Source organism: Strix uralensis, chromosome 7, assembly GCF_047716275.1.
Source record: "Strix uralensis isolate ZFMK-TIS-50842 chromosome 7, bStrUra1, whole genome shotgun sequence".
In the NCBI taxonomy this organism is placed as follows: domain Eukaryota; kingdom Metazoa; phylum Chordata; class Aves; order Strigiformes; family Strigidae; genus Strix; species Strix uralensis.
Window position 1 is genome coordinate 32987617 of NC_133978.1, and position 144179 is coordinate 33131795.

Here is a 144179-nt window from a genome sequence, read left to right on the forward strand (position 1 = left end):
TCCTTATCTATAGCCCTGCTGCGAGCCTTATGTTGACGGTATGTGTCTTTGAGAAGGGGGGTATCCTTCTCTATTGTTCCTGATCCAGAAAACTAATAATGCAGATATTCTACATAGGCCTCATAATGTACTTTACCATTAGGCAGTGGAGCCAGAAAAAGCTGTTAGATATGATGTTCTTTTCCTGAGATTTATGCTTGAGAGAGTGGGTAAATTGTTAAAATTTGATCTAATTATTGCATGGATGCAAAGCTGCTGGAGGTAATTTTAAGGAATCATTCCACTGAGCCACACCGTAAATATTTGCTTAAATTTTGTGTGTGAGGCTCTTTCTTTATTATGAAACCCTCCACAGCTAAAACTTGTATAAGACATTTTATTCAAGTCAGACATATAATAATAGATGATACAGCATAACACAATGTGACAATAAGACAATCTTTAGCTGTAACTTCACGGAGAGGCTTTTTGAATCACAGACCAAATGCTCTCACCTATCACAAGGCATCTTGGTTGGCTCGTTCATGTCTTCCTCTGGAGAGGAAATGTGTGGTTTCATCCAATCTGGTAAATCCGAAACCCCGTTTGACACCACCTCAGTCAGATGTTGAGCCAATTGAATTTCATCCGTATGCAAAGTGATTGGGATGGAAGGTGTGGGGGGAAGAGGCTTTTAGCTAGTTAGAGCTTTACACTGTTCTTGGTATGATGCCTCCTGATGGGAAGCAGTCTAATAAAGCTTCCATTTTCAAGTTGAGATAAAAGCATTACCTATCCAATAGATCTGTGTGTAGACACTAATGCCTCTCTGCTTTGTTTTCACGTATTATATGTACACCTGGCATTAATTGTTGCATTTTTCTTATGTTTTTTTCCAGTATGTTTTTAATCTCTGCAGGTTGTATTGATTTTTTTCCTGTGTTGCTTCTGCACTTGCCACCAGGACCTCCTTGTAGATAAGGTGTTTCAATTCAGTGTGTGATATTTCTTGGGAAAACACTCTAAAACACTTTTTTTTAATGTGTTTTTTTCTTCTCTCCCCCCTTTTGCGATGTATTAAAAGGAAGATGCTGGAAAAGAATTCAGAGCACAAAGCAGGGACTTGCAGTGCCCTTTCTCTTTCAGCAAACTCTTTTATTCTACTGTGAGGAATGAAACGCTTCTGTTACAGCAAACACAGACTTGTGTTTTACAGCAAAAGCTGTTTAAAAGGTTATGCACAGACTGTACACAGGGTTGAGCTTGGTAGCGAGAGTGTTTCTGTGTTGTTAATATTGAGAAGAAGAGACCACTTATTCTGAAGTCACAGTTGTTACAGAAGGACCCTTCTTTTTAGTGCTTCTGTCATCTCTTTAATTCAGAGCTGAGGGGATTCTGTCTGGAGAGCTAAGAGTTAAGGTGAAATGTTAGACTACCACAGAATTAAGCTTGGGGGCTAAGAAGAGGGTGTCCTTGGCCATTCCTCTTGCATGATAGATGATGACGGGGAATAACAAAGTATGACATGGGGTGGGCAAATCCAGTGACTGCAGATAGATAAATCACAATATTTTCTGGGTTGTTAAGGCTTATGATGCATTCCTTTAAAAAAAATAAAAATTGTAATTCTTGATTATCTCAGCATGTACGAACACCTGACATGGAACAGTCTGAAAATACTGGGGAGGTGGACTCAGCCACCATCTCCAGGCAAAGAGTGCTGCCACAGATGACTTGCAGTGTATCATGATCACCAGTGATGGGCAGATGTAATTTATGTCCCTGTCACTCACCTCCCACCATCCCACCTTGCCAGACAATCCAAGTGGCTCTGCTATGAGTAAGCTTTGCTCCCCAGCATGCTGCCTATCTGCTGCCAGCCTCCATCTATGCCCTCACCTCCCTAACCGTAAACTCAGCTGTTGAAACTTGATAAGAGCACAATTAATGTTGGCACAGCAACCTCTTAACTTTCAGCACATCTAAATTTGTGCCATGAACTCTGGCCACAAACCAACCCTGGCCGTGAAGGTCAGACAGATGGGCAGAGGTGTTCCTGTCTCCCCATCATTTGCTTTGGCAGGCAGCTGCAGTGGCAGCCCTGGTCCAGGGGAATGGGAGTTGCAGTTGTTCAGTGAAAGGCCCTGGTGAATCCAAAACACTGTCAAGCGCTCTTCAGATACTGATGGATTTGATGGATGTACCACTCGGTGGATAAGGAATTGACTGCATGGTCGCATTCAAAGAGTTGTGGTCAATGGGTCAATGTCCAAGTGGAGAGCTGTGATGAGTGGCATTCCTCAGGGGTCAGTGTTGGGACTGGTGCTGTTTAACATCTTTGTCAGCCACGTGGACAGTGGGATTGAGTGCACCCTCAACAAGTTTGCCAACAACACCAAGCTGTGTGGTGTGATCAACATGCTGGAGGAAAGGGATGCCATCCAGAGGGACCTTGACAGGCTTGAGAAGTGGACCTGTGTGAACGTCATGAAGAACAAGGCCAAATGAAAGGTCCTACACATGGGTTGGGGCAATCCCAAGCACAAATACAGGCTGGGTGAAGAATGGTTTGAGAGCAGCCCTGCAGAGAAGGACTTGGGGGTGTTGGTTGACAAGAAACTCAACATGAGCCAGCAATGGGTATGTGGTGGTTTAGTCCCTGCCGGGGTCTGAGACCACGCGGCCGCTGCCCCTCCCCCACAAAGGGACTGAAATACAAACCCCGGGGCTGAGATAAGGAGAGGTTTAATACAATGGTGCAACTGCAACACAACAAACAACAACAATAACAATAACAACAGTGATAACAATGAACAGAGCAAGATATATATACTGATACAGCAGTGAGAGGACCGGCTGCACCAACCACGTGATCACCGATTCTTTCTGCGCTCTGGCGCCCGGACATGATGTCAGCATGGTATATGAATAACCCGGCTAGAGCTTACCCCCACTGCTGGGGAAACTTAACCCTATCCTGACTAAACCAGGACAGTGTACTTGCAGCCCAGTAAGCCAACCGTGTCCTGGGCTGCATCGAAAGAAATATGACCAGCAGGTCAAGGGAGGTGATTCTCCCCCTCCACTCTGCTCTGGTGAGACCCTGCCTAGAGTACTGCATTCAACTCTGGAGCCCCCAATATCAAAAGGACATAGATCTATTGGAGCAAGTCAGAGGGACCAGAAAGATCATCAGGGGGCTGGAGAACATCTCCTGTGAGAACAGGCTGAGAGAGTTGGGGGTGTTCAGCCTGGAGAAGAGAAGGCTCTGGGAAGATCTTATAGTGGCCTTCCAGAACCTAAAGAGAGCTACAGAAAAGATGAGCATGGACATTTTACAAGAGCATGTAGTGATAGAACAAGGGGTAATGGCTTTATACTGAAACACGGTAGATGTAGATTAAATGTAAGGAAGAAATTCTTCACTAAGAGGGTATTGAGGCACTGGAACAGGTTGTGGTTGCCTCCTCCCTGGAAGTGTTCAAGGCCAGGTTGGACGGGGCTTTGAGCAACCTGATCTAGTGGAAGGTGTCTCTGCCCATGGCAGGGGGGTGGAACTGGATGATCTTTAAGGTCCCTTCCAACCCAAACCATTCTATGATTCTATGAAATGGAGTGCTTTCACTTAGCTTGGGAGGCAAGACCTTTTTCTGCCCTATGCTCTCCACTGGCTGCACTGGACACAGAGTGTAGCTGACCTATTTCCCCAGTGTGGACTGCATGAGCCTGCTGCCCTGCCTGCTGTCCTGCCTGCTGCCCAGAGAGCATCCTGCTGGTTCCTGGATACGGCATAAACACACTAACCTGCATTTAGCAGTTAGCAAACATCGCTTGAAACATCACACTGGGCACATCCCACAGCCTGTGTGTATGGTGTGTGAGCTGGCAACGTCATCTGCCTTGGCCACACATCATTATCCGGGCCCTTCAGATTCACCGCTGCTCCCTAGGTAGCTTGCTTTATCACAGCAATGTCTACTTGTGCACCCCCAAAAGTGTCAGTGACCCTCCCAGCTGATGCTGCCTCTGTGATGACACGCACGCAAAACTAGGGCGCACCAGAGATGATTTTGGCAGATCACTAGCTGCTAGTTCAGCCCCAGCTTGATGCTGCTCTTGGGAATGGAGGACAGGGAAACACAAGCTCCTCTTGTTATGAGGTGCACTAAGGACTCAAACCTGTTTCTCTCTTCTGTCCCCCCTTCTTTATGCCCTATGTTTGGGCGAGCTTGGCTGCTTACAGACCCCCCACAATGAGTGGGGGGGTGATTGCACTTCATCCCTCACTCTTCCCAGTGCTTAGGTGGTGAGATCACTGCTCTGTCTCAGATCTCGCAGCAAGCTGAAGCAGAAGCAACTCGTCCCCTTCAAAGCTTAGGGTTCAAACCAGACCAGTATCTCCCATGGCACTTAATTGCCTGGGAAGCCCTATCGCAGCTGTGCCCCATGCACCATCAGCCTGGGATGCTCCAGCACCCAACCTCCCCCAAACAGGGAGAAGTGGAGGAGATGAACTTCACATTGAGCATCAGGACAAGGGAAAAAGCAGCAGCCTGAGCATCTCCCAGCACGCGCAGTGAAAGAAAATGCCACGAGTAGGTCAAAGAGTCTAGGCTCTGTTGTCACAGGCTGTACCTCAGGCAAAACACAGCTGAAGGAAAAATCAGAAACCTTCCAACTCAGTTAACTTGGATCCTGAGCAGAGTGAGCAATGCTACAGCAGAACTATCCATTTCCATCTGATGTTCCTAAATACAACAGTGATCAATTTAAAAAAGAATTTAATATTAAAAATTCAGCCACCTTAATCAGAAATAAGCTCTGATTCAACACAGATGTACAAAAAAATGTTTTGAATTTTAGGTCTACACCCCAGCCCCAGAGAGCTAAATGCTGAATAGTCACCACTCTGAAATGCATTCTGTCTCTTGGAAAGTTCTGTAAAAGGTGAAATGTGCTGCGGTTTGTTTTGCTTCCAGACTGATCTAACTAACTGTTCGAACTTTCAAAGAAACTGTGTAGGAGCCTGACATTTAAAAGAGGGGAAAAAAAGAAGGTGCGGGAGGAAGTTGAATCTTCCCAGAGAATTTGAAGATTTTTTTTTTCTCCCCCCTCCCCTGAAGGAAAGTGCGTCTTGAGTACTGCTGGGCTGGCCTTTGCTCCCGGCAGGCAGAAGATCTCTTGGTGTGTTTCCCAGTGGTGCAAAAGAGAAGCGTGTGTAGATGGGTGTGCTAATGTCAGGTTTCTTTGCTGGGTATTTGGATATGAGAAAATCGTTCAAGAGATCAGCTCTACCTGCATGACGAGATACTGCAGTTAACAATAAGAAATATTTGCAAAGGTTTTTATGAGCCATGAGAGGTTTAAAGCTGAAAAATATCATGTGCTACAGACTGGTCATCTGCCCAGGAGCCAGAAAAATCTCTACTCTCCTTAATCAATGTAACCAGGAATTTACCAAATTAAACTGGGATGCATTTTCAGTGTTTTGTTCCCCCTCTCCGGTAGGCAGAATTTCCATGCATGCATACATATGTAGATATATAATAGAATCATATATAATACATACTGCACTGATATATGCAAGTATTGTCTTTATGTGTTTATATATTTCTTCTATATTTTGAGATACATTGTGGATGCAAATCAGCTGTTTGGAAGCACAAGAAAAAATTTTCCACAGCTTATGCTGAAGCCACAAAGAGGTGTCCCTGCTGCGTTTTTACCTTGGTATGAGCTTTCTGAAATATAGCACAAGCCAGGACAAAAAAATATTTTTTCCTTGGAAAACTATCACCAGGCAATACAGATTCTCAGAGAAGGATTTTTTGCCCTACCATACTGGCACACACACACTCACATAAGTGATCTGGACTTAGATGTATAAAAACTCCCGAGGTCTAAAGGTTTGACGAATGAATGGCAAAATTCTATCATCCCACTGAGTGGGTGTCCGTGGGTTATTCAGTACCGTTTTGCTTCCAGGGCCCTCGCAGATGCTAACAGAAGCTACGGGTCCACATGGAGTGCCAGAACGATGCTGTTATGATAGGGAAGAATTTAGGTCTCAGAAGTTGAAATAAATGCCTCATTCAGTCTGAACATGAAGGATGTTACCTAGGCTTATGGTAGTGAGATGTGGAAATAAACTGTTAATTAGGTTAAGTCCTCTCCCTTGCCAGCATCGCATGCCGACTGTTGTCCTGCAAAACCTTATTCACACAAAATTGTTCTTATGTGATGCTTCCCAGTGCAGTAAAAACAAACTCCAATGCTATTCCTTCCTCTGAGGTTCCCTCTGCATCCTGTCTCTTTTGTTTCTAACAGAGGTTAGGAATGCAGGCTGTTCGGGATCGAGGGTTTCAGCAGTGAGACTTAAACTGTAAATAGTGCCATACCGGTGATATTAGAGAAAATGAATATCAAACAGAGATTTAAAAATATATATTTCCAGGGGTTTCAGTTAAAAATGCACTCCTAAGAGAGTATTAATTGATAAAACTATCTGCAGAACTCATTTTTTAACTAAGATAATATATTAGAATTGTTGGACAAATGTGAATCAAAATCTCTCTTCTTCAAATAATTTTGATTTTAACCTTTTTCTTTCATGCAACAAATCTGTGAATCTCCTGGGGTTTTTTCCTTTTTTTTATAGTAAGATGAGCTACAAACACTTAAGAAAAATTTTAAAGAAAATTTACATGAAGTAAAAGAAAACATTGTGTAAAAAAGACAGTAACAGGATCTCTTTTCATTCTTTTTTGATGAGGTTGTCTCTTGGAAATTTTAAGGGTATATTTTATTAAAATTATTTCAGTACTTACATCTTACATATTCCAGTTGCATTTTAAAATATTTCATATTATCTTAGTGGCATATTTTCAGTTCTCAATAATGACAGTCTTTCAGTGCTGCATGTTTTTAATGTTGGGGTTTCTTACATCTGGTTTATAGTTTTTAAAAAAAGTGTGAACTGATTTGCACCAAATTGCCTCATAACAGCAAGAGTTTATAGTAAAAAGGGATTGTGAAACTGAGGGGGAAATAGGGAAGAATTAAAAATAATGGCAGAATAATTCTTGTAATCACTCAGGATAGGATAAGCATGAAATGCGGCTATAATATGAATGATAATCTGAAGGGGGAAGTAACAGCTGAAAGACTGAAAGAATTTCAATTAAAATATACTAAGCTTAACTGATTGCGCAGATAAAGCACACCGATACAGCGATGATGGACACTACATAAATGCCAATGCAGATTCCCAGAGCACAGCAAACAGTTTAATTAAAAATGAATTTCAATACAATTATTGTTTTAGCCTGACAAACAACTACAACAGAAAGTCGTATTTCATCTTAAAAGCTCCCGACGCATGAAGCATTTCATTGTAGGGTATTTATGAACCCTGTTTTTGTTTCAGACCTCATAATGGACAGTTGAAACACACAGCAATGAATATATCCTTGTATCGGTCCTTTGTTCTGGAATTTTATCTGAAGATATAATTACGGGGAAGGCAGTGGCATCAGACGGGAGACCCCCCTTTGGCACAAGAGGCTGAGCGCGTTTCAACACTTCGGTTATGTTTCAGTGCCCTCTCGTGGCTCGCACGCCGCGGGGACACGGGGGACAGGCAGCCCCACGCGGGGACACTGCCACCCAGGGATGGCCCCACGGCAGCCCACCCCCCGGGTGGGGACCTCTCCCACCCCGCGTTGCCTTCCCATGCTTTCGGCAGGGTCGGCCACACCACCACCCTACGGCAACCCCGTGTGGGCACTGCCGCCTCAGAGCATGGGTGTCCCCGTGGGGCCACATGGGCTGGTGGGGGTGACCCACCACGCCACGCAGGCCCCTGTACCCTGGGCTGCACCCCTGCGGGGCCAGGGCCACCCATGATGGAGGGGACATGCCTCACTGTCACCTGCCCCAGGAGGAAGCACAGACCGCCATCGCGGTCTGCAGAGGACGTTTGCCGTTGACCCTGTTTCTGGACCGGTCTGGTCTGTCCAGTCTCTCGCCGTGCGATGACACACACTCTTGTCATGTACCTGAACGTGGCAGCGGTACCTACCTGTGTGGGGTTTCTGTAACAGTCAGGGGTTATGTGCTGTATGATGGCCATTTCAATACTTAATCATGCATTTCAGAGTTCCCCTGTGATCTATACATACATGCCATGTAAAATAGCTTTCCTGTCTGTTTTTCAATTCTAACATTTTTTTTTTTTTCACCAGCTTCTTCTGCCTGCCCCTTCCTTTCCTCCCAAACCAAGTAGTGCCTCTCAGAAACTGCAGTGCTTGGAGGCGGTGCGAGGGGCTGCAGGCTGAGAAGCAGGCAGCTTACAGGCAGCTGCCCAAGGAGCATCCCACGCATATCACTGTCTACAACTTTCTTTCAGTAATGAAGTTTCTTGTTCCCTCCTAGTCCCAAAACCTGCTGCCAGTCACACTGATTTGTACTGAACCATGTGGTACACATGCTCTGATAAGGAAAACCCCATCTCATTCTAAATCGAAGTCACTTATCTAAGCCTGGTTAGGAGTCAAGCTGTGACCATTACATTCAGATCACTTATGACACAAACTAGATTTAAACACATATCTCAAGAAGCAGAAACCTGTATCTTCCGACTTTACTACAGTTTTAGATGATGGTAAAAGTCAAAACCACCACCATAATTACCCATCTATTTCTCATCGTGTTTTCTGTAGTGCCCATCACCGTAAAACCTAGGATATGATGTTTGAAAGTTAAATAAATGATGTGAAACTTAGATCTTTGTTTCAGCTAGGAATTTTTTACAACATCAGAACTGAGTGCAGGCTGTAAGTCTTGTCTGTGCACCATGTCTTTTATTGCTTCCTTGCTTGTACAGTGCAGCTTGGGAATTTTAAGACAGAGAAGGGTGTATAAATTGCACAGCTCTGTACTGCAGGTGAAACTGATCCCTGCTGTAATGCTGCTGAAGGTAGGAGAGCTGTAAAGGAGAATGTAAATGTTTAGTATAACCGTTTCACTGAGCACTGCATTGCCCAGCCCCTGAAGCCTTGTGCTGAGAAAGAGACAGCAGGCAGAGAACTCTTGTTGGTTTTTAGAAAATTTAATTGAACAAGAGTCGTCTTTTCTTCCTCTGTTTTTCAGATCTCTGTGAGACTGTGTAGACATCACTTTTCATTTTGAGGGACACAGCAAATCAAAGCCAGACCAGGTCTGGGTAGAGTTTTTCCTCTGTTACTGATGTCCTCCAAAGGTGTGGGAATTTCCCACTAAGATGCTGTTGTATCACTGATTTTATCTTCTGCTGATACTGAACTGATGTCCCTGATGTGGGGAGGTTTCTTATAAACTGATGTTCCTGGTGTGGGGAGGTTTCTCCTCTTCTTGCAAAGAGGAAGAGGAGACATATTGGGACTCTCTATGCCTGTGATGGTTCTTATCAGGGATTATAAAGTGTTGGTGGAACTGAGGCAGGGTTGAGGCATCCTTAGGTGGTACCCTGACAGCAGCAGTGACTTGCAGATCAGTGCCACTTCTGCCTACTTTCCCAAGGGGAAAACCCATTCCTCATGGGGTGACTGGGGGAGAGATCCCCAGTCCTGCGCTTGTGACCCACACCCACCTCCGCTCTCCTGTGATGCTCAGTGAGAAGGTTCATGTGACTCCACACAAGCATGTGCTAAGGTCACTACTAACACTGCTAGTCATTGCCTACAGAAAGGGGTGATCTTCTTTCTCCCCTGTCCCTTCTGTTAGGATTATACATGATCAGCATGGGCCAAGTTTTCGCTCAGAGGGAGTCAGCAGAGTTTTCACCTCAGGATGCAGGAACTGAGATTTTGGGTTAAGGTCATGACCAAAACCCTGCCAGTGCCTTCACCATGTTCATCTCTGTCAGAAGCACAGAACCGCATGACTGGTTTGCTCCCAGAGACAGACCCTCAAGGGAGCTGCTGGTGAGTGTGGGGTCACAGCAGAGATGCAGACTGGGTTGGACGTTAGGGCCTGGCAGCACCCATCTCTGTTGCAGCAGGAGCTGCTGAGCAGAACTTGTGAAGGGGTCAAACAACAGGCTTAAGGACCATTGTCAGGGTCCACAGCTTAAAGGTCTGGGCTGGTGCAGGTCAGAAATGAGGAATCAGCACTGTTGGTCCTTCTGTTTTCAAAAGCCCTGAGCTTTTGTTAAAAATAAATTTATTTGGTTTTTGAAGAGGGTGGAGGAGAGCAGGAGCAGGTGAACTTCTAACAGGACCATCCAACAAGCCTGGCCAGACAGCTCTGATGCATCCATTAATAATACTGCGCACACACAATTCTCAATCCTGTATTTTGTGAATCATAAAATGGGGTAGGTTTCATGGAGATACTAGGATACCTCCTTCTCATACCTCAACATTTTACCTCTAGTGTTGAGTCTGAAGTGGATGTGGCTAGAGAGAGGAGTTACTTCTCTGCTTTGTGAATAAAATCCCAAAGGACCAAGGGCTAAGAGATGCTGAGCACCCATTTCAATAGGTCTTCCCAGTGCAGACCAGGCAAACTTGCAAGTCATATAATTCAAATGTCCACTGTTTACCCAGCGGTGGGAAGCACAGAGGGACTTTGTGGCCGCAGCCCATTCCTGTGGCTGTGAGTTGAAGTGCAGATGCACCGTTGCTCTGCCAGTCCCCACAGAGCTCCCTTCCCACAGATCAAGACAGTGAGAGAGAGTTTCTTTATTTGCCCAGATTGGAGTGAAGCCTGTGTTGCCATGACCTTGCTTTTCTGTGACTCTTATTCTAGTGAGCCCTATCTTGTTGCTCACTGACATTTCCTTGAATGCAACTGTTATTTACAGAATGAGAGGTGAATGCTCAGAAATGTTTGTGGAAGCCAGCGGCAAAGGCCAGGTTAATGGTTACTTGTGTGCTAACACAGACTCTGACCCATGCGGTGCAGCCAGAGCGGTGGAGAGTGTTGCTATCATCTGCTCACACAGCACAGGATGGCACAACACAGAGACTACCTAGAGCAGTGCTGTCTCCCCACTCTGCCTCATCTCTCATTAGCAGCAGCTTCTACAGCAAGAGACGTTTCTTTCAAAACTTAAAAAGTGAGCGTGAATGCTGTTCAAAAGCCTGCTTGTTAGAAGACTAGAAACGAGTGGCAGCCTGAGCTGGAGAGATACAGAAGACTTAAAATACATATATATGAATCATATATGCCAGCCTATAAGCCAGGGTGCATAGAAACTGACCTATCTGTTTCATCACCACAGAGTAAACAAACTGCATAATTTGCTCCATCCCATGAGTACTTGTCCTCTCTCTGCTGTCTGTCCTGATGTCATACACTGCAGCTGCATTTGGCAGCTTCGCTCCCTCGCTCTTCCCTCTATTCTGTCTCTTTCAGCCAGCACAACAGGACACCCACTCTTCTGCCCTCACTGTTTCTTCACCAAAAATATGGCCCAGTTCATTTGGGCATAGGAATGAGTCCTGATGAGTTGGGCAGAGGCAGTGTAGGTGGAAAACACAGGACTGCCTTGTGAGAGTGCAGCCAAAAGAGTCCCAGTTTTACTGTATGTCTGTCTTAGATACAGAGATCTAAGTGGCTGGATGCTTCTCTGAAAAGGAAGAGTTCCTGCTATTGGTGGGGAAAAATGAAGCCATGTCTGAGTAGAGAGATGAATGTAAAGGTCTACCTCTCAAAAACTGCATGTGAATGGAGCACTCAGACCTGGGCTAATGTGTGTTCAAGTGCTCAGCTTTGAGTCCAGACTCAATGTCATCCCATATTAACAGTCTTGTCTGAGGATGTATCTGCTCCAGCTTGAAGAAAGTCTTCAAGGGTAAACATGTTTTTACATTTACTAGCTAAATTGCACAAAAAGTTAATGATCTCCAAGCTGAAGATCTACATTTAGTTTGTCCTTGAGGTATGCAATCTCCATCAGTAAATGTGTGTTCTTCACTTTCAGAGAAAACAATTAATCTACATGAAGCTGATGCATAAAATAAGCTAAGAAAGCACCCTCCTGTGAGTACAGCAGCCTGCTAGAAGTCTCGACTAAGCAGCACTAGAAATCTATTACTTCATGGAGACTGGAAAAGATTTGCTTAATATTTTTAGCCCAGTTGACAGTTTTGCTAACCTCTCTCCTTTCTGAACATTTTTCATGTAAATATTTTTCAATAGTAAGTATATGGAAACAGTGTGATGAAGGAGCAGGGAAATTTAAGAGGAGCACATGAGACTGGCAATGCTGGAACTGAGACCTATCATAAAATACAAACTCTGCAGCCTGATATCCTTCTGCTCTCTAGCAGGTTTCCACACTGAAAGACTTCAAAGTTCCCCTGTGTACAAATAAATTTGATATCCGCTGGTCTGCACACACATACTTCATACATAATGACAACACAGAGTCCATCTCAATGCATTTAGCTAGGAACCCTCCCCCCCTAAACATGCCTATGAGTGGGTGCACGTGGTGGAGACACGCACCCCATGGTGCCTCTGAGCATCAGCCCCAAGGTCCTTTTTGCGGTTGAACTCTGAAGGGTGAAGGTACCACTCAGCACAGCTGACGTTTTGTTTCTTTATTTGTTCTTGACCACTGATTTCAGGCATTCACTGAGGGATAACCATCCTTCTTCTCACACATCCCAGAAGCTGATGGGCAGTTATTTTATCAGCCTTTTTCTCATTGTTCCAAAAGACATGTTTTCCTATAATTTTCCAGATAAAGGTGAAACCATGACCACTGAGAATTACAGATTATAGAAATGCCAGCCTGCAAGAACACTCTCACCTGCATGCCCTGAATCCTATGCAAAGTATTTCCTAAACCTAAAGAGCAGGAAGAATAGTAAAGACTCACTCTAATGGAAATTTTGAATACGTGCTAAACCACCAGGTGTTAAGGGAGCTTTAGGTGATGGGATCGGGGAAAAGCACAATTTGTGGGGAAATTATGTCTTAACAGGAAAAATCATCCATGACCCTTCCTTTGCACTGAGGTCTGGCATTGCAGGGAGATTGGCACTGCAAGGGGCTGTGCCAGGAGGCTGAGGTGTCTCCGACATGCAAGGTGTCTCTGACCCAACTAGAGGAGATTCTGGCAGTGCTAGGGAAGGGGACAGGTTGTCAAAAACTGCAAATTTGTGTGATATTTGCTGATTTCTGACAGACTGGGTTGTTGGATGATTCAGATGTGAGTAAATCTCTGTCTCCTCCCTGCTGTAACTTCAAATTACCTTCACTTCTCCTCTCTCCCTTCCTGTGCTGCTCATTTGGATGGAGGTTAGGTGACCTGGCATCCTTTATTCATGAAAGAAGCCCTGTAATATATGTACGTTTGTTCTATGTTCATGGGGTTAATATAGTTTTGGCAAAGTGTGCAGAGAAGCAGCCCTGAAGACAGAAATTCTCCATTTTCCTTCCCAGAAACAGACTGTGTTGTTCATGCTGAAGAGTCACTGTCCCGCAGGCTTGCCTCCTGCCTCGCCTCAAACAGCACGGGGTATTTCAACTGCTGGTATGGTCCTTGGACTTGCTGAGACCAGCATAATGGTGCCAGCCCAGTGGTAGACTTTACAGCTTCCCTTACCTCCTCCTAGCTATAAATTTGGTTGGGAGAACCAAATTTATCTCTTGGCAACCGCAAAGAATCACAAGTTGGTGGCTCATGTCCTCCCCTTCTCTCAGCCCAGATGTAACTCATGGGCAGAGGACTTGCTGGCTCCAGTACAAAATAAAAAGGTCGTTCAAAAACTGGTTAGCTATCCCTCTTATAGTGGGAACTGTCCCCTGTTTAATTGTGAAATTTAACACCATCAGAAAATTCCTGTTTATCCCACTTGAGCTATTATGCAACTTCTCAGAAAGAAACCACATTTGTCACTGGGGAATAATAAGTCTTATTTATAGAGTAGCCCATGCATGAAATCCTCTGGGCAAATAACAAAATATAGTCTGGCTTTTAAAAAAAAAAAAAAAAGAGAAGTCTGAAAAAACATCTCCATGTAGTCCAATAAATGCCAAGAGGGGTGAAATAATTTCTTAATGTTTTTAGACCGAACGTGGTCAGCAGTAAATGAGTGTCAAAGGCATTTTTAACAGACATTTTCTGGACTTACACTGCTATCCTCTTCCAAACAGTTGGTAGCTGTGTGGGATGATCAGAAAAAGAAGAGAGAATACAGTTGAAGAGGTGACTATGTCTTGACCCTCAGCTCACCAGAGCACCCCTTCTGTCTCTAAGCAGCTTTCATCTAAAACTACTGAAAAAACCTAATATGGAGGTAGCTGTGCTGAACACCAAGTGACATTAATTTTACCCTCAGATGTGACAAATTAGGAGAAAAAACCTTCTGTTTAAAATATTTCCTGGTGAAACCTCGAGGTCCCATCCCAAGGGAGGAAATTTTGCTTTGTCCCTTCAAACCATGTGAGTGGGGCAGTCTCCCTCCTCCAGAGGGGCTGAAGCTAACCCTTGAAGATGTGCTGGTCATCTGTGTCAAGGGTGGGTGTCACTGAGCATTAACCAGACACAACACTGAGGAAAAAGTGTGAAGAAGGACAATATTATCCAGCCTCTTTTTCTACCTGGCTGGAATATGTGTGAAGTCCAGGGAGGAGACTGGGGACCAGAGCTAGTGTTGGTCTCCATGCCAAGGCTCTCACCCTTATTTACTTTTTAAGGAGAATAAGAGCAAATTCATGATGCTATTGAAAACCAGATGATAATTTATGCAGGTACAATATATCTCTTAATATCTTCCTTCCAACTATATTTCCTGTATGTTGCAGCTTTTAATTTAATTGTTGCATTCCAAATGACTTGCTTTTCAGTCAGCAAGACTGAAAGATCTTGAAAGACCCCAGAAGTAATTTATGAGCAATTATCTGATTTTCATTTTTAGCAGTCTGTACTGTTCCGATTTCTGTCACCTTGGAATATTCTTCGCCACAGTCTAGATAATTTAACTAATAGGAGGGACACCCGTTTTAAAAGGGGGCTTTCTAATGACAGGCCCTGCTGAGCCTGCTGACACTGGTGCGGGTAGTTGGAATTATTATGGTGATTCTCAGCATTTTCATTAATCTCTTCTGCATTCTCTGGGGTTTCTGAGCTGAAACTTTCCAGGCAAGGTCTTAGCAAAGTAACAATTTTTCTTCTCTTTCCTTAGGGTCTTTTTTCCTATTGTGGGAGTCTGTTAAATAAGGCAAAACTAGTTCACAAAACTACAAATGAAGATGGTGACAACAGGCTTAAGGCCTATATAAGGTGCAATGAGCAACTGCTGGAGCAGTGAATTCCCTCTTTCCTGTACCCTCCAACAGAAAATCAGGGTCCAGCAGGGAAATTTTTGCATGCTGAGCCATTCCTCACTCAGGATTATGGGTTTGCTGAGGATTGCTCTGCTGGTTCAATGGGGAGGTGATGACCACCAGCAGGTTACTGCAAAGATGTCCCATGGCCACATCCCCACGTGTGGCCTGTGACATGGTCCAACAGCAACCATACTTGCCCTTGGGTTCTCCAAAGGCAGAGGAAAGTGATGGAGCAGCAGCGTGTGGGAAGAGAGGAATGAAATGCATGCAAAGTGCCACGTGAAGGCCATCAGCTGTGGTTCCTCCACCTGGCAGGACACAATGCAGAGCGCATTTTTTCCCTCTGTGCTTGACTGGGCACAGATGAAGTGTCCTCCAACACATGTGGGAGAGCAGGGAATGACAGAGACTACAGTGTGGGTTTGCACAGCCAAGTGACCATCTGTTCCCCCCCTACCCCACTGAGCGAAGGAAATTGTCTGGCTCAACTGCATTTGACCAGCCCTGAGGGCAAAATTGTTCATGGAAGAGCTCGTGGAATCAAAGCTCTTGCATTCTTGAAGCATAAGGTCTCTGAAGGGTTCCCTCATGGATGCACAGCCCCACGGAGACAGTGGGACCCAAATATCTTCTGCCACTATGTCACCAGCTGAGGAGAGGGTGCCCACAGCTCTTGCAAACACAATTAATCCCAGGAGCAGAGAGACCCTGGCAAAACAAGAATTTCTTCATTCTGGTCACTAACAAAAATCATCTGTTTTCATACCCCTCGGGTCCAATTTGCCTGTTGAGATGCTGGCACTTCAGAAGACAAGAAAATCCCACTATTTGCCTGTACAGCGCTGACTGCAGGAGGCCTCATTTTTGTGTGGAGAATTTGGGCGCTACCACAATCCGAATCATGAATGTGATTTTTGTGTTTATCTTCTCTTCCCTTTGATCTTTCCCACACTCTGATTGCTGATAGATTCAGCTAGCTTAGAAACAAATATTTATTGCAGCTATGCTCTTCCATAAATAGCAATTGTATACTTTTAATTAGAAATTTTTTTTTTTTTTTTTTTTTTAAAGCATGTATCTGGAAACTAAAGGGAAGGAAAGCAAAACCATTTTGAAAGGCACAGAATGCAGGCTTGTGCATGTGTCCCAGTCCTCTGCACTACGGTGTGCAGAGCTGAGCAAAAAAATGACTGCTGTTCTCGGCAAACATCAGAGTCTTTAGACATTTAAACATTCAGCATGCAGAGGAAGAAAAGGCATGGCAGCTACCAGTTAGCTGGGAGGTTTTGTTTTATTTCTCTCTCTGTTCCTCTTGCATCCACTTAGAGGGGATGGCTCAGAGGATTCAAACTTCCTTGCTTGCTTGTGGGAAAGAAAAATCATCCCTGCTTTGGGAACCCAACTTCTCTACCCAAGCGGGAAGTCACAGACACAGCACATCAGTGGGTAAGAGAAACGATTGCCTTGCCCCCACCCCGACACATCAGAAGTGAAACCTAGGTCAAGTCTTTTCATGTGTTGCTCATAGCTTCTTTAAAACAGTGTTTCCACTGATGCACACCAATGTGATGAACATTTTTCATGTATTATTAATGCATTTCTTTGTACCATGTTCCGAAAAAAAAAAAAGTTTTGATTTATTCCACACCTTAAACCCAATGTGACAAACTAGTGAGATGGCAGCGGGCTGTCTCTTTCTTTCTCCAAGATTTGAAAACTGAACTTAAAAGTCTGGAATTATACTCAGATGCATTCCACTCTTGTAATATTAACATTTTTTTTATTACCTGAACTATTTTCCCTGTCTCCCTTGACTCCCACAGCAGGGACTCTCATATTATTTCCTGCAGTGTTCCACCCCCACTTTCAGAGACCTGGATTTGAGGAGCTGCCCTACCGTTTATCAAAGCTTTTCCCTTGGTCATCAGAGAGAGTCTTGTCTGGTTTGGGCTCTATGAAATTGTCTGCTTCTACTTTTTTCCTTGCTTTTTCTTCCTCTTCTTTGTATCGAGTTATCTGTTCACAGCTGAGTAATCTCAGTAGAACTGCAGGGATGGAGATCTTCTTGCCTCACGTCAAAGATACAGAACCTTTTTCAGCTGAGCCAGGGATTGGTGATACGGACAGGTATTTATAAGTGCACACACAAAGTAGGTATGAGGTGTCCGCTGTGGCAATTCCTGTGCAATATTGTATTGATCATATATACCTCTGACCTCCTTTTCTGCCCTCTAACCGCACAGTTCACCTCCACCAAGACTAAGTACTTCCCTTCTTTACTGCTCAGTGCCTCTCGAGCAGCAACCATCTTTCTGGGAAAAACAAAACAAAGCAAAACCAAAACAAGAAAAAAAAACCACCAATCAGAAAAGGAAAGTCTTTGTTTCTTTTCTTCAAGATGTAGGATTTTCTCCCAAAACAGAGCTATAAAATTTATAATATCCATTCTTAAATGAGCTGACACATTTAAAGCTCAATAGATTGCAAAACAGGTTAAATCATCACCATATTTATCCCACAGAGATTTGGGAATCATTTGTTTGAGAAGAGAGAAAAAATTCATTTTTAAGATCGAGGTAGTCTGTGAGATAGTAGACTTTATATTGTCAGTGTTGTTGTGCAGAGAAAAATTACAGATCATTTCCCAGTGAAACCACTGATATCAAATTTGTAGACAGACTCTATCATCAACAGATATTTTAAGTATACAGGATAAATACAGGTGATCCAACTGCAGAGTGTGATATGACTCTAAGCAAATGTTTTCGTTGGTCCTGCTTAGAAGTTAAATTATTTGTGTGTTTTCAACTATCCTATTCGTGCTTTTATTCTCGCAATATAAAGCCTCTATCCTGCCTGTACTTTACTTCTTAAGCTCTTTAAAAACATTTCTCTCTGCAATCCTTTCTGTAATGCAGTGAGTTCACATATGTAGAAACTGTTGGTTGTTCCTAATATCTGTCCATTTGTGTGATGGTCCTCTGAGTAGGAGCTTTTTGGAACAGAAATGAGTCTCCCTTTCCTGAGAGTTTGGAAATCATCTAGCCCAAATCAACGTCTATGATAAAGATGCTGACACCAATGTTGACAGTAGTTATTATTTATTTATGTTCCCATGACTAGGTAATGGAGTTCTCTCACCTGATATTAATAGAATTATCTTTTTACAGCAACATTATATATATGAGTACAGATGATGGGGTCATTTTAAACTTCACTAATCAGTTCCACGAATATTTGCTTGAAATCTAAATCTACTTTATCTGTATTAGTTTTTCAATTATTTGGGGAAAAAAATCTCATTTTTCTTTTCCAAACACTATTTTCCTTAAAAAAAAAAAAAAAAACCAACAAAAAAACAAGAGAGAGAGAGAAAGAGAGAGAAAACCCCTATTCTGCTGTGTTTCTATATTGCAGCCCTTTCTGAGTGTATGCACTTGTGGGGAAGCTAATCACTTTCTGTGGCTACTCTAGCTGACAACTGTAATCACAAAAACATTGATGTTTGCATGACATCCTGAGCTATGCACAGAAAGCAAATTTTGAATGCTAAAGTGAATGTAACAAAACAAAATCTCATTCTAAGAGTAACACTTGACAATCTGCTAATCAGGCAGTGAAAAGGAAAGCCATATGAGCTCTATACACCAAACCAAAATTTACTAGCCCATCTTAATCCACCCTTACCAGAGGGTTCTAAGAGACTGTTTTGCTAATGGTTACAGAACACAAAAGCTGTAAGGTATTAATGCACATTTTGTAAACAGGAAAAGTGGGCAAATCTATAGAATAAATTATACATAATTTTTTCGCCACTTCTTTTGCCTGCCAGCATAACTATGCCCATACTGTGCTGAAAAAAGGGTTTTCACAGATTTGTGATGTTAAATGTTGAATCTATATTTATGAGTTTCCATGATGTTTCTGTAATAATAAGATTATTAACGTCTTTTTTACTTAGTATGAGGCACTAAGGCAATCAGTGCGTGAAACTCACCCGCCTGTAACAGTAGCTGGTTCATTAGCAGGGTCTGCTGTAAAGAGTGTAGTGAACATTAAGGAATATGCATTTATTTTTAGCAGGCACTCGATATTCTGTGCAAATCCAGCATGGGAAAGTGGAACGGAATTTATAAACTTCTCATTCCAAAGAATCCTTCCCAGAATGGCATCAGTCAAACATTTTATACCTTTTCTTTCTAGTCCTGCACCCTAAGGTGCCAGACAGAAAACATGAATAGCACAAGTCTTAAGGCTTGTGCCTAAGTCTTAAGGCTTAATTCCAGAGGGGCGTTGTTTGTCAAACTGGTCCTCCATTTTGAGTGTTGTCCCCTGAGTGTGGTTCTACCAACAGCTGTGCCCATATAATATTTTGTCTAGTTCCCATTTTCACAACTAGCTCATGAGAATATCATGTTGGGCTCTTTCAAAAGCCTCATACCATCTTCAGACATACCTTGCTCATGTTGAATTCTGCTCTGTCCTTAGTATCTCTTTTTCTTCCAAGTGAGACCAGGATAAATGAGGAGGCAGTCCTCGATGTAACTGGCAGAACCTGGATCTTGCACCCCTTTGAGAATCCCCAAATTTGGTGACACACAGATCCTTTGGTGGGGATTTGGTGGCCTCACCACCAACGTATGTTCAAAGAGGAGGCCAATTTCAGCACTCAGATCAAATGTCTTCGCTGTGAGGAATGGTTGCACACTGATGACATGGTGCTGAATACACCATTTTGACTAGGACAGAATGTGAACATATTCAGTTCTTAAACTTTTTTTTTAATCAAATTGGAAGTCTCCTTGCTCAACTGAAGAGCTTGCAACAGCATGTGAAAGTGACAGCTAGGGAAAATGCCATCATTAGGAGTATTTCCATAGTGTCTATGGCTCTCCGACAGCAGGCAGACATGCCAAAGTGATGCATACAGTATTTTCAAATTAATATAAAGTGTATATGAGTGGCCTTTGTAAGTTTTCTGTGTATTCAGGGAAAGCTCAAACTGAGGATCTGACCTGAATTTGGAATTGAGTGGTCCTTTCAGTTAAGTAAAAGCTCATTTTTCATGACAAGAATCCATTTATTAGGTGAACCAAACACCCCATAAGCAGACAGTTTTAGGATTTCAAAGTGCCTTCATACAGGTTCTAGGAAACAACTTGCAAAACATGCAGGAATTTATACAGAGATGTTTAATAAATCAAAGAGACACTTACAACAATGAACATCATTCAGTTTAGGTGATTAGTTCTTTACAGTCATTAGGATTGGAGACCAGAGTGTGTGGACTAGTCTCTTTTTATAGATGATTGATGGGATGAGAGAGATCAGAAACAATATTGTAGACAACAGATGAACAGAGAATATTAAAAAAGCAATGGGGGAAGGATTGAAGCCCTGCTGAAAGATTAAAGAATAGAAAGAAGTACAAATGAGGAAATCAATTATTGTGTGAAGATTTCTAGGATGTTGTTTAATTCATATTGGCCTGTTCTATATTTAGTTTCTTCACAGTTTCTTTTTTTATTGATGTTTCTTTTAGTTCCCTCTCTGGAATCTGATTCTAAGATGCATCATTGAATGATCCTTTGAGGGGAAATGTTACGAAATGAGACCCAATCTAGCAAACATTTTCTGACATGAGTCGTCTTGCCTTAACTAAGCAAAATTCAATGATGCTGTTTCGGAGTATGAAAATCACTCAAAGACACCAAAAGTTTGCAAATGTGAACTGTGGAGCAGGGAGGGAAGGGCAGAGAAGGAAAGGAAAGGAGTAATTTCAGACATGCTTTTTCCTTCCCCAGGAGTTTATTTTAGCACCAAGTATATGGGGCAGGTTGCTGGAAGGATGGTTCCAAAGACGTGCAGAGCGAAGCGGTTTATGTGCAGTGCCTGTCTATCAGACCCCTTGCTGGACATGATGCCAGGAGTTGAGTAGCTCTCCCATGGGTATCTCAGCTTCAGGAGCAGTTTCAGGGGCCAGGGTAGCTGGGTTTTCCAGATTGTCTTCCTGCCTGAAGCCTTCTCTCCCAAAGCATCCTGTATACGGTGTGAAAGCTGCTTCCCTCATGGGGGGCATTTGCTTTGACTTTTTGGGTCCCAGTCGATTAGGTGCACAAGTGAGAGCACTAGCATAGGCAAGGACAATCAATATATGAGAGGTTTCCTCTGGGAGCTGGAGAGGTGAACTGGAGCCATTGTCTCCACTTAGCTGTTCCCCGAGTCAGCCTAGCAAGCACGGCAGCTTTGGGTTAATGTGTGGGGAGCAGCAAGAAGAGGAGCCCAGAGGAAAGGGACTGAGGTGCAGGTACTGCAGCAGAGCTGTGTGCTGAGTGGTGAGGACTGTGCACAGAGGGTGTTAGGGGAGAGGAGACGATGTCTAGGAATGGGTGTCAGAGTGGAAAAGGCACTATGGGAAAGGGAAAAGAGGAAATAAACACACATTTAAAAAATTGTGTACTCTAAGCACAGACCACAGACTTTAAAATAATGTAACCATGTTGCTTTGCTGGCTTCAAGATGTCATTACAGAGCTGAGCTCAGGCTGTTCAGGAATCAGTTCCATTTTGGAGCACGTTTGAATTAAGTTTAACAATAAATTATTCAGTTTTGCAATGACTGGCTTAGGGATGATTATAACATCACTGTAATTACTTTTAATGTAAACACTGATACATGCTGCCACCCATACCAGCACCTCAACATTCAAAATTTGCAGTGAGAATTAGGTGCCTGTCTAAACATACTGTACGAAAAGTATTGCTTTCCACACAAAATGTCAGCTTCTTCCCAGAAATATCTTTTTAACAACAGACAAAAGGATTCACTGACATCCTTCTTGTGAAGCATTTCCTAGGAGCATGGTGACTCTCACCTCTTCTCTGCTTTTTGGGATACTATGGTGTATACAGGAAGATTGCCAACCAGGAGGTCCATGTTACTGCCGAGGGTTAGGGGAGGAGGAACTTGACTACTGCTGCCCTGAAACATTGTGATGGTAGGCTCATACCAAAGTTATCCGACCTTAAAAATATTCAGGTTTTGGTTTAGGAGTCTGAAGCAGGAACACCACGCTGAATTTCCAGTGACCTGATACAATTTTTGGCTGATAACGAGGGAAGCCTCTCTGGAGAGTGTCTGCATTTCCCGTTATGAACCTCAGGCGCCGATTTTTTGTGGTACCAGGTCTGTCCATTCCCAGTCTGGCCCTTCAGAGGCTGTGCTGGTGGTATGGGCACAGACATCTTCTGAGTGCAAGCTTCTTGCTCCCATCACCTTCATTGGGCCTGGCTCCAGGTACTCACCATCGGTGTAAAGTCTGCAAGATGACTGGTTTGATTGCAATGAGAAGAATAGAAAGTGGAGACTGGAGAAGGGAACAAAACAATTTAGGAGCAGCTTAGTCAAAAAAGGGCTGGTTAAAGAGGACCAGAGAGAAGCAGGCAAATAGTGCTGAATGCAATGAACGAGGGGCAGGAACAGTGGTTGGGGTTTTCAAAGGAAGGTAAGGGGGAATTCAGTGGGAGCAGGATGCCAAATCCCTTAGGATCTGCTCACAATTCCAGTGACTAATTTACAAGCTATTAGCCCCACAGTTATCGATCTGGGACTCACATTTAGCATTGCTGCTCAGGAGACAGCTTCCTTATCCCAGACATAGTTATAAAAACCATAATCAATTTTACTTGTGGTTGCCACTGCTACATGGAGAAAAGTGCAAACAGTGCTGTGCTGCTTCTGTTATAAATTTCAGAGACCTAAATTAAAAAAATACTTGTTTGACTTCAACTATGTAAAAAATGAACTTGAATACTGGATCAGTGTCCATAGAAAAATTGCTTTTCAGAAAGAAAATCCCGGGTCAAAGTATAGATCTAAGATGATGGATCAAAAAGAGGAATTGTAACCTGGGGAAACTGGGCTTGAAATGAAATCAACGTCTTTATGCTCAAACAAATTGGCCCTGCTCATCACGCTAGTCCAGCCAAGTTAAACACGAAGCCAAGATAAACATGACATAAGTACTAGGGCTGTTACACATTTCATCACCTCCACGTATGAGAACCAAGGAGGTAAGGCAAGAGCTGCAACCATGTGCTGCTTCAGTTGTGCATCATTTCAGACGGCTGTTCAGCTGGCTAACTCAGTCAATGCGTAGTAATAAACATTAGTAAATAAATGAAAATTGGAAGTATTTTGTATATTCTTATTAAGAGTGCTGCACAACGAAAAGTAAACACCTAAAGAGAGTAAAGTAGTTGCATAGTCCTTACTCAAGATTTGTTGGCTCTATCAGAACTGCGTAGCTGCACTCATAACATTTGTGCATGGTTGCACCTGAAGTTATTTGTCTCTGTTATTTTAGTCATTTAGACAATTCATTGAACAGCATACTAAATTATTCTGCCAAAGAATTCCCTGATATTTTCTATACATATTACTGTATGACCTCCTGTTGGACTCCCCTCCTGGAAACATGACATCTCACTGTCCCACTGAACATGTGACTTCTGTTTAAATTAACAACACTACAGTGAATGGGGGGAAAAAAAAAAATTAAAAGATGTATTTTGGAGGTATGTTTTATTTAAATCCACGTTTCTTAGTTTGTGCTTTCCTCTAAATGCATGCAAAATACCATGGAGGTCAGACTTCTGGCTTTGTTTCTTCAACAGGAAAAAAGTAGTTACCATAATGTTCATTATATTCCCTTGTTTAGGGATTGTAAAATAAATTAGTAATGAGGGCGGTGTCATCTACATTGCAGTGTGAGAGGAAAAAAGGCACGGATGCTGGCTGAAGTGGCACCAAGATGTGTGACAACTCCTGCAGTTGGGCAGCGCCCAAGACTGCAGAAACATTTCCCAGGGGAGCTCTAGGGCTGCAGACGTTACAGTTTTGCAGCCCTGGGTACCCGGTGGAGTTTGTGCCTTTCTCGGAGTACAGAAAGGAGATAGACACTCCCTGGAAGTCTATGCACCTCTGCCTAACTCCGTTTTGTCTCCTCTCAATCATATGCAACTTGTGAGTCCGTGGGCCAAGGACCACCTCAGACTGGACCACTGAATGCAGCCCACAGCAGCTAGTCTGTGCCACCATGCTACAAGGACCACCTTTCGGGAAGGTGGCAGGGGCTCTTATCCTAAGTTGACTTGCCAGCTGCTATCTGACGTGTTTTGGAAGCGCCTGGTTCTGACCAGTGCAGGGTAGATCCATGCATCTCTGTGCAAGCTGCTGCCTGGTGCCCTGCTGAGCCCGGCCACCCCTCTGGGCTGCTGCTCCTCATCCCCTGGTGAAGAAAATCCTCATGGGTGTGGTGCCAGGCCCTACTGTCAGACTTTCAGGTCCAGCCACATCACTTGGTCTTTGCTGTTACAGCTTCTCCTTTCCTTCCTATGCTCTTATTACTGCTGTCAGATTAAAAGCCAGATGCTGCACCTTTCAGAAAACCCACCTCTTCCTCCAAAGCAGCAGAATGGCATTGCCAGCTCTTGCCAGCCCTCCCCTAACTGTTCCTGCCTCTAACTCCCCCATCAGAGACTACCTTATGGGGGCATGGCTTGTACGTGTTCCCTCAGACTGATGTTCCCTGCTCTCCACTTTGTCTGGAAAAGGACCAACAGAGCCTGTGAGGAGGTGTTTGGTAACTGTAGCAGACAGACTATATTAGTTCTACCTTTGCAGTGTAAAAATATCTCTGTTTAGGATGGCTGGACAGAATTTGACCCTTGGGATTCATAGCCTAGGCAGGTTAAGTGAGAGCTGTGCACATTAAATGCAGACTTTGAGGTAGGCCATCGCATCTTTCCTAAAATGATGTTACCCTGCGGTCAGATTTTGTTTGTTTTTAATACTCTGTAAATTTACTACAGGGGCTTTGATGCATGTTTTTTAACTTGAAAGCAAAACTGTTTTCCTTCGTCCACCACTTTACAATTTTAATGCTTTTAGCAGGCAGCTCCAAGACACAAAAATGGGCTCAGAAAGCTACACAGCTAACAAGAATATCTGGAGCTGTTATAAGGAAAGATTTAAAAGAACACCCAAGAGGCCAGAAAGGGGCAGGAAACCTTACAGCTGGGTGTACGCTGGTCTCTGACTGGGGACAGGAACAAAGCTCCACCATGGCAGGTTGTTCTTCAAGGGCTCAGTGGTGTTTATGCATCTTCAGAGGAATAGTCTGGTACCAAATCAGAGCTGGAGAGAGGTTGCTGGTCCTGGTGTGTACCGCTGGAGTGGGATTGCCTCTCTTCCTAACTAGCTCATCTTTTTCTTGAACTAGCTTTGAGCTTGCATAAAACCTCTGAAGAGTTACTTCTGAGTTATAATGGTGGGGACAAGGGAAGAGCCCTTTTGCACATCCAACAGAACTTTCTGCTGCTTGCACTTATTCTGGTTTTTGTTTGTTTGCTTGTCTTTAAATTTTTACTATGCGTTTGATCTGAGCCCAAGAATTGAAACCATCACTGGGAATGTGCTTCTAGAGAGAATTATGAAACAAAATGCAACCGCAACACTTTAAATGTTGATTTAAGTGGTGTCTAGACCTCATGCTGGCTTTCTGCACCAAGATGAATTTCACAAAGAGAATACCCCTCCTCCCCTTCCCAGATTTTATATTAAAAGTCAATTCCCTATACTCTCACTCAACTCTGGTCCTTCTGTATAAAGAGGAATAATAGGGTTTCTGCTTTCTTATTTTCATTTGTTGTTTGAAAAAGACTTGTTTGAAAGTTTGAAAAAGATTTAACGGAAGTGGAGGGAACACTAAAAAAGGAAGCACAAACATGTATAGGGCTTTTGAGTTATTAGGTTAATTAAAGAAAGCCACAAAATGGTAGCAGCGGAAAAGGCCGTAGCCAAAGTATCAATCTTTACATATTCCATGGCATTGCTGTTGAGTCTGAAGAAAGATGTCCTGACCCTCAAAGAGACTGGCTTGTGCTCTTGTGGGCATGGTGCTGATGGCTGATGCAGGCAAGTATTTCTAGAACCACTGCTTTTATTACAGTTGCATAGTAGATGTTTTTATTTTTCTTTTACCTTAGGAATTTTCTTTCTTCACTCACAGCTGTGGTAATTTGTTTCTTCTGGTGTTAATAACTAGATCTGCAGTGTATCTAACACCATAGTAATCCACACAAACCAGACACACATAGGTAGATTCAGCACAGAATATTCATTCATGTTGGAGGATGGAGAAGAATTATCAGCCAGGAAGGGCTTGAAATGGTTTCCAGGATCAGAATTCAAGTGTTGTGCACAGTGGTAGAAAAATGTCCAAGGGAAATATTTTTTCAGTCGAAATTCCCATTTTAGGGGAAAAAAAAAAGGACAAAGTAATGTTTCTGCTGTTTATTTTGGCAAGCAAAACTACTCAAGCATTATAAAGTACAATACTTAGTAGCAATTCCAAATAAATCATTGAGACTATAGTCTTTTAGGTTATTCTTCTCCTTCTTTCATACTAGACATCACAGCCAAGACAGGGCACCTCTTGTGCCTGGAGCTGCTCATTAATATAGAAGAAAATACTGAGCCAGAAGAGTTTATTATCTAAACAGGTAACACAGATTGAAAGAAGATAAGTTACTACCCACATTTTTCAGGTGGGAAGTGAAGGAATTCTGAGAGTAAATGATTTGTTCAAGGTGGTATTGACAGCTGTGCAGAAACAACCCAATCCACCACAGTTCTGATCCAGTACTTAAACCAGCAATTTTCATCTATTTATTCTCAATTTAAAAGGATTTGATAGTTCTTCTCTATTTTTTTCTCCGTATTTATTGTTTAAAAATACCTAGACTGTCACAGATCAGTGCTTCAGGTCTGATGAGCAAGCCATCATGAATAAGATGGTCTTGGAGATGTAGGGAATGGGACCTTTGCCCCCAAAAGAACATCTGCACCCAAATCCTGCACCACCTTTGAGTCTTTTGACATGCATGGCAACATACCTTATGCACTCCCCTGCCCTCAAAGTGATGGCCATATCCTGATGGATAAGGAAAACAAGATGGTATATGTGGGCTCACAATGTTTAAGAATCAAAATGGCTCCAAAGCTTCTTTTCAGTTTCTTGAAGCTCCCTACTGACAAGACATTTACACATATGGGAAAGAGGAAGAAGGAATTTCACTTGTTTAAACTTTAGCCCATCTTGTAAAATCTGCAGAAGTTACAAGAGTTTGCCTTTCCACAGGGTCTGACATGAGGACCACTTTGCCACAGACAGCAGAGCAGAATCAAATAGAGCCACAAAACATTCTCACTAGTCTAAATTCTCCTGGGAACAGAGACACCCAGCAATCTTGTGGCTTGCGTCTTATTCTGTAGATTCACGTGGCACAAAAAGATATGAATGTTGTGTAGCTCCCTGCACATGGCGAGATTTCACTCAGCAGCTTAAGAAGGTCAATTAAGTGTTAAATAGCACCCAGGATGCAGGGTAAGATGACTATGTGCCATGTAATGTTTTTTACATACCATGAGTTGTGCACAAGGGCATATCTAAATAAAATGCATAGGAAATAGCATCACACAAATATGATCTACGTTTTTTCTTGATCAAAGAGGCTGAGGGAAAAAAATAATTAAAAAGTAAAAGCCTTATGCAATGAGATTTAAAAGAAAACTTTGGAGGCTGACAAGACGCATCTGGCACAACTTCAAAGTCCATCAAAGTACATATAATCAATGTTTGTCAATAGCAGTTTTGCATCCTTTAATTTATCTTTCATGGATATAAAGCATGATGTTATTAGGATCCAGTCCATACCTTAATTCTGTTTGAGATTTGATGAATCAGGGCTCTATTAAAATTCAGTGCAAATCAGCTTACTCAAGGACACATTACATAAAGTCGTGCGTTATCTAACTCCTTTTATCTTGCTGTCTTTCTAACTAGTTAAAGAATCTGGAATCTCTTAAATTTGTATGTGTGGCCACCAACATACTAAATCTCAAACAATGTTTGCTTGTAGGCGCCTGCTTAAATTATGCACCTGTGGCATAATTAGCATACCTAAATTCTCTGTGTATTTTGATGTATGAAATCTCCTTTAGGATGTTCAGGCTCCAAAGTGAGGTATCATCAGAAATAAGGTTCCCTGACATCCAAATTTCAGCATTTGTCACAGTGTCTGTAATCAAGTGCTCACATTGTATCTTTTTCGCCAGAAAATCCCATTCAGGATGGAAAATGAAGAGGCATTGTGATTTCACTGTTTTCTTCCTCAGATTTCAACATGTGGACACCTCACCCATCCATTTTATTTACTGTACACTATTCATGTCCTCCTGAGCAGACAACCATATTAATTTTTCTCCTGGTGTTGTATAATGTGCTCAGCACTATCCTCTTTAACTGTTTTATAACCATAGAGAAAACGTATTGCTAGGGACTTCCTTGTGAGTTGGGGCTGTGATGTGAAAACACTGTATTTCTATCACCCTCTGCCTTCTTCCTACTCAGGCTCTAAACTATCTGGGAGAAAGAATATGTCTTTTCACTTGTTTTCATAGCATGTAGCACAAACAAGATCTGGTCAGTAAAAGTTTCTCAGCATTTCTGCAATAGAGAGTTGTTTATTCTTGCAATAATATTGTGATTTCCTCAGTTGCTACTGTTGTTAGAAATGCTTCAGCTTCTGGAGACTGGGGGTTACTCAAGAATTTCAATTTTTATTTAAGAAAAAGATTCCAGGTTCTTACATTTTTGGATGAATGCTTAAGAATGTCCAAAATTTAGAAAATAATAAAAAGCACACTTTCCTGTTTTTAAAAATCTTATATTTTATAACCAGATCTCACTATTTTTTTCACATGGGAGAGAAGGCAGGCTGATTCATACCTTTATTCGATTTATAATAATAGTTAAAAAATAATTCTATACAGGAAAAATACGTTGTTTCATTCTTAATTTACACTATTCCCATCTTTGATACTTACTGATTTGAAACATTTACCGGCGGTCAATGCAGTGATTATCTGGACAGGATGCGCTTATTTGATCTGGGCAATTTGTTGAACATTAAACAATATTTGAGGCATGGTTAATAATTTGTACTAAATTAGCTCACCCTCAAATGATTGTGACTTGTCTGAAAAAAACATAGGCAAGAAGAAAAAGCTAATTTCAAGAAAAAAAACGAGCATAAGGATGGTTAACAGTGCTTTGACCCTTCAGGTTCTTTCACTGGTCATTCTCCTAGGGAACACACATTTGTGCGTGAGTATGTTTTTATATTATTTTTCTTGTCACGTGCCAGCTCTGCTCCTTGCTGAGCCCTTCCCGGGCAGCTGTAGCATTTAGCTGAGTATCCACATTTCAGGACACTAAGGTGCCCAAGTGAACGCTGCATAAGAGGGAAGCCCCATGGCTTTTTGGAGCAGATATCTACAGTGACAAAGGATGGCCCATCTGGGTGCGCTCAGTGTCCACCCCGCTCGAGTCCAGGGGTGTGCAGTGGGGAATGCAGTCACTCCCCCAGCCCTGGGCACTGCGAGATGCTCCAAACCACTGGGCTGCAGCATGGGCTGCTCATCATCATGCTGAAGGGACCAGATATCCAATTAAACAAGTCAGGGGTATGCACTGGTTTTGCAGTTTTGCAAGCTCTTTCATCAAAGGTTTATAGATCTTTTTGAAGAGCTTGGTGAGTTTGCGATCAGTGGTTTTTGCCACACAATAGGGTATTTATTAATTAGTGTATCATCAGGGCTATCTTTCTGCTGACAGCAGTGGATATGGCACACTTGATCCACTGGTACATATAGCAATTTACTGAGGGGATCAGTTCTAGGGTAGTTCAATGCCAGTTTTACAGACACTGTGGGAACCCAATCTAATATAAATAAGCTCATAATGAATTGGTTGTGTTAATTCACACTCAGTGAGGAAGGTGTAGGTGCAGTCTTGGACAACATGAAGTCTTGCACAGATTTTTCCTAACTAGTCCTAAGTGTTAGATTGATTCATTAGCTTTGACAATCCTAATCTGACTTTGCTCTAAATATTGTTGTGGAAAATATAGCGTACATCTCCCCCCACCCCTGAAAATTCATTAACATTACTAAAATGCAAGAGCAATTCCGCTGTCACTGAAAAGCAGCACGACAGAATATTCAGCAGGCTAGTTTTTAATAAAACATGTTTATTCTTCATAATTAATATAACAAGGTTTTCTGGTTTAGCACTTGGCATGGATCCCAGAAAAAAAAGAGGGGAATGAGTTGCCGTGACATGACCATTGCATGACAAACATGTTATGAGAGTTCATTTTTGCCTTAATGATTTGTTCCAAAGAAAAAGTTACGCTGAAATAGTTTGAATGAAAAAAGAATAGACTTTACACTTTGCTGAAACCATGAAAAACACCCTTAAATTTCTTTTTCCATCCTTTCCCAGAACTATCTATCTTCAAGATTCTTATTTTTATTCGAATTTGGTATTAGGAGTTTTTATAACACTGATTAATAAATGTTATTGGTGAAATATAGCAGAAGTCAAACACAGATTTAGGCAGTAGCTCGTATCAAGTCAGACAAAATAAAACAGGAAAGTACTTGGACATTCATGGATCTGGCAGATTTGGAGCAGGACCCTAAGGCAAAAATTTCTATTGGTTCTTTCATATGACCTGAAGAGAAACTGATTTCACCTGTGTGAATCCAAACTATTTCCATAAAAGGCATAAAGCTGCATGATGGGTGCAAATGAGAACAAAATTTGGTCCCTTATTTTAGCATATATGGTATAACTGCACCAAAGACTGTCTTCAGACATGACAGGTCTTCTAAGGTTGGGGGTTTTTTTCACTTTTAATTACACTTCTGCTCAGCAAGATACTGTAGTAGAAATGTGCCTGCCATAAGGTACTGTGTTGTTAAGTATTCCTTACTGAGGCAAAGAGAAATCCAAAGAGCTCTGCTGCAGCAGGCTGTGCAATTCAGCTGCGTATCCTCCCTTACTCAGACTTGTGTTGATGCAACTTTTCTGAAATACACATAGATTTAAACAGTATGCTTAAAAGTTGTGCTGAGTTGGGCTAGAGAAATCTGCAACAGGACAAGACCAAGTTGGATCCCACAATACTCCGGTGACGGAGCTGCTCATACCCCAGGTTGCAGATCCCATTTAACAACGTTCTAAAGTGCTTCAGCACATGCTCACAGGAAAAAAGAAAAAGCGATTTTTAAATCAACAGATGTTCAGATCCAAGTTTTCCCTCATGTCAGAGTTCCCTGCAAACTCAACACCCCTGGCAGCAGAGAGGAAGACATGCAGGGGGCAGAGCAGCAGAGGTGGCTCTTCACTGCATATTTCAGAACTTCAGAAAACCGATGTCCTCTTAGTTGTGATGAAGAGTGTTTTGAATTCACTAGCCATACCCAGTCCAACAACCAAGTGCACTTAGTAGCAGAAAGGGAAGGATTAAAGTATCACATTAAGATCAAACAATTGCAAAGAAAACTTATCATTGGTGCCTATCTCCTAGCTGGCCCACAGCAGACAGAAACCTGTTACCAGCAGTACAGGTCTTTCCTTGCCTCAGGTGCTTGGAGACCAACATTTTAGGGTGTCCCAAACTCAATGCCGTCTGACATATTTTTCTACCCACCAACGGATCTATTCCTGTAGTAAAGTCCCACTTCTACTCCCCTCACTCTCTATCCAGTGCTGCACCACTCACGCGAAGGCTTTATGCTCCACTGTCGCAAACTGATCACTGCAAAGAGAAGGGAATGCTGTCAAGCCTGTCTCGATCTGTGGCCCACCAGGTGCAATGCCCTTCTGCAGTGCTTGCCTAAAGTTGCCTGATGCAGCAGGAAAGCAACAAAGCCGTGGGAGTGCCCCCAGCTAATTGTGCACTGCGCTCTCTCGGAGAGGGAAGCGTTCCTCGCTGACCCCCGAAGGCAATCATTTTATGCCCTGAAGCATGCAGGTTGATATCCCGTGTAACTAAAGGGACTTAATGACTTCGCATAAGCTTTAAGTCTAACAGTATAACCTGCATTCCTGGCACTGGCTGCAAAAACCTTTGATAGCACAGCGCACTTGTGTTAGAGTAACAAGGCTGGCTCTTGCAGCCCCTGTGAAACAGATTTTGTAGCTTTCCCTTCCTATGGCAAGCAAGACTGACCCCATTTTCCGCCCAGGAGCACAAGCACACCTCATCCACCAGTGAACAACTTTAAAAACAGCCAGCTGCTACCAGGCTATCTCTGACGGTGCAAAGATTAACTTGGAAACTTTGATCTTTTGGAAAACAGGAGCAGGTAACTCCTGTGCAGAGATCCAAGCTGGTTTCAGCAGCACCTCCAAAGGCTCTTGCTTTTTTTTCTGGATCCCTGTGGTTTTTGTATCAGGTGCTACCATGGGAAAGGCTCACAACTAAATAATCAGCAAAATAAAGACTTTAAATATAAACTTCTCTGGGTACCCTGGGACCACTCATAAGGAACATGTCATTTACTCCGAGGCACATGTTGCAGTTCAGTGTGGAGGCAGGAGATGTCTTGGTAGCAGAGAGGTGAAGAACTCAGAGGTTTTGGTGGAATCCTTTCAGAGAATGGTTTCCCAGGCTAAAAATACAACATGTGTTGCATGTGTGCTCCAGATGATAATATGCCCTGCTTTCATTATACTGCAACCATGGCCTTGGCTGAGAAATACAATGTCATTGCTGGAAAAGCCACTTTCCCTTGAAGTTCAAAGACTGTCACTACCCAAGATGGTTGCAGGCAAAAATCTGGCCGATTGTAAGAGCATCAGAACTGTCGATTCCCTCCTCCTTTGGCGAGAAGCCCAGACAAAGGTTCCCACTGAGAGCTGTCAGCGGGATCAAGGGGTTCACTACGAAAAGGCAGTAGTTGTGTCTGCCCTCATGGCTCCTTCATGCCTTATGTCAGTTGTGGATGGAAGTTGATCAAATATCCATCCTCGTTCTCCGGTTCATACCCATCCCACCTCCTTCTCTGCTGCAAAGCTGTGACTGCACAGAACAAATGAAAGGGGTAATATTTGTTTTTCTGCAGTAGAGGCCACTTCACAGCAAGTTGCAGGACAATTTGCACAACTTAGTGCAATTAAGTAAATAGGCCAATTCCTACCAATGCAGTTTAATGTTTGAACTCCTGTTGTGCTTTGTTGCAAAGTGTGTGTATGTGCAGAGATAATTTTCATCCCTCTTGCTAATCTGTCACACCAGTTTGAGCAGCTACACTTTCTCTGGAATTACTTCTGTTTTGCACACATCTAAATTCACAGCCTAACCCTGGGTTGTCGCCTTTGTGCTGCCTCTTTCTCCACCTGCTTTTGTGTTTTAATTATTCATTTTGATTGTAATACAGGATAGCAAATGTATCCAAGACACAGCAACAGTTCAACTGCAGAATGCCCTTGGCAGCTGTAAATAATTTCCCTTGAATTTGGGGTTGAATCTTCCTGGTTTTATTCAGAAAGAATCGCCAGAGATTAACTGGACATTTTTGTCTGAGAAAGAGACATAAGATTTTGTCCCAAGACCAAGAAAGCTCATGGTTCTGGCATTACTGTTTGAAATCTATTACATTTCTTTAATCTCTCTTTCTTGAGGAGTTGAAATGGAAAAATGGAGAGTATCATGCATCTGCAGCGTTTAACCTTGGTACAAAGCCTAATTAGTAAAGTTTTGATGGTTCTTTGGAGGAATGAAGCTTTGGTGAAGTGCTAATCGTTATGATGATGATGACAACAAAGGTGAGGTGAAATTAGGATATTTTGAATTTCAGCCATTTTTCCACCATTTTTTCTAGGAGCCCTATAAATGTAATTGGTTCCACAATCAGCAATGCACTGGTAACCGTATGAAATGTTTCTCCCACTTCTTTTTTTCAGGGTTTCTTTTTTATGAGCCTAAAGTAATAAAATTTAAAATTACTCTCCGCAAATTCTTCCAGCTTCGTCCCCTGTCTCTGCGGACCTGCTACGAACAGGATCCAGCGATTTTATTCCCTCTTGAGAGAGCGCACAAAGTATCGGTGTCGAGCTGCAGCAAGGAGTCTGTTTGGTGAAACCAGCCTCACAGCCTAATTTCTTCTCCCCCCGTCTCGCCTCCCTCCTCCTTTTGTTTGAATCCTGCTCCTGGTTGGGCTCAGTATTGCACCTCGTCGGAAGGACAAGATCCTCCTCTGCTGGCCATGAGGAAATACGGCACGGCAGGCGGGAGGCCCTGCCTTCACTGCCCCTGCCTGCACGCCCTCCTGCAGCCCCTACCCTGCAGCCCCCAACCTGTGCCCCCCCTCCTAACATCCTCCTTCTGCATCCCACATCCTGTACCCCACATCCCTCATCCTGCATCCTGCATCCCGCATCCCCTCACGGCATGGAGGAAAGGGCGAGCTCAAGCGGGCAGGGGGGAAGGAGGCGAGTACACCACCATGGAAAGATTCATGCAGGGAGCCAAAAGGCTAAAATTTGGCCTTGTGCTGGCTAGCGGGGGTGAAAAGGCTTCAAAACCAGTGTGGTCTGGTTGAGTGGTCCAGTGGACCTCAGAAGGGAGGAGAAAAGTCTCCATACCAAGAGGTCAGCTCTGCCTGGGGTTTCGTCCCCTGTGGCTCTGCTGTTGCAGCTTGTGACAGGCACATGAGGGAGAAAAGCTCCAGGAGAAAACAGGACACGGGAACCTTATGGTAGAGATTGGCTTTAACTCTTGGACTTTTCACATCGGGTACTCATGGAGCTTTTGTTCCCAATAACATTTGTACTGTGGCAGCAGAGAGAGGCTTTCATCCAAAAGCAAGAATCAAAATTTGGGACACAACCATCCTAGAGTACAAGCCTCCACCTGCTCTGAAGGATGTTACTGGAAACCTGCACATATTCTAGGGCACCAGTTTATTGCAAGAGGGAGTTTAGAGTATCTGCCCTTTTGCAGTCAGCTCTGTCCATAGAGGAGCGCTTGGACAGGAGGGGTAGGTGGGTAACCTGGAAAAGAAAGTAGTGTAGCAAAGCCCTAGGTCTCTCATCTTTCTTCTTTTCTTGGTGTGTGAGCCATCCACTTGGGCGTTGTGAGACTATCATCTCTGCTCTACAGCTGGGGGAAACTGAGGCAGAGAAGAGCATGGTGCAGTCACGTCCTGCACTTCGCTCAGTCTGGGCTGACACCCTCTGGCATTCCCATGTGGTGCCAAGGGTTGCCCTGAGTGAAGGGGCAACCTCACTGAAGTCAGACCCTTCTGCCCCCAAGCCCTTTCCAACCCCACCAGGCAAACAGCACAACAGGGCACTGCAGAGAGCTGGGGAGGGACAGGAAATGTTTCTTGCTTTATCCTGCTCCCGTTGCTGCTTCCTTGTTCTTTGTTTCGTCTATTCCTCCAAAAGAAAGGAGTACACTTGCAGGGTTTGTTTGTGTCTGTGTTTATGGATGAACACTACCACTAATTGTAATGAAACAATTAGACCTTTTCTTTATACAGTCTCCACTGGGTCTGGCAAAGGATCTGACGAACCCTGTACCTGCACTCAAGAAACATATACACCAAGGGCAGAGCTTTTACAGCCTTCTCATTTACTGCCATCTCTGCACTCATTCAGGAGGGGCAATTGTGTGAGTGTGTGTGTCCTTCCAGCTGCAAAGGATTTAGTTATGTATGTGTGTGGCTCACTTAAGTGCACCTGGAAAGGGGCTCCGCTGAGCGTTCAGGGGACATCGCTCTCATTAAAGTCAGTGGGAAAGGGAGAGCTGGAGTGTCTGTTCTCCCTGGCTCAAACACAAGAGGGACGCAAACGTGCCTGAAGCAAAAACTCATTTATATATTCCAGATAATATTCACAAATGTGAATTCTGAGCATTTTTTGTCCTGTTTCTTATCCATTGCTTCTGATTCATTCGTTCTTAGTCACAACCAGTGTTAGCTGAGAACGTCTTTCTTCTCTATACCGTTTCTATATAAAATGCACAACTAAACAGGGCGTATATTTACAGTTAATTTTATCTGTGGCAATGCGTAGGTGCACATAATAATCTTGTGTGAGTGTGTGTATGTATGCTGTCTTTATTACATGTTTTAAACTGTTTGGAAATATGTTTTCTTTTGACAAATAATGTGAGAGGTGAAGAATAGCAGCTCCAAATCTCCTTCTTTACACCTGCTGTTAGCACGTGTATTCTCATCATGGGCAGGTAATCCTGTCCGCAGCTGGGATTTAGAGCAAGAGGGAAAGCGAGCTGAAATCGTCATGTGGGCGATGCATCCCGGTGTGGAGTCAGTGCGTCTCCTTTCAGACAAACCTCACTCACGCTCTTCAAAGGCTGAGAGCTGTTTTCTTTCTTCTGTTCCCTTTTGTCGCTTGCCCTTGATCGCAAGCCAAACAGGAAAGGCTGGAGCCCCACATCGGAGATCGGACACATGGCATTTCCTCACGGGAAGTGCCAGAAATGTCCTTCTCCATCCAAAGGTTGTTGACAGCCTTCCAGCTTGGAGGACCAGATCCCTTGGCTGCACCCGCTCCTGGGCCGTGCTGTGCCACCTGACCTCTGCTCTGCCCAGCCGGAGCACATCCCAGCCTCCTCGCGCGTGGCCTCTGTTGGTATCTCAGAGAAGTTAGACAAATAGTCAGTGTGTGGTCATTTAATAAGCAAAGAGGCAATTTAACTCATTCAGGACAGGTTTTTCCCAAAGCACACCAGCCCAGTGGCTTGGGCTGGATGCTCAGAAAAGCCAGAGCTCCCATGGGGGTTGTTAGGATCAGTGGACATTTTAAAACATTTTGTTAATCTTTTAGAAAGAACTCTTAAAATACAGCCCAGCTAGCTCCGAATTGGGTAACGAGCTTATCTGAATGTCTAGAACTGGAGGCAATCAGAAACTGTGCTGTAAACCAAGCTTCATGCTGGCTTTTGTTTTTCCAGAAACTGACTCTCTGCCCTTTTTAATTTCATGCAGGCTTCCCATTTCTTCTTCCTGGCTGACCTGCTGCATGGTAAGTGGTTTCCATTTCTTCATTTTAATTTCTACATACAAAACTGAGAGTCTGGTGACCTGGTCCATCAAGAGCCTTCACTAGAGCCCAGTGCTGAATTTTATTAACTTCATGCACAGCTTTGCTGAGCTTAAAATAAGGCCTGTGACCAAGTAGGAATTCTGTTTGACTTCAGAGAAGTAATATGGTGAGCACTTTCAGACTTCCACATGTGCCCTATGTTGGTGCAGGAGACAACGCTGCATCAGGTCCCAGCCAGGAGCGAGTCTGGCACACTGGAGCCCAAAACAAAGGTGCAGCAGCAGTACCAATTTGCAGCTGATCATGGAGTACTCCTAGACCACACCTGCAACTCACAGCTCTGTTCCAAACCAGGACTTTTCTGCCACTCTGTGGCTTCACGTGCTCAACACAGCTTTGGGGACCCATGGGTGACACAGTGGGTCATGGGCCGGAGCAGAGGTCATGGTGCTGGGCTGCAAAACTCACAGAAGGATAAGCAAAGAGTCTAACTGTGCATGAAAAATGAAGGTCGAATAAATGAAGGCTACCTTTCCCTTGCAGCATACAACTAACTGTGGAACTTATTTCCACAAGATTTTGCCCAAAGTGCAAGAAGGTTCAAAAAGTGTTTACAAGCTCATGCAAGTAAAAAAATCATTAAAGGCTATGTAGCATTAAGATGTTGATAAGTGAAAGGCTGTGATGAATGTTGTGTGAGGATGTGTAGATTGTGTGAAGACATGTACATCCTTTCACAGCCTACTTGATCCACACAGAAGCCTATAGTTTTATTGATAAGTTTAGTATTTTTGTGGGTAAGCCCTGCTCATCCTTTTCTTGATTCCAGTGGCTCTTATATCTGAGTTTATAATTTATAACTAATAAAGCATTGCGTTAATTTTGCTCATTTTCCTGCAAAAAGGAGTGTGGCTTGTACTATGTACCCATTATTCACCTGCATTCTAGGTCAAACTTGCAAGTCCAGCAGCCTTGTAGCTCATACAGCACTGCTTCTTTCCCCAAATCAATGTCGCTCTTCTAACAAGATACATGCAGAAAACAAAATTCCAAATCATTTGTGTGTCTGAGCTCAGTATTTGGCTTCTGCAAGTATTTGGCCACAGAGTTGTGCACTTGGCTTTGGGATTTACGCACAAGCCTTGTGCAAACTGGTTGATTTGCCTTTTGATGGCAAAGTATCCCCTTCACAATTTCTTAATTCATTCCCTACCTTATGCTTTATGGTCCTTACCTCTGTCCCTCCACTGTCCCTGTAGCCTCCCACTCCCCATCCTCCTGTGAGTCCCCACTCCTTCAGCCGTTGTCATCCATCTTTGCCCAGTGCCTGTCCCTCTGAGGAAAAGGTGCTGAAAAACTGCTTTTATGTAACAGCCACAAAACTATTTGAAAGACTTGCTGGCTTTGTTGTTAGCTGGTCTTGCTCTTTTCGCTATTTCTTTCTGAAGTCGCAGATACTCCTAGCCACAGCCTGCATGGAAGGGAGGAAATACCGTGAGGTCTCGGCTCTGCAGAAGTAAATGAGGGACATCTCATTATTTAAAATACAGTCAGGATTTCAACCTCATAAAAATAACACTACATTATTCTCAGAGCTGGAGACAAAAACTATTTAGAAAGGTGGCAGGAAAACTCATCCTGCTTAAATTAGGCCAGATTTCAGTCAATCCCCAGAGGTTCAGAGAGCTTGAATAAATGCTGGGTACTTTCTGGCGCTCTTGATGTGTGTTGGCAATAGGCTTTAACTTTGCACATCACTCATCTTGACAACCGCAGTCCAACAAAGTTACCTCGCAATTCAGGTCACTCGATGGCATCCTAATGCATCACTTTCCCGTTCGGAACATTAGTCATGACTTGATCCAGCGAAGGTTTTGAAAACAGTGTGACTGCCGGCATTGGGATATCTGTTCTCTTCGTAACAGAGAGCCTGTGTAAGCTAATGAACAAGGGGATATTGATCAGAAATCCATCGCTTGATTGACAGCTCTTGGCAATGTGAAAAACTGCAGATGAAAGCTTGAGCAGTTTAAAAGATCACCCAGACCTCAAAGCTGATTTGAAGCTTTAAAAGTCAATCTCTGCCTATCAATTATGGGGGGATTTTTTTGTACTACACAGAGGAAAGTTATTCTTTGAAAATTTGCATGCAGGATGCCTAATTTAATTTCATGTAATAGTCACATTTCAGTGACAAATGTCAGATCACTACTTTTTTTAAGCATGTTAAGGTTTTCCAGCACTTGCAAAGAATGAACACTCTAATTTAGTAATATGTTTAAATCAACCAGTGTATCGGAATTTGTGTGTTAATTATGTGCTCTGATAAAAAAAAAAAAGGTGTTGTTTTTGCTTTACTAAACCTATGGCTTGTTATGAATAATTAAAAAAATGGAATGGGAGCACTTCTTAAATAAGAAATGTGAAAGCCAAATATTTTTTAGTGTCGAAGCAATGATAAATAAGAAGACATCTTTTAGCTTGATGTCATGTACCCAAGTCAGGGGTTTCTGTTCTTCACTCTTCACTGCTTCATGCAGCTGGGAAGGACACAGCGTAGCTGGGAGATAGGAAGCATCACTCACATGACCTGTAAAAGTTATTTCTGTTTCACAGTTTCATAGAGAGATGGTGATGGAGAAAGCAGGGACGCTGGTGATTTCTCAGATCTCACTTTCATGTCACCTTGGCTGGTCTCCCAGCCAGGCAGTTCAGCTCCCTGACTCCCACTATTCACACAGTGGGCCAGGGCACCCAAAAAGTTTTGCTGATGTTTTTTGAGCCCTTTCCACATGCTCCCTTAACTTCATGGCTTGGTCATAAAGTTTCACTTAATGTTAATTGCCAGCCCATGAGGGCGTTGCTCAGTGCTGCCCACTTGACCTCAGCCCTGGCCACCCAAAACTGCCTTCCTCGAGGGCTGCTGGGTGTCAACCTGGCCTCAGGTGTGCATTAGCCTGTCCCAAAAGTGCCTCGGGGTCTTCTGCCCCATCAGTGCAAACAGGGGTTTGTGATCCTCCGCCTCGCAGAGCCACCAGAAGCAGACATCCTGCAAAACGTGAACTGCATGTTGGTTTTATCACAGAAATGCACTTAAAATAGTCCATAATGGGTCAACAAGTAATTTCATAGGTGTCAGTATTATACGATTAATTCATTGCTCAGAAATGATGCCAATGTAATAAAAAGAAGTGACAGTATCATCATTTCTTAACACCATACTTACACTGAGCAGTTAGTTTAGAAATCATGGTAGATGTTTCTACAATGGCTTAGCTATTTGTGCTCATTCAGAGCACTTGTTTTTCCTCCATTGACTCAAAAGAGTCCTTACCAACCTCTGTAAAGCACGCTGGGTGTGTCTGCAGTCTGCTTTTGGAAGTCATAACTCCCCTGTTCATCCTTCGTAACTTTTAACAGCTGTATCTTTTCTGTACAAAGGGCTACCCCATCCCTCAGAAAACTTCTTAAAGCATCTGTGGAATAAAAGTCAACATTACCCACTAAGATTTTGAAAATAAACCGGGAAAACAAAATCAGAGTCCTTCAGACAATTCCCTCAAATTCAAGTCCTCTTGCAAAATCTCCCCTCTGATAAAGTGAGCTTGCAGGCTGCATTTCAGGCAAAACCGTCTTTTTGTTTCTCTTTCTTAACTACACCACATTAAATTTAATTTTGTTCACTATAGACAATGTCCTTATCTTCCAGCGAGATCCTTCTGTTCCTCAGCAAGGCACACACTTCTGCAACACTTGCACACTGTCGAGACTCAGCTCCTGTGGAAATAATGAGCTGAGGAAAAGGAGTCTTGACTTGACATAGCAGTAAATGAGGTGAAACTTTCCTCTTTTTTTTTTTTTTTGGTGAGAAACGAGAGTTGGCATGTAGGAAAAAAAAAAAAGAAGAAAAAAGACGGTTCTATTTTAATATGAAATATAAAACACCCATTGTACAAAAGTGGAATTTCTTTTTTTTTCAGAAGCAAAGAAAGAATAAAGATGAAGGCTGCAAGTGAATGAATGAGGAGAGAAAACTAAGATAATGCAGTTGATAATCCGTTCAAGGCAGAGCATTATCCATGGGGCCATCGGTCCGGCCCTAGGGGAGAGCTTTTTAAAATGTCTCTGTACGTAGCTTAGCTTTGCTCATTACCATAGCTTGTCTTTGAAACACCGGAGTGGCTTCCACCGGCAGCAGCCGTACCTGTGCAAGGAGCTGCCAGCCCACTTTAATCGACCAACTCCCCCAAACCAGGAGTGGCAGAGCTGCGGGCCCCGCCGGTGCCAGGCTCCCCAGGAGGACACTGCTGGGAGGCTGCAGGCTCGGCTGAGGCAAGGATGGGCTTTTCTGTATGTGTCTGCTGCGCCAGGCCCTCACTCCTCAAAAGGGGTTTTGTGGATGAGAAGCCACATAGGTGTGCAGGTGTCTTGGGCCCTCGATCCCCTCTGATTGCCCTCAAAATGTGTTTCTGTGTCTCCACACGCAGCAGGCACCCGCGTGCTGGTGAAGGTCTTGCCTTGTGCTGCAGCAGCGGTGATGCTGGTGATCAAAGCAGCTGGGCCATGAAAACCCCTTCTCCTTGCAGGAATCTAAACCTCTTTTTCTCGCTGTGCTGGAAACAGCCATCAGCACCTCCCCTGGCTGTGGTGCCGCGCGGGGGGCTCATGTCTCAGCTGCCACCACAGGACAGGGCTCCAGCGCCCTCCCGGAGCGGCAGCACGGGCAGGGCTGGGGCTGGTGGTCTGTACTGGTGGCTGTGCTGGGCACGGGGTGAGCTCTGCCCATGCCAAGGAAGAGCTGAACAGCACCTCTGGTCCTCGAGATGATGCGAGCTCTGGACCCACTGACATCCCAAATGAGCTGAAGGAGAAAAGGACTGTCCATCCCAGGGAATAACTTCTTTCACACTTTCTCTCCTTCAAGCAGTTTTAATTCCTCTGTTCTTCCATCCTCTTCTCAACCCTCCCTGCAGATGAGGCTGACGAATACGAGTACTACGATGAGTACATGCAGCCAGAGCAGGACCCCTCCCTCCAGCAGCAGTCTGTGGAGGACCCTGACTGGTTTGAGGCATTTTTTGGCTACAGCGATACCAAAAAAGGTACCTCTGAGGGGTGGGCAGGGAGACGAGGAAAGAGTAAAATCCCAGCCCTGCGCTTGCAGCGTGAGGGTGGCAGGCCTCGGCTGCCAGCCTGCTCTCGAAATGCCTGCATCAAAGGGATGAGTTAGGAGGATTGTTTGCAGTGTTCTCCTTTGTATTTCTCTTGTAAGGAGTCTGTGTTTTATCTCCGGGTTTCACAGGATGGATTCTGATCATGCAGAACATTTCTGATTGCTACTACAAAAAAGCACAGGCTTATTTGTCTATAGACACTGTAAGATGTAATTGCTGTTTTCATGGGATATATGTTCTGTATTTATGCTGGGAACCAAATGTAGAGCAGGTTTCCTTTTTTTAAATTTTTTTCTCAGTTGCAGAGTGTTTTCTTTTCTTTTCTTTTTCTGTTTTGCCAAACTTCAGGAGAGCAGGAAAGGATCCTTGAGATTGCTCAGGGAACACAAAAGGAGAGACAGGGATGTTGCCTGTAACATCCCCTGGGTTATCCCCTGGTACAAAGAAAGCAGAGCTGGTATGTGGTTGTCCCCAGTACCAATTGCTCCTGGCAGCCTGGAGTGGAGTGGAGAGGTTGGGTGTGGTGTAAGGAGCAGCAAGCAAGTGACTCTCAGCAGGTGCCTGTTCCATTGGAGCAATAGCCACCCAGGGATATAATGGTGGTGGATGGCTTTTCCGGGGGAGATTTATTGCCCCATTGTGACCAGGGCAATATGAAATCCAGAACCCTCCACACCAAGTGCTTGAAGCTCTGGTCTTAAGGCATCTGCTTCTGACATTGACATAGAGTTAAATCTGTCCCTGAGGAAAGGAAGGGACTTGCCCCATTACAGCTCCATCGTAGACGTGGCACAGGTTGCTGAGGAGCTCCAGACCCAAAGCCGTTACATCTTGCAATAAGCTCTGCAGCAATTCATAGCTGCTCCTGTGGCTGACGCATAAGCTCAGTATGTGTTATACGAGATGCTGCGCCCAGGAAGGCAGCCTTCTGCAGTCAGAAAATGCGAGAAGCAGCAGCAGGTGATAGAGATGGAGAAGCTGAAAGTAAAACTAAAAGATCTTCATCCTTACCCCAGCAGACCCATGCTCCTCCAGCCCCTGCAAGAACAATGGTAGGTGTGAAAACAGAGGAAGAAACTTCAGCTGTCTCTGCCCCGAGCCGTATGCTGGGACTACGTGTGAGAAGGGTAATCATTCTTTTTCTGGCTTACACTCCTTATTTTGGCAAATAATGTTACTGTTACAGCTCTGTCAACGGAAGCAAACACAGGGCTTTACAAAACTACTGTTTGCCCGGCTGAGTGTTTTGGTAGCCCACCACAGTCATGTTCATAGGTCTCACACTTAGCTCCTCATCCAGACCAATGTCTGTCTAAAACAGTATCCAGTAAAACAGACCTCAGGTGTGCAGAGAGTGCTCCTCTATCCCATGCCAGGTGGTCAGTGAGGAGATGCTCATTGGACCTGAAGATTTTTTGCCACAGATAGATACAGTGAACAAGAAGGGAAATCCCAAGTCCACACCAGCCAAATGAAAGCCTCCTTGAAGCATCAGGAGAAAACATGTCTTCCCATGATCCCTGCGAGGGCACAGCTCTTGTGTACACACAAATGCTGATGAAGTACTTTGTATCTCTGTTTCCACAGTGAAGGACACGTGTCTGGAGAAGAGGTGCCACAGAGGAGACTGCCTGATTACATTAACCCCCCCATATTTTCAGTGCAGCTGCAATCATCCCTACAAGATACCTGACTGCCAACGAGGTGAGCACTCAGCAGGGCGCTGAGTGGATTGTGGTGGGGACAGCACAGCAAGGTCGTCTCACCATGGGTGGTCAGTGGTGGGAAATCACATGCAGCCCAATGCAGAGGGTGATCCTGCCCTGGTCATCCAGCCTGAGTCTGCTACAGCTCCCATCCGTGGAGCTTGTTAGTGATGAGTCACGTTGATTTACAGGGTGGTGGTTCATTCACTGCTAGAATCCTTAGAGATAAGCATTTTTCAAGAGTTCATAAGAACTCAAGGCCAACAGATTAAGTGGGAGTTCTCCCCAGTTTCCATCAGGCATGCGAGTGGCTGTATAGTGTTCAGCAGAGTGACAAGGCTGTTCTGTTTCCCACATTGACAGCATCTGCACCGTGCAGGCCAAACCCTTGCAAAAATGGAGGTATCTGCGTAAGACACAGAATCAGATCAAAATTCACCTGCAAGTGCCCTGAACGTTTCAGAGGGAGATTCTGTGAGATCGGTATGTCACAGCTCCGGGGGAGAGGGTAGGGGCAAAGTCTCCAGACAGCCAAGAGCTGGCTTCACCCTGCAGCCAGACTAACTGATGTTGTCACCGCACCAAGCGCCTGACTACACGCGGGGCACTGGCCTCCTTGGGGAGGAAGAGGCTGACTTCTGCAGCCACCCTTGGCAAAGGGACTCAAAACAGTTCCCATATGGATGTTTTCTGTGTGCGCTTCAGCGAGGTCCCACCAGTATATAATGAGAGAGCACACGTTTCCCAGAGGTTATGTGTGTCCCATGGGGAAGGAATGTCGGTCTTTCCTTAAACACTCAAAAGCTGATATAGTGAAGATTCATGGCCAGTTGCCTGTGACTCCCCGGGATGAGGGGACAGCCACTGATACATGGATGGGTGGCCAAGGGCGTGGGGTTACGCCAGCCTGCGTGGAAAGCCTTCTGCCTCTGTAGCACCACCATGGGCACCACACACTTCCAAGGAGAAAGATTTGTTTCTATCTCTTTTAAAGAGAAAGACTCCATGTCCCACCACATGCTCCACATTGCAGGTGACTTTTCCTCCACCTCAGCTACAGGTTAGGTTCACAACACCACAACCTTCCTTTTGGCACATCCATTGCCCTAGCATGATAGCAGCTCTGCGCCCACTTCTGTCTAATGCTGCTGGTACCACTTCTTGCCCAGGCCACTGACGGACAGATTCTGCTTTGGCATTAAGACACCTCTTAGCTGCTAGGTCTTTACCATGCAAAGAGGTTTCAGGCATTTGAGGTCAATCAAGCTTCAAGCTGGACAGATGTTGGGACATTACTCTTATTTCTGGCTTATATAGGAGAAGGGATATAATTACATGACCCAGTAGGCCTTTCTGATCCTCCATAAAATGAATGTAGGGCAAGGAAGGGAAGGAAGAGGAACCATATTGGGCAAGGATCAACACAAAAGACATTTTCATATCGGCATTGTCTTCCTACAGGACTGGATGATTGTTATGAAAAAGCCTCCTCTAAGTACAGAGGAAGAGTGAACCAAGCAGAAAATGGCAAAACCTGCCTGCACTGGAATTCCCACATTCTCTTGGACTATCCTATTAATGCCTTTATGGAGGATGCTGACTCTTACGGCATTGGTGAACATAACTTCTGCAGGTAATATTTTGAAGAAGCAACTGTAGAGGTCTGTATCAAAGAGAGCACTGAGGACAAACTGCTCATGAATTTGGCAAACTGATGGTGATAGGAACTCACATCTTTCTAGACACTGCCTGCCTATAAAATACCAGGGTGTTAGAGGTACATTCCCTAAGCCACTGTACTGCTGTGAGGCTTCCAGAAGCAGCCCACATTTTGCTGAATCAGTCCCTCATTTTTCTTAGGGTTAAAATAGGTATGGGGATAGTAAAATGGCAGAAGCCCCACTCTCTTATCTCAGGCATCTTTGTCAAATCTTAGAGTATCTTTGGAAGTTTGGCTGTCATATGGGAGCATGAAGCTGCTCCCCTAAGAATCCTCAGCACCTTCACTGGCTTTGTGGAGATTTCCCCATTCCCACTGGCTGATGCTCTCAACTGTTCCTTTCAGGAATCCTGATGAGGATGAAAAACCCTGGTGCTACATTGTAAAAAATCACAAAGTGGAATGGGATTTCTGTGATGTTTCACCCTGCTCAGGAACAGGTAAAGAATTAGAAGTTTGGCAACACATGGGCGGTCCAGAGCAGCAAGTGACTCCCTGTTACTTAACTCCTCCAGTCTGATATTATCTCTGCGTTATACATCTGCTGTCTCTTCCAATGCAGCTGGAGAGAGTCCATGGCCAACAGACAGCCCAACAGATCCACCTGGATCAAATGAAATATTCAAAACATGTGGACAACCAGAAATTCAAAGTACACTCAAGAGGATCTATGGTGGAGCTAAGACTACAGCTGGCAAACATCCCTGGATGGCATCTCTGCAGACAAAGACTTCAAAAAGGAGTGGACATTTCTGTGGTGGAGTGCTAATTAAAGCATGCTGGGTTCTTACAGCTGCACACTGCATTGGGTAGGTGCATGTCCTATGCCTACGGTAGATAAACATATAAAAATTAGGATGCTTATTAAAGACAGTTTTGAATCCAAAATATTTGCAATCCAAATGATTGCTGTGAATCAAATTGAAAGGAAAACCTATATGAGAAAAAATGAACACATACATGAAAATATATATATATACTTGAAAACTGTGTTTGCTGGAATAACAAATTAAACTTAGGCCTCACTCACCTAAAATGAGCTAAAATAGTTGTGTGAGAAGAAAAAAGGAGGAAAGTAACAAGGTTTTGCAATGTATAAAAGAAGGACTCCATGAAAATTTGTGGAGATATTGGGGTACCATAAGCAACATCACATATTGCATCATAATTAAGATCTCCAGAACAGCCAAAATATGCATTTTGCTTTCAATTTTTTATGTGACAGCTAGCTTAGAATATGACATTTCCTTCAACATTTTTGTTGAATAGAATGGAAACCACCATCCTTGGAAACTGGTAAATCACACTCTGGAGGTCATTCCAGCACAGATGATTTTAAGTATGCCCAGACAATGGCAAGCGATTGTACTCCCATGGCTCCATGAGTTGTCATTCATCATCATAGACACAGTAATGGACTCTGTGCACACTGCTACTCTGCCCTAAAATGCAAAGAAAACCATGTTCATGCAGATTTAAACCACTTTATTTCATGATTGCAACAAGCTGAGAGCTCATGTATTGTCCAACACCACCACTTCCCTGACTAATCCCTTCTCCCTCCTAACAATCTTAGGAAATCTTCTGGCCATGCTCTGCAACAAGAAGCAATATTTTGACTTCCAGATACTGAAGGTGCAGGTTTTCACCACCACTAATAGACAATTTTTTTTTTCAGACAACCAGCAGAAAATCTCCAAGTAGCCCTTGGAAAGCAAGACCTCGAGAAGAGAGAGCATCAAGAGCAAATATTTGATGTGGAGAAGATCATAGTACATTACAAATACAGAGAGAAGAATGATGTCCCATACAATGATATTGGTAAATCCCTTTTACTGAATATTCATATGGCTCACCTCCAACCTCAGCTATTTGAAGCACCTCTCTCCAACTAAAGTCAGTGTAAAATTCCCATTGAGACTGTATTCTGGAAATAATTAGGCCAAATTGTGATTTAGACCCATTTGAATCTTTGGGATGTAAATTGTGATGGCCGGGCAGAAGTCACTGTGTTGGAGGAGCAAAACAACAGGGACAGGTCTGTCATGTGGTGAAAATAGCATGTCAGGTATATGCAGCTGTACACTGGGTTGTGTCACAGACTGGTAGTGATGGTTACAGATTAAAATTAGTTACATATACTTCTCGTTGTTGTTACCTTCTCTCCAGCACTACTTAAACTGAAGCCAGTTGATGGTCGCTGTGCAGTGGAAACAAAGTATGTGAAAACAGTGTGTCTGCCTGACTTCTTCTTTCCTGTTGGGACTGACTGCTTCATTTCTGGATGGGGCGTGACAGAGACAGGTATTTGTGGGTTAGCTGGATTCTCATAGGTACTTTCATGGCAAGGTGGGCTGGTACTTTTAGTAGCATTTGCCAGACCCAAATGTGGACTTAGGCGCTTAGTGAAACCAAGAGATGGAATTCAAAACTAAGCACAGCTAAACCCTGCCATGGAAATTACTCATTAGCAGAAATTTCCAACTGCTAGACCAACCAAACCTTTCAGAGTTCTGAAAAAATCCCTGACGCATTTTTTTTGCTTGCACCTGACACATCATGTCATGGTTTCATCTGAAGCCAGCAATAGAGGCAAGAAGGTATCAAGAGAGAGGCTATTGTATAGTTTGTGTGTTTCAAGACAGGACCAAGAAAGACAGGAACTTTTACATGGTTTTCCAGCCCATTGGGTCAGATAAAGCTTTTCAGAAGCATCTGGATCTTCAGATGCGTTGAAAAATAATAAAAAAAAAAAAAAAACCCAAACCTTTTCAAGTTCAACCAGCTCTATCCAAAACCTTTCTTGCCCGCGGTAAATCCTAAGGGGAGAAATTACTATGCTTAAAAAAAGATAATGGCAATTTTCTGAAAAATGCATTTTCTCATGTTCTGATTGATGTGTTGCTGTAAAGCAGCAGAAGGAAAATGTGTCACTGAGGCTGCAGTAGGTGTCCTAGTGCTTTGTGACTGATACAGCCTGATACGATACATAGGACCAAATTCTCCCTTCTGATGTAACTCTCATTGAAGTCCACAAGAGACAAGCGTGTTCATTTGATCAGAATGCACCAACAGAATTTAATGGACATTTTTTAAAAGTTCCAAATAAAAAGTCTCTCTTAAAAAGGGTACAGGGTATTTTATTTTTTTTTTCCCAACAAAGAATATCAAGTACCCTGTACGTGTTCAAACTAGATGGCTCCTTCTTTGAGCAGAGCTATTATTAGCATTTCAGGAAATCACTGCAGAAATGGAATATTTCCTGAAACTCAAGCAGAACCAAACTTATAAACCACCTTTAATTATCTACAGATGTAGTGCTTTGAAACTCTGGCTATTGCCTTTAGATGTCAAGTTATGTCTTTAGATTCACTATAATTAATCATTGCCCTTAAATATTGTATGATTTTCAGTTTTCATCTGTTTCATTAGCTTGCGTGTTAAAACATGTAATGGCACCAGTCTGAGAAGTGCTGAGCAGCTCAAAGTCCCATGGGGACCCGTGGGAGCTGCATACAACCAGCACCTTTGAAAAGCAGGATTAGAGGGGTAGAGCTGATCGGAGCCAAATCCTGAGTACCTGACTTTGCTTTTATTCAGGCAACAACTTGGTGTCCTGAGTGAAGCTTCCAGGCTCCAACTCTAACCTTTATAATTTCAGGCAGACACTTCTTTTCTTCCCAGGCTAGCACATGCATCCCCCTTGCTCTTCCCCCTTCCCATCCAAACAGCAAGCAAGCTCGTATTTTGAACAAAGACAACATGTAACAGGATTGGGAGGAAGGTGACTCCATTTTTTTTGGTGCACATCCCATAGATGAAGGATCCCGTCAGCTGTTAGATGCCAATGTCAAGCTGATTTCGCAGAGGAAATGCAATGCACCCAGAGCATATGATCACATACTGGATGAAAGCATGTTTTGTGCAGGAAATCTTCAGAGACCCGTAGCTGATTCTTGTCAGGTCTGTTGCTTTTTCTGTATTTGAACACTAATTTTTTGTGTAAATAGTCAGGCTGTGCAGAGTAATAGCTTTGGCAGGGTGCTACATATGTATCTGTTTCTCCCATCAGTGTATTTCAACAGCCATCGTATTTCTTCAGTACAGTTTGAGATGTATATCCCTAGAGCTAATGTTGTCACTGTCAGCCACAGGCAGATCTATGGAAGCTAGAGACTTGCCTGGAAAGTTTGGCTTCTGAGGCAGTTTGTCATAATAACCTGAAAACTTGCCTTTTTTCTCTCGATTTTATTATGGCCTCTACCATGAGCACCACTTCTAATCTGATTTTCACTATATCAGAGCTAAGCAGGGAAAGTCAGGATTGATATTTCTTTTCATTACAGCTAGTGCAAGTGTGAAGCAAGTTCATATTTATACCGTTGTAAGATAGGGAAGAGTTTGAACAATGCTTCCTAAGGTGCAAACTACCACTGCAAGCATACTTTCCAATAGAAATCATCAATAAAACAAAAAATGAGACCAGCCAGCTCAGAATAAAGTTATTTTGAGGGGTGTGGGAGAGATCAAGTATTTTTATTTAAGCCAAAGATCACATCTTTATCTTTCTGAGCTCAGACTCTGAATGCCTGGTGCTTTTATGCCTGAGAAATTTCATGTGACCTTGTCAGATATACATCACAGACTTGAACAAACAAAAACTTAGATTCAAACATCTGGTATCATTTGACCTGGTTCCAGAATTGCAAGCCTACTCAGGGACTGAGCAGCATCTGATGATCCGATAGGAAACAAACATCATTACAGCTTCAAAGTCTTATGATGGGAGAGAAGCATTCTTATTTTGGTTAATGTTTTGCTTCATGTTTGCAACGTGTTCTTTTTCTCATCAGGGAGACTCTGGAGGCCCACTAACTTGTGTAGAAAATGGCTCCTACTATGTATATGGCCTTGTGAGCTGGGGTAGGAAGTGCGGGTTAAAAACAAAGCCAGGAGTTTATACCCAGGTGACAACATTTCTCAGTTGGATTAAATACAAAATTCAGTCTGAGTCAAGGTCACTTCATTAGAAGACATCTTTGGAATGACAAATGGTAAGCTTGAGATATTTACTTATTTTTATCATTTTCCCAAATTCTGCAGGCTCAGCTGCTGCCACCATTTCCCTCTTCCCCTCATGCCCCTGTCTAAGGTGTGTTTCTTCTGCACTCATCAGAGCCTGACACGTCAAAGCTATTGATGTGGAGTCCTAAAGCCAGTATTGTCTTTCACATACATAAAAATCATCATGTGCCTATGTTTGCAAGACTGTGGCCATTGGAGTTATCTAAGGAGGGGGGATCAGGCAGGAAAATTATTTTTAAAAGAACTTCTGTAGGGCAAATAACCACAAATTCCATCAGTGACGCATTCCAGAATGAAAAAGAAAAAAAACCTTTCAATATTAGAATTATCCACTTTATTTCTGATTAGAGGATAATTACTTATTACACTTCAGATCTACAATGGTGTATGTGTGTTTAACTTCAATACCAGTGAGATCTAGGGGGTATTAAATCTCACTGAAAAATATGGGTCTAAAGCTATTGGATAATTCTTGGTTTTTCATAAGTTTTGCAAGTCAAATTGTGTTAATTTTTGCCCAATGATTCTGCACAGAAATTTGAAAAACAGGGGATTGGTATTAAATCAGGATATAAAGTATAGACATGTTTGTGAAGTCAATTCCTCAAAACAGTAATGTTTTCATGTGAATTCCATGGTTTACAACCTTTTCTAAGCAGCTACCTAATCTATCAATAGCTATCCCTATTGTGATAAATTTTAACAAACTAATTCTGATTTTTTGCTTTGGAAGATTTGAAAAAGACTGAAGAGCTAATTGTGACCTGAATACATCCTGTTAATCAAGAACAAATACTCTGTCTGCTAAAAGGTGTACCCTTGGTTAGTCAATGATAACTTTGCTTCCACTGGCCTTTGTCTTGTTCATCTGTTAAGCCACCTGAATGACGCTTTTGTATTCTCTTAAGTCAATGGTGCAAATAATCCAGGAACATAAAAATCTCCAAAGATTACAAGCATAGAATGAGATTCATCTGATTTATTCATTACAAATTATTTTATATTCTACCAGTCTGGTTCATTCACCTGTAGTACAAAGCTGAGCCTGCCAGTCACCTAGTATTAATTTCATTTACAGCTTTAAATAAATATCAAATTCTGTAATACATACAGCGATAAATCACAAAGTATCCACACAAAAATAAAATGATCAGTTTTAAATTGCAATGTTTAAGTTGCTTTTCAAAATCAAAAGTTCTTAGATGCCATCTATTGTGCTTCCCAGAAAACAGGAAAAGCTACAGGATTTGCAGGAAAATATGAAAATCTATTTGTGTTATGTCACGTTTCTGTTTACTTCTGATACAGCATTTTTCTTCTCTTGACTTGCAGAATTTCTGAAGCATCAGGGTTGACCGTGACCTGCTGAGATCCTTCTGTCTCCAATTGGTCCTGTAAAATCAAACCCAAGTAAATTGTGAGGACAGCCAGTGGACAGGAGAAGGTTTTAACTATTATTCTATAAAAATATTTGCATATTAAAAATTACAACAGCTGGCAACCAAATGAGAAAAATCTAAATCACTGCTCTGCACTGAGCAAATCTCTACAGTGGAAAAGTGCAAAAAATGGATCTGTTCACATAAGTTAGATACCATGCATATGAAAGGACTGAATGTTCTCAAGTCCTAATTTCTAATTTGAGCCCTAAATAAAGAGCAAACCAGCAAACACCTGAGTTCCAGGTGGATTGCACACCTGTAGATTTCCCTGGGACCATCAGATCATTATATGTCGGGCTTAAGAAGATGTTGCCTGCAGTCCCCACTGCCTGAATTACTCACCTACCCATAGTTATAATTTATTTCCTGAGTAACTTTTCAGATGGGAATGTAAATCATGGGTATGTCCTGTTTCTCTGGGGCTGGATTATTGTTTGACTTGTTGCCAAAGTTAAAACTTAAATGAAACAAGTATTTAAAGTGCAGAGCTTCTCTAGCATTGTAACTTAATGCTTCCTAACTGTAGGGGCTACAAGGTCCCTGTATGGACTTCTCCTCTCTTGTGCTGGGACACTGCAGACTGGGAGTCATCCCTGTGGAGGCAGGGAGAAGGAAAACCTGGAAGATCCCAGCTTGTAATTTCTTGAATCTTGAGCTGGACAGAGATGGAGGAGGCTGGAGCATTCCCCCTTTGCAAAAAGCCTCCCACAGTATTAGGGAGCCTCCCAAAACACACATTATGCTGTTCAGAGTCAACACTGAGCCTGTCAATACACTTGCCAGTGGAGATGACATGGCAACACATAATTACACAACACATGGTGTCTTGCTGAAATTAGGAAAAGAGAAGGGGAGTTGTACAGGGAGTCCCTTCCACCTCTACTTCTGCTTTCTGTGGAGGTACCAGGACACCTGGAGATCTGACAACATCCACAAGTTAAGGAAAATACATCCCATAGTATAAGCAAATCCTATCCAGTGGCACTTCCTAGTCCCTGCAGGAATTCCTCAGCCATGACAGTGTTGAATTCTCTTGAGAGGTTCCTTCAAATTAAGGTCTACACAAAGCCACAAAGCTTCGTGAGGGAAGTATATATATTCTGCTCAAATAATGGGGAGAACTGTAGACTTCAGGGAGCATTCAAAAGCATTAAACAGGATGTGTGCCTGTCTGCCTTCTAGAGAGCAGAGCTGTTGGGATTTGTGAGAAGAATGCTTTACTCTACTTACAACTCGAGGTCCACGCTGAGCAGAAGCACCCTGCAATCCCATTTCCCGAATGTACGCCAACTCAGCAGCTCTTCTTGCCATTTCAACTTTGTGAGAACCTGGGGGAGTCCAGCCAATGCCCCTGAGCCAGTTCAAGTCAGACCTGTATTTTACCTGAGAGAATGAAACATACACCAATGTGTATTATTCTGTTTGGCTCTAACAAACCACATGCCCTGGGTATTCACGAAAGAGCATACAAAAGCAACACAGTCGATAATAAACAAATTATTAATTTTCAGCAAACAGACTGTAGTTCTTTCAAGAATGTGATTTTGTTGATAGGTAAGGTCTGTGTAGCACATTGCCACACACAGTTCCTAGCACTTGGAGGGACAGTGTAGCTCAGCTATACTCACATCGCTCTGCAGCTTGTAGGCCTGCTTTGCATGCTTCACATTTAGCTGCTCAGGATCACAAGTGTATTGATGCAAAGGCTGCCTGTAGTTAACACTGCTTGCAAGCTGCTGGCTTCTCTTAGCATGGAGAAATCCTGGCTGGTTGAGGTGACTCTGGAACTGTGCCCTGTTTTGGGCATACCCACTCCTGTATTGGTTCTCACTCTGGAGTTTCCCCACTCTGAGGACATGCCTGATTTTGGGATCATCATTTGCACTGAGGAATCCAATCTGCTGGCCTCTGTCTCTCAGGAAGGCTTCTCTGTATTTGTACTGCAGGAAGTACAGAGGAAAATCTCATTTTCACATTCAGATTACCTTCAAATTCTGTTATGAAATAACTTACCCTCCCCTAGCTATCAATCATGCTTCCTGTAGTGCACAAAGACCAAGGGTTTGTTTGATAGCAAACTACATCTCCTAATCTAACAAGACACTTTAGAAGAATGCCCTTTGTGTTAATTTTTAAAGGAGTAGAAAGACTTAGGGAGACCAAAATACTCATCTCTCAAAAGCAGTAAGAGGTCCTTTTATTGTTGCACCCTTGGGCGCACCCAATACACAGCTCAAGCAATGAAGCTCCTTCATCTCCAACTTCCTTGGCAACTGTGGTCTTCTGAGTTGAAAGGTGACCCACTTTATTCTAGACCATGTTCTAACTATTCATAGCCTAGTACTTATTTTATTTAACTACATCATAATATGCCTCCTTTCTAAGAATAACTCTTTGATGTGAAACAGAGCAGACTGGTATTGGACATTATTAGTTGGAAATCTTTGCACTTAACCAGCATTTTGTTTCACTGGGTCACCAATTTTCCAAACCCAAACAAGGTTCACTTATGTCAGAATTCACCCATTTTTACAGGGTGGGGTGGCATGGGAAGAGGGTTGGAAAGTGTTTGAAACAGAACAATTCTTACATCACTAGCAATCTCTCTTGAAGCCTTTGCTGTCTGGAATGGGATGGCGTCAATCCTAAAATCATAGCCAGATGCCCTTGTCTGTTCCCAAGATGTTTTATACAATTTCTGTGTTGAAAAGAAAAGAACAAAACAGTCATTTCCCCCTGCAGTTTCTTAAACGCAGTCCCATAACTGCAATAATAAATGTTTTGCCCTACTGGGCTTATTTGTATCAAGAGTCATCAGTACCGTCTCCAAGGTTTTGATCCAGCTCCATAGCACTTCAACTTCTTTTCTATTCACCATAATGATAAAATGCCTCATCTGAAAAGTGCCACCAGGGTTTCCTTTTGTACTTGAATGTGGTTGTTTTTGATGTGATTTAATTTCTATTAGAAACTGTGATGAATCAGTCACATCAATATTGCATTGATATTGCCCTTATTCTCTCTTTTGATGCATCCACTTGCAGTGTCTTGGGTTTCGTGGCATCATAATTTCAATACCAGTTATTTCAAGCTTTTCAAATGATCCCTGTCTCTATCCCCAGCCACATGTGGCTTCATTAACTCATAAGGCATAACAGCCAGTTCTAACATATTTAATTTGACTTTGAGGAAACACATTTACATCCTGAAGAGAAATTGCTCTAGATTTGGTTCTTCTTCCATTAGTAGCTTTCTTAAAATAGCTTCCAGTCTGCAGGTCCTGCTACACAGCCATGGTATCTTAGCTGACATTTTTGGCTGTCCCTTTCATTTGCTTTTGGTAAGTCTTTGATTCATCCTTTCTGGGGTTTGTGACCATATGAAAACAAGCACAAAATCCACTTCATGTTTTAAAAGATAGTCTTCTGTTTCACTGGTGAATTTAGTGCTAGGTGGTGCTAAATTTGAAGGTAAACTGAGATGCCAGAAATCCTGAAAGACAGCCTGGGTAGAAGCAAGGCAAGCATTACTGTACACCCTGCTAACAGGACTAGGGATGACCTTTCATTTGTGTGCAATCACCCCATTGCCATTTTACCTTCTCCTGAGGTGACTCTGGAGCTGTGCCCTGTTTTGGGCATATGGCTTCAAAGAATGTGAATCCTATTTGTTTCTTTCACCTACAGAGTGTCTATCACCAAACAAGGAACTCAAAACTTCTTACAAACTAAGGTCAGGCTGACCCTACAGTTAAAGACAACAGCTATTTAATCAGGGAACAGTAGATTAGGAATAGGCTGAGTGCCTCTGTCTGGGATAATGTGGAAACAAAACCTCTTTAAACCAATTCCATTCATTCATTCAGTTGCATCCAGGTTGATGACAACTGTGCCTAAGGGATCAGTTCAACACAGTCTTGCAGCCTCATGAAGGTAGATTACACAGTCAAGGAAAGAGGATTCCCCCTTCTCCACCACCCAAACATAAATAAAAAGATTTAAATTTGTTACTAACCATATCTATACTGAAGGACTGAAATCCTTAATAGTAGGTTCCTGCCCTAGAAAGTAGAACCAATTCTCAAAAGAAAAATCAACAGACTCTTCCTGATTCCACCAGCCCAAACCTAGCGACATGTTCGCTGTCCACAGCCTCTGGCTTTTTTAGTTCTCGTCAGGCTCAGAGAACCTGGCTTCTACATACACATGAAAGCTTTTCATTCCCAAGCAAGTTTACCAAGTCAACTTCTAAAAGTAAAAGGCTTACTTACATCACTGATGTAAAGTGCATTCTGGCGGGCTCGGATAAAATCTGGATGATCAGGGGGTAGGGTGTACCTGTGCCTGGCTTCAGAGCCTTCAGCCTTGTACAGCCTCTGTGGATTCAAAAGTCGTTGAATGCAACTGACACTGGAAGCAATGTCGAGATCAATTCTTTTAGGCATTATAGTACAACAAAAGTTAAGATCACTTGTAGTAAAATGGAACCTACGTCACTGCACTGGAGGTAACTGTTTTTAGCATGAATCAAATCTGGAGAGTCAACCACGGCTGTGAACTTCAAACTTTCTGGCTTCTGACGGTACTTTATCTGAGAGGGAGAGGAGACGACAGAAACAAACAAAGGAAAAAAACCACAGGATGTTTCTGTTAATGATATATCACAATTCCAAGTGTGTGCTAACTGGAACAAAACAAAAGGCACCTTCCTGAAGCCACAGTATTAAAAACATACTGTTCTGCTTTATTCTCAGTTGCTCTTTCAGCTAGGGAATGGGATGCCACTGAATCACTGCTGTGGTGCCCAGGCACCAAACTTCATTTTTTGTGTGTGTGCAAGAAGGACTTCCCACTGAAAATTCACATGCAAAAAGCTTTCGAAAACTACACTTTTGACAGCTCATAATTTTTCTCCATTAATGCATGATACTGAGCAGGCAAATGCCCCTTCAGAGTGGTTGTCAATGCTGTATCTTCCTATATCACTTCCATAACCACCTGCTTAGAATTTCATAATGGAGTTTACTGCATTTATTTATTGCTACATGTTTTGTTTATACTCTTGTGTTTCATTCGGAATGGAAAATATTCAGCAGGTGTCACACAGTGGACTTGCATCTCTTGGTAACTTACACCTTGTATAAACAGGCTCCCACATCAAAAGGAAACGATAAGCTACATTCGTAAGTGTCATGTAACGAGGAGCCTTGATGGTAAACAATTCCTACAGACGTGCTATTCCATGAAAGATTTATCAGTTACCTCACTGATGAGCTCTCCAGCCTTCTTTACACTTTCTATCTGCGGAGATCTCAGAGCCATCCAACCAACTCCTTTCATGAAGTTCAGGTCTGATTTATAGCGATGCTGATAAAAATGAAAATCGTTAGCTATCAGTTTTGTATCCACAGCTATTAAGGTTTTTTAAAAAGACTCCCTGATTCATATTAACATTTTGAGGTTTTTCATTTGCCATGCACATATCACATCGTAAAGCCAAACTGTTTGCATTTGTTCATTCCACCAGGAATTAAATAATGTATCATATGCAAGTTACAAGAGAAGGCCCCACGAGTGAATTAGTATGACTCAAAGCAGTAAGTAATAACCTGTTTGTACTGGGCGTAAAAGAACCCCTTTTGAAATAATTTTATGAGGTGAGTTCAAGTCAGGAATACTAATTATTTTATCTGGTGTATGCTTCCTCATTAACCCCATTTCTAGGAGGACACATTACTCGTTCTTTACTCACATTAAAGGCTTGCTCTACCTCCTAATCCAGTGAAGACAACAAGGCAGACCCAATAAAAAGTGAAAGCCAATAAAGTACCCGCAATCCCAACAATTTTGACTTCTCCTTCAGAGTGACGGTGGCTCACTCTGTGACTTTAATCCAATCATCCATTTTTTTTTTTCCCCTATATGCAAAAGGACATAACAGCCAGCTAGCTCAAGCATTACTCTATTAGTGAGAGCTGCTCCTACAGAGCAGCTAATGATGCTGGACCCTAAACTGTCAAAATACAGCTACCTGCATCCATGCAGCTTTATGCATGTATTCAACATCTATATCTGTTTAAAAGCACACACAGGCAATGGCTTGTCCCTGAACAAAGGTATGTGCCAAGGCAAAGTGAGCATGGATGTGGCCCATGCTGAGATTCTACCATTTCTGTCATCAAAGTTTGTCTGAACTTATATTTGCATAAGCAATTTCTACAAACACATCTGGGTAACTAGTTATTTGATATGACCACTTCTGTTTGCCTTCTAACATATCTCTGTTGAGCTTCTAACATATCTCAAATCAACCTCTGAGCATTTAACCTTCTGCTCAAAGAATTCTGCATATAGATCAGTGGCTGTCAGACCACTGACTGGCTGCGATCCAAACAGCTGAGAGATGACTCTGTATATCTCTCAGCTCTAGAATAAGCAACATGGACCACAGTGATTTTCTGTCAGGTTCATAATACGAGAACCTCTGATTCACATATATTGCATATGTGAAGAGCAATTAGATATCTTGCTGTTACATACACATAAATTTACAAACAGTCTTTCTAAAACACTGCCCAATGTCAATATGCAGTTTGTGCCAGTCACTCAAAGCTTTGTTATTGCTAAATTCAATTTGCTGTTAACAGAAGGAAAGTCTTTACCTCACTCTGTAGCATGTGGGCTCTTTTGGCCCACTTCATCTTCATGTCTTCCGGGAGTGCTGTAAATTCATGGAGTCTCTTTCTGTAATCTTGATCACTCGCTAAGGCCTGGGCTTTCCTGGCATGGACAAGATTCACCATGTCCATGGGCAGATGGTACTGAGACCACACTTCTTGGGATCCCTTCTTATACTGCTGTTCGCTCTGTAATTTGGCAGCATGCAAGCAATGCAGCAAACTAGTGTCATCCAGAACACTTCTCGCACCAATGTGCTTTCCTCTCTCCATCACAAAGTTGTGTTTATATTGGTACTAAAAACAAAAAAGGGTGAAAGTGAAAAAGTGCCAAACAGACTGGCTACTCTAGCTACCTAACTTAGGATAAGTCACTGAAACACCTATGCTGTCTGTAAAAACAGCCAAGGTATGCAGCGTTAGAAAGTAATTGTTTGAATCTCTCATTGCTCTCAAATTTAAATACCACAGTAGTTGCAACATTAAAGTTAAGCACATCTCAGTACATTCTCTGAATATGCCTAAAGCATTGATCATGTTTAACCTCAGATCATGTACTTTTATTATCTCTCATAGAATTTTATTCCCATCACTAGGAATAAGAACATAAGAGAAACAAACAAAAGACAGAAGAAAAAAAATCCATACAAAAGAGAAACATCATGCACTCTGCAGCCTTCAGATTTGCAAATGCCACTCAGTTATTTTAAAGAGTAAATTCAGTTTTCTTGGATCAATAACTATGTTGAGAAGCCTAAGATGGTGGTCTGAGCACAAGAATAAGCACCAGTAACCCCTCATTCTCATCTTAGCTGGGACTATGACTCTCCCTATGATCTTGCATTTATCCTCTCTGTGAAATAGTGATGATGATGATAATGATTATTTATACAGCATCAACAGGGTGCTTGGAACTTTAAAGGGAAGGCCTGGGCCCTGAAGAGTTCATAATGTAGTTGAAATGGGATAATAACACTTATCTACCACACAAGAGAGTTGTGGGGATTAAATTACAGTAGCTAATGTTTATAAAGTGCTTCCAAGATGAAGGGCCAAATTCAGATCTGTCGTAAGTGGATGTAATTCTATTATGGACTTGTACCCTTTAGAGCAGATCTGAAGCTGTAACCAAAAGCACTCTGCAAAATACGGTTAAGTATACATTATAAATTACAGCTAGAAATAGTTGCTTCATAAAACAAATACACATGAAATATATTCATATTTTATCACATTAGAGATAAAATATGCAACTAAATACTATAAAATGAAGAATTTTAAAACTAAATTTAGCTTAATTGTCAGTTTTTCCTAGAATTTCTTAAACGTCTTGTGAGGAAGGGATGAAATTAGGCTTTCTGAGAAATGGATACCACCATGTCTGAGTGTTTTGCAAACAACAATAGAATTAGGACGATATTTTTAAGTATAAGAAGATTTGTTTCCTCTATTTCAGAAATTAAGGGGATATATATTTACAGGAGCATCCACTGATTTTCATTTCCTAACCAGACAGGAAGTTCCTGATTAAGGAGTAAGAAGAAACCAAATGCTCAGCTTCTGACTTCATTTCAATTCGGGAACACCAAGCACTTCCAAAAGTCAGCTCAAAGCAGGGTGGACAGAATTAGTGGGCACTTTATAATATGAGGAGCTGAAAGCCTGGAAAGGAGCAGAATCTCTCTGATTTGTCTGTCTGCAAATACTTTAATTCAGCTATTTCCCACTGGAAGATGTTTAACCGAGCTTGGTTCCCGATTAGCAGCAATTCTTCCCCTTCTTTTTTTTTAATTCACACAAAGAATCTCATTCATAAGTAATATATTCTGTCTCACACTTGTCTCACATGGTTATGGAGTTGCTTTAATTCAGTAAAATCTGCTTTAGACATTGTTTTACATGAAGTTAACAGAAATTAGGCAAGAAGGAAGGTTGAATCATTCAACTCACATCACTGGCAATTTCTCTGGAGGCCCTGGCAGTCTGGAACGGGAGTGCTTCCATTGTCAGCTTGTAGCCTTGAGCACGTAGATTATGCCAAGATTCTCTGTATTTTGCCTAAAGTAGGAAAGGCACATGTAGATTGCTGTTTCACTTTTAAATGCACAAAGGAACAAACAAAGGGACCCTCTTTCATTTGTTATTCTGCATTACAGTCTCATTCTTTATAATCAAAGGATTTTTTAAAATTATCTTTGGGAAATCCTACTAACTCAGGCAAAACATGTCTCGTTCTTTATGTAGGTTTAATTTTCTCACAATCATATATATGCTAATGGAGATAAACATCGTTATAATCAAATCAGGGAAAGCATAAATAGAATAGACCTAAAAAGTCCTCTACTTATCCATCTTCCTTGCACAATTCATCCTCCATCCCAAATAAGTACAAGAAATACAGAAGAAATTCTTACATCACTGAGGTTGGCTGCATTTATTCTTGCCCGTGTAAACTCAGGCAGACCCAGTGTTGGTGTATAGTGATGCCGACTGTCCTCTCCCGCCGCTTTATACAGGCGCTAGGAAAGAGATCAAAAAGACAATTGTGATTAATTTTCTCTATTGTTTCAATAATATAACAGGAGTACTTAATTTGTTTATGATTATGACAACTATAGTTAGCCAGCCAAAAAAACAACTAAGAATATACCATTGCAATTGCAATTGCATGGGGGTTTTTTCTGGGCATAAAAAACTTCTACATTAATTTTTATACATATATCATGATGCCAACCCACTACATTCTTAGCCTTTCATTATGTTCCTAGCAGGCCAAATGTAGACCTAAGAACATTAAGGGCATTATGAATGTGTGTTAAAATGTGGGTAGGCATTTCTGTTAGACTGGCCATATTTTCTAGCTTGGATTTTTCCTCATGTTGTTATAGATGATTTTCATAATCTGCCTATAGGTTTTGTCTTGTTTTTTCAAAAACTAGGAAAGTGATGCACTTTTTAGGAGCCCTCTGAAGTGGACCATACTATGCAAATGAGCTCCCTCAAGAACATCCCACAGACCTGATCTTTTGAGTCTCCATTTCACATAAAAAAAATGATAATGGAACTCTATCATATGCGTACTATTTAAGCTTTTTAGAAGAGATTGAATTGAAAATGTATTAAATTTTTGAAAATAATAAAATGTGACCTAACTGTGAAAAAGCACAAATCAGTGATGCTTGTTTTCTTTTTGATGCATTTTGCTTTCAGACAGGGTTGTCTCTTTCCTGCTCCTCCATTCCTAGCTTGCTGCATTTTGAAAAGCATATTTTCTGATTCACGTTAGGAGAGCCTACCTCATTAGCAATCATATTGCTGAATTTTGCATGAAGGAGGCCAGGAGAGTCTGTCACCGATGTGTATTTGAAGGAATGTGGCTGCTGACGATATTTACTCTGAGTTCACACACAAAGAAAAATGAACAGAATAACAGAATAACTTGTCTTGTCAGATAAGGGACTTTTTCTAATACCAGTGGTCTAATATTGCTCCTTGTACTTAGAACTCTACTTTGCAAAGGTTTTGTGTTTATTAACCATTAGACTAATTTACCTTTTGCTACTCTGAAATTGGTGCGTTCAAGCCTCACAGGGGAAATGAAAAGTAAATAAGGAATAAGGTGTAAAAAAAACCCAGAAGCACTGCTATGCTGAATACAGTAATGAGGTTATTTCACTCCTTGGTGTCATTAACCCTGGTTAGTGGAATTACAGTAAATGCAATCAGATCCAGAGAGAAGGTGCTGCACAAGCCCACTGAACATTTTTTTTAGAAAAAGGAAGTTCCACCTGTCCTGTGGTCCTATGTCAAAATTGTGAACAAAATGACTGCAAGATCACTCCAAGCAGGGATCTGTTCACTAAAACACAACTAGGAAGAGCATTCTTATTTTTCTTAATTTCACATCTCTGTAAATATGGGCAATAGATCGAAGATTTGAAACTAGGAGAGACTGTAAGAAGGGAACACAACACAGGAAATAAAAATCCAGTTACAGAGGGGGTAAAACAATAACACACAAAAGCAGCAAATGAAAAACAGACTAAGATTGTAAAGCAGGAATAGAGCTGAGGACGGTGTGATGTATTGGGCACTCCACAGGTCAGTCAGTACAAGGTACTTATTAGAGATGGGCACAACCTTATTTTTAGTTGAAAAGCCCATTTTAATTCTAAAATAAACAATATAAAATAACAACCTCCTGGGTCGGAAACACAGGAGAGAAGATTTGCAAAAACAGTTAGCAAAGTCTGCAAAACCTTGAACTCCATCAAGTTCACCCATCTGCAGTTAGGACACGAATAAAATGATCAAACACAAGGGGAGGGAGCCTAGCATTACCCAGTGAGTCACTTTGCCAGCCCAGTTTAATAGAAAGACATCTGGCAAACTCTTGTTTGTAGTGGAAAAATCAAAACCCTCTTTTGTTACCTCGCTGACGAGTTCAGAAGCTTTCTTCTTTCCTTCAATCTCTAGGGCCCCTGGAGTAATACATCCAACTCCTCGCATAAAGTTCATGTCAGACCGGTATAAATTCTGAGGACAACCAAGCGGGAGTAATTACAAGTTTGCATCTGAGATGCCCTATAATTATACATCCAAAAATACACAATAATGGTATTCAAATAAATCCCTTAAAATTAGTATCATCTACCACAGAGAGTTCATATACATTACCCTACGTTCTTGTGTTTATGTATGTATCCATGTGCATATAGTCCTGACAGATCTACAGTACAGATGCAAGATTACGAGGAGTACTATGTCTCATGAACACTGAATGATACTTGTACTCCTAACTTCCATTTGTAACCTTGAAAAAACTTTTCCTAGATACAGGCATTTTCTTCATATATAATACATAAATCAGCTATTTTTATTTATAAATATATATAAAATATAACCTTTTTAGAAAAGTGTATGAAAATATTTTTAAATAAAAGCTGGTAACCTTTTAATAAGTGGAACTGCAGACAAAATAGCCTTGGTTTTTAACAGTTCTGAATGGTCATAATATAAGTAGGGAACACTAAGGAAAAATAGCACTAAGCCACTGTACAGACTTTGTTAAAATATTTTCCAGACCACCAAACCCAGCAATGACTCACTGTAAATATTACTTTTTCAAAAGTTACCAATAGGTTACTGGTAGATATATTATGACAAAAATTATGTCATTTGATGATGAGAAGGATGAGGAGGATCATCTTATTTTCTGTGTCAGAAGAGCCATAAATACCAAACAACTAGTAAAGCACAGATTTGCCTACTTGATGAATATGTGGAAACAGATACTGGTCACTGAGGGAAGAACTAATTTTAGTTAATGAGACGTTTTTGTTCAGTCAACCATTTATAAAGTAAATGGACTATGCCTTCATTTTATTCAGCTGCCTAGGAGAACAGAAGCAGCTTCTCTTCCACCCAGGTTTGTCCAGTGGTAACCTCTAGACTCAAAAGCATCGTGGTGCTTCGTACGGGAAATATCCTTTGTGAGTTGCAAAGTAAGAGAGGACAATACATAACCATGGTCCTCACCTCTTGTCAACTATTAGCATCAGATGGTAAGAGTAAATTCTGCACTCTGAGATGCGTTGCTGCCAATCAGCATTTCATTCCCATCTCAAAGAGGGGCGTGGATGGAAACCTGCCTCAGAATCTCTGATTACATGCGTTTTCACTTGAGTTAGGGCAGCACAAGTGCTGAACATAGTCTGCCATCTTTAAGACTGTTGACTGAAAGTGTTAAACTGATATACAGTAGCATTTTGAGGCCAGACATGTTTTTAAGACACAGCCCCTCCTGAGGTCTCCGGAGGCAATGCAATCTATTAAAAGCCCTTTGCTCAAGGCTGCGCCTACAGACACAGCCTACCCTTGAATTTGTAAGGCATTATCCAGTTAATTTTACTCGAGATTACGTAGGGAGCTAAACTCATCCTTCTTAGAATTTCAGTGGTTATGTCTTGGGCCAGAGTTTATAAGTCTCTCACAAATCAGATTTTTAACAATAGGCATCTTTGTTGTGGAAGTACACGTGAATTTCACCCAGATGCAAACCAACTCAAATACCAGTTGGTAAACAGTTTGCATGGTTAGCAAGATCTTAAAAAGAGTATTTCACCAACAGTGCAATCATCCTCACTTGCAAACACTTCTACCTCTCAGTATAGTGTGATCACACACGTTGTACAATTGCCCATTAAGATAAATGTCTCATTCTTGAATGTAATCAAGGAGGAACAGCCATTGCTTATTCCCCAGCTGCTGCTCAAATACATACTGTCAGCTGTCATAACTTGGAACAGAACTATCTTGCATCAGAACCAACAGGGGAATATCGCTGGGATATTTTGCAATTACCTCACTCTGTAGTTTGTATGCATTCTTGGCACACCGCAATCTCACATCATCAGTCAAAGAAGTGTACTGGTGTAGCAGCTGTCTGTATTCTTGTTCACTGACCAAAGACTGGGCTTTTCTGGCATGTACGAAGTTTATCATATCCAGTGGCAGGTGGAAGTGAGTCTTCGTATCCTCAAAACCTTGCTTATATTTCACCTATCAAATTAAAAACAGATCACATAGATGTCACAGCATGGTAATTAGAATTCAGATTTTGACCAGAAGAGACATTCTCCATATTTCTTCCATTTTCCAGTGTAAATTACTCTTTTTAAAAGTAAGTTCCCTAACTTGTTTAACTATACTCTGAATGATCAATACTTATAATCAGAATATGTGGCAGCCTGTTCTTCATCAAATTAGAAGCCATCTACATTATAATCAATTAAGCTGAGACGTTATTTATAATTTTTTTGTTAAAACTGGATATGTTGAGTCTATAGAATTACCAAACTAATAAATGAAATGTTAATTCACTGCACTTCTAGAAAGCACAACAAAAAGGTGAAGATACTGTCTGAGGATAAAATGCAAACAGCTATATTTATATTAGAATTAGTACAAATCTTCACTCAAAATATTGCACAGAATGGTTTGGGTTGAAAGGGACCTTAAAGATCACCTAGTTCCAACCCCCTGCCATGGGCAGAGACACCTTCCACTAGACCAGGTTGCCCAAAGCCCCATCCAACCTGGCCTTGAACACTGCCAGGGAGGGGGCAGCCACAGCTTCTCTGGGCAACCTGTTCCACTGTCTCACCACCCTCACAGTGAAGAATTTATTCCTTACATCTAATCTAAATCTACCCTCTTTCAGTTTAAAGCCATTACCCCTCATCCTATCACTACATGCCCTTTTAAAAAGTCCCTCCCCATCTTTCTTGTAGCCTCCTTTAAGTACTGGAAGGCTGCTATAAGGTCTCCCTGGAGCCTTCTCTTCTCTAGGCTGAACAATCCCAACTCTCTCAGCCTGTCCTCATAGGAGAGGTTCTCCAGCCTCCCGATCATCTTCGTGGCCTCCTCTGGACTTGCTCGAACAGGTCCATGTCTTTCTTCTGCTGGGGACCCCAGAGCTGAATGCAGCACTGCAGGAAGGGTCTCGCAAGAGCAGAGTAGAGGGGGAGAATCACCTCCCTCAACCTGCTGGTCACATTTCTTTCGATGCAGCCCAGGATACATTTGGTGTTCTCAGCTGCGAGCACACATTGCTGGCTCATGCTGAGCTTCTTGTCAACCAACACCCCCAAGTCCTTCTCCTCAGGGCTGTTCTCAATCCATTCTTCACCCAGCCTATATTTGTGCTTGGGATTGCCCCAACCCATGTGCAGGACCTTGCACTTGGCTTTGTTCAACTTCGTGAGGTTTGCACAGGCTCACCTCTCGAGCCTGCCCAGGTCCCTCTGGATGGCACATCCCTTCCTTCTAGCATGTCAACCCCACCACACAGCTTGGTGTCAGCAAACTTGCTGAGGGTGCACTCAATCCCACTGTCCATGTTGCCAACAAAGATGTTAAAGAGCGTCAGTCCCAACACTGACCCCTGAGGAATGCCACATTTTTTGGCCTCCATTGATTTGGGCAGTTTCATTTCATAGTTTTAAATGTCATTTTTAGTGGTAGGGTTTTTTTCACGTCTTGTCTCCGTTCAGGAAAAGAAAGGTGTGGAGATCTTCAAAGATCTCCACATGACATTCCTGTATCAGATTATGCATGTTTGAGATGTTCAGGCTGTTCATCAGATAATGAACATCCAGAGTTATCAGTGATCATCAAACTGACTTAGAGTAACCTGACAGATGGATGAATTCTTCAGACACTTATCGTTACCTGTATGTCTAAGCATACCATCACACAGGAAAGAATCCCAGTATGAGCCCAGCACTCACTGAAAATCCATGAACTCTCGCCCACAATCAGGCTCACTATAGACAGTTTTGGTAAGAAGATAAATAGTTCTTAGATTATTTATGTGCTTAAACTCAGACAAATATTTTGCTGCTTTCTGGATGAAGACACAGTGTTCAAAATGCACTGAACAGTTACAATTCTTACAATGAACAAATGATGTGATTCTTAGCATATCCCAACCCCAAGTTGGAACCATTCCCCAACCAAAAAAGTCCAACTTGAAATTCCATAAACTCATTCATCCTTTAGTCTTTCAGGAAGACAGTAAATTTAAAATAATTACTGAATAACTTTGTATCTTTACTAAATTTAATTTAGTTCTGTACAAAGACCACTACTAGTTCTCAATTAGACCTGCCTCTGAGTGATACTTTTACAGAGTAAAATATTCTATGCTAGGTAACAGCGGTATGCAGCAGGGGATTGTGCAAGAACGCACAGTCTTCTTTTTTTGTCAAATTAATGTTACTGTAATTAATGTAAAAGAATGGTAAGAATATCATGATTATATCAAAATATCTGAAGAGATGAAGAGAAAGCCCTAAATTTTAAATAGTAAGCTATTCCACAGCTAGTCCATCTCCAGCTAAGTGCATCTTCCATGAGGAGCCACTCATGGAAGAGTACTGTTAGGAAACCAATTCCAAAATGCCCACATCTTTCTTGTACTTACATCACTTTGCAATGATGTTGCATGGACTGAATGAGCAATATGGATATCACCATCCAGGCCATGTGAGCCAACCATCTGTCCTTTCATTTTCTGAAATGCCTCCCTGTACTTGCGCTAAAAGGAAATAGGAATAGAAATGTGAATAGGAGTGAAGAGAAGTATTAGTCAGATTGTTAAAACTTGAATAAAAGAGTTTTCATATTACAGAAAGAGAGCTGTGGATTAATAGATTATACAATAGATTCTGGCTATACTCAGTAGGATAATGAATCTGAATGAACCTTTAGTGGATGGTAGGAAGACGTCACCTGTGCAAACATTTTAATATTTTACCCTATTTAGAGAAAAAAAAAAAAAAAGAAAAAAAAACACCAATGAATACTTACAAATAGCTTGAGCTAGTTACCTGCTATTACACAGGTGGTGAAAGACAAGAACCTTGTGCGGGTGCTCAGAATCAACCTCTGAGGAGCCTCTCTCCATCAGCTTTCTAGCAAAGTCGAAACAACTGGTCTCCTACACTTGAAATTAATCTGTATATCTCTATAACCTTTAAAGGACACCCAAAACAAACCCTGAAGGGTAGAACTTCCTGAATAAGCTCTCTCTTCCAAAGGTTGCCTAGCTAACAGTGGCTGACAGCCTCTGAACAATCCCTGTGATTGTCCAGTCACTACAGCCAGTAAGTTGGTCAATTTTGTTAATGGATGTTTGCTTTCACAAGCCTTCCTTTGCTTAGTTACCATAACACTTCATTGTGGCTGCACCTCCAAAAGCACAATTAACTAGACCGAGGACAGATGTGTCCCAGATGTAGAGTTGGTTGGACATGCTGTTTCCATCAAGAGTCACTCAGCAGAGCAGAAACAGTCTGGAGTGACTCACGAATCCTACTGGACAATATCAGCAGTACGTTCACATACATCACTTATGATTTCACCCGAAGCCTTTGCTGCCTGGAAGGGAATGGCATCTAGTTTCAGTTGATAGCCACCGTCTTTCATCTTTCCCCAGGACTCCTTATAGCGAATCTAGGAAATATGGAACAGGAATAAAGCAGAGTTGCTGTTCAGAGGGTTGACACTGCAGCTTTATTGCTATCCTAGCATTACTACCACAATAGTTTCACTCTATTCTAATGCAGAGCGCCAACATAAATGAAACTATCAATATACAACAGGAATAATCACATGACAAATGTCCATTATAAAAATGTATTTGTTTGTTCATTCTTAATCCTTCTAATTTAGGAGAAGTTTGATTTCTCATATTACTTCAGAAACATTTAGACCATAGAATGATTGTACACTGGTGAAAGGAAAGAAATTTAGTATGATTTCCTTTGTAGGACAAATATCAAAGCACTATCAACTTTTTCACTTTCCTTTAAAATATTAAAGGTCAGATTTATACCTCACTGATATTCATAGCATTTAATTTGGCCTGAAGGATTTCAGGAAGATCTGTTGTTGGTGTATACTGATGCTTTACACTCTCTCCATGCTCCTTGTACAGCCTCTGCAAATAGAGATGAATTTCAGTAGCAAGTACTCACTATACAATCACCAGTTCAGAGAAAAACATTAACAAATAGGTTTATGGAAAGCAGAGACTACAGAAAAGCGACAGCAGCATTAATAAATACAGGGAATTGTATCACTCAAAAAGTATTCAAAAAGCTTTAGGAGTTTGATGCACCCACCTATGAGCTAGAGTATGCTAGAGAGGAACTCCTTGAAGTTTTGAGTGTATAAATCAATGTATATGAAAATTCAGATATTTTAATATTAATTTGATAAGACTTCCAACATATGTGAATAGGGAGAGGGAGAATAAACAGCATTTATTAGAATGTGAAGTCATAAGTGGCCCACCAACACTCTGAAATTCCACAGAAATCGGGGGAGTTGAAGTTCCCCAAACACATCTCTCCAAAGTTGTTCATCTTTAGCAGAAAAATACGATGGTAATTATCTGTGCAATTACTCCAAATTTATTTCCAGAGCTAGTTGCAAGGGAGAGCTCAATATTCAACGGCAAGAGATTAAAAAAACCTCAGAAGGTGTTTGATCCCATCGTAAAACAGGTGTCTATGCAGGCTACTCATATCAATCCTTGGAGGAAGAATATAGGGTTGTCCCAGGACTAGCTAACTTTCAGATATCTGCAGACAGGTAAGAGGAGTTCTATGCAGTTAACTGGAACTTCCCCTGCAATCGCTATGCAGAGTTCACCTCTTTCACATTATTTTTCTTTCCTAATTTAGTTTCTTCTTACACTGACACCATAATTTTCAGATGAGTACAGATAGCCACCATTTTATTTGGCCTTAGATATGACCCATGTCTTGACCACCAGATTTGCCTTTCCCAGGTTATTATTTCTAGATTAGAATGAACCTCTCCATTTCACCCTGCTGCCACTTTCTCTAGCAAGTAGGCCCATTTGTACCGCAGTTCCATAAGAGGAAAATTAATGAGAACTCTATGTGTGAAGAAGCAGAGCAGCAGACTGATTTTGACTCAGTGGAACAAAATGACTTATATTTATCCTGCCTGAGATGTAAGCCTTTTGGATCTTATTAATTAAACCAAAAGCATAGACACTATAAGTATTACAATAGCATGTGTTTTTACACAAAGTCTTTCATCTTCTTCTTCACTTTAAAAATATCTATTTTCACAATAAAACATCCTCTCATGTTTGAAACTTGTCTTTTTTGAGTGACTTTTGCATATTATTCATTTCTGTATTATCCCAGTTAAGTCTACAATATTTTTAAATCGCTCTTCTATTAAAAATAAACATGTTTAAACACCAAACAGCCTCTATTCTTTCCTTTAAGGTTTCCCCTCCTGGATTTCTCTCTCAGCAGGATGACAGCTTGAAATAATTTTTTTTCTTCCTTGTCATGCCGCCTTACATTTTGTTTCCAAAGAATATGCAGAAACTGAATTTTGAAAGATGTTTGAAAAGGGGAAAGAACCCCAAATGTGTTCTTCCTCAATGAATCTCAAAAGGCCCAAAGTCTCTAAAGGTCAAAGGTTAGTCTTACTCCTAAATTTTACTTCTGAAAAAAAAATTGGACAGAAAGCCCTTTTTACATGAAACTCCCATTCATTTCAGTGGGATCTCTGTGACTTCCTATTCCAAGTTAGAAACATGCTCTTTGTGAGATGCACCACACCAGAACACAGAAGTTTCATGGTTCCCAAGGATAATCTCAGAGAAAGAAAGAGAGAGAAAGCCAGTGCTTCAATCAGGTCGTTCAAAGAGGATACCACTCTTATAATCATAATGTATATACATTATAACTTACATCCACAGCCTGGTTATAACTAATTCTAGCCTGGATCATCTCAGGAGTGTCTTTAATACTGGTAAACTTCAAAGCATATGGATGCTGACGGTACTTCTTCTGTTGAGCAGAAAAAGATCAAAGCTGTGAATTTTGTGCTGCTCTTTCATGCTATTTGAAAGAGAAAAATCATAGGTTGCTGGAGATTAGAGTGAATTTGTGAACATAATTATTATTCCTCTTTCCTCATCTTTATGTCCTAGGTACTTTCAGATTAATATTTGTTTCAATTTAACAATAACCTTTTGCCAATTAATATTAAAGTATTTCTCCCTAAATATAAGTAAAACACTTCAAAATCAGATTCTGCCTACCTAAATACTCCTGGACTCAGGATTTTAAAACCTTTTTCAGATTACTGATTATATTTTTTATTTATAGTTTCTTTAAGCAAGAAATAATATACAATTGTTAATAATGGCAATCTTTTAACTTATTCTTTCAGGGTTTACGTTTACTCCTAACACCTATAGCAAATCTGTGCAGACATTAACACGGTGCCTAATTGTTATGGTATATCTTCTAGATAATGATATTAATTCTGCTTGCCTGGAAGAACCCATAGTAGGTTCTGAGAGGTCTTGTTATATATACATAATTGAGATGAATGGTGTTTGATGGCAAAATGACACTTTTTCCATATGGCCAGGTCACTAAATGTTTCCCTTTCTGCATGAGTTGTCCTATACGCATCAATACTCTTACTCCTTCTCCAAATAGTGCATACTAAATTTTCCCAATGCCTGTGATGAACTCCTAAGTCAATAAGCATGCTCATGGCTCTTCTGGAAATTGTTTACATCTCAGTGTTTGAGTCTAAAGGCATGTCATTCTCCTTTAAATTGAGCTGTGATCCACCAAAGTTTATCTGAGGCAATATCTTGATTCTCTGGGGACTCAAAACACCTATGTAAAGCACATTAACTCTTTTAAGCTATTACACTATTACAAGCTTATGAGCGATATTTTGATTTCAGAAAGAAACTCCTTAAAAATGAGCAAACTTCCTGAGTTTAAGTGGGGACAAAAGTGGTTTACACTTTGTCCTGATCAGCTGTAGAGAGAAATAAGAGTTGACCAGAACATCTCTACATAAAATTCCTAGAAATTATAGTCCGGCAATTGCTTTTTAGCAGTATTACAAGGGCTAGTCACTGTGTGGATTAAGAAGGGAGGAGACTCATAGCCACTTAAAATTATTTAGTGCTTACAAAAAGGTTGAGATGAACAACCAAGCAGGTCAAATTTCTACTCGGCAGTTTTCACTACTATAATATCAAAATGGTATACCTGTACAGATTCACAGTTACTATTCCAGCCAGCATTGCTGTACTAGCTTTTATGAAGCTACCTTGCTTTACACTAGCTGAGGATCTAGTTTATTGTATCTAAAAATATAACCCTTCTTCATTGTAGATGATTACCAGGAAAAACATCGGGTTGGTAATCACGCAGACGTGAAAGGATGACCATATTTTTCTGAGACACTACATCAATGGTTATGCTCTTATTCACATTGAGTGAATGGACAGATGATTCCTGCATCACCAGTGGTTATCTAAAAAAATCACAGGATTCAGTCTCCTACTGTAGCAGATTTGGCCAGTAGGACTCCCTCTGAAACAACAGAAACAGAATACTATGAACCTTTTAACCATTTCCACCAGAACCTCCTTTGAAGGCCTCATGGAACTGGCACAAAGGATTCTAGAGTTCGCCTTTTCCTGTAAATGATATTAGTTATAGGGAGAAATAAGGATGAAAACTACTTGGGCCGATAGATAGCTACAGACAGAGATATCTATATGAATTTCAATAGCTAATGTGAATATATGTGAAAAAGGAATGCGTATCTTAAAAAAGAAGGTTCTGGGTCCAATGACTGCATCTTTTCATCATCTCTCCTGTTTTGCTTCATTAAAAAGGTAGGCTAGTGGGTAGCAATTGAGCACTGTTTGATTGCCATTATTATTCATAATATCATTTGTCACCTACTTTGTTTTTGCAAAGGCTATATGGACTCCTACTGGTGTGTGTTTGGTATCTGGTTTCCCTCTAATTACCAGTCCTATCCCTGGTTTTGAGGGCTTTCATGTGGTATGCCTTTTTCTTTCCCCTTTGAGTGGAAATTATTTTAATTTTATACAGACATTTTGCACGCATTATGCAGCAAATTCTGTTACATGCTGTCATGAAATCTCACCTCACTAATGAGTTCTCCTGCCTTCTTAGCCTGCTCCACATTTAATGACCCAGTGGCTATCCATCCAACTCCTTTCATCCAGTTCAAATCTGCTCTGTATCGGTTCTGACAAAGAAAAAAAAAGTCCTATTGTTGGTGTTCATACACTTAAAATGCCATTAAAGGATTCAGACATCTCAGGAACAACGAAGTCAAATTAGTGCCTGCTTTTGTTTTATTCACTATTGCACAGTTGCAAGGAAAGCAAAAAAATTTTCAGAATGAAATAGAAGTATCAGGATTCACCAGCACTTACGTGCAATATGTTTTGCAAGATAATTTTTAGAACTGGTCTACACCTTACTGTCATTTGTAATTTTTACTCTAACATGGCAAAAAACTTCAGTTTTACTGTACATAGTGCACCATTTAAAAGATCATGAATGATTTGCAATAATAAGAAAATGATACCTAACATTTCCCAAACCCTGTACTTTTGTTATACTGGAGAGAAAGTATCTTGTTTTGTTTTTTCCATGTGTCTTTAAGGAGGAAGAGTACAGGAGTGCTTCTCACTTTCTTCAGAAAATCCCTCCTACCAACAGTCTGTTGAATTCCAAAAGCTTATACAAGCACTACAGCTGCATTTCTCAAAAAAGCCAGCAGCTATACCTCCACAAGACCTGTACACATATCTATCTTAGTCTTCTTGAAAAGTTCTGACTTAAAGTCTCAGAATGAAAAATCTAACTTATAGTAAACATCTACAGTATCAGACAGTTCATCTGATGGCTACAGTTGAACATGTGGTCTCCATATGGAATTTTATCACTAATTTTATCACTATAAATTAAGTTCCCTGCACATTACATAAAAAAAAACAACCGTATTTCATATATGAATCCTAGTACTTTAATAACATTTGAAGTAGGCTTTGAAGAAGCCATGCTCATAAACAGGATTATAACTCTCCTCAAAAACACTGCACACCTTAAATATATTTCTTGAGCAAATAAGTGGTTAATATTTACTGTTTTAATATTAACTGTTTAATAGTTGAAAAATTAGGTGCATAAATATGTCATGGCATTAAAAGCATAAACATCTGAAGAAACTCAGCCCTAAGTGTCTGAAGGGGTTGAATGAACGGGTATTGAAATACACTAAGCTCTGGACTTACATCACTTTGCAATCCGTAGGCCCGCTTGGCCCATGCCACTTTCATATCAGTAGGCAGGGCTGTGTAGTGATGGAGAGTTGTCCTGTATCCTCTATCTGTGGCCAAATTCTGAGCCCTTTTAGCATGGACAAGGTTAACCATGTCCATGGAGACCTGGAACTGGTTCTTTGTGTCCTCAAATGCCTTCTTGTACTCCAGATCACTCTGCAACTTTGACATTTGAAGGGAATGAGCCATCTGCGAATCTCCCTCCACAGCTTTCACTCCAATTAGTTTACCCTTCATCTTCTCATAACCTTCCTTATATTTAATCTGTGAAAAACAAAAAGGACTGTGAGTAAGTGATCTAAACTGCCAAACTGACAACTCTACTAGTAGTAAAGCAATGGCCTATCAGTGTTGTGACATGCTTGGTCCTTGATACAAGCAAGTAAGAAGTCCATTTGCAAGAGAACTAAATGCCTTAGAAATTAGTGTTTATAAAGAACAAACCCTTTCTCAATAATAGCATGTTCACAAAAAGCTGTAAGAAATCTTTTCTTTTTAGTTCTCTCTAGAAAAAACAACATTCTTTAAGCACTGAGGTCAGAAGGTTCTTTCAGAATTTTCTGGCCAGGCATAGATGTATTAAGTTATGATGTTTCACAGGAGACTTCCACTTCATTTTTAGTTCTAAAATTCACCCTCAGGTCAAAATGAGAATAGGAAAACACATTCAGCATGTGGGGAAAAACTCTGAATTGCTCAGAGCAAACCTTCTGATTAATTACAGAATGCCAATCACCTAGACAACTCCTCCATTGCTCCTTAGCATGAATCGAATGAGGGTGGCTCAGGGCACTGAGATTTATGTGACACATCCCCAACGCTCTGGTAGCAACCTGGACTGTCAGCTGTCCTAAGAATAAAGAAGGCTGATGGAGTCCATACTCACATCACTTGCCAGATCCCTCTTTGCCTTAGCTGTCAAGAATGACAAAGCATCCAGACGAAGCACAAATCCTTTTTCCTTCTGCTTCTCCCAGCTACTCTTGTAGAGTTTCTAAAGAGATGACAACAACACAGTCTCTTTATTACTATCAATATATTCTATTTGTTCTATAGTCACAGTGAAAGCTCTCAAGTAACGTCAGACTAGTGTATACTCCATGCCCAGCAACCATATGTCTAAGGATTAGATCCTGGTGTCTTCACTTACATACTGTAACTGTGGATACTGTGGATACTGTAACCCTATTATCTCACTGGTTCCAGTGAAACTGTCGATGTGCCACTCATCTGGAAGCATGTAGAAAATACACAGCTTCAAACTCTAAAAGTGACAACTCTTCAGAACAGCAGATGTGACTAGTATTTAATTAAGAGCAAGTATTAAATTTAGATATAAAGTTTTTACATCTAAAGCATCTGGACCTTCTCAGAGAAAGAACCTAACTTTTACCTACAGAACAAACATTTCAACAGCAGTTGCAAATATACACAGGAGTAAGGGAATCCAAACCTCCGTCCTGCACAGTACCTCACTAATATTGGCAGCATTTGCTTTGGCCAGTATGAAGACAGGATCATCTTTGCTGATGGTGTACTGATGAAGAAACTGCTCTTTTCCTGACCTGTAGGCAACCTGTCCACAGAAAGCAAAGTATGGTTAACAAGCAGTAGTCTGCATTTAATGTTGAAGGAATACCAATTAAAACACACAAAATATTCAAGGATTTGTCAGGGTTAATTTATTTGGTGAGTTAGTCTTTAGCATCATGACTTTGCCAAATATGAATTTAAAAGCTGACCCACAGAGTCAGGTTGACCAAATTGCTCATGGTTAAATTTCAGGGAAGCAGTGAAACAACACACATATCAGGATACTTTGATTCTCTTTCCTAAAGTTTTCTGCTTAACTGACTATAAAGCTGGCAGTAATTCATACTCTGTACAAAATGTATGCAAGAATACATTTCATTCAATATTAAACTGCAGCTACTTTTTAGGTGGAATGAAAGTCTTTAATAGGACACAGAAATAGTGCGTTTTAGGCATGAAATGAAGAACACTAAGCAACTGAATCTGCACAGAAAATTTATGACCTAAATGTAATTGCTGACATAATACTCTAGTGAGGACTAACATTCCAACTTTAAATGAAAATATCAGTGATCCAAGTAGCAAACATCTCCACTTTATATCCCAAGGCAACATCAACAGAGAAATGAACTGCTCTGTTTCAGAAGCCCATAAAGCTGTTGGAGGAGCTGTTGAAAAGCTATGAAAAGATGTCCCATTTCACAAAGTGTTACATTTCTTTACCTCTCACAGAAGAAGAAAAAAAAATGTCCCTACTGTAAAGCTCTAAATCCACGGTTACTATTCTGACTTTAACACACATACAGAAATTGTGTTGTCCAGTACAGAGAAGATAAGTAACAGGAGTCGGGAGATCAGTGCTCTCCTCTGATTCAATCTGATGTCATCTTTGAGACACACAACACTCATCCAAGTAAGTGTCAGGTCTTTACTGATGCAGAGGAGCAAAAAAAGGAAACATGGTAGCTGCCTGGAGAAGACCAATCAAGAAGCAATAATGCTTCATTCACATAACAACTGAGAAGCTGATGGTATCTTTATTTCAAGGCACAACATATTAAAAGTAATTTTAAAAAAGCTTGTCAAGTCACTACTGTTCCAAAATTAGTTGGTCAGCAATTTTAACAACAGGTTCCCTTCTTTCGGAAATTTAAAAGTGAGTTGCTGTCAGCTAAATCCTGCCAAGAAGTTCTGAAGTACCATCTCATCCCTGAAGTGGTCAGGCAGTGATGAGCATTGTAGGTCCCTTCCAACTGATATAGTCTATTCTATTCTATTCTATTCTATTCTATTCTATTCTATTCTATTCTATTCTATTCTATTCTATTCTATTCTATTCTATTCCATCTGCCAAGGTCACCCAGCACCAAAGAATAGGGAGCATTTTGAAGGCACACAGTATGGGAACATATGCCTATTTTAGCATTTTGCTAAATTACAGAATCATAGAATCAAAAGGTAAAGTACTTTACTAAAGTAAGTAAAGTACTTTAACAGAAACAGCTAAAGAACGTGTGGTCTAACTGATAGAGCTTTAAGTAGTCTGACAGGGCCCTCAGGGGAGACAAACACAGAACCTGGGACGGATGTATATCAGTCCCTGTGCTCATGTCTACCTTGCTTTGAAGCACTGTTTGAGGATCAGCTGGGAATACTGTGTTTTCCCTCTAACTCCCTCCCTCATTTTTACCATGTCATGCATAACCAGTTTTTAGATGACATTAGAATCTCAGGAATACTCAGGTACCTTCTCATGAACGTATTTCAGCCATACTGGAATCCAACCTGCACCATCCACAGGTTTGTCACCAAGGCTGTCTTGTAGAGGCACCCCCCACTCCCCCCTCCCAGCCTTTAATATAATTATAATATAATATAATTTATGAGAAGTCGCACTTGTCTATTTCCATTTCCATTGGGGTTTGATTTTTTTTGTCATTGTTCTAGTTGAGAGAACTCAATGAGAAAATTCATCAAATAAAAACCTTTAGAAATAAATCTCAAGAAATTTCATATATTGAAAGGTTTCATGACTGGGTTCTCTTCCACCACCACCCCAGGGTACATATCTCAGGGATGACCACATTATGAGTAAGCTACTTGCACAGAGACAAATTCAGTCAAGGACTCACGTCGCTTTGCAGTTCCTGGCTTTTCTTGGCATGCTTGATATGAGAACTGTCAGCCACACTGGTGAACTTCAGAGCATCAGCCTTCTGTCTGTACTTTTTCTACATCAAATTAAAGCAGATTACATAAAAGTTTCTACAATATTTACCTTCCCAGAAAAATGTAGTGCTTTCAAAAAGTACATGACTGATAAGAGGCAAAAGTCCCCTGTAAATTCTCAAGACAGTTTTAGAAGAGGTATCCACAAAATAAACTTCCAAATATTACCCAGTGCTAGTATTTTTGAGGCGAGGAGGGTAGTGCAGGAATGTCAAATGCATTGTTGCTAACACTGTAAGCATGGATACCCTTTGTGCCAGATGTACTAGCTACATATCTTACAAGATCCAGGTTGCACACCAACCAATGAGTGTCCTTCACAAACTGGGTATAACTTAAGTCAGGACCCAAGAGAGCCCATAAGCTGCACAGCCAATCTATCTTATTTTCTTATTTTCTTACATGAGACTTCTCAAGCATATACATGTGTTGTTCAAATCACTGAACATATGTTATTGAGATATTTTTAAATTATTAAGATATTTCTCAATTATCAATTAAAGTAGAACAGGCAATTTCAGTGTCCTGAAATTAACTTAAATTCAAAATCTTCCCCACCATCTCCCAGTTCTTTTCAAAGCAGAGCTCAACGTAGACACTGCAGTCAAGCCTTACTGGGAGCAACAGCTGTGAGAGGCCTCTACAAGGCTCAGGTCTTGGATGTTGGAAAAAACATTGTGCTTCATTCATCCTCTGGTACCAGTACTTACATAAAATCCATTTCAATGGACAAATTTGCATAGAGACTAACATTTCTAGTTTGGTAAATAACACTGCCCTTACTTTTATTCCATCTTTTCATTTTACATCCGAAACACATCAAAGTGAGTGGAAAACTTCCATTGACTTCATCAGGCTTTGAATCAGGCCTGTTTTGAATCAATGTCTCTGCCTCAGCCTTTTGCATCACTCATTTGAAAGCAAGCTAACCATCTCTTTCTATCTTTGAGACAACACAAGGAAATGCAGCACCCTATTTCAAGACCACAGTATGGTAGAGGAGACCAAGCAAACAATTCTTGCATACTTTAGTCAAATTCTTATTCTAACAGTTCAGCCATGAAGTGGGGCATTCCACCTAGGAAGGGTGTAAATGCATCTTTTCATTATCTGGCATTTCAGGAGAGATATCCTTCTGTTTGAACTGATGGGTGAACAGATAAGTTTACACTGTGTCTCTGCTAAGAGAACATGAAATATAAGTTAAAAAAGCATGCAGCACTTCAAAGAGGTGCTCACTGCTTTATTTTAGGAACCTGGAAGGGAGGGAGGCAGATTAAAAACAGCATGTTTTGTCACATTGCATGGAACACAATGTAGTGACATTCTGCAAAGAAATGACAAAATGCCAGGCTCTATATGGCAATAGAGATTTCTAAAATAATATCCACTAGTCTCCAGTTTAAGTGACTGTCAGCCATCTCTTGGCCTTACACAGCACTGGAATGAAAAGGCAGATCATTATGGATTAAATATTTGTGGAAGTGATTATTACTACAGCACACCACAGCAGCAGATGTCAGTCTATCCCTAGCAAGACACTAGATCTGAGAGTAGCTGCTCTTCTTTTGTTTCTAAGATGTATTTTTTTCCCTTGCAGGAGTAGTGAGAGGATGTCAGAGACCCAAAGTATCAGAGAGTGTGATCTCCAGTAACTAACTGGCTTCTGTTCCTTCCTCCAGCACTAAGTGAGATTTTATCTTTCTTGTCAAACTTCCCCAAATTTATTCTTCTGTCCTCTAGTCTTCCTAGTACTAGTGAGATGACTCAACCATAGCTAAGCAGCTGAGGAAGTGTACTTCCATAAAGTTAATGGCAGTGCAAAATATCTAATCTTTCAACACTGTTCCTTAAAACTCTATGCACTTCATGTAGCATGTATCATACGAAATTCTAATTCCTTCCAATGCCATTCTGCAAAATGGGCAAGTGAATAAAGAGGTGGAAGCACAACTATGGGGACTTCTGCCTCAGAAACTTGGCACAATAATCATATATCAGAAAACATATTTTTAAACTCTAACCCAGGATCTCCTAAACTGTAAAATAATTAAACGATGTACGTCAGTTCTTCCATTTCTCAGATTTTCCTTATTAGGAATTCCTTACCTATTCCACATAATGTAGTGGAATAAGTGTGCATAAACCTTTAAATAAACAACAGACAGAAGCCTGAGCACTTTGCTTACCTCACTGACCAGATCTCCTGCCTTTTTGGCTTGTTGTATATTAAGACTTCCTTCTGTAATACACCCAGCTCCTCTCATCCGCATCAGATCTGCCCTATATCGAAGCTGTAGAGAAAAATGACATTTATTGGCATGGGAAACACAGGTACAAAGTTTGCATGTCAACATGTGCACCCTTTCCAGTTACAAAGACATTGCAAAGACATTTTAAAAAGTTGTAGTACAAATCAAACAGCATCCATACAAAATGAGAATTAATACCAAACTGAAAAAGTCTATAAAACACTCATACTGCTTGTAATAGCTTACATCACTCTGGAGACCATAGGCCTTCTTTGCCCATTTGGTCTTCATATCTTCTGGAACTACTGTGTATTCATGGAGTCTCTTTCTATAATCTAAATCACTAGCAAGTGCCTGGGCCTTCTTAGCATGTCTCAGGTTTATCATATCCATAGGCAGATGGAAATGGGTCTTATTCGCCTCAAAATCTTTTTTGTAGGCAGTCTAGAAATAGAAGGAATGAAAATAAATTGTCTGTATCAGTGTATTGCAAAGCCAAAGCTATCTTAAATCTCCACACTTGTTTGGGTCCTTATACAGATTAGGCAAAAAACACATGTGGAAATTGGGTCCTATGAGGGATCCACAAAACAGAGGACAGGATGAATTTTGCAGACTCTAGAGACATCTTCTCTATTATAGTACACTTACTTTTAAACAGACTTTTATCTGCTTGTAAGTTTTATGTAAAGTGTTTATATTGCAATTTTAATAGGGTGTTACTTTCCTGCCCCAAAATAAGGACTCCATCAACCCAAAACTGCCTAATCATTGCAGATTAAGAGACAAAGGAAGGAAACCAATCTTTGGTAAACGCTTCCAAGAATTTCTTATACTGAAATCAGTAACAGTGGTAGATTGCATATTATTGCTGAAAGATTCATAATTATGAAAAACACCTTTTGAGTAAGAGAAATAAATAATTTACCTCACTACTCATCTTGGCCACCTGCAGAGAGTGCAAAAGTCTTGAATCTTTTGTTCCAATTGCTCTTCCTTTTGTTTTTTCATATTCTTCTTTATATTTAATCTGAGAAAAAAACAGTTTAAGTCAAAGCACATTTCCAATTACCCAAGAGATAAGCAATATATTTTTCACTGGTGATTTGGATGGTCAAAATTTACAAGGGCTTAGTCTGATTCTCACTTTGCCACTTCAGATTTCCCAGATTTTCTCAGAAATTCCCAAAGGTGTTATCTTTAACCTCATTCTTTAAAGCTCACCTCTCTGAGGTAGATGTTTATAAATTTAAAGTTTTTTTTATTAGCTAAATCATCTGGTCCTTAAAGCAAAAGATAAGAAATCAGTCATGTAAAAACCAAGCAAGGAATGCAGGATTTGATTTTCTTAATGAGGTGGGATTTTGGAATCACTATCATTGCTGAACACATTCCAGCTGAAGGAAAAGTTTTTGTTCTTTTCTGCCTCTCCACAGGTTAAGAATCATGAGATAAATTGTTTAAAAAGAGTTTGTTTGGAAATTTTTTTATATACATGTGTTCATGTTAAAGAAGCAAACTAAAGAAATACGCATTCCCTTTCCAGTGGATGCTAGCAGTATTTTTGAGGCTATAAACAATTCAAAACACTGAATTTTACTATACAGTTATTTTGCATATTTTGCTTCCTTCTGTACACTTGTGTTTAAAAAATAATTGTCAGAAATTGAAATTTCATAGCAGAGCCTGAGAAAGTTTCCAACTGTTCATCAGCCATTGAGAAAGATGGACAGTGAAATGCAGGACTTAAAAATCCAGATTAAGTGAGCTAAGCTTTATTTCCCCGTGCTATAGCAACTTATATAAAGAATAATTCCTAGGTAATTAAATATAACATACATCACTGGCAAGATCCCTTGAAGCTTTGGCAGCAAGTAAAGGCAGAGAATCAAGTTTCATTTCAAAGCCTTGGCCCTTACTCTTCTCCCAGCCTTCTTTGTACTTAATCTGAGAAAGGAAAGACAGCAACATGTCACTAACACATAAACACACAAGACCTTCAAACAAACATGAGAATTACAAAGAGCAAAGCAGAAGTATAAATATGCTCAGTCCACAAACTGGAACCTTCTTAAGTCACAGTTCATTATCATTTTGAGCTAATTAATTGGCCAGGATTGAGTCAAGAATTTTATTCTCGGAGTTTACAGGCACTTTAAATCCCAGAACATGTACTAATAGCTCTCCATTTTAAACAGGCATAGGGGAAGGAACATTTTTTCAAAACTGCCTGTGGTTATGCTTACATAGACAAACAGTGTAGATCAATAGGAGCTGATGTATAGGGCAGAACAGCTGGTGCTCAGAATCAGACATCACACCACTCATTTCAGTATTTTTCTTCCCACCCCACCAAACTAGAGCTAGTCCGGTCCCATGCACTGAACTCCTGTTTGTAACTGCAGTTCTTTATGTGAGCTGCTGCAGAGCATCTTTCCGTTTGGCTGCATTTAAAAGGAATCCAGCTCATGTGCTCTGAGACCACCTCACAATGTGAAACAAAGTTCAGTGAAGCAACCCTTATGATCATGAGATTTGCTTCAAAAGCACACTCATGAGCCACACTATATCACAAATCTAGATGAAATGCATGAAAATCACATGCTTAACTTCTGGAAGTTAATGGAAGTTAAAGTACTAGTTGTTATAAGCTGTTTTTCAAGGTTCCACTTGAAATTCCATTAGAACAGGATCAAGTATGCCTTCATGAACACTATGCATGCACCTAATGAAGTATCAGGAAGCCCCAATTTCTGGATTTGGCTTTTCATATGGTTATATTTCACTAGTATCTAGCAATGAGCATGCATCTCAACACATTATAGCCACAAAGAGTATTGCTCCTCAACACTCCACCAATGCAACTCAAATAAAATGTAGGGGAAGATACAAGGTGTGAATATGCCAGGAAAAACTTGCTGTAATTCCAACTCACAACCATGAAAAATTATGAAACTGGTTCAAAAATAACAGTCACACCAGTAATAAGCCCAGAGTTTTTTTCTGGTTTTGCATTTATTTGTCTCATTGGGTTTTCTTCCCTCCAAAACTATCTACAAAAATGGAGGCCTGAAAAATACTTTAAAAATTAAATAGAAGTTAAACTTTTCCTGCAAGTGCTTGATTTCACCACCCAGGTCTCTCAGTAAATCACCACATATTGTCATGATTTATGAATGGTGGCAACAGTGGGCTTGATCCAAGTTTGCTGAAGTCACTGCGTTTCTTTCCCTTGACTTCAGCAGGCTTTATTAGAACCATGCAAATGTTGGTTCTTCATACAAATACCACCTCAGAAGCAGTTAATTTTGTGAACCTAACACTGATTTACTAAACAAATTCAAATCACCTGAGAAGGTCTTGAAAAAAAAGTCTGGTAGTTCCACTGTATTTGAGATCTATTCTGGTTACCATATTTCATGCTGCTTAGTAAAGACCGGTGATAAATGCCCAATGCTCCCAGAAACAGTGTCATCATCATCTTTACATTCGTTTCTGTCTATAAACAGCATCATGAATACCAGTATTTCCACATCTCTTGGCTTACCTCACTGTATAACTCAGCATTGGCTTTTGCCTTGACTAACTGAGGTACGTCCTGAGGTAAAGTGTAATTTGTTTTTGTCTTCTCATACTGGGCTCGGTAGTTCACCTGCCATATATTGAAAAAGCCAACAACAAACTCAGTTATTTTTAACTCACCAAAAATATGACCATTACACTGATTGACTGCTGTTGAATTTCAGGCTATTAGTGACATATGTTATAGATACACTCATAGGTATGGCTGACATAAATATGAGGGCAATAAGGCAATTATAACTTTTACCTAGGTACTGGAAGTAGAATAATTATTCTACAAATAGAATAGTTACTGATTATCTATAAGTAGAAAATATATTATTAAAAAACATGCATTAATAAATACACAGAAGACAAATCCCTAGCAAAGCACACTAATATGAATCTTTAAAATGGAGGAAAATATTATAGCTACTGGTGTGCTTGCCACATGTTTGGAAGTGACTTCATTCAATTTGTATTCTTGTTTTGGTTGTAAATTTGCTGATGAACTATCAAGAATAAAAACACTTAAGTACTACAAATAACATTATCTCATAATTCTAATAAACTATGGTGGCTAAGGATGACAGAACTTACATCACTGAGCTGCTGTGCATTTATTTTGGCTTGAGCAATTTGTGGAGTACTGGCAACAGAGCTGTACTTCAGCTTGTCTATGCTTTGCCTGTAGTTTACCTAATTTAAGATAAAAAAAAAAAAAACATTTAATAAAGGAATAAATGTTCAGACTGAAAAATGAGATATTGGGTAGACAGTTTTGCTCGCTAATACTCTGTATAAATCATTACTTAAACCATGATAAACTGAGGTAAGGAAAAATGTCAGGATCTCTTGGATGAGATCTGAGTTAATGCTCTGAAAATTACATAGTCCAATGTCACAGTTTTTATTCCACTTCGAAAATGAACTTCACTTATAACCCCTCCCCCTCAAAACCACAAATTCTTAAAGTCATGCAGTTTCAGCTGGTCCTCTAAAGCATTCCTATAAAATTGATATTCTTAACCATCACTTAGACTATTTTTATCTTTATCAGACTACCTTTATATAGGAACATTGTAACTGCCTGTTAAGAGGTCTGTCCAGTGTAATGCTGCGCAGAGCAAGTGAACTCTCTTACAATTTGTCTTTACTGATTTTTAATGTAATAATTAATAACAGCGTTTTGTATGGATGAGAAAAGAAAAATATATATTTATGGTACAAAAAAAAGAAATTTTAATGTCAGCCATAGATAGGATTGGAGCCCACTAAATTCCTAACATGTTAACATGGTAGCAGCAGTAATAAACTATAAAATAAATATATTAAATCCCAAAAATTATGCAAGATAAAAAAGTCATAGAGAAGCTTTTCTTCAAACCTGTCACTGTCAAAGGACTCAGTGCTACACTGCAGGACACAATTATTATTCTCGGTAAGCCTTAATTAATATTCACTGTAATTAATCACCATTTTGCAAACATTGTAAATCACATTGCTTAAAACTTTCTTAAGAACTCTTTTTTCCAGTAAAGTGGAGTGTATTTCTAGAGACTGTGTTACCGAAACTATTTTAATGGGAACCTTCTTATCTCAGGTATCATCACGTAAACTTGTTCTTTCTGCCATAATGATAAAAAATAGGAAAAAAGGCCAGAATTACCTCACAGGTCCAAAGTGATCAAGGTAAATAAAACAGGTAATTTGGTTCTTTACAGAGACAGAGAGAATTTTAATTCCACAGAAAGGGATCATTTATTTTTCACTGAAACTGTGTATTTATTGCTACTTGTGATTGCTTAGTATGCAAGAGAATTGTATTCTTAAAGAGTTCAAAGCAAGCACGTTGGTTATCAGTGAGCAGACGAGTCCTGGGACTGTTTCAAACTACTAGATGATGATCATGACTAGTGCAACTGAGCCTCTGTGGCCAGCTGATTTATGTGCTCCAAACCCAGATGCTGACTATGAATTGTAGAGCCACAGGTAGTGCTGAAATGTTTAGACTGGGTAGAACTAATTTGTACATTTTGGACATGAATTCATGCTTACTTTGAACTCTTTAAGAATCCAGCTCTCTCATACACTAAGCAACCAAACACTGAACTTTACTTTTTTAAGTTTTTTTCAAAGACAAAGCTGAAATTACTGCTGAAGAGGCAATAGTGCATATTACAGTTGAAGTATATCAAGTAGTTCCTCAAGAACATCAGGGTTCTCAATTCTACTTCTTCGTGCTACCATTTTTTTTCTCGGAAGAGGTAATTAGGCCGAGATAAATCTCATATAATGTTAATGGCCTCTCTAAGGCATCTTGCCCCTGTTTTCTTGCAATTTCAAGGGAAAGACAGGTTATATACATCTTAGGTATTCAGAAATGCCCTGCAGAGCTGCTGCTCTCTTCCTCTTGATTTTTTCAGTAATGCCTGGTGACTGTGCTCCTAAGGCACAGGTTAAGATCCCAACGCTAGATGAGATCAGTCAAGCCTTTAACACTTGTGAGAGGTGAAAGTATGGTATCCTCTACAGTCTGACATGCTCCATTTATCTGTAGAGCACATATAACCACAGCAGTACACAAATTTTTTCACATTGTTTCATCAGTAACTCAGTCCCAAGCACAGGGCACCTCTCTTGCATGGACCACAGGCATAAGGAATGTTATGTGACCAGTTAGCTCCCCTTCAGAGAGGAACACCTATCTTCAGGGAATTCACAAAGGATGAGAAGCCTATTTAAGTCTCCCTGTCCTTTCAGGGCTTGATGCTGCTGTTGAAGCTGCCCAGGATGGTGAGACATTTTGCAACACAGACTAGGGATATGGCAGAAGTGACTCATTTCACATCACTGTACAATCTGTGCTGAAGTGAAGCCAATGACAGGAGGTGGCAGCACTTTCTATACCTCTAAGCCTTCTTGACTCCCTGCACTCTTTTGCTTTAACTTTGTTATCACTAGCTGTTTGCTCCCATGATTAAATCATCATTTGACACATGCAATTTTTCACAATCTCTTCTACAGAGAGATGATGAGCCATGCAAGTCATAAGAAAAAAAACCCATAGAATTATTTACATCTTTCAAAGGGACCAACTTCCTTGTTGTCTGATATGAAGGAGTGAGAGTAGCTGGGTAATTGTAGTCAACACCATCATGTTTGTAATCAGATTTATAGGCTATCTGAAACACAGGGAGAACAAAAAAAAAAATCATTCTTTTTTTTTAAGCTGTCATTTGTCTGAATAATTATCAGTCAAGAGGAAAGGAGAAACAATAATATTAATATTAAATGCAGGAAACAAAGTAAGTTCAATGTCATGAGTGACAAAGAAAATGAAATTATTTGCATAGTTTAGCCACTAATTGATTCTTTTTCAGCTCCTCAATTAATCCAGTGCCAACAGTGGGAGCATTAACTTAACTTCCACCTACGACACATCTCTTTTATCTTTCTGCTTAGTTCTCAGGCTTCTTACAGATTTGTAAATAACGTACTTGAAGGAATGGTATGTAATGAAATAGCTTCTTGACTAACCCAGTAAATTAAATCGGAATCCAAAAATCTTCATTAAAGACTGTTTTTTCAGCAAAGGTCTGACCCTGGTGGTGGTGGCAAGCAACCTTCAGCATCCTACTGATGTGAAAGAAAACTGAAGGAGCTCAGTATGTTGCCAGATCACTGAATTTACTTATTTTAACTTCTTCCACACAGTGAGCTATAAATCAGTACAAAAGGTTTTCCAGAATTTCCCCTCTTCTCAACATATCTATCCTTCAGAACCCCAGTACAATATGATCTAAAGTTTTCTATCAACTTAATTCTGGAAAATCTTAAAGACAAGAAAGCAACAACCATAAAAGTGTGATTAAAAAAGACTTACATTGCTTGCCAAGCTGCCAACTTTCATGGCATGTAGCATTCTCTTGTCCATGCCGATACCTAGATAATGACCTTTCATCTGGTTCTGGTATGTTTCTTTGTATTTAAGCTGTATAAAAAAAGCAAAAACACTCTGAGAAAATACATTTAGCTTTCCTGTGAGTTTCCATATGTTACAGCAGTGAGACAAATTATTACAGCTGTGGTCTACTAGTGTTGCACTACAGAAACTCATGAGTCCACAACAACCTTGGTACGTTAAAAAATAAAAACTAAAATCCTCTGTGAGTTTTCTATTTTACAAGATGTCATTTACATATTCTTCAGATGCCACGTAAAGAAGATATCTCTGCATTATTTGTAGATTAACAAATGAACACATAATCATCTACCAAAACTGGACTGTTTTGGTGCAGCTTTCACCAAGGCCAGAGTAGGGAATTTGACATGATAAATTAGCCACTCTACCATCTCATCTGTATGGCAAAAGATTTACTCCTCCTGGATTTCAGAGTATGATAGCAACCAGTATAAAGCAATCATGAGATACAAGCAGTATAATTATTAATATCGATTCCTTTTGCACAGTAAACACGTTCTTTTCTGCCTACCTTTCTGGCCAGGAAATGGACATACACAATGAAATAAGTAGTAATTATGATAGGTGACAGTAACAACTGACAGCTACTTGTCTAGATTAGCAGTCCATTGTAAGTAATTTCTCTTCCATATATCATAATAGTTATTTTCATAATCCTATATAAAATGAGCCCCAGTTATCCATCAGGACAGACTAGGATAGGTGCTGTACAGACATGGGTTAAAATCAGTTACCATCAAATTCCCAGTCCATGCTTATCTGAAAACACACACAGATGACTTGCGATTCCAGCACCTACCAGGGTAAGCAAGTCACACATGAGGTACTGAAAACTTACATCACTGGTGAATTTTGAGATCTTGCTCACATTCTTGAATTGCGGAGTATCACAGTAGTTCATGCTGTAGCCTTTGTTGTTGCCGAGATCCTTCTTATACTCCACCTCAGTGACAAAAACGCACAAGGAAAAGATATGGTAAAACCTCAACCTGCTCTGCCAAGTTCCTCCACACACTTTTTATTAGCCAGACCCACTGTTCAGAGATTTTGATACATGGTTTTCATCAGATGTCATATGATGAAAATTAATATAAAAATTATTTTCATATACTCAGTTCTCATTTTATAGGCAAAAGAAATGTAATCAACTTCATTCATTTGGACCCCACCAAAGTGTATGAGACAGTGCCATGAGGAAAACAAGGATCTACAAAGGAATTTTAAGCAGAAAAAGCAATGGGTGTTTTTCCACATGAAGGATTGAACAGGGGAAAGACTACCAGCAGAAGTCTTCAGAGCAAGTTTAAATACAGAACTGGTTTCATATTTTCCTTAAGTATCTCTGCTCTGAAGTAGGAATGTTGGAGGTGATATTAAAAGGGATAATAGAAATGGGACTAAATTCAGCAATGTAGAGGTTAATATATATACGTAAAGAGTAGGCATAACAAATACAGCTAAAAGAGCTCATCACCTGGAAAGGCTAAGAAGGAGAAAACTATTCAGATGTAGGCTGACCACAGAAAGACAGCGAGATGCCAAAGTAACACAGCCATGAAAAAGACAAAGGCAGGAGCAAGAGGAGGCTTTTGAACAGGCACTGAGAAGGGCATGTGCTATGTACCAGGTTCCAGCAAGACCTCATCAAGAACTTATGTACTCATAATCATCCCTGTTTAAGGAACATGCACTCAGCCTGTAACAGCTTCAGTGAAAGACTGTGAGAGATGAGAAGAATTGGGCTTGCTTAGTCTAGGAAAATAAAGGCAGAGAGAAGAAAATGATATCTGTTTGTAAATGTCTCAGAAAGGTAATCATGCAGGGAAAAAAACTTTTTAAACTAAAGGGCAATGTTGGCACAAAACACAATAGTAATAAAGTGGACAAGAATAAATGTAGGCTAGAAATGAGAAGAAAATTATATGATAGTGTGCCAAAACAGCAGGAGCCAGGAATCATTGGCCCAGGAGGCCCCTTCTAGTCCTACTTCCAGGCGTTTTTCATTATTGAAGGTTTTATACTTTGACATCTCAAGTGTATAAGTTTTTAAACTGCCATGGGGAAGCTCTAGAAACTCACATTTATTAATAGCTTTATAGCTGATATGACACTATAAATAAATTAATAATTCAGAATCTACTGAGAATTCCCTAGCAATCTTCACTTGCCAAGCAGAAGAAGAATGCATTATCAGTAACTCAGTCTTTCACAGGATGGAAGAAAACAGAAACCTGCATTAACAGAATGGTACAAATTTTGGCTCTGTTGGTATTATTTTTTAATTGTCAGTAGAACCTTCTTTGAAACACTCTAATGTACACACCCAAGTCATCTTAAAGTATTTATGATTATAACTTCACAGCACATTAAGAACACAATTGGGTTTTTTAGGTTTCTATTCTTCATGTGGCCAGAATTAGAATTGCTCTTCCAGGGTTAATTTCCCATACTTTCATACAGATCATTGGAAGTGCCAGGTAATAGCACCTGAAGATCTGTTCTTGCACCTTTCTCTCCAGTTACTGTGCTATACACAGATCATTTATATTACATATGGGGCAACAATAACAACAGCTGTTTATACTTGTAGCCCTTACCCACCAGACACAAATGTTTGTATGAGCTGCTCTCAAACTTTTTAACAGATCAATTCAAGCCCTTACCTCACTGACAAGCTTGTTAACACTTTGGGCTTGTTTAAGGACTAAGTTGTCTTCAGCCGTTAGGGAGTGAAAGTGAGCTGCACCTTTCATCTTGGAAAGATCTTTCTTGTATTTTATCTGAAAAGAAGTAGGGAAAATTATAAAATAGATGTCTACCATTTTCACCATTTCTATTTAGACTGGCTTCATGAGTTGGGATAAGATTTTTCCTATTCTTGCTTTGCTAAGCAGATAGAATTTGCTAAGTTGAAACACTGCAAATTGTTACTTCCTGAAATAAACCACATGTAAAATCACAGCCCTAACAACCCCTGTCAAGTCACTTCACTGGACAGCACTTTTTAAAATCCATTTTTTACATAGATTGAACAGCACTGGTTGTTTTCATAGCTTGAAGAGATAACTAGCAAGTGCTTGGCTAGTGACTCGTTGGAGCCTGTGTGCTCTTCTATTACTGAAGTTAATTCTCAGTACTTCAATTTTAGACTTCTAGTCAGGGAATTACAGATAGTCATCAAGTGCTCTGTGAAGTTTTCCTTTTGTAGAAACCAGCTTTTAAAAAAAGCTGTATCTTTTTGCACTTACAATGTTTTTAAGGGAATTATATTTCTCCACCAAATCGAGATTGAAATAAAAGATCTGTTAATTTAATTTAGACATCAGGTTATTGACTTAAATTGGGCTGGGATGTGTGAAGAGAGATAATACTAATATTGGCTTTTTGTCAAACTTTATCCAGCAAAAACCCTGTTGGGAATATATTTCAGTATTTCTTGCATACAAGGAGATGCTTATGTTCTTCATCTTATATTACTGCTTCAAAACTCAGATTCATAATGTAAAAAATAACAAATTATTTTAAATGTGCTGAAGTGCAAAGTGTTTGGGCTTTTTATTTTCCAAGTCTGCACTCAGTTTCTCAGGCTTTAAAGATATGAAGCAGCTTGAGCAACACCCTAGTGTGCAAATGTTACTGCCATGAACCAATCTGTCTCCATGCTCCAGGTTTTACAAATTAATAAGGAAACTACCAATCATTAGAATTTTGCAAACCTGTGAGACTGACGTCTTTATCTGGAAAGGTTAAATATTTCATGTTTAAACAGGGGATCAGTGAGTTTGTCATCAGAATAGGGACTGGACACAGAAGGTTTCAGGGTTTTTATATTCTCTCAGTCGTAACAGGTAACAGAATACGACTGATCCTTTCACTCTAATTTACTGCTAGTGTTTAGTCCAGGCTAGTACAAGCTGAAAGATTCAACCATCTGTTAGCTCCCCAGAAAACAGACTGAGCCCAGTAGCTCAGATTGCCCCATGGGGGACAGGTGTCCACACTACAAAGGTTGTCACTTGCAGGAACCCTTCACAGCAGCCACAGGGTAGTGACCTACAGACTGACCCATTTTTTGTCACTACTAGAAACAGTCTCCTCAGATAGGACTAAGGCCTCTTTAATCAACGGGCCACATGCAAGAATCACACATCACCAGCTCTTTTGCCAATTCTTTAGCTTACCCCCAAAACTAAAAATCCCGAGCCTAGAAATAAGCTCAGTCTCGTGAAGTGACAGTGTCATACTCCGTAGTTCCTTTTGCTCCATATGAGTTGCTTTGTGCTAGAGGCATGATACATCAAAATATCAAAACTAGTTCAGCTCATTCATCCTCTATTTATTCACTACTGGGAATACCACTGTAGTCCACAGGATGATTAAGGCAGTTGAAGGTTTCATTAATAATACAGGTGCAGATTTGCCAGGAGGGTTAACCTAACAGTAGGGATCCCCATTAGTTGCTACATCCACCTCCTCCCTCATGCGAGTTGGAGCTGTGCCCCCTTCTATTAATGGATATTATTAATCCCCTGAGCCATCCAGTTCCCAGCAATGCAGTGAAAAGTCGTTGTTTACTTCTCAAGAGGAATTTTAGCATTCTCCTCCCAGGCACAGCTCTGACAAACTGCTGGTTTTAATTGTTTATGAATTGTATTGATTCAGGTTTCATACTTACATCACTTGCCAATTCATTTGCTTTCTTGGCATTTTGATAAGCTGGAGTGATCATAGCAGGAAAGCTTCCTTTCCCTCTGCGTTCTTCATACTCATCCATATAATCCTGAAGAAAATTCAGTGTTTACTCATCATACATCAGCAGGTGGGGCCATGGGTGATTTCACAAAGCCCCATATTCCTTGTTAGTAGGAAAGTTTATTGCTTAATTTTATTCTTTTTATGAAAAAGAGAATAAAATGACCAACTGTAAGAATAAAATCACCCATTAAATTAACTGTGCCTATAAAATTACTTGTGTTTCATTGCAAGAGAAATTCAGGTAGCAATTAGCTGTGGTCAAGATAGGATTCAATTATACAATGATATACATCCTTCTAATCTCACCTCAGTTCTTACAGAGATGATATCTGCTAGCCCCTCTCTTTGTCAATATATGTTTCCCTGGAAAACTATAAAAATATCTAATGGTTTGAGCAGCCAGGAGATTTGCTTAAACTTTCCAAGTTTAGCATGGGGTCAGCCTTCCTCTATGATGTGACAGAAGTTTCTTGATCTCTCCATATCCATTTCTCACATCATAACTGCCCAAAAATAATATGTCTCTAGTGAAGTGATATATTTTGAAGAGGGATTTATTAATAAAGCAGAAATATAGAGATATTAAAGTGGTAAATTCCTTAGGGAACAAATCACAAGATTCCATTTGCTTGATTTAAAAAAACAATTGTTGCAGAATTAATACTCTTAAATCTATCTATAGATAAGTTAATGTGTAAATGTTTGACAATTTGAAAAGCCTTTTGACAAAATACACTTTCTTAAAATGGTGTTACACAATGACCATCCCAAAACTTTCTATGGCAAGATCTGGGAGGATATGGTAAGTATACAAACAAGCAAGATGCAGTGTAATGTGTCTTCTCCATAACATTTTGTAAGTCCTTTGTAGTAAAGAGCCAGTTTAAGTGAAAAAATAATGTGTGGCGTGTCAAGAATGTCATGGAGAGCACAGATAGAAAGGACTATAAATACTTGGGGTATCTCTTTTGTGTCTTCTCAATGCAAAACAATCCCTTGTCAGTCATTCTGTGCACCATCAATGTCACATGATGATATAGGTCATATCATTCATGTCATAAGTTTGTGAACAATATAATGTAACCATAGTTATTGCATCTAAATTATTCTATAAACAGGCACAGAAAATAAAAAATATCCTTGACTAATCGGCTGAGTTTTTTAAAATGCCATTCATAAGTGAATTCTTCAGATGAACTTGCCATTTTCTTTTTCTTCTTCCTCAAATACATTTTTACATAATTTTTAATACTGCTCATATTGCAAAACAGTATTTTCAAAGTTCCAGATAATTAATTTTAGCCACTTCTAAGATTTTTAAGCATGAACAAAACAGGTGTTCAGCACACAGGAATTTTACAGTAAGATTCCTTAAATTGTCTCAATTTATATATATACATGTATGATGTACCCTCATGATCTTGACAGAAATCTAATCCCTTTACCCATGTTAAGTCATGCTTCACTCAGAAAGATCCATTAATTTCAGTGGCTCTATTTTATTTGAATAAAAATATCAGAATCCAATCTATGAAGATTAAAACTTAAACTAAATTTGAAGTCTGTGACTGAAGTTTCAAAGATACTTTCAAAGAAAAGAAAATTTAAATTAATTCTAAAGTATCTAAAGCATTCCAATGCTTGAAAATGTAATTAGCACTTTTTCAAATTCATTTTATTTGTTTATTCTTACTAAAACTTGTAGTAGTTCAAAAGACAGAAATTAATTGAAGGCTTCAATGCTACACATTCTAAACTCATATTCTTCAAGGATGATTTGCTTTTCACACATTACAAGATGTAGGTTTGGACAGAAGTGAAGAAATGTAAAACTCCCAAATGTCTTAGGACAATGTATTCCCTGTTCCTTCATTTCTCCAAAGTATATGGGTCTCATGAGGAGCTAGGATGAAAAACCAAAGACTAACCATACAGTTTTGTTTAAACAAAACCACTATTCAATTCCTTTCAAATGCCCTTTAGCTGTATTCAGTTCTATTTAGCTGTACTATTTCCCTAACTTAATTGGAATACCACTTTGGATGTATTTTGGGAGACCACAAAAGTAATTGTATTCCCTTAAAAATGAAATAAAAGCAAAAGGAAAGCCAAAGACTGAAACAGAACTAAAACCTATTTGGTTCCACAAATGCAGAACTACAACTTCTCAAGCTTACTATACCACTCTTGTAGAAGAGCTGAAATCTAAGAGATTGTGTATGATCTTCAGTGCCACTTGCACATATTTAGAGATGTAAAGCTTCAAAGATTCCCAAAAATACTGGCAGAGAAAAGATGCTTAACTATTTACTAACTTTCTACCATTTCACAGCCCTTTCACTTTCTCTCCTAACTGAATTTACATTTTCTTTCTCATGGAATGGGAAAGTTTCCACAAGTAAACATATTTCAGTGTGATATGTAACAACACCCCAATAGAAATGTATAGTGCATGCCTGTACACAGATAAAATTTGCCAAGGTAAGTCTTACCTTTCAGAATGATCATGCAGTGACAGTGCATGCACCTTGTAGTCGCATCTTGTAAGTGCCAAGGTCAAATATATTACACAATCAGAGCATGGTGCTATTGCACACCACCTTTTCCTTTGAGACCTTGCTTTCTCAGACAGAAAAGCAAAGGGAAAATAGGCCTCATTGCAGTTTCTAAAGTCTTAAGCAATCAGTCACAGTAATGATCCACATCAGCATGGGTATCTCTCAAATGTTGCATACCTGGACATATTGATTTACATTTTCTCTTGCAAAAGTAACATCTGTTCCAGCTGTATAGCTGGCTTTTCCCTTGATCTCGTTTTCATATCTTTGATGATACTTTACCTAACAGAAAAAAAGAAAAGTAAAAGAATCATTCAGATTAATTTAGTCTGGTGAACAGTTGTTGCATAATAAATAATAATCAATGACATGCACATGTTGACAATAAAGGATTGTCAGAATTCTTATTGCCACCAATCTACAGAAGTCAAATCTACCACTTGAAGATATAAAAACAAAAATAGTGGTGTACTTTTAAATAATGCACTAGGAACATGGGACTTGCCATTTCAACCCAGACCATTAGGTTCAGTGTGTTCAGTACCACCTGCTTGTCAGTGGCTGATCCCTGATGTTCCAGCAGGTTAAAAAACCAGAACTGATTGTAACGTAAATTCATGGTTACCACAGTGCACTTCTTTTACAACAGGGTCATCTGAATGCTATCAATAAATGGGCTTGTTTATGAAAGATGCTGTTCTACCCAATGATCAAGGGAATTTTAGGCAATCAACCTTCAAGTTTAGACCCAGATTTGCACTACCTTTGCTGAAGTCAAAATAATGCCTGTAACCTGATGCTGCCCTTTAATCACATGTGTGTTTGCTGACACAAATAAAGGGTTTTCCACAGATCAAAGGCAAACAAAACCATTTAAATGTTTTAGAGACACTTGCTTGTGCCTTCAAAATTACAGATCTCTTCTTATTTTCCCCAATGACTCTTAATAATGTTTTAAATTCACTTCCATTGAGTTAGTACAATATGTTATCTTCAACAAAAAGATCTTTCTTTTCAGTATCCAATGACAAAACACAATTAACTCTACATTTTGAAGTAATACTGATGTCCTTTTACAATGTTTTTTAAAGAATACAGGGGTGTTATGGTTTTGTTATGTTTAGAGAAAAAGAAAGCCAACATCAGTACACCAAGGAGTTTAAAAAAAGCCCACAACAGTAAGGAGAGAAAAATGAGTGGAATAGAAAGCTACATTTTATAAATCTACACCTATGTTAAATGTATGCGTGTGTTTGTGTGTGTGTATATACTTTATATATATAATTGCTATTCAAGAAGCTAGTTTCTTGCATTCATAAAGGCCTCATCCTGCAACAGCACAAAAGAAGGAATAGGAGAATGAACTGTAAGGTTCCCCTGGGAGCATGGAAAGTCGTGGCAAAGCAGAGCTCTGCAAACACAGCCCTCCCTTGATACAAGGTCACCCAGAAATATTGTGGCTGTATAAATTAGAGCCACACTTCAGCCCCTCTACCTCATACCAAGTTGGACAGAATGAAATCAAAGACCTCCATCTGACTTATTATTGTCTTCCTTCTCGGTTGTATGCAACAGGAGGCTGGGTAAATTTTGCCCACAAAAATCCAGAGTTGATTCACAAATAAAATGCCTAATTTTATCTTTGTGCATAAAACTCAACTTTGTCCCTGCAAAAAACAATCACTTGAAAATCTGCGTATGAAGTGCACTGCTAGCATTCCTCCACAATGCTCATGGAATTTCTGCCAGTAAACATTTTAAGCCAAAAACTGTGTGACAATTTATTTTCTTTTCAAAAAGAGACTTTGCTTTGGACACTTACATCACTGGCTAATTCATTAGCTCTCTTGGCTATTTCATAAGCTGGAGTGATCATAGCAGGAAAGCTGCCTTTCCCTTTCCGTTCTTCAAAGTCTTCTGTGTATTTCAACTATAAAAATCCAAGACAGTTCAGGAGCAATTAGATCAAATGTATCTTGATTGCATGCATAATCAATTCTTAAAGTTCCAAAGTCAGGCATTCAATGGTTGTCATCTGCCAAAAGGAAGATGAACCATGAAGTCTGAATCTTTACAATGTAGTCTTTAACTACATGATCACATATCTTCTGCAGGACCTCTGTGTCTTATTCAGGGTATAGGATGGATCACAGTTATTTAAAGAAAATACTAAAGTTGTCTGCAAGATGCCTGCTCTATTTACATTAGAGTTTCCTTTGCATGGCACCCAGTTGCTGGGTATAGAACAGACTAGTTCTCTGCCTTCAGTTCTGACAGCCAGCTAGTCTCTAAAGTGGCCTAGAACTGAATATGGTCTTTACAACTGGAAGTATTAAATGCTTAATGGTAAAATGAGTCTGCCTTTAAAATATTAATTTTTTTACTTTTCTTTATGTTCATATTCTTAAGTGATTTATAAATCTCCTAAGAGCTACTTGCAGAGCCAAAACCAGGTCAACCTATTTCATTTCACGTACATCACTTGAAAGCTGTCCTCCAACCTTTGCATGAATTATATCTGGAGTGTCTACAACAGAGGTGAACTTCGAAATTCTCTCTTCATGTCCCCGCTTATATTCTACCTGAGGAAGAAAACATATAAAATACATGTTACAAACAATAAGCAGCAAATATGCATTTCGTATCAGAAGGCTTTAAGAGAAAATGAGCAACGGCAGTCATGACGCTCTCCCATTGTGAAGTCAACCTATCAGTATATTTAAGGCACAATTCACAAAGTGAATGTCAGAAGGAAACAGAAATGGACCCAGATAATCAAATTTTCAAATGATATTAGATTTATGTGAGCCATGCTTTTGATTAAAATATCATGAGAATAGTCATTAATGGCCCAGCTAAGATCATACTGCAATGACAATGCAGAGAGTTTGGAGAAAACAGTGAAATATTTTAAAATAATTTCTACAGGATTTATTTTTACTTGATCTTTTTCAGTTGAATTTTTATTTTTATAAATAAGCAGTTTTCTGTACATATCTTTAAAGTAGCTTGTATATGAGTTAAATTCAATATTACAGGTATTAAACTTCAAATAATAAAGAAAGCAAAAAATGTCAGATGTAAATAAATAGATTCATAAAGGCATAAAGTGAAAATAAAGGTAATAAATTAAATAAACATCTTAGAGTGATTCATAGTCTTTTTCAGGTTGTGATAAATTACAGCAAAAGTTGCTACATCTAGCAGGAAATATCTATATCGTCATTTATCCTATATGATTGTCTTCTCAAGCCAAGTGGTTTGTTAACCCTGTTTTCTGCATCGTGTTAAAGTTTTCTCACTTTGTAGAATTAACAATACAACAAATATTCATCATGGAACCTACTGTCTAAAGTGAATGGCCTAAACCCAGGATTCTCCAAATTCAGAAGTCTAACATACAATTAAAAAAACTGCGACTTACGTTACTGCTTAGTTGTGTGGCTCTCTTAGCAACCTGATAGCCTGGAGTGATCATAGCGGGAAAGCTGCCTTTGCCTCTCCGCGGCTCATATTCTTCTGTATATTGAAACTAGAAAACGAATATTTTTTGGTTTGTTATTACAGAAGAACCCACTATAGTTTAATGTGATTCCTCTTTTAATGCTTGCTTCCTAAAGGTATTTATCACTTTATTTTAAAGTAAACTAAAGAACTTATACCTTATAAGTTTGTTAGATAGAAATATTTCCTGCAAACAACAGAAAACATTCCCCATTCACATCAATTATCCACTGTTAATTGGCTACGTTGACTGAGTCACTAACCCATTGTATGGGCATAGACAATCAGTCATAATTCAGAAGTTATTTTCATCAGGCATGGAAATACAGTCAATGAAAGGTCTACTCTATAGAAATTAAGACATGTTTTCCATCATGAGTTCTGCTCTACTGAGGGAAATAGTACTGCCTGATAGATCAGGTCACCTCAGATATCATTGGTCAGTAGTTCAAGTGCTTCTCAATTACATAAATATATAAATGTATGATTTCCAGGATGGGTAATAGCACTGTTATGTGACTTTAATCACTTGGTTAAATATTGTTATTGACAGAAGTAAACATGTCAGTCTCTGCTTTTGTAACATCTTACCAAAGGTTGGCTTTTACACACAGTTAAGTCTTCAGAATATGATAAACCATGAAAATAAAGCTATTCAAAACATCAGCCCACTTACATCATTCAGAGTCTTCTGTGCCTGGGTCATCTTGACCATCTCAGGATCTGGGATGGTTCCCGAGTACCACGATTTTCCTTCCTCATAGGCAGCATAGTAAGCATTCTACAAAACAAAAATAAAATAACTACCAATCTTCACCCTTGTTTTAATACACAAACAGCTGATCTGACTGAAAAAAAAGAAGCACACACAATGCTGTGGAAGTGAAATTTACCCTCTGCAGACGTACGGCACAAGGCCTACACTCCACATACCTTCAGAATGCCAGGGCAGAACTTGTATAACAAGAACTGACATCAAAATGTCAGGATCTAGGATCCTGGAGTGAGACTCAAGTAAGTCTCCCTGGGAATCAGATCACTTGTGAACTTTCAGTGCCAGTAGAAAGCAGACACATTGAGTATAGCTGTACATGCAGCAGTCCAAACAGCTAAGCGTATAGATACACCCTTCCTCATCTTCTGATTCTTGCACCCTAAATTATAATTGAGCTATGCTGCCTTGAAAAGTTTAGCCAAATGAGAAGCAATGGCTTTTTTAGTATTGAAATGCTGTGAGTAAAACCCTAATGATCAGGACAGCCACGGCCGATCCTTGGTATCCTGCAGGCTAGTGGCTTGGTGACTTGAGGGACATTTCTTACCTGGGTGGCCAGTTGTTGGGCTTTATAGGCAGCTTCAATTTCTCTGGACCTTACATCCCATTGAAAGACTGATTTGAATTGTTCACCCTCTTCTCGATATTTTATCTAAAAAAAAAAAAAAAGACTTGCTATTAGTAGTTTGGTAGTACAGGCTAACACATCCCCCTCTTAGGAGAAGAACAAGAAGGGAGACAAACAAGGTGAACAGTCTCTTGTGATATGCAGTCTGCTTGAACTGCAGCAACAAAAGAACAACAAAAGCAGTGCAATTCCCACCACAACAAATCCACTTCAGTGCCTGCTAGTTTTGGCTCCACCTTAAACCAGTCTAAAGGAAGGCTACTTCCAAAACCACCTCTGGCCCTACCAGGCGACCCTTCTTCTTGTCTATCACACACTGACACCATCAGACAGGCGTCTATGGGGCAAATTAGATCAGGGAATTAGTAAGGAGGCTTTTGCTGTGTTAGCTTTGCCTCACTGCAAAAATCACCAATACAAGAGAAGCAGAGAAACAATATGACTGCACACAGAAGAACAAGGTAGCTGCACAGAACTAATTTTCTGCGTGGTAGCATCAATACAACTCAGTTTAAGATGATTTATTCTACTCATAATGTTCACTTGTGTCTGTGTATTAGATCTCCAAGTACTACAGATCAGCCTAGTTTTCAGTGCCAACTAATAATTTCACCCTGAAGACACATTTATATATGATATGAATGCAGAAACCAAGGGACTATGACAAGCACACCTGATCCACCAAATCTCCACAGCCCACAAGAAAATACCAAACCACCTTTTGAGAGCTTGAAAAACTCTCCATCTTTTCCTCCTTCTCCCTCTTTAGATCACCATTTACACCCTGCTTATGCACAAAAAGGCCACACAGCCTGTAGCTCTATGCCATGCAGAGACTACATAAGTACTTCCTCCATGGCACGCATTCTTGGCAAAGGAGTTTTCATGGAATAGAAGATTGCATTTAGCCCTAAGGTCAAAACTCTGCTCTCTAATCCACACGCAGCTTCTACCTAAGATTTCTGCTATTATTGGAGGTGCACATCTGTAAAGGAGCAGCATATTACACCTGAAATCTGGCATGAAGATCTGAAAGAATAATTTGGTCTTTAGATAATACTTTTGGGGAAAATAATCTATGAGGATTGAAATCCCTAAGAAATTTTAAACAAAACGTATCAATGCAGCATTAGATGAAAGAACTACTACCTGGTGGGCAATATTCTACTCTCCTGTTTCCCTGCATAGTGTCCACGACATATCATGACTGTGTAAATGTAAATGACTACTATATTTAGTCCTGGATCATCATTTTCCTACTGTTACTTTTATCATGATAGCATACAGAAATCCAATTGAAATCACAGCTCTGTTATACAACTCACTCTACAGATGCAAAAAATAACAGTCCCTGTCCTGAAGAGTGCAAAATCTAAATGGACGGAACAGAAAAATCATGGAGCATGTGTACCGTTATTCCCATTTTAGAAATTATGTTCAGAGGAACAGAGATATGATTTGTCTGCTCACATAAAAATTCTGTGCAGAGGGAGTGAGCTAAATTTTTATCTCTGCATTCAAGTCGGTGTCTCAACATAAGACTTATGAGAGAACACTGGGTTAGGACTGGAGAAATACGTTACATTTTCTGCATAAGAAATAATCTTACCTAAAAAAACCCCAACAACCTACAGTAGCAAATGAATCCTTTTCCCAAGTTAGCATTATTTTATACATTTAGCAATAAAAAACTTTTCCTGCACTCAAAATTTCTACAGAAATACTCCCTTTAAGTAAGTACTGCAGAATCAGCTTCTTTACTACCCTTAGCAATTTTCTCTCTGGAGCAGAACCTCATTATGTGATTGAAAAGGACAGAAGGTGCTTTAGGTGTAAAAAACAAGGGAAAGTGATCTTTGAGCTATAATTTGTCTGGTGTGTATATTCACATGCACTGGAAGTATCAGAGTCTCATATCACTGCCTAAAACCAGAAATAGAACCTGCAGTAATCCCAAACTCATTCCTGACCAGGTCTGTCACACACAGTTTAAAGTAAGTGTGCTAATCACTGCTGAAATAGTTACTGCCCATGATATTGCAAAAGCTGATGTATAAGAATACTGTACAAGAATGATATAGGATACAATGTCTGATAAAGGCTATTAATGACATCAACTTTGTACAGCTAATACAGAACATCAGAATGAATTTAGCATGCTATAATCTAAGAAATGCAACTTTCTTCTTTTATTTTAATGATGGCCAATCACATCAAAACACATTGGTTTGCCTACTAAATATAGTCATGCAATGAACATCATAAAAAGACATGACATTCAAGAAAATACTATTACACATAGAAGTGAAAAAGCTATCAATTATTGGTTGTTTCTGTATTTCTCATTTCATGAAATTCTTAGAAATGTAAGTTTGAAACAAATGTATCTGGGAGGAAAACAATGCAAGACAGAAAGAATGGCATTTGAAAAGAAAGAAGACTTTGAGCACCCCTAGAGGTTTTCGGGGGCACAGCAGCCTTTTAGAGGATAGATCCAGCGAAAAGGGCACGGAAAGCTAGTCCATTCTGAACGCGTTAGAGAAACATTTTCAGTAAAACCACGCAAAACTCCCTGGACTTCGTGTTTTCTCACCTCAGGTTTGCCAGAAATACTGGACAAAGTATTTATGAGAACTTTTGCCTACATCCCACTGAGACAGAATTTATTTGTTGTTTCATGCCCTTTAGAATCAGTTTCAGAAGAGATCATAAAGCAAGCAGGTCATTCTTGTTTCCAATGGCTGTGTAAACCCCCCTGACTTAGTTACTAAATTTACATAGCTCTGGGCAGTTTATGCGAACAATGCTTCCATGTAGATTATCAAATATGGCAGGAGAGAAACTGCTATCCATTTTTCTTTCTGAAAGTAGAAGCAAATTCAGATCTAACCTTTCTTTCTCATGAGTGAAAGCATTTAAAAAATTATGATTCAAACCCAGGCTGAGATCTTACTGTTCTAATAGAACACAGGAGGGTAAGTAAAGAATACATGTTTGTATTTCTAAGACAAGACACAAATATGATCTCAAAACGTAAAACAAAGCTAAATACATTTGGCCCTCAAGCTTCTTACCTCGCTTACCACTTCCGACAGTTTTTTTGCGTTCATATTTATTGGTGTCTCGAATACACTTGTGAATGCATTGTTTTTTGGATTATGCCTGAAAAAGTAAAATGTAAGAGGATATTAGGAATGTACCAGACAGCCCACCAGAAAGGTTCTCTTTGAGCACTCAAAAACACAATACCACCCTCCACCCCTCTATACATAACTTTTCCCCCCACTCACACAGACATCTCAGATTACATTCAAGTTATTATTGTATGGAGTAGGTGCCTAGAGCAAAATTAATTTTAATGATCATCATATCAATGCTGTGTTTCTAATAACAAAAGAGAATAATAGAATAAAAAACAACTGTCATCTCTCCTTTTTCTGCTGACAAATTTGACAGGAATTGATCATTATAAAATAAAAACTTCCTAGAACAAACCAACTCCAAAATCTGCATTTTATACATTTTCCTGATGATTAGCTCAACCTTGTTAACTCTTAACCACTGATTTGGAAAGCACTGAATTTTATGGTTGGGTCTATTTTCTTCCCACAATACTGAAATGGAACTTAATTTGTTATTTTTTAACACATTAGACAAATGAGGAAGCTTTATATACAGTAACAAGTTTCTCATCATTTGTGATGCATGTAAATCCAAAGATATGCATGAAGGCACTAACAATGCATAATTTCACATCACACACGGGACCAGGCTGGGTCCAAAAGGTGATCTTCTATTACATTAAAATGACTTGGCATTTTAAATCTTTGTTTTTAAAAAAAGAAAAGGAAACACACTTACGCTTGACAGTAAGGCTTTTTCTCATGACTGACAAAGTTGTTTACTGTTAACATCATCTTGCATACTTCACAGTGAAAACAGGCTTTATGCCATGTCTGGAAATACCACAAAACAGAAACCAAACAGACATGATTTGTATTTCATTATTATAGTGTTGAGTTTTAAATCTCAGTATTGATCCTTAACATTCTTTTCATGAATTTGAAGAATTCTTCTTCAAATATATGCCTATTATTAACTCATTTCAGTTCTGAACCCAGTTATGAGTAAAGAATTTTTGGAACGGAGAGATTTGCACTGTGTTAAAAGTGCCAATCTGTACATTTATTATAGTCCAAAATAATAAAGAAAGAGAACTGACCTGATCTATACAGTTAATCTTCTCAGCAGGGTAAACCCCATAGCCACATCTAGCACACGGCTGCACATTCATCTTGAAATCCACCGAGTGAAAAATATATAGGTTTATACAAAAGGTTCAAAGACTATGAAAGTGACTTTTTGGCCTGTGCAAAGCACACTCTAGACACTCCAGTCAGGGCCTTTTGCTGTGGTCAATGGCTCCCATTAAAGCTCTGAATTGAAGTCTGTTGCTCCCTTTGCTGACCTTCTGTTTCAAAGTCAGCTGCAGGCTGGCTTTTAAAGCTGCCAGTTAGTAAGAGCGGTTATTTTGGCAACTGTGTCAGTACGTAAGGGAGGGTAGCAATATCTTTCTCTAAATAGAAGAATGAACTCACAGAAACGAATCATGTCCATGTGAACGCTAAAGTCTGATCATTTAGTATTTCAGTTTTGCTGTAAAGCCAGTTGTCATAAGCCCAGGATGAAGAGAAAAGTATATACAGCAGCAGCCGCAATTTATCATAGCCTCTCCTCACCATGACATACTGCAAGTGACCTCATGGAAGACTACTCTGTGTTTAGGAACAGACTCATATCAGAAGATGGTACCACCAGAGACACAGGCCAGAGATGGGTTTGGAGCTTCCTGGCCCTTTGTTGGATCTGCAAGAGGTACACTGCCATTATCTCAGCCAAGTCATTATTTTTTTCACTTGGTGCCAGCTCAGTTTCATCTGAGCAGCAGAACAGAGCACACTCATTTCTCATGTCTTTCCATTTCATCAACCTATCACTCCATCTCCAGGTGTAAGAGGACACACAGTGAAATGGGCAGAGCCTCTTACCTCAAAGAGTTCTAAACAAGATGGGTACAAATCCAAACATCTATCTCCTACAGGAAAAACTTGAGAAAGGAACCATTTACTTTTGAATAGAATGAACAAAGCAGTTATTTAACAGCATTCATAAAGAGTAGGCTGGCATAGGTCAGAATATAAAAATTCCCTAGCCAAATAATGATAAGGAATTATTATGCTTGATATTAGGATTCAAGCAAGTTATTAGGGTTGTGAAATCTGTTCTGAACAAAAAAAGCTATTAAATTTTACCAGCTATAAATGGTCAGGATTTGAGATTTACATCTCACCTAATCATAATACCTTCAGCTGCAGGGCTCCATAACCCTGGGACACAGCTAAGAGTTACCTCAATCCAAGTAAAAGTCTACTTAGTCATCCATGCATCTGCACCACTTCCTGTACCTGCAGCAGTCCTGGAATATTGCTAAGCACTTCCCTTTTCTATAAAGTACAAACAATTCAATCAAAATCATTTCTGTCTAAACCGTCTGGGTATGCTTAGAGAGCCTCCTATTCATCTCTCCATGGAGATGCACAGTTCTGCTTAACTTATTATTACTACTTTTATTGAATGCTGACAATGTACTGGCACAACATACTGTCAGCAACTGGTGTGCTGAAAATAGAGTCTCTAATCTGAAGAGCAATGGGTATGGCACAAAGTCCTGAAAACACTTGAGGCCTTTCAAAGTAAGTAATTAATATCAGTATATAAACACGTATTTTTGTTTTAAAAAAAAATGTTCACACAACATAATTTCCTGTATTGAAATAACTGATGAGTTACCTCATGTTATTCCTTTTGAGATCAAGAATGATTTTATGTTGACCAAGTTACATCACAATAATATTTACCCTGCTCACACCTGTGAACCAAAATAGTTTGGAAGTCTTCCAGTTCCCTTCTCACACAGCTTTTCATCTCGTCCCAGATTGCCATTCTGTTTATGCAAGTGACCGATATTAGGGTCACAGTGGCCAGGCTGTCCCCTCCTTACTTAGCACTGGGCAGACTACCAGCTACTGCCTCTCTGTGTTCATCTACTCCAAGAGTCACCATATTGTATATTTTCTAGTTAGTTGCCTTCAAGCTATCTGAATCCATGCTAGAGACCTTGTCTCATGCTTTGACAAGACAAAAGATGCACGAGCTGCTCCTGTCCCGTACAGACAATACATTGCTTAAGGTCCTCCTGCAATGACTTCTGAGAGGTGCTGAAAGCAGTACATCCCTGAACCACACAAAAACATAATGACTTGGCAACTACAGAACAAATTATTCATCCAGGAGTCACCTGGCCACCAACAACCTGAACAGGACTCCAGCCTGGAGCATCAGTGTTTGCAGCCCATATGCCCTGTGCACCCAGAGAGCATGCAACAGGTCCCTGAGAAGAATGGGACCACGTGTTCCTTCCACGAGGCCTGTCAGACAGCTAGAAGCCCGTTATTTCACAGATAAAACTTACTTCATTTCAAGATATACAAAGCCTGTTTGTTTCTTTTTACAGTGACACATATTACTGGCTTGGCTGGAAGTCAGGAAACATGTTTTCCAAGTTCTCCTGCTTCTCCCAGGTTACAGCATGCTCAGGAAGAAAAGCACGGTAAGCCATGATGCCTTATACAGCTCCTGTCTTTCCCAGCCACACTACTTCCCTCACATCCATTGTGCGTCAGTTCTGCTGGAGTCTACTGAAGATTTCCCCATTTCTGAGCACCTCAAAACTGTCCTGTTGCATAGTCTGTTCTTTACCACCCTGGATTAAAACTGAGTTACTAACAGAAAAGAGAGTTTATTGAAAAACAAGCATTGTATGGTCTCATTACAAAGTACGCACTGCATTTTGATCATGCAAGGAATTAAATCACAAAACCAGCACAAGTTTGTTATCTTGACAAATCATAGCAAGACATTTTCTCTTCAGTTAAAAGCTCATTGTGGCTTTTTTCCTCCTTTAGTAAGGTTCCATAAAGGCTTTTTGATATCAATGGAAATCTTAAAAGGCTTTACTTAACAGTAGAACCTTAATCAATGTGGTTTAAAAGTACTGCAGTTATGTGCAAAGTACAAGGAGACAGTACCTTGAAAGTGCAAATTAGTAGGAAGAAACATTGTTACCTCTCCAACCTCCTTAAATTCATTCAATTAACTGCATAGAAAACTTGGAGCATGTCTGCATCCTGAAGCTGAATCTAAAACGCACACATGAGTTACACAAAGCAACCTCTTAAAAGGCATTCAAGTCAGGACCACCTTCTCTGTCACTCCTGAATAGCGGCTGTTCCCCTCCAGCCACATGAATAGCTGGAAGCAGACATCACAAACTACAACCACCCTACCTTCCCTCTGTTTGAAAAAAAAAAAAAAAAAGTGCTGTTTCACTACACAAAGTGGGGTGCTATCCACTGTTAAAAGCTGCCTGTAAAAGTTCAAACACTAGACCAGCCTCATCATAACCTTCTCTGAACCATGTGGTTAATTAGTTACCTGGGCTCAGGGCTTTTTGTCTCACATAGCCTCTCCACACTAATCAAATTTAGCATAGTAGCAAATCCAGCTTGCAAAAATATCGAAAGAAAGCTGGAAAAGATTTATCAACACCAGGATCTCCCAAGACTTGAAGAAAAACCTCTAAGGGACCTCCTTCCAAACTTTACAGGAGCATTTTACATTTTTGCTGTTTTGGAAACCAACCAACTGTTTACATTTCATGACTAAACAGATTTGTGCTTACACTTTCCCTTTGTTGCCAGTGTTGGGAAAACTTGAGAGTGTGGGGATTTTGCGAATATTTCTAACAGACCAAGAGAAAGCCAGAGAGTGAGTAGAGAGAAATGGAAAAAAGAACCGACAGGCCAAGACAGCACCACTGTCAAAGACAAAGAAAGAACTGGTGAGGTTGTGCTAAAATTTAAACTGAAAGCTTGAAGAAATGTGTGCAAAGCATGCACAGCATAGCCCATGTGCATACAATGAGACCTCCAGTGTCCAAATATGCCCATTTATCATGTATCATAACCTAAAAAATACTCGAGTTTAAATCTTGTAAAACATGGCATGTGCAACAGATCATCTCTGTCTGATTACAAAGAAATCCCACTCAAACACATACCCCAAGATGACAGATGCATTATTCTACCGAATTTCATAAAGTTGTGGTGTGCCAAACCACACCACACAGCCCTCGTATTCCCCACAGCATATGAAAAACATCCATCCTTTCTTGCAAAATATATAAAATTCTAACAACTGTCATTTAGGAGGGAACACCTTGCAAGTCGCTCAAATCCTGCATGCTGAAAGTATTCCCACACCTGCCTCCCAGGTCTCAGCAAAGCCCCATCCTTGTTTTCACAGATGTTGTGCAGAACACAGCACACAGTTATTATTCCAGACAGGTACTATTTAGTTGCCTCAAGCCTTCTAGTTTGTACCTGCCATCTACCTTTCAATTTCCCAAAGGCATGCTCCATTGTCATCCTGCAGCTGCTTACGTGGTAGTTAAACACTTATTTTCTACAATGCAAATATCCAGTCAAAGGCTTCATTATTTATGTTTTTAGGGAGCAGGGTGAGTCTCTGGGGATAATAAAAGGAGTGCTGATGCTATAGGTATCACATTGCTGGCTCTTCCCCCTGCCCAGTAATACATACATCCAGCTGTGCAATATTATACATGAGAAAGTTTTTCCTTCCTGACCCTTCCCCAGGTAGCAATCACTCCATGCCCTGAAGCAAGACACTTCCTTCTACTTCTACTATCCTTTTAATTTCTCCCTTACTCATTACTGAAAACAAGCAAGATTTTCTGAAAAATCCAGCACCTTATACTGCTTTAAAATTGGTTAATCCAGCACATAGTTATGAAAGTACTTAACTTGCAGCACACTGAGGAATCAACCTTCCTCTTTGTGAATGCCAGCAACCATTGTGAAAAGAAAACAGAAATAGGGGTTTCATCAACAGTTCGAGTCAGAAATTCCCCATACACAATTTTATTAGTGAACTCTTGAAAATTGGCAAGCATTATCAGATACAATACCACTTTTTCAATAGCAATACAATGACTTTTAGAAAAAAGCCATTCCTAGGTCTGTTAATTCAGCTGTGGGGACCAGATGGCAATGGATAAACATTTTCATCAAGATATAGAAGGTCACAGCTGGCAAATAGCTTCTGGATTTCATAGGTAACCCCCATATACACTGTCATGAAATCACATTTGGATGTTCTGAAGTTCAGGTACCACTGCCAGTCATTGCTGGTGACAGCACGGTCTCCCTCATCTCCTCTCCATGCATTTACTTGAAGATCTATACATTTCCAGTGTCTCTGTTGTCCATAACGATCCATTACAGATTTGGAAGTGGTGCTGTCTTCTTGAAAAGAAGTAGCTAACAGATGGCATGAGAGGAACCATGGGATTCTGTTAGTTTGATTTTCAGGAGAAAACTTTGGCTACGTATCCAACCAGGAGCTACAGGCATAATCCCACGAAGCAAAGACCAGCCCCAGCAGCAGCATGCAGACACACGGCAAGAGCCGCCGCGCCGTTCAGCCGCCCCTCCATCACATCGAAGCAGTGACCTGTCGTGAAGCAAAAGGCTGTTTGTTACCGTGCCTGTGTTTTGTGCCAATTATGAGGCAGTTACACTGAAAAATGTCGCTTTGATGTAAATCTCTTCAGGTAGTGAATGTTAAACACCACGCACCGCTGGGTAGGTGTATGATTTTGCAGGATTGGAGCCCGCATCCAGGAGTAATTATTAAGACTGTGCCAATCTTCAGGCCGTGTACTGGACTGCTGGGCCTGATGCAACGGCTACACAGTAGGGTATCGTAATTAGCAGAGATGCAACACACTGGATAATTGGAAAGATAAGGAAATGCAACTGAAGTCTATATAAGGGAAAAAATTTCCTTAGATCTAGACAATCTTGTGTCTCCGTGAAACTTAGGGCTCTTCTTTCGTGGGAGTATGTCAGCACACACCTATTAAAAAGTGGTAATTTCCGTTTTGCTGCGATGAAGCCGTCATTATCAGGGAAGCGAGGAGGGCCGGGGGGCAGCGCCCGAGCCCCTCTGCCGGGGGAGCCGGCTGGGGAGCGCGGCCGGAGGAGCCCTCGCCTCCCCGAGCCCCACATCCACCCAGCGCCGCCGCAGCGGGCGAAGGCCGAGGCCGAGGCCCCACCGCGCCGGGGGACGGGCCCGCAGTCCCGCCGCGGCGGGCGGAAGGCGCGGCCGCGCCGGGACAGGCCCGGGTCGGCGGAGCCCGCCCCGCCCCACTGCCGGCCGGCGGCCGCCACCCCGCCGCTTTCGCTTTCGCTTGCTTCTGCCTCGCCAGAGCCCAGCGCCAAGGCAAGCCCCGGCCCCGGCCCCGGCCCCTTCCCAGCCCCCGGCCCCTCCGTATCACGACGGCCGCCTCAGGCAGCCCGCGCCGCTCCCCTGCGCCCCAGGCCCGGCCCGCCGCCTTCCCGCTTCCCGCCTTCCCCTCAGCCGGCCGCCGCCTTCCCGCTCCCCCGCGCCTTTCCCCTGCCCTGCCCTCTCGGGCTGCGCAGCCATTTCCTGAGAGAGGGCAGAAGTACTCGCCGTGGGATTTGCGGTGGGTGTCGTGGGCAGCGTTGGCAGTGCTGGCTTCCTCCACTCGGGGCTGCGCCTTCCTTGGTGTGGGGCTGCTCCTCCGCCACCGCCTCACTGCCCAGCTGCGGCCTGCGCGCTCTTCGAGTCTTACTTTTAAAAAAGGTGATTAAAAACTGTATTTGTCAAAGCTGGATCTAGAACCCAGCTTTCAGGAACTGCTGTTACTCTCAGGGAGCTTAAAAACCTCACTCAGTGTCTCAGACCCTGACTGGGGTGGTGCTGGCGGCCATGTAGCCACAGGGCCCAGCTGCTGCAGGGTCACCAGAGGGTGGTTTTCAAGCTAGGTGTGAACATGTACTCTTCTGAGTAAATGTGTTATAAAAGCAGGTTTAATCGGCTGAAATATGGGGAAGGGGCAGGAATCGCTGCTTCTTTTCCTCATGGAAACCTGGAGCCATAGTTGGACAAGGTGGCTCAGTGCATCCCAACGCAGGCGAAGGTGGGGTCCCACACTGCCTTTTCCACTGCTCTTCTCACCCCACGATGAGCTAGTGCAGATCATTGTGCTATCAGAAAATGGACTCCTTTTTCATTGTAGCTTTCTGCCAGCTTAATGATCTAAATAAACTTACTGCGTGGGCAACTCAGTACATGAAAGAGGAGAGAGCAACCATTTTTTCATCAGGAAAAAGTCATTAGATCAGCTCAGCCTTGTTGTCTAGTGGAGCCCCGTGTCATTTTTGAGATGAGTGAAGATGTTCCAATCTTGCACTGGAGTAACAGAAAAAAAATTGGCTGGAATACAGCAATTTGTGTAAGAGGCTGCTTCATGTAATGAAAATACCTCTTAATTTCCAAGAAACACTTCACAACTGTTTTTTTTTTCTAAGAACTGTACACATGTATTAATTAATCTTTAGAAGAATATAAAATTCATATTAAGTGTTGATATAGACAAAACAGAGAAATGAAAACCTAAGATCCCATCCGTGGAAGATAATACAGGGTTTTTTCTCTTATGCACAATTGACTGTGTATATGCAGATGAAAACATAGGAGCTCTCTGGGTGTCTCAGTACTGGATAGGATTGCAGTTATAAATATTTTGATGTTAGTTGTCCTTGCTTTAATCCCAACGTACTTTTTTCCAGACCATGAAAAATTTTCTGGGGATTGACTGTAAGATCTTTCACCATAAAATGATTTTTACTTTTGTTCTTATCTGCGTTTTTCAGAGTGGCAGTCACTTTTGGCAACTGCCACAGGGTAACACAGACAGATGAGCATGTGCAATGTCATATTAATTCAGGGCCAGAAATCTATAGCCACTCTTGGTGAAGTATTATACAGTATAACTAACAACCCCATGTATCTGGTTTAATGGTTTGGTTTATAGAAGTATTTCTGGAATGATAGTGTTACGTTCTTGAACTTTTATTTGTAGATGTCGGGAGATCAGCATGTTGATCGCTCTATTCAAGAGGGAGATGATGAAGATTATGGTGATGTAGTTGATGCAAAGCCAGACAGAAGTAGCAGATTCTCACTTTTGGGGAGGTAAGTTACTACTTCTATTCCCGTTATTGTTATCAGCTGTCATGCTACCCCCTTCTAATGGGATTTTAGTGTTCAGTTTGCCATGTTCACAATGTCATAGATGGTCTAGATAGGGAGATGGTTTGTGTTGTATAGTTTGAATGTATCTCTCCATAGTATCTCCCTATAGAGAGACCTACAGTATCTCCCATAAGCTTTATTTGGTAGTCAAGAGACCACTAAGTTCATTTAGCATCAATTATAGTCCCTCATCTTAAACATTGCCCTTTGGTGGAGCTGAGAATTAAATATGCCATTAATTATCTACTTTACTGCATTCAGCTCAACTAATCTCCTGCATCACTGGAATTCCCTGCTGACTATTTAAGTTAGTGTAAAGCCTGGATGTGCCATCTAGGTTGTAGCACAAAGAAGCCTCACTGAGTCTAGAGATGTAACCCATTACAGAATAAATTAAAAGCCTTTCATTTTAAAATACAGTAGCCTCACTGAAGCATAAGCTTATTTTCATTAAATGTATAGCAAGAACTATGTACTGCTTGTCTGTACTGCTGAAAACACTAGATAAATGTGATTGAAAATGCAAAAGATGAAAAATGAACGTGCAAAATTTACAAATACTATTGAATGTCAGCAAATGGCTACTTCACGTTATGAACTTCATGGATCTAGAGAGATTTTATTAGAGGTGTTTATTGCAAAGGCTATTGTATTTACAGAGAGGTTTTGATTTTTTTGCTATTGGACATTCACATTCAAGTGAACAGTGTAATTCAAGAAAGTACATGGAGAATATAATTTTATTTTTGCTGCTAATTATATGAGTCTGATTGGAGTGACAAATGTGTGAGGAGTGAAGATTCTTTAGTCTTAGAAGACTTTTGATGTGCTGTTAAGCAAATCATTTTGTCTCATTTTATCATTCCTCAAATATGTTTTATGGTGTGTATGTGTATTATTAATTTTAACAGAATCACGTCATGCAAAATAGACAATGTAACATTTGTTTCTAAATCTTGCCAAATATTTTTCAAAGGTTTCTTTTAAACTTTATAAAATGCATGTTTTAATATTTGGTCTTCTTTATAAGAGGTGATTCGCTAATACTGTTACTAAATTATGCAACTCCAGGTTAATCATTCCTGAAGGAGAGGCAATGATTAGCATTTCTATCACTTTTTTTCTATAAGAAATTTTTCAAATAAATTTGCTATGCATCAGTTTGAGGCATTGATCTTTTGGGAACTCCTTGAAGATACAATTTGAAACTTTTCTTTAGAAGTAAAAAATTGCTCAGATTAAATATGAGGTAATTGAGAAGATTCAACTTAGATTTTGTAGAAAAAAAATAAGTCTGAGAAATCTATCAGAGTTTCTTGAAGAAGATGATGATTGCCTAAAGCGGAGTGAGCTGGTTGACCACGAAGGTCTTTGTCTTATAGAAACTAAAACTCTTTGACCTGAAGGAAGATAGGAGAGGAATGTGAGAGGATAAAGGAAGATGGGGTATGATCTAAAATTGTGATTGTAATGGAGGAGAAGTTGAATAGAGAATGATTGTTCCTTGTGCCTCACAGATCTGGGGGATGTCCAATGAAAAGTTGATGCAGTAGGTTTAAAACAACTAGTAAGTTGTAGTTTTCACATAGTGCAGAATGCAGTTGTAGAACTTAAAGTCACAAGATGAGTTCAGAAGGTATTATATGTATTTGTGGAAGAAAAGTCCAGTGGGAATATTGATGTTAAAATCTTTGGTGCAAGACATTCCTAAATCAAGTTTCTGTGAGAATATATTCTGTATCCAGTTTCTTTTGTTTGTTTTCTTAAAACTCATTACTAGTCAGTACCAGATACTAGGCTAGATGTACTTTTAGTTAGAACCAGCTGGCTCTGTGTCTTGATTGCCAGGGCTTCATTTTGGCAACATGAAACTAAAACCTGTAAAATAAGATGTCTAAAATGCTTTAGATTGACTACAATTTGGTCCCTTGTTTTGTTTTAGCAACCCAGTTTTCATCAACTGTGCAGTACTTTCAGTGAAAGTCTACATTGTATTTCATTTATTATTGCTTAAAATACGTAAGCTCAATAGGAAAACAAGTAACTTGGATTGTTATATAAGCACATTTATTTTAATTTAAGAGAACAGGGCAGTGAGAAACTGAATTCAAAGCTGTACAGAAAGACCAGCTATTTCCAGTAGCTTCACAGCTCCAATTCACCATTCTCTGGCTGGGACTGGAGATTTATCTAGCAAGAGCCGTAAGTAAAAATAAGTGAAAATCTTACTCACTACAGTGAATTTTTGTCTAAGAAGTCTGTGAGCCTGCTTTACCATGGAGGCCACAAGGCTCGGAACAAGCCACAGAGTGAGCAGGTTCTTCTGGCTGCACCACAGTTTAGGGGAATTATCTTCTATGTATTTCTTTTTCTTTGAAAAAGTGCTAGGACTTAGTTAACGTTGGTGGGGAGAAACTGTTTGGTGGGGAGAAGAGTTGAAAGAGCTAATTTTTGAATTAACATCTGCCGGTGGTGTTTGGTTTAGGGGTTTTTAACCACTAGATGGCAGGAAGGTATCAATTTTGTTTACTGAAAAAACGTGGACAAAAATTAGGGCGCGTTGCAGTTGAGCAAAAAGTTATATTCCAGAAAGCATGAGTAGTAGGATACACTCTGGCAAGCCTGCACACAACAGAATTTTAAAACATGGTTAAAGAAGGACTGAGCTGAGGATTTCAAAAGTGTGTTTAATTCTTTATGTGATGGTTAGAAACTAATAGAATTTTTCCTATAGAAATTTTTCGTTTTATGCTGTATGTGTTCCTGTTACACTTTCAAGGCTTTAAAAATAGTCTCGCTTCTCCACAAGATGATTTAATATCTTCATTTTGTATCTTTTGGCTTCTATTGGGGAACTCTGTTAGGGAGATTGATAGCAGCAAACCTATTTTAGCATCCAGGAAACACAATGTAACATGAAACAAAATAAAATTGTGGTTCCATTGTATTAAGCAGAGCTAAGATTTCTTTTACTCCTAATGAAAGTTCTTTTTTTTTAAAAAGCTTCATCTGAAAATTCCCAAGGCTTGGTAGACTCACACTTGTGCTGTCAGTAATCATGACTGTGGGCTTCAGTGAAGAAGCATAGTGCAGAAGCGGGTGGTTGTTAGTAGTATCTAGGTACCGGTTTTATTCTAATTTATTTGTATAGAACCATTTGTCCCCTGGTGACTTTTTCTACTCCAGCCCTACTGTCTTGTTTTACAGTCTATATTCCCCTTCCCATTTGGAAACAGAGAACATAGTATAAATATATACTTAAGAACTCTTACAAATACCTAGTTAATAATTGAAACTGTGATTCTGTAGTGCCCTTAATGCAGAAACATGAAATACATTGTAAGAGAATCCCTCTGAGGAATTTGAGAGGCTTGTAGGGTACACTGACATATAGTCACCAGGAGTACTTCAGCTGTTTAACACTGCAAAATCAAAATACCTGTAAGGTATTTATTTCTGCAAGCCAGGCCATTATAAAGTGTGAGACTTTTTATTTTAATTAATTTGAAAGTTTGCCGCAAACATCAGTGTGTATGTTGCTTTCTGTAGTTCAACAGTTATGATAGTTACGTAGTTATGTTATCTACCATGTTTGTAAACTACTATTTAGATCAAAAAGATTCATGGATACATAGTCTTTCTTTTCATTTGTACAGTGTTTATTTGGGTTACAGGGCATCAAAGTGAGGAAGTACAGATTTACCAAAGGTGTCTGTTTGACCTTCATGACCCTTGTCTCAGTACAGCCATATTTTTCAAAATAAATAGCCTTGTCCTTCAAAGAATAAATATTTATTTTTGAGATTCAGCCTCAGCTGAACCTCAGGTTTGGAGCTGTAACAGGTGTGGAAACTTGTCTTTGTTTCATCTTTGCTCTTCTGTTGTTTTTCTGTGTTTTGGGGAGCTATTTTCCATCCAGTTTAGATTACCAACAGCTTATTTTTATTTGCTTTGTAAGAAGCTGCTTTGCAGATAGAACTTTATGAAGAACAGTTTCACAGTGATGCAGATGCATATGTTTTCCAGAGTTGCACATTTCATATTTTTTGGGCCATTTGAAAACACTGGGCCTGATCTGTGGTGGGCTGACTCTGGCTGGATGTCAGGTGCCGGCCAAAGCTGCTCTATCACTCCCCCTCCTCAGCTGGACAGGGGAGGGAAAATAAAATGAAAGTATCATGGGTCAAGATAAGGGCAGGGAGGGATCTCTCACCAATTTCTGTCTCAGGCAAAACAGACTTGACTTGGAGAAATTAGTTTAATTTACTAGCAATTAAATCAGAGTAGGATAATGAGAAATAAAACCAAATCTGAAAAGCGCTTTTCCCTACTCCTCCTTTCTTCCCGGGCTTAACTTTGCTCCTGAGTTCTCTACCTCCTCCCCCCCACAGTGGCACAGGAGATGGGGAACAGCGGTTGTGGTCAGTTCATCACACGTTGACTCTGCCGCTCCTTGCTCCTGAGGGGGGGGACTCCTCACACTCCTCCCCTGTTCCAGCGTGGGGTCCCTCCCATAGGAGACAGTCCTCTATGAACTTCTCCAGCGTGAGTCCTTCCCACGGGCTGCAGCTCTTCATGAACTGCTCCAGCGTGGGCCCCTCCCACAGGGCACAGTCCTTCAAGAACAGACTGCTCCAGCGTGGGTCCCCCGCGGGGTCACAAGTCCTGCCAGCAAACCTGCTCCAGTGTGGGCTCCTCTCTCCATGGGGCCACAGGTCCTGCCAGGAGTCTGCTCCAGCGTGGGCTTCCCACGGGATCACAGCCTCCTTCAGGCATCCACCTGATCCGGTGTGGGGTCCTCCACGGGCTGCAGGTGGGTCTCTGCTCCACCATGGACCTCCATGGGTGCAGGGCACAGCTGCCTCACCATGGGCCGCACGACGGGCTGCAGGGGAATCTCTGCTCCAGCACCTGGAGCACCTCCTCCCCTTCATTCTTCACTGACCTTGGTGTCTGCAGAGTTGTTGCTCTCACATATTCACACTCCTCTCTCCAGCTGCAGTTGCCATTTGGTTTTTTTCCCCCTTCTTAAATAGGTTATCCCAGAGGCACTACCACCGCCACTGATGGGCTCAGCTTTGGCCAGTGGTGGGTTCTTCCTGAAGCCAGCTGGCATTGGCTATGTTGGACATAGGGGAGGCTGCTAGCAGCTTCTCACAGAAGCCACCCCTGTAGAGTCCCCGCTATCAAAACCTTGCCACGCAAACCCAGATCTGATAAATCAATTGCTTGCTTCTTAGAAAAAGTACTGCTGCTACCACCATATGCTCATGAAGAAACTGTATTGGCCTCCACTGCATGAATGTCAGCTGCTCTTGCCTTGAAACCAATGTGTTCAAATCCAAATGATGCCTTGAATGATACCTCATCTTTTTTATCATAACTTTGACAGTTTTAAAATTAAAAATGCAGTTCTGTTACAAGTTTTTAAGTGACAATATTACAGACTTTTGAAAACTAAGTATTGCTAAGAAAAGTGTCTAGAATAAAAATAGCAAGTTACTTTAAAAAAAATAATGGCTGATGAATCATTGTCTGAAGTTGTGCTCTGGACTGCGACTCAGAGGTCTGAACTGAACTCTTGGTTCAGCCTCACATTTATGTCTCTAAGTAAATCACTGCACTGTAGTCTATCCTGTAAATGGGTGATGGTCTTTCCTTTTACTATCCTAACTCCAAAGTCTAGCACAATATAATTTTGATTTTGTTTGGAGTTTGTGGGTTCTGCTTTGCACAAGCTAAATAATCAGTGCATTTTCCCACAAAGTGCTGAACATAAAATTTCAGAAGCAATAAGTTCTGGCATCTATAGTCTGTTAATTCCTACAAAGATAATAAAGAGATTTTAACATAGAGCAACAGGGATGTATCATTTTCATTACTCTCTTTTAAACCAGAGGTTGTTTTATTATTTTTTGTTATTGCAGTTTTTGTTAGATCTGGAACTCAACTTCTGGAGAACACTGCAGGAGTAGATAACAATTAGTGAAAATTGTGGTCAGTGCTCGTACTTTCCCTTGGATGCTTACTGGATGTACCATATCTTGAAATAGTATCTAGTCTGAAGTGTAAGAACTCATTAATTCACAGTCAATATTTGTTTCCAGTCCCCTTAGAGACTTTATCTTGTGAAGCACAGCAAACACTGGGGTATCCATGAACTGTATCTGTAGCAATCACAACAGTGAGTCAAGTATCCTAATTCCTTTTTAATGTAATAATTTATTTCCTTCATTACAACAAACTCTGGGCTGTCATCATATAAAATTTGAAGGAAAGCTATTATGTAGTGTCATTTTGAAGCTTTCAAAGGAATCAGAAACAAATGAAGCCAAATTTATAATAAACCAAAACTGTTTAAGGGTAAGTATACAGGAAATAGTTCTATGAATTAGAATACAAAGAGGTTTTGTAAACTCTGTGTGTTAATTTGCATTATTTTCTTAGAAATATTCATTGTGTAAATATTGTAGTAATGGTGGATCAGTTTTTGAGAGGAGGAAGAAGGACGTATTACAAAGTGAAGTCTTCTGTCCCACCTCCATCTCAAGATCTGCTGTATTTTCCTACACTCTTACATAGGAACAGTGATAGAATCAGAGCGATGGGAGCATGTTTTCCGCTTGTCAGCAAAGGTAGATCAGGCCTGCATGACCTCAGCTTACAGGGTGATAGCTGTGAGGGTTTGAATAGCCCCATAGAAAGGTCCAGCGTGACCCACTGCTGACACATGCGAATCTTTGGGCCTGAACACAGAGAGCATCCTGTTTCACTCTCCAATGTAACCCTGAGCATGGTGGGCTCCTAGCATTAGCAAAGAAGATTAGACTTGCTCTTGAGGACAAGCTGAAGCTGTTTTCAGATGCAGTGTGGAGTACCATTTGATGATGAGCCAAGGTACTGTAGAATGTTATTTATCTCCTTCATTCTGTGCCACCTGTTTGGAAATCTCATGAATGAATACCCTGAAAGAGTTTAGTTTCAGTGCTTATATCAAGCTAATTATAACTCTACTGGCATTTTGCAATTGCTAATCCTAGCCAGAGTGTTCTCTGAGAAATAGTATTGGGGGGGGTTGCTTTATTTTAGGTCATTTTCCATCATTTTCCAGGCAGTCCATATAGCAGTATATATACCTGTTAATTGCTCTAAATACCTATGATAGATAAGGGAGGCTTCATCTTTTTTTTCATATAATTAGCAGTTGCCTATGCACATTATACTCCCTAGGATATGATCATGCAAGATTTCAGTTTCCAGAACACCCATGGAAGGTATGTATGTGCAGGTTTTCTAGAAATTAGCAGAAAGCCTTTCAGCAAGCAATAGTCTTTATTTGTAAAATTTCATCTTTTGAATGTTATTTGAATATTATGTTGCATACAATATTGTGAGGCCTGCACAGCAAATACCATGCAGCTAATTAGGAAGCTGAAGACAAATTGCAAATTGATGGTTCAGAGTTTAGAATTTACTCTGTTTTGGTCCTCTCTGCTGCAGGTGTTACACCACAAAATTGTCATGTAGGCTGTAAATGATACTTAAAATATTAACTGCTTGAAGACTAGGATACTGCTACCTGTTTTTTTGTGGGTTTTTTTTCCTCTTGCCTTTTTTTAACTGTTGCGAAATGTGGACAATATTAGACATAACAGTCTGTGTTGAAACTTTTTTTACAAAGTGTAGCTGGCTTAGCCCCTGTGCGCTTGGTCTGCTTCATTTGTAAAAAATATAATTGCAGCCATGGTTTTGCTTTGACTTACAATAAGGCCATCACTAACACATAGTTAAAAGAAGAGGAAGACATAGTTAGATGTAACTATCAGAACTCCAAAGGCATATATAATATACAAAGTATGCCAGAAGTTGTAGTCAGAGGTTTGCTCTTTCAAACAGCTCAACTCCTTTCATTACACAGTGAGTTTCCAGTTGTGCTGGACTGGGGTTTTACAAGTTCTTAGAGAAGATTCTCCTTCCTAATTGGAGAAAGGTCTGAAACTAAAATGGGGCAAAAAAGCTACAAGAATAGCTCAAGGTCTGAGACAAATGTCTTATAATGAGGGATTTAAAATGTATTTCGTTTCTCTAACTAAAGTTGAAAGATAATTTGCTTGTACTATACAAATATATAGTGTACTATACAAATACATAGGTGATGGAAGATCAGAAGATAGGCATGTTTTGCAAGCAAAGAATTCATAAATGGATCTTTTAAAAACAGGTTAGGTATAAATCTAAAAGATTCTGCAGATTAAACAGAGGCTGCAGGTTCGTAGAAACTAATGAGTAAGGGTTTGTGACTTGCTTTGCAAGAGATCAAATGAAAAGTGCTCACACTCAAGTGGGTCAGTTACTGCAATTAGCATGTTGCAGCTTGTTGATTTTGTTCATCTCAGACTGTTTCAGTTGTGAAGCTTTGTGGTAGGTGAGGCCTTATTGTGATTCGAGCTAATACACGTTTGATTACGGTTTCAAAGGAATATACAAATAGCCATTGCTGTAGTTCAGCTGAGTAGCTGTAGTATGGTGAGCTGTGATATCTTTATTGTTAAGCCAAGGTCCTAGAGGCCTTTAGGGCTATAATATACTTTGGGGAAAATGTCATATTCTGTGGACTGCAACCCTGTCATTTTTGCAGTTGATATTAAATAATCATGTGCAGGCACTGGAGGTTTTATCTCTTCAGGGAAGCTAATGTAACCAAAGATAGGAATTTGGTTTTGGACTGAGATCCACCATAAACCTCCATAGTGGACAGTAAGAATGCCTTTGTTTCAAGCATTTTTTTCCAGGAGGCACGTGGCAGTAAGCTACTTCACACACTCTCAATGTAAATATTGTACAGATGTACAAAATAGTGGATTTTAAATTCATTCTCTAGTTTAGTGTACACTACTACCTCCTTGGAAAGAAACCATGAGATCTGCAATTGTTTTATGAAATAAATTTGTTTAGGCTCCATTTGGAATGAAAAACTAAGACCAAGAGATGTAGAGTTACTTTCCCAAAGTTATTCAATAGCAGAAGCAGGATTCACACTCGGTCCTCCATCCAGTCCACAACTAAGTGGCTCTTAGTGGATAACAGAGCATATCCCCCCACTTGAGCATTTTGGTTTGTTTAATACTTTTCATCAAGTTATCTGAGAAAAACATAGTTAGCATATAACTTAATAAATGTTTTTATGATTTGGTTTCAACTGTTGGAGGTGATACAACATGCTACAGGAAACTTAGGGAAATGCCAGGATTTCTTTAAAAAAATTGAAGCATTTTATTTTGCAAATTTTCTGCAAAATCTGTAACAGTGCTGCTACATATGTCATAGTAAGGACAAAAGTAGGTTTTTGATATAACACTGTTCTACTGGATGAATGAACTCAGTCCCGTCTTGGGCAAAGAATTTGTTAATGATAGCTTAGGTCCCTTCCAGCTCTATCATTATCTTTATAAAATCAAGGAAATAATCCCATTGTTTACCTAACTCCTTTCTTTCAAGACCGCTACAGCAATATTTTCCTTTCAAAATCAGCATGTTTACAGTTATAAGGAGAGCTTGGGACATGGGTTTCCAAAGAAACAAGAGGTACTGTCTCCATGAGCTTCATAGTTTCAGGTTCATTCAAGCAAAGGCTTTGCCTCTGGTGACTTTTAAACTGGCATTGTTTAGCCAGCCACAATCTAATTCCAAAGATGTCCTTAAGAAGTGATGAACAGCAATTGGCAGTTCAAAAAGAAGCTGGAGGCTATATAATTACCCTTGCCTCAATCTTGAGAACAGTTACAAACAGGCATTATTTTATTGCCTGACTAGTCCTGTTGCTTTTGGTAGACCTGCTCCCAGGAGGAAAGGAGGGTGCGTTCAACTAGGGACTGTGGTGTTTGAGTAAGCACACTTGCCATTTCCCTTTATTCCACCCCTTCCCAAAAATTACTTTCAAGGTTTAGGTACTTCAGCAGAGTAGTATATGAAGATGCATGGGTTGCACAGACTTTATATGTCATTGATAAATATGAACTTTAGACTCCAGTATTACCAGTTTGGCATGTTTCACTATAATTTAAAACTTTTTTAACAGACAAAACAAGACCATTAGAGGGAACAGAAACCTAGGACCGTTTGACTGGCTTTTGTGTTTTAATGTTCAGGGGAGGGGGAGTTGTATTGTGTTGTTTATGTTTGCTATTCTAAACTCCAGCTGTCAGTTTTCATGCCTTTTGTGTAAGGCATTTCCTTGCCATAGTAAGCAATATAGGTGAAATAATGTTTAGATGCTTTTTGGGGAACTTTTATATTCAGTTTTGTAGGACTGCTTCTCTTTTCTAAATGAAAACTTTCTACTATGTCATAAAGATTCTGACTTTAATATTAGAAATTTTTTACATTTATCTGGAGCATATTTAAAAATAGCCTTCTAAAGATTGGTTATTTTGTTGGTACTAGTCTATCAAAGTCAGCAGTCATTTGCTAATAACTTTCAGTAGAGAAAGTGAAAGTATGCGGTATCTACTTGAACTTCCTCCTGTATGATTAGTATTGCCCCTTTTTCCTCAGGAGGTTTTTGCTTCAACTCTTAAGCTCTTTTTCAGTTTATCTACTGGCACATAATTTGGAAGCCTGAGTAACCTTTGTTTGAAAAAAAGATTGGGAGGGATAATATTTATTTTCTTGGTTTAGAATTATATTTAACCTCTTTCAAAAGAGTCCTTTGTAAGGTGTTACCTGTCCTGGTTTGAGCCCAGAGGGCAGCTGAGCACCACGGAGCCTCTCATTCACCCCTTCCCCCTCAGGAATGAAAAGGAGAAAATAAAGCAAAAGGCTCGGGAATTGAGATAAGGTCAGGGAGGGATGATTCACCCATTATGGTCACCAGCAAAAGACAGACTCGTTAGGGGAAGAAAAAGAACATCAATTTAATGCAAACACTAAAACCAACAATACTTAACAGAATGGGACAGTGGGAAGTATTACCACATCTTAAAGACACCTTCCCCCTCCCCTCCCTTCTTCCCAGGCTCAGCTTTGCTCTCAACTTCTCTCCTTCTTCCCCTCAATCTGGGGGGTGGGAGAATAGGAAATGGGGGATGTGGTCAGTCCTGCTGCTCCTTCCTTTTCAGGGGGAGGACTCCTCACACTCCTCCTCTGCTCCAGTGTGGGGTCCCTTTCACAGAAGACAGTCCTCCATGAACTTTCTCTGACATGAGTCCTTCCCATGGGCCACAACCCTTCCTAAACTGCTCCAGCGTGGGTCCCTCCCGTGTGTTGCAATCCTCCCAGTGCCGAACTACAACAGTGGGGGCTTCTTCCCACAGAGTCCCAGCCTTCTTCAGGCACAGCCAACTGCTCTGACATGGGGTTCTCCACAGGCTGCAGGTGAGCATCTGCTCCACCAGGGACCTCCCTGGGTGCAGGGGCACAACCCGCCCTTTCACCATGGGCTGCAGGGGAGTCTCTGCTTTGGTGCACTTCCCCCTCTTCCTCCTCCTTTCTTTCACTGACCTTGGTGTTCACAGAGGTATCCTCCTTGCAACTCCTCACAACTCGAACTCCTCCTCCCAGGTTCCCCTTCTTAAAAATGTTATCGCAGAGGCACAGCCATCATCACTAATTGGCTTGGTGCAGAGGTGGGTCCAACTTGGGGTCAGGCAAGCTTCAAGAAGCTTCTCACAGGGGGCCACTGCTACTAAAACCCCCACCACACACACAAACCAAGCACATTGTCTGAAAAGAGAGAGATGGAAATTGCACCTTTGATTGGAGTATGTTCAGGACAAAAGGTTTGTGAGCCATAGCGTGTGACAGTCAGGTTGGAAAGAGAATTGAGATCTCCCATATGCCAATGTCTTCTGCAGTGGCTAAGCTTCACTTAGTATTCCAGCATGCTGCCTTCTTAGCATGTGACCCAGGATCACACCATCAAATGCAGTGTAGTACAGTTTTAGTAGCTGGTCTAGCCCTTATGGTTAATACTTAGTCCTTATCCCATATAATTTATGCTTTCTGATTTTTAACACTAAAGGAATATTCATTTTTATAAAAGACAATTCAAGTAGTGGCACATTCTTCTTGTCCAGAAATGTTACTGCTCTGCCAACCTGATGCAGTATTAATGGGAAAAGGCAACAGGATAATCTATTATTTGCATGCAGCTCTAAATCTGTGTGACACTTTACCAAAACGGATCTGACAAAGAACAAAGAGTCTGCCTTAAAGAACTTAAGATCTAAAAAGCTCTACTCAGGTTTAACAAGTGTCTTTTGCTTGTTATTGCCAATAGGTTTCAAGAGAAGAAAAATTCAAAGAGGGGAGAGTGTACAGTAATTAGAGGTGTACTAAATATGGTGAAATTAGACTGGATAGAAGTATTAAAGCTGGATAAAAGTATTAAAGCTGACAGTTTGGAGAGAAGTTTATGTAGGAGTAAGACATATTAATGTATGATCATCAGAAAGCATCAGACCTATGAATAGACCACTAATTATTGAGACTAAGGTAGAAACATAGAACAAAATATTGAACCCTGATTTGCCTAATTTATGAATTCTGTTTGCTGTTCACTTCTTTTGGAAGAATAACTCTGAATTGGTCTCCAGCACACTCAGTTTTACTACACATAGCTTGGTGATGCTTTGTGAATTTAAACACAATCCCCTCTGCATTTTCATTGTTTCCTGTCTATCCTTTAGCTACCTATCTAAAAAAAAAAAAATATCCAATCCAGGATTTTTCCCCAGGAGAACAAACATAGCACCTGTGATAAGCAATAGTCACAACCATTGTTTATATTGTGTGTGCAATAATGGAAGGAGTGGAGATTTTTAGACAGAAAGAGTAGCATAGAGCCACACAAACTGCATAACATTAAATCAGCAATATAGGCTACATCAGTTTCTTCAGAGGTCTTAAAACTAATGTATTGTCCCATACACTTATGGGGAATTTATTAGTATGAAGCCTTTAAAGAGGTCCCCAAATGTAAGAGTCATGAGGGAAACATCTCAGTTGTTTGTAATAGAATAAAAAGCATTGCAGTTTTAAGATACTTTGCATCGCACAACATTAAGTGTATGAAAGTTCTGGTGGATGTTGATGGATTACCTGAGAATATTTGTACTATGGACTTTGTCACTGTACTGCTGCTATAATCTTCTTGCCTGGACTCAACAGAAAGGCTGACAGTGTGACAGAAACTAGAATAAAACTATTGTCCAGTGCCAAAAAGCATGGGGACTCCAGAATGGATCCTGAGATGATGTGTTCTGTAAAGATAGCATGTTTTTTAAGGCAAGTTTTCTTTTTAACAGAAACCTGTTATCAGTCATCCAAAAATTATATATGATTGCACATTGTATTAAAGAAGTATGTCAGAATAAAAACTATCACAATGTTCTGTGATATTCCTTATCAAGTAAAGCCCAAATTTACTGAACTTCATAGAGCAAGAGTAAGACAGAGTTCTCTTCTTTTGTGTGTGGTACTTTGAATAGAAATGAATGTAATCAGTTTAGCCTTTTCCACCCACCTCTGAACGTCGACTTCCTTAAATTGAATAGTATCATAATTATAGATTTCTTTTATCTTACATTTTTCAGTACAGCACAGAAGTCCCTAACTTTCCTGGGAGAGAAGGGGACTATAACTGTTTTCAAAGCCCGGATATCCCTCTGTAATATCATTTTTAGAGTTCATTTTGATTAACACATTAATTTCCTCTTAGAAAAGCAAACAGGAAAAAAACAAACAGGAAACTCTTCCCATGCTGTGACTGGGAAGTGATGATCATGAAATTTGTCTTTATTCATCTAATCCTCTGCCTGTAAAGCTATTTAAGTGACTGCTCTTTTCCACAGAGGGCTGTTTCTTCTGTGTGCTAAGTGTCACATTGCTTTTAAGGCCAAGCAGCTCATGTTTTCAGAAGAGCTCTATTGTCCATCAGTTACTATCATCCTCTTTTTAATCAATGTTGAGGTTTAGTAAATGGATTAGTGTAACAGTTTCTACCCTAGAGATTGCATTTCTTAATGTTTCCCTTTCATCCACTCTTCTCTTGAGAACTTTCCCTGCATTGCGCTGGGACTCTTCCAAGGGGAGTCCATATAGTTACAGCAGATCATCTTTCTTAGAGCAGGTTTTTTTACAGTCACTGGCCTTTACACCTTTCACAAAGGTAGGCAATACTAGACTACACTGCTGACATTGATTATGTAATGTGATGGAAAGTGAAGACCCTCCCCATGGAAATATGTTCCACTACACTTGAAGTTAAGCCGCTGGTTCTCACTGAAAGACTTGTTGCTCTGGAGGACTGGCAGAGCTGATCCCAAGAGCTTGGCTGTAGCAAGTGGGAGAGATGATGAGAGACTGCAACACTCAAGGAAGCCGTTCTCTGGCACATGGATTCTTAGTATGTTGTTATGTCATACTAATATACAGTAGCAAAGACAGTACAGGAAGATGCCAGTAGAAAGGAAGGCAAAGGAGAGGAAATCTCAGCTGCTAAGAGACACTGCTTTTGGTAAAATTGTTATTGGAAATAATCTTTAGGTATAGTTAAATGTTAACAGTGATATTTTTATCCTTAAATCTTGATAGCGTACATACTGAAATCATAATTTACCCAAGTTTAACAGAAAATAAAGTTTCTTGTGATAAGTAGCAGTCCTTTTGACAATCAAGTTCACTACTAGGGCAAGTGATGTATCTCCACTGACTTTTACAGAATTTTAGCCACTCATGGTGACAAGAAATTTGGCCTTTACTGTTTAGAAGTTCAGTAATAAAATGATAAATGGTATGGGTCACTTTAATTTTATATCTGAAAAGTGAAAAGTTGGTAATAACGATTTTCCCAGGGTTGACACCAGTTCAGTCTAGCCTTGATGAAATCACGTTCCCAGACATACTGTTGTCGAGCCTAAGGCCTGAATTTAGAGACACAGTAAAGGTGAAAATGTGCAAGCTATATGAGGCTGCCAGAGTAGAGTTTCAGTTTTACTGAACTCTGGACCGAAAGGAGAAAACTTGAAATATGTGAGAGCAGTTATAGGAAGAATATTTCTAAGTGACCACTAGCGGAGTGAGGAGTTACAGCGCAGTTGTAATTAAAAGCTGAAGAAAAATTAAACAGTCATAAAATTCAAGTTTCTATTTAGTCTGGGCAAGTTTGAATCCCAAAAGAGGGAAATTAAAGACACTGAATGTCAGAGAAACGGAATGAAATAAAACTGAGGGCAAATAGTTTAAAGCATTTTATAACAGCACATAATGAACCTGTGGAAACCCTTTTGTAAAATATGGTGATTAGAAAGCTCAGTAAGAACAACGGCAGTAAACATTTATATTAACATGTGGCCAGTTCAAAGCTTATAAAATAGAAGTTTAGCTGGAAAGCTTTAGGCTTTCAGTCATAACCCAGTCTGTCACTGACAGGGCATTTCCCTTAAGGACTAATTATTATGTATTTATTACTTCATTAGTCATTATTACAAGGTCTGATTTATCTTGTTGAAACTGAAGAGTTGGACCTTATACTATCAGTTTCATCCAGTCGGGCAATTCCCATATTGTACTATGTTGGCACAGAAAACAGGAACTTCAAAAAGCAATTTCTTTCTGGACTGCAGGCCCAGGATACGTATACACCAAAACCTTTGCTTCCTTATTTGTTCAGTTTGGACAGATACCAAAAGATTTCTGAAACTTTTTGTTGTCTGCTAGTAAAGAAATGATAGGTGGTAACTCTACAAAGCATGCTGTGGTGGCTTAGTGTCTCGTTAGCCAGTTCAGCTTGGAAGGAATCATTAGAACAAAGCCATACAATCCTCTGTAAAGGAGTGGGGAAATGATAGACTTATGTGTGCTACCGTGCTGAAGAGGCTTGTCTGTGACATTTGACATTAACCATCATAGAGCATCTGGCATACTTTTGGGAATAGCAACAGTAGTAGCTACGTGCCTTAAACTCTCAAGTATTTCCACATGAATGAGTGCAAACTATTGAACTCGGAAGTGAAGTGGTTTCAGGGAAGTTGTGTGGCTATATTATTACGCCACTTATCCCCAGCTGCTATTTTCAGTGAGTCTTTTTGGGGGGTAACGTGGCTGCATGACTTCTGGACTAGAATTAGATCACTTCCAGCATTTTAGGAGAGCAGACAGTGCAAACATGATACCGTGCTGCTCATGTGGATCTGTCCTGAGTGTTCACAACTGTTCATGGGTTGGACATAAACAGAAATTCGTGTACAATCCCCTTGAAAATATCCTATTGTGTGTAACAGCCACTGTTAGTCATACAGCTTTTTCAGGAAGTCAGTGAAGCCAGATAAATCTGTAGAAACTTCAATCCAGTGTGGACTGAGGAAATTAGCCTCTTCATCGACCTGAGTGGTTATTTGTTGTTTTGAAATTTCTTTTTCCCTCTTTGCCAGAGAGCTGTCTAGTGATATAGGATGAGGGCAATTTTAGGCTAAAATAAGAATCCAAGATCTCTTTGAAAGTCAAGTGTAATATTAACATCATACCACTGTGGATAATTCTTTAAAATGGCTAAAGTCTTTTCTTGATGCAAAGCATATTTAATTATTACTCCCAGAGCCCTGGGGAAGCAGTATGCAAGGAGAATACCAACATTCCAGATGATCAGACAAAATCCTCAAGTAGATACGATTCAATATCTTGTTTTGTAGTCTCTAAGAAAAGTCTAAGAGAAGAGATGTTATTAGGATGGTCACATGTAAAGAGTACAGAGAAAGCCTGCCAGGTGCAGCTATTTAATTTGACCCTTTATAACAGAACATGAGGACACTCAAAGATAAAAAGAAGCTGTTTTAAAATTGAATCGCACTTGCATTTAAACATGATGAATCATCTAGAGAAGGTTTGTTATAGTTTCCAATTAGTCTTATCCTTTAGTAATATAAAAGAGGACACTCAAAGCTAAAGGACAACAATTGTTAAATCAGGAAGGTAAGAAAGTAAATTACCTAAACAACTTTTAATCAATTTGCAGCAATCTCATGTCTACAGGCTATTATTGAAGCAAATAGCTTAGTAATTCTTTAGAAAGGTGTCAGAGTGAGAATAGTGGAAGTACTTATATTAATTGAGATTATGGAAAAAATCTAATTTTATTAAAAACAAACTGTATCATACAGTTATTAGTGCTGCCAAAGGAGGTTATGTTTTCCTCTCAGACATCAGCAATAAATACTATTGGAAGCAGGATGCTGGACCAAATAAGTAAGAGAGGTGCTGATAACTTCTTCTGCCCTTTCCTGAGCATTGTTTCTAACTAGACTTGCTCCAAAGCTTGTTTATAGTGCTGAGGTTGGATCAGACCCTTTACAGGTGCTCACTGGCTTCAGTTCTGCTTGAGATCTTACCAATGACTGAAGCCACCTGCTTGGACCAAAAAGTCCACCTCTAAAAGCAAGTACTGCTGAGTTCCTCATGCCTATATTTTAGGTGTGCATGTTGGCTGTAATTGGTTTGTTCTTAATACTTTGTTTAGAATAAATTGGTGAGTAATGTCTGTGCTATCCCTTTGCATCTCTTTCTAATCCAGTCTAAGATTCCTGCACATAGCAGAAAGGTCAATACACAGTCATATTAACAGAGAACATTTATAGCTCATTTTGGTTTGGTTTGGGGTTTTTTGAAATGAGGTTCAGGTATTGATGATTACATTAAAATGTACTTAGTTTTTTGCATAGGTTCAGACTGCTGTTTGGCAGACCAAATTAACACACAACCTATTCACATCTATAACCTTTATCAGTAGAAACTACCTACTGCTCGGTCGTAATCTTCAGAGAATTTAGGGATGATGGTGATTTAATAATTGAATCTTATCACGCCATTGGGTAAACTGCATATCTTCTTGTGCTTGGAATAGTTATTAAGGGAGATCTGTCCGTCCTTCCATGAATTATTTATTGTAAAAGTAAAATATGTCCAGAACCATAGTTTGCAAAAGGTTACTGACAGCCTGACTTCATGTTTAGGCCATTTGTTTTATCTGTGGGTCAGGATCTGTGTATACTCCCGTTGGCTGCAGTTCACTCTAGAGTCATTTTGCCATCATCAGAGTCCAGTCACACACAGTAATCACTTCATGGAAATCAAAAGATCTTTATGCCTCGATCTGAAATATGAAGAAAGAAAACAAACATTAGAGAAGAAAAAACATTGGGTAGGGCTGCCTGAATGGTTTGAATTAAGATAAATAGGCACACTGCATGTGACTGGCCACTAACAACAATTTCATTTGCTTCACCTAGAAGAAAGAAGAATGGAGAAGAAGAACAGCCAAAGTCCTCTCTCAGTAATCAGTACCGAATTGTTACACCCACATTCCAGTATAATATGGACTACAAGAAAGTTGGCAAATGTATTATTATAAACAACAAAAATTTTGAAGACAAAACAGGTAATGTTTTTTCTTTGATGATACTCATTACAGACTTCAGAATTTTTATACTTTCATTATTCAATAAGCATTTTATTTTTAGGACATGGAATTCTAATGAATATATTTATCTTTCTTGAGAAATAGTTGTTCCTACAATTTATTCCTGTTCTTTAACACTTATATTAGAGTGGCTCTTATCAGCTTCTTTGCAGTATATATTTCAAAGAGCATGTCACCTTGCTCTACCAACTTCAAACTAAACCTTTGTCCCAGAGTTTAAGGCTGTGTTGTTAAAATTTGAACTTTGGCATCTGCAGCCCATGTTATAACTTCTCTGTCCCTGAACTACAGCTATGAGCTACAAAAGCTAATAGCTGTAGCTGTGTTCTGTTCACACTCCTGCATTTGACTTTTCAGACCATGTACAGTTTCAAAGCAGAGATTTGTGTTGTAGTCAACTTCATAGGTCTTTTCTTATACACTTGGCAAACACACTAAATGAAGTGTTTATTCCAAATAATTTACATCAGTTTCTTTTATGTGGGTATCGTAGGGACTCTTTGCAACAGTTTTTCCTTGGGGTGCTTTATGCATATGTTACACTGCATAACCAAAAGGAGATAGAATCATTCACAGAGGTCCTATGTTGCAAGGTGCTAGAGGCGTGCCAACATTTTTCAGGATAAGATAGGTGTTAACATTGAGCCTTGCGCTATTTTGTGTTAAAACAAATCTCACAATTTGTTCTCAATGCTGAGAATGCTGTTAGAGGATTGTTTTAAAATCATGTCACCATGACATTGTTTAGGTTTAGTAATTATAAACCTAAAAATTTACCTTTGAACACGTGAATTAGTTTGAATTGTGTAATGTGCAATCAACCATATTCTTTGTTTTCTGACAGGAATGGGTACACGCAATGGCACTGATAAAGATGCTGGAGATCTAGCTAAGAGTTTTAAAAGCTTAGGGTTTGAGGTTTGCACATACAATGACCGAAGCCGTGATGATATGGAAAAATTACTGAAGCAAGGTAAAAATTTAGAATCATAGAATAAGTTAGAGTAGAAAAGACCTCTGGAAGTCAGTGAATCTACCCCCTGCTCAAAGCAGGTCAAATTGGAACAGATTGCTTAGGCCCCACTACATGCAATTTTCTGTATAGAAGAATTCAGTTTCTGAATGGATTAGACTTAATTCCCCACCTCTTCCTCCAACGTCAATTCAGAAATACAGCTTTCTTGTCATATTAGGTGAAGCACCTGTTCTGTGTATTAGGTGAAGAGCCTTGTCATATTAGATAAAGAGTCCAGCCTGTTGACTCCAGTGGGCTAAACTCAGAGTCAAGTGAAGAATGCATTCATGTGTTCAAGGTGCTCATCACATTACTAGGAAGTGGGATGTGTCATCTTTATCCGCTCCTCCTTATGCCTTCCAGTAGAAGCCCAATGTATATTTAGTCTCAGAAAAATGTGTTTGCTAAATATAATTTTCATTTAAAATGTTGCTTCCTTTTGGCTAAGAAGTATTTGTTTTGTAGCTGCTGAGGAGAATCACAGTGATGCCGCTTGTTTTGCCTGTATCCTTTTAAGCCATGGGGAAGAAGGGCTCATCTATGGCACTGATGGACCCATGGCTATCAAGAGTTTGACTGCGCTATTCAGAGGGGACAAGTGCAAAAGCCTTATAGGCAAACCCAAATTATTTTTCATTCAGGTAATAGCCCTAAGGTAAATATAGTATCCTACTGCTGCAGTGGGGAAAGCATGTCGTGTTGATTGTCTGCTCTAGAAGAGCCCTGTAGGCTAACTTACTGAATTTGCTGGAGGTTTTGTGAAAAAATGTGTCAAGAGAAGCTGACTGTGGGTGACTTGTTTGTTTTTAAAAGATAATTTATATACAAGACTCACAGATGTAAAGAACATATTTTCATTGTAATTCTGTACATGGTTTCTCTTTGCGCTTGATAATATATGAATTTCAAAGCAGAAGGATAAACTTCCTCTTGTGCAGACAGAGCTGAGGACAGTACATGATTATCAGTAGAAATAATACTGTCCAGGTCTCTCTGAAGAAAGGCTGTCTCTACAAATAGCTGCATTCTGCTAAAAGAAATATTTTTGCTCTCCCTCAGTAGCCTAAAAATTTATATCACGTTATTGTGTTAGCAGATAATTATTTGTATATTACTTAAGCTTTTAAAGACAGCTGTTTCAAACAGTATTAACTGACATACCAAGGGTCTGAATTCTCTTTATTATCATAGTATTGTGTAGGTATGGGTGTTGCAGCAGATGTGTTCCGTAGGCTGTTCCATCAATTAACCCTCAATCTCAAAGTGAAAACTGTGTCTATTTTCATACTTCATTACATTTCTTCTACATTACATTTGTACATTTCTTCATCCTACTAAAGTGATGTTTCTTTTAGTTATAAGTTTGGAATGGGTGTTGTCTTTAAAATTATCTTAATAAAGGCAACCAACTGGTGTTATTTAAGCCCATCAGACTGATTTTTTTTGTAAGAGCTGTCAGTCAAAGCTACTGATCAAGAGCTGAAACTTACCAACCTGGACTCCGGTTCCAGTGTGCCCTTTAGCTAAACCACGTGATTAAGAAGGGATTAAGAATAAAAGAGAGAAATGGAAAAATGTTAACAGTGCAATATACTTGAAATGGGTGGTCAAACACTGGAAGAGTGGAACACTGGAACAGGTTGTCCAGATTGTAGAGTCTCCACCTGTAGAGATATTCCAAACCCAACTGGACACAGTCCTGCTTGAGAAGGGGGATTGGACTAGGTGATCTTGGGATGTGATTTGTTATTCTGTGAAATGTAGTGCTACAGCAGTGCATGTCAGGAGCCAAAGACAACATGTAGTCCACTGTAAAGAAAATGTCCAGAAGTCATGCTGCAGAAGGTATTGAGTGCTGAGGATGACTCTAGACTAGTAAAAATAATCATGGTTAGAATAATATAATGCTGACTTGGCACTTTGACAATCCACTGAGATCCACAACCTGCAACACCGTTACCTCACTTTACTGTACAGGATGTATATTTTTAAATGGGTAAGCTAGTAATTTTATCACTGAACAATTAGATATCCCCCAGAATCACATTTCTGCTTCTAATGCATGCAAGGTACTGCTTAAAACTGTATCCATTAAAAAATGTTAATGAATACGTATTTTCATAAAACCTTGTCTCTCCTTATTGGACAAGTTCTCTTTGTCTTCACTGCTTTCAGGCGTGCAGAGGCTCTGAATTTGATGAAGGTATACAAACTGACTCTGGACCTGCAAATGACACTCTGGAAACAGATGCCAATCCAAGATACAAAATCCCAGTAGAAGCAGATTTTCTGTTTGCATATTCCACAGTTCCAGGTAAAGAAAAGGGGTCACGGTGAGAATAGAAGCCTAAAAACTTATCACCCATATTGACTTGATTGTAGACTGACCCTCACTGGTGATACAATGTGCATTGATGGACAAAACACTAAGGCCCAGCATATGTTGGGCCAGTGTGTTGTATCCACCCCTTTTACACTGGCTGTAGTGGAAGCAGGAGAAAGCCCAGACTTGGCAGGTGAGAAGGCAGACGTTACAGGTGGCAAAGGCAGTACTATCTTCTGGGAATCCTGCCCTTCCGTGTCCCAGTTTAGTGAATGTGTGAAATATGTGATGAAGGCAGGAAGAGGAACAGTTATGACACAAAACTTATTCTTAGAGAGAAAGAACAAGAAATCTTACTTCTTGCAGTTTCCAAAATGCAAAAATATAGAATGGTACTTTAGTAGTGTGAGGTTTGAAGAGTTACTACACATTATTTTCCATTTTAATGAAATAGAATATGTGACACAAGTGATAAGAACTAAACTTTCTGTATGTGCATTGGTACTTTTTGCCCAGAATCTTTCACACAAATTAGTACATATCTCTCTGCCATTCCATTCTTCAGCACAAGATAATAAGAAAAAAGAGAAAAAATAACCCCATTTACTTTCTTATCTGTCTTTCCTATAAGGTTATTACTCCTGGAGGAATCCTGGAAGAGGCTCCTGGTTTGTGCAGTCTCTGTGCTCTGTGCTAAATGAGCATGGTAAACAACTTGAGATCATGCAGATCCTCACACGGGTCAACTATGTGGTTGCCACAAATTTTGAATCACAGTCTGATGATCCACGCTTCAGTGAGAAGAAGCAGATTCCCTGCGTGGTCTCTATGCTCACTAAGGAACTTTACTTCTGAAAGTGTATTTCAATGCGGCCAGTGACGAAAGATCAGGATATGGTTTTGGGTAGAGATTTGATTATAAACTGGAGTAACACATTCTTAATAACAGAAATGTAAATACAATAGATTTTTATATTGTATAAACTGGGGTATGTGATGAATGGACAACATGCAAGATTTTAAAGAAGAAATAAATGCTGTGGGCCAACCTGACAGCTAATTACTGTATCTTGATTTCCCGTAGTGTGGCTGTCATGGTTTATGGCTACTGAAGATGTTCTGAAAGTCAGCTACCTGACCCATAAGGGTTTAGTCCAGAAAACAGATTATAAATTAGGAACAAAAAACTTAAATCTTGAGAATCCATCTGTTCTTTCACCGCTAGCTCATGGAACCATAACTTCCTCGGAAATTTCCAAAGACCATCATATTATGGGTATGTCCAGTGATGAAACAGTTTGTAGCTATTTAAAAGGGTGTTTCTTAGCCTAATATATTCATTTCCCTTTTATGAACGTTATTAATGAAGACTAATGGTTGCTCTGTGCTTAATCTGGAAGTCAATTTATTTAGTTATCACCCTAGCATGGGATGGATAAATAAAAAATCAGTATTTGTAGATGATTTACCTGAATAGTATGGAAATGTAACAAATAGAAAAATCAAAAAGAAACTCTTTGTTAAAGATTGGCAAACTGTAATTGGATGATGCCTTATTAAAGCACCATTGTAAAGATTTTTGCCTTGCAAATGATAATTAACTGATAGAACAGCCTGTAACAGTGGTATTGCAGTTTTTCTGCTTGCAGAAATAAAACTGTCTGCTTGTTGATTCAGAAGGTTTGAACCATCAGAAAGTTAATGCCAAGGCTTTGTTATAAATCATTAAAATTTAATGTTGAAATGATAGAATTGTATGTTCCAGTAACAAATGTATGTTTAGATATAACTTCTATTTGTGAGGAGTTTTGCCAAGACTGGAAATACTTACTTGAATCAGAAACCAGAATTGCCTTTTTAATTACTGTGCGGTCTTGATTTTGTATTTTGGAATTATGTCGGTGATGTTTATATTCCTATTTTTTATATTCTCTTTAAAGTTGATAGCTAGCTCAAAAAAGTAAGTTTAGTGATTTGGTTAAACTGATAAATGATTAGTGTTCACCCTTTTCCCAGTTAATGTACTCTATACTCTTTTGAAATCTTCTAAGAAAATAAGTGCATATTATTAAAGCCAAGTTACCAAATTATTAAGTTTATTTTCTTACAAATACTGTGGCATAGTGAGGAATATATTTTATTATATTTTCATAAGTCAAATTTACAGTTGTTTGAATTAAATAAATGATTGTTTTATGGACGTCTTGAGCATGAAATCAATAAAGACCTTTTTTTTAAATTTCCTATGAATATCTGCATGTTTGTCATTCAATCTGGTGAAGTGAAAACCAACCAAAATACATCCCAAAACCTTTCTCAGCCAGGAATGCAGATCTTCAGCATCTTTTCAAGATGGGGTTTACAGTGTCAGTTGAAGAGTAGTTTAGAATAGTAAGCTGGCATTGGGTGACCTGGGTTAGGCAGGCCACATCCTTTCTTAGAGTAAACCAAAATAATTGAAAATAATTTAATTTAAATACTCTGATCTATCAGCGCTTAATCTTGCCCTGTGTATAAAATGTCTTTATACAGTAAACTGTACACTGGTCTAGCAGTTCAGATGAAAAGGTTCTTCCTATTACTTCTACCAAATAGCTCCATCTTAAACTATTTTCTGGCATTAGAGGTATTCCTGTTTTACCATGAGAAATGTGTCCAGTCAACATTTCGGTATTCATTCCTTCTCTGGAAGTTCTTTCATGTCTTTATATTGCATTAGTGTTTATTTGCTTAAGGTTTAGCCTGTTTTTAAATTTGTTAACAATATTCCCATTTCCAAAACTATCCTTTTATTCATTGTAGCTTTTATTCATTGTATCCTTTTATACATTGTAGCTCTGAAGCCAGAGAGCCTTGGGAACAGTAAAGCAGCAAGTAGGGGCTCTGAAACAGGTCATTTAAGTTTTTAAAATAATGCCAAGGAATGTAACAGCATAACAGGTAAGGAGCACATTTCCTCTTCTGTAGTGCTTTTTTCTTAAAGGTTTTTTGAGAATTATATTTTATTTGGAAAAAGCTATCGCAAATTTATCTTAGCTTAGAAGCATTGTGAAAATATAAAAATTACCAGAAATAGTCCCTGGTCCAGCCTACAAGGGACTGCTGAGAAAGAATCAGAAGAGTTACTGTTAGTGAGTTTCCTCTATGAGTAGGAAAAGCTATTCTCCCTATTGGGCATAATGTCTAAAAGTTAAAAAAAAAAAGGTGGACAGAGTGGGTCTTTATCAGATTTTGTTGTACATTTACCATGACAGACACTAAGTAAGGACAGCTGGGGAATTTCCAACTAATAGGTGAAGTGGTAGCAGTCTGTCTAAGAAAAAAGGCAAAGTAGTAATGTTATTTGAAGCTCTTCAGTGCTCTAATATGGCAAGCCAACAAGGCACTCTCAACATTTGCAAGAGGTCTCCTGGTAGACCAAAGGTTTCCTGGAAGAGGATGATAGTATGGCACAAAGGAGCACAGCAATTCTGCCTGCTGACTTACAATGAAAGGAAGAATTTGAGGCTGAATCTTAAACAACCTTTGGGCTAGTTCTAGGATATGAAATGCACAAAGATCAGCATAAAGTACCTGAAGAACACTGCCAGAGAGGAAAGCAACTTGGAAAGATAACTTAAAGTAGCAGTGAAAGAAAGGGAGCAAAACATTCCTTTATCTCAGGACCAGTGTCTCTGCTAGATGGAGCGTTACTTTAGATCATGTCCAAAAAACATTAAGAGTATTTAAGAAAATTTCCCACCGGCAGACATCATGTCTGACTGGTGATGTTTACATACTGAGGGCTGTGCCAGCCCAAGAACCTGAAGGAACCCATTTGGAATGAGGAAGCCTGACCCTTTCACTTGGGCAAGGACAGCTGAACAGTGACTTATAAGCTCTAGGGCATTTTAGCTTATTTCCCAATCAGATTTATAACTATTTTCTGTCTAACAGCTATTCCCTTGCCATCTGCAGGACTAGCCAAATGGTTTATTGTGTAAAATCATTATCATTAATGATATGCTGGATGTTTCTGGAGAGAAAAATCACCTATAACCAAGACAGACACTGACCCTGCAATGAAAGCACACTGTCATTGCACAGGTAGCATAAAAAATCCTGCTTCACCATTGTATGTTTTAGTAAATGCTGTTCTTTAAATCTGAACTTGGTTACATTTTATGGTACTTTATGATCTTTCAGGGTTCTTAATGTTGCTTTATCTTCTGGTCATGGGTGGATATTATATTTTAGACACAGCTCAGGGGAAATGAAGGCACTATTTAGAAAGCTGAACCAGCAAAAGTAAGCTGTCTACAGGCTTTTTTCTGCATGGGAGACGTTTATGGCTGCCTCAAATGTGCATAATTTTTCATTGCTTCTAAGTGAATATTAATCTTCTGGATTTCCCCTTTCAGAACAGTCTTTAATTTGCTTCCCATGGCAGAAACAGGAATTTCCTTGTGGGTCATATTTCAGGGTGTTTGTATTTATGCACAGACTATAAGAAGGCAGTCACAATGCAGGGCAAGAACACATCGTGTTTTGCTGCAGGAGGCAATACAGGGAATCCGGAAATACTTAAAAGCATATTTCTCTAAAACCTACACCGTAAAGACATTTTGCATGTAAGTAGTAACAGTTTGTTTTCCTTATCTTGGTACTGTATTTTTTAAGTTTTATAATAGCCTTTTGACGGAAATGCCTCATTGCATTTCAAAAGATTGAAAGCAATCAAATCTCTTAATGCCAGGTATACAAAACTCTGAGGGGGTATAAACATGGAATTGGCATTGTCTGTTCTGAATTAAACATAACCTGTTCAAAATGTTGCTTTCCATTAAAGAGAAAAGACAATTAAATGTAACGATTAAAAACTTTTTCCCAAAATGCAGTGAGATAGCACAGCTGTAATCTCATAGGTTTTTGTCTTCCCACCTGCAAATCTTGACTTTTACTAAAACCTAGAAGAGACTTTTATCCTGTCATAGGCTCTTGGAACATTGTTTTGCAAGAATGGCATCATTTGCCAGTCACAGTGACTCTGTCAGTCACATTGAAAAGAGTATTACATTGCCATTCATTGCAACCCCAGGTGTGTGCCCCTACTGTTGACACTAACAATTTGACTTTGTGTGCAGACATTTTTAGTTTCAAAAATTGCCTTTTTGTCCTTTTTTTTGGTAGGCAATAGATGAAACCCTAGCAGTAAATTTTATAACAGTCTGTCACAGCATTTGTACAACAAATCTTTCTTCAAAAAAGGCAAAATTGCAAAGGTTTCCTTAAAAAAAAAACAAAAAAACCAAACAACAAAACACATAAAAATTCAGGCAGGAATGATCTGCAGAGATCTCCAGTGGACCTAAGTTTGCAGTGGATCGTTCTCATTTACAGCATGGTATTGCCTGGAACAGGAGGTATGGAAGTCTTTAGTTTTGTGTCAGAAGTAAGATTACATGTGTAACCCATCCTGTGTCAGGTGAGTGAGGCCAGAAAATAACCAACCATTTCTGACCACCCCTCCTGACCGTGTTTACTTCTGGCACCATGGAGTAAATCACTGAAGAAACAGAAGCAAAGGAAACCCCTTAGATCTCTCAGTCCAGCCAGGGAGCTCAGCAAAGAACTAGAGCACAGGACTTGCAGTCCTTCAGATTTTCCCAGAAGAGGCTGTGCAGCTTCAGATGGCATGCATGTTGGAGATTGTGTAACCTTGCTGTAGCTAACAGACAAGCCAAGTTACTAAAAGGAAAGGATTTGATTTTTCAAGGAATGAGAGCTTTGGGGTAAGGCAAAGGGAAACTTTTGAAAGGTTTCCTAAATGATGTTACAAACAGACGTGGTATTACAAATCGGAAATGTAAGTATATGAGAGAAACTAGATCTGATTTTAAATAAACAAGAAAGGAATTGTGAGATAATAAAAAAACTGTCCAGTGTGCAAAATGTAGTGCCCTGCATGCAATAAATTGGGAGGACTGTAGAGGTCACATACAAATTGCAAAGAAATAGCAGCGCTTTGGAGATCTGGCTCTGTTACCCTGACACCCAAATGGTGTTCTTATTCAAAGGAAAGCACTGAAAGGCAAATCAGCTCAAAAAAACCCCAGTGGAAGCCCATTAACCAAACCCACCTTTTATCTTCTAAATGCTCCATCTCTGTGTTCCTGCACTTATCAAATCCCACAGATCGCTGCCTGCATGTTTTGTTAAAGGGTTATTTAACAAAACTTCAGAGAAGCCCATGGAAATGCATTGGGGCATTCTGCCTCCCTGCCAGCATCTATTCCGGTGGCTGCCACAGCCTGGCTATGCCAGTGAGCAGGTTATTTAACTTCTCAAGTTTTACAGTGAGATTCCCATTTCCCTGGCAACATTGGAGGAGACATTGCAAAAGTAAGTTGACATAAATCAAAACAGATACTTTCTGTTTACCCCTCTGAAAAGTCATAATACTAATCCACCTCTTAGAAAGCTGTGAAGTTTATTTCATCACTGTTTATAAATTGTTCTGAGGGCATTGTATTAAGAATGCTACAGACTTGCAAATGATTATAATTACCATAGTATTATGACTACATTTTCTAAATAGATTTTAAACTCTTTAGGCCAAGCTATGCCTGTTTTATACAGGGCTGATCACACTGCTAAGGCAGTGTCAGAAACATATATTGGATGCAATATTCCAAGGTTACAGGTGGTGTCTCTAGTACAAAGGAAGGGGCAAGATGAAATTCTATTGGCAGGTCTCGCCACTTCCTAGGCAGATCATCTATTTGGCCTATATAAATTTATAATTTTAATTATTTGCAATTTTACAATTACATTATAATAGAATAAATATGATATCATATAATGTCTAATTTACTTTATAATATAAAATATTATGATGCATAATAGTTGCTTAAATGAGTAATAATTATTATAATTATTTATGCAGTTCATTATAGATGTTTCTATGCTTATTTTATATAGTTTAATCATCACTATGAAAATAAACACTTGTGAGATATTTGTTATTTTCTCAGACAACTGTGTGTACAGTGAAATGCTGCTCAGCAGCAAGCAAAGCGAAAGGAATTAGCTTCAAGGCTTTTGCTCTCTTTACTATCTGTGTAGAAGAAACAATCAGGATGGCTTCTTCAAGCAAAAGAAATTCTGCAGGTACAAGATTTCATTTACTAATATTTGTCAGTAGTAAGGTTGAATCAGGTTTCAATCCATTCTTATAAATATATGACAACATGCTCTTTGCCCTCCACCTGCCACTGATTTTGTGGTAAACAATAGGTGAAAAGCAGGGGAAAACAGCATACTGAAAAATTTGGAGCTCTCATCTGGACTTACACTGTGTGTTAATTCTGCCTCTCTGCTTCCTTCCTTAAAGAGTCTGTCCTAAATGCAGAATTTTTCTTGTCCCTGAAACAGAGGTTGAACTGACATTTGTAAAAAATGTTAAAATCTTTAAAAATTAACTGGGAACTGGAAGATACAGTCAGTATCTCCAAGGCACTGATGATGAAGCCTTACCTCCACTGAAGTCAGTAGTAAATGGGATTTCAGAAGCAAGCAATTCTTGCATCACCATGAAGTTTTGTCATGTTATGTTTCCCAGAACTTATGTATATTCCCTACTGTCCCTTACAGGAAGATCCAAAATGAGGTTGACTGTGCTCCTTTCAGTCTGGATTCTTAAAAAATCTTATTTCCCATACACAGTTAATAGCTTAAAAAATTGAATGAGATTGCCACTCCTTTCATTGGATGTTAAAGTACATTAGTAAAACTGAGATTTTGGTCGTAAATCCACCAGTGATTAGAAATGTGAATCTTAAACTACAGCTGGCCACAGAGTATGCAGGATCATGAACAAATAGTCAGGCATTTTTCCCCCCAAAGTTTTCGCTCATATTTTACATTTAAGACTTTTTGCTGTTGTCACATTATGATTCATGGTATAAGATGATCTATCTTTAGCTGTGTTTGCAACCTATCCAAATTGAATGCCATCTACAAATTTCATTTGGGGGCTGGTTACTGTCTTTCAGATCACTAATTGTGAAGTTAAATAAGACCAGACTCCAGAAGTTAAGTAAGTCCAGTTAAATAAGAGAGAGGCTCTTGATATCTTATGAGCCCCCTACACTGTCACTATCATTTATTTACAGTTTGAGCCACTTGTCAGCAGTAACACTGACATCAGGGAAGCATGGCCTGGACCTATATTTTTTAGCCTTGATTTGTGTTTGTCTTCTCTAATTGTAATGTGCTTTATGGCCATTTAAGCACAGAAACCCAGTGCTCAGCAACAATTTCCAGTTCAAGCAGGTCTTTGTAAGAGATTAATTGGTAACAAATTAAGTAATGATGCCGTTCATTTCTCTTTGATTAGTGAGAACTCAAAATACATTTTGCCCTGAAGATGGAGTCTGCAAGCATGGATTCCTCATCAAATCACCACCTCTTCAGCTTTTTGGATCACAGGTATGCTAGCACAAATTAGTCATATTTCATTAATCCCTCAACAAGCATCTGTTATTTCTGCTATCCTGAATTTTAATGAGAGACAAATTACTTTCTCTTCGGCAGAATTCCTGGAAAAGACGTTTTTTCATCCTGTCCAAATCCAGCAAGGGCAATTACATCCTGAAGTATCTTAAAGGCCAGAACATAAAAGGCTCCATAGCTGTTGATCAGTATGTAACTCAAATGCATCACCTTTTTATTTTATGTATCAACATTCTTAAATGGCCACTGATTGTACAGACACTTGTTCCTGATTGAGGTTCTTGATCCAAATCCCACTAAAATCCAGAAAAGAGTCCCTTGGGCTTTTGTATGCTTTGGGTGCAACTTACAGTGTATGATATACACAGAAGTAAAAATCCTAAATTGCTTTGATGAAATTTGATACATTTATGTGAGTGATTGTGGTGATGTGGTATCTGCAAACCAGATGTCTTGGCCCCGTGATCCCAAAGGCTGTATTCCTGTAGTAGAAGATATTTTATCTCCTGTGAGGACAGTGCTATGCATTCTCTCACATATAAGGACAGGCTATGCCATCTTACCTATGGCACACAACCTTTCCCACCTTACAGCGTTACAAAGTGCTTTGCAAGTTGTGCAGAGGTCTCCTGGCTGTCACATAGCCCCTTGGGCTGATGCTGGCTGCTCCACTGCCTCTTACTCTGCCAAAAAATTGCTCTGCTTAGCTCAGCACAGTGCCCACTGCAGCAAGGCTGAGTGTCATTGGCTTTGTACTAGCACCCTTTACCATGCCCCATGTGGTATGAGATAGATACATAGAAGAGAAACAGTAAATGTAAAGGGAAATGTAAAGATTTTACCAGCCAGACCTGGAGCTTAATACTCCAGGCTCCTGGAAATGTTAGGCATGGAGGTCACTGGACTCACACTGCAGTTGTGCATCTTCCATTAAAAGAATTTACATTAGGAAGCTTTCAAAAAAGTTCCAGCTTGCTCAGTGAC

The 144179-nt window shown here is 40.1% G+C and overlaps 4 protein-coding genes across 8 annotated transcripts in view; 3 read left to right on the top strand and 1 right to left on the bottom strand.

The window, feature by feature from the left end:
• Window positions 1-33038: 33038 nt before the first annotated feature.
• On the top strand, window positions 33039-52482 carry HABP2 (hyaluronan binding protein 2). Its single transcript, XM_074875691.1, has 15 exons — window positions 33039-33066; window positions 34184-34320; window positions 37234-37270; window positions 42265-42393; window positions 43482-43592; window positions 44053-44169; window positions 44535-44654; window positions 45633-45804; window positions 46237-46331; window positions 46454-46700; window positions 47570-47712; window positions 48061-48195; window positions 49709-49854; window positions 50745-50945; window positions 52309-52482. Exons 1-14 carry the CDS (start codon window positions 33039-33041, stop codon window positions 50919-50921), a joined length of 1794 nt encoding a protein of 597 aa, XP_074731792.1. The 3' UTR covers window positions 50922-50945; window positions 52309-52482.
• NRAP (nebulin related anchoring protein) lies at window positions 51941-105092 on the bottom strand. Its single transcript, XM_074875323.1, has 42 exons — window positions 104851-105092; window positions 104490-104584; window positions 103703-103790; window positions 100548-100652; window positions 99902-100006; window positions 99146-99253; window positions 98199-98303; window positions 97544-97651; window positions 95899-96003; window positions 93084-93188; window positions 91072-91188; window positions 89247-89351; window positions 88310-88417; window positions 87504-87608; window positions 85024-85122; window positions 84410-84514; window positions 82702-82809; window positions 81791-81892; window positions 81109-81306; window positions 80800-80904; window positions 78514-78612; window positions 76320-76424; window positions 75735-75842; window positions 74801-75112; window positions 73642-73746; window positions 71400-71498; window positions 69494-69598; window positions 69004-69111; window positions 68081-68194; window positions 65458-65655; window positions 63526-63630; window positions 62391-62489; window positions 61509-61613; window positions 61045-61152; window positions 59080-59391; window positions 57680-57784; window positions 56910-57008; window positions 56689-56793; window positions 55009-55116; window positions 54047-54358; window positions 53649-53801; window positions 51941-52368 (listed from the first exon to the last, which is right to left on the bottom strand). The coding sequence occupies exons 1-42, from the start codon at window positions 104920-104922 to the stop codon at window positions 52270-52272; spliced, it is 5211 nt and encodes a 1736-aa protein (XP_074731424.1). The 5' UTR covers window positions 104923-105092; the 3' UTR covers window positions 51941-52269.
• Window positions 105093-111014: 5922 nt separating this feature from the next.
• Window positions 111015-136952, top strand: CASP7 (caspase 7). Of its 4 annotated transcripts, none has more exons than XM_074875327.1 (7): window positions 111015-111053; window positions 112720-112832; window positions 131174-131322; window positions 132209-132337; window positions 132845-133020; window positions 134555-134693; window positions 135334-136952. In XM_074875327.1, the coding sequence occupies exons 2-7, from the start codon at window positions 112720-112722 to the stop codon at window positions 135555-135557; spliced, it is 930 nt and encodes a 309-aa protein (XP_074731428.1). In that variant the 5' UTR covers window positions 111015-111053; the 3' UTR covers window positions 135558-136952. The 4 variants fall into 4 exon arrangements, with proteins under 4 accessions (XP_074731428.1, XP_074731427.1, XP_074731426.1 ...); XM_074875326.1 differs by lacking the exon at window positions 111015-111053 and adding an exon at window positions 111060-111437; XM_074875325.1 differs by lacking the exon at window positions 111015-111053 and adding an exon at window positions 111913-112089 and having other exon boundaries at window positions 131177-131322.
• Window positions 136953-139214: 2262 nt separating this feature from the next.
• PLEKHS1 (pleckstrin homology domain containing S1) overlaps window positions 139215-144179 on the top strand; it is a 20665-nt gene continuing 15700 nt past the window's right edge. For both annotated transcript variants that reach the window (XM_074874046.1, XM_074874047.1), the window contains exons 1-4: window positions 139215-139312; window positions 141716-141851; window positions 143080-143171; window positions 143277-143383. In XM_074874046.1, coding sequence (XP_074730147.1) covers window positions 141821-141851; window positions 143080-143171; window positions 143277-143383 — 230 coding nt within the window. In that variant the 5' untranslated portion in view covers window positions 139215-139312; window positions 141716-141820. The remainder of the gene's footprint in view (window positions 139313-141715; window positions 141852-143079; window positions 143172-143276; window positions 143384-144179) is intronic.

Bases quoted from the DNA above. Each gene is read 5' to 3' on its own strand.
- HABP2 (XM_074875691.1), top strand. From the start codon at position 33,039: ATGGTTGCAGGCAAAAATCTGGCCGATT. The intron at 33,067-34,183 runs GTAAGAGCATCA...TCTTTTTTTCAG, and splicing joins AGGCAAAAATCTGGCCGATT to GGTTTCTTTTTTATGAGCCT. The intron at 47,713-48,060 runs GTAAATCCCTTT...CCTTCTCTCCAG, and splicing joins TGTCCCATACAATGATATTG to CACTACTTAAACTGAAGCCA.
- CASP7 (XM_074875324.1), top strand. From the start codon at position 112,021: ATGAGTGAAGATGTTCCAATCTTGCACTGGAGTAACAGAAAAAAAATT. The intron at 131,323-132,208 runs GTAATGTTTTTT...GTTTTCTGACAG, and splicing joins AAATTTTGAAGACAAAACAG to GAATGGGTACACGCAATGGC. The intron at 132,338-132,844 runs GTAAAAATTTAG...TTTGTTTTGTAG, and splicing joins GGAAAAATTACTGAAGCAAG to CTGCTGAGGAGAATCACAGT.
- NRAP (XM_074875323.1), bottom strand. From the start codon at position 104,922: ATGAATGTGCAGCCGTGTGCTAGATGTGGCTATGGGGTTTACCCTGCT. The intron at 100,653-103,702 runs GTAAGAAGCTTG...TTTTTTTTTTAG, and splicing joins TGTCGGAAGTGGTAAGCGAG to ATAAAATATCGAGAAGAGGG. The intron at 98,304-99,145 runs GTAAGTCGCAGT...TTTCTTCCTCAG, and splicing joins CCACACAACTAAGCAGTAAC to GTAGAATATAAGCGGGGACA.